The sequence below is a fragment of the Musa acuminata genome, chromosome BXJ1-8 (genome assembly GCF_036884655.1).
Source record: "Musa acuminata AAA Group cultivar baxijiao chromosome BXJ1-8, Cavendish_Baxijiao_AAA, whole genome shotgun sequence".
NCBI lineage: Eukaryota > Viridiplantae > Streptophyta > Magnoliopsida > Zingiberales > Musaceae > Musa > Musa acuminata.
The window spans coordinates 47705445-47810660 of NC_088334.1; the positions used below are offsets into that span (position 1 = coordinate 47705445).

The 105216-nt window shown below is 42.4% G+C and overlaps 12 protein-coding genes and 2 long non-coding RNA genes across 30 annotated transcripts; 9 read left to right on the forward strand and 5 right to left on the reverse strand.

The window, feature by feature from the left end:
* Positions 1-1009: 1009 nt before the first annotated feature.
* LOC135580891 (probable histone H2A variant 3) lies at positions 1010-13751 on the reverse strand. Of its 3 annotated transcripts, XM_065080438.1 has the most exons (4): positions 13603-13689; positions 13374-13515; positions 13167-13285; positions 1010-1472 (listed from the first exon to the last, which is right to left on the reverse strand). In XM_065080438.1, exons 3-4 carry the CDS (start codon positions 13272-13274, stop codon positions 1176-1178), a joined length of 405 nt encoding a protein of 134 aa, XP_064936510.1. In that variant the 5' UTR covers positions 13275-13285; positions 13374-13515; positions 13603-13689; the 3' UTR covers positions 1010-1175. The 3 variants fall into 3 exon arrangements, with proteins under 3 accessions (XP_064936510.1, XP_064936511.1, XP_064936509.1); XM_065080439.1 differs by lacking the exon at positions 13374-13515 and having other exon boundaries at positions 13603-13751; XM_065080437.1 differs by lacking the exon at positions 13603-13689 and having other exon boundaries at positions 13374-13596.
* Positions 13752-17357: 3606 nt separating this feature from the next.
* Positions 17358-19198, forward strand: LOC135588360 (uncharacterized). Its single transcript, XM_065080450.1, has 3 exons — positions 17358-18148; positions 18257-18446; positions 18542-19198. Exons 1-3 carry the CDS (start codon positions 17777-17779, stop codon positions 19039-19041), a joined length of 1062 nt encoding a protein of 353 aa, XP_064936522.1. The 5' UTR covers positions 17358-17776; the 3' UTR covers positions 19042-19198.
* Positions 19199-20292: 1094 nt separating this feature from the next.
* On the reverse strand, positions 20293-23951 carry LOC108953659 (pentatricopeptide repeat-containing protein At3g23020-like). Of its 10 annotated transcripts, none has more exons than XM_065080447.1 (3): positions 21022-23951; positions 20836-20872; positions 20293-20719 (listed from the first exon to the last, which is right to left on the reverse strand). In XM_065080447.1, exon 1 carries the CDS (start codon positions 23703-23705, stop codon positions 21228-21230), a length of 2478 nt encoding a protein of 825 aa, XP_064936519.1. In that variant the 5' UTR covers positions 23706-23951; the 3' UTR covers positions 20293-20719; positions 20836-20872; positions 21022-21227. The 10 variants fall into 10 exon arrangements, with proteins under 10 accessions (XP_064936519.1, XP_064936520.1, XP_064936518.1 ...); XM_065080448.1 differs by having other exon boundaries at positions 20792-20872; XM_065080446.1 differs by having other exon boundaries at positions 20980-23951.
* A 5808-nt stretch (positions 23952-29759) lies between these two features.
* Positions 29760-31993, forward strand: LOC103996151 (BURP domain-containing protein 12-like). Its single transcript, XM_009417001.3, has one exon. The coding sequence runs from the start codon at positions 29800-29802 to the stop codon at positions 31741-31743; it is 1944 nt and encodes a 647-aa protein (XP_009415276.2). The 5' UTR covers positions 29760-29799; the 3' UTR covers positions 31744-31993.
* An 11570-nt stretch (positions 31994-43563) lies between these two features.
* Positions 43564-57247, forward strand: LOC103996150 (protein farnesyltransferase subunit beta). 4 transcript variants are annotated; one of them, XR_672567.3, is made up of 15 exons: positions 43564-43901; positions 45112-45198; positions 45323-45428; positions 46679-46714; positions 47786-47868; positions 47964-48017; positions 50529-50580; positions 50707-50771; positions 51646-51702; positions 51807-51879; positions 54787-54873; positions 54948-55128; positions 55798-55904; positions 56518-56816; positions 56905-57247. XR_672567.3 is itself a non-coding variant. In XM_009416998.3 (14 exons), exons 1-14 carry the CDS (start codon positions 43573-43575, stop codon positions 56752-56754), a joined length of 1554 nt encoding a protein of 517 aa, XP_009415273.2. In that variant the 5' UTR covers positions 43564-43572; the 3' UTR covers positions 56755-57247. The 4 variants fall into 4 exon arrangements, 3 of the variants coding, with proteins under 3 accessions (XP_009415273.2, XP_064936524.1, XP_064936523.1); XM_009416998.3 differs by having other exon boundaries at positions 56518-57247; XM_065080452.1 differs by lacking the exon at positions 56905-57247 and having other exon boundaries at positions 56504-56746.
* A 386-nt stretch (positions 57248-57633) lies between these two features.
* Positions 57634-60150, forward strand: LOC103996149 (CASP-like protein 4A2). The gene is made up of 3 exons (XM_009416996.3): positions 57634-58095; positions 58242-58377; positions 59602-60150. The coding sequence occupies exons 1-3, from the start codon at positions 57659-57661 to the stop codon at positions 59818-59820; spliced, it is 792 nt and encodes a 263-aa protein (XP_009415271.2). The 5' UTR covers positions 57634-57658; the 3' UTR covers positions 59821-60150.
* Positions 60151-61502: 1352 nt separating this feature from the next.
* LOC135588362 (zinc-finger homeodomain protein 5-like) lies at positions 61503-63062 on the forward strand. Of its 2 annotated transcripts, XM_065080454.1 has the most exons (2): positions 61505-61904; positions 62005-63062. In XM_065080454.1, exon 2 carries the CDS (start codon positions 62066-62068, stop codon positions 62891-62893), a length of 828 nt encoding a protein of 275 aa, XP_064936526.1. In that variant the 5' UTR covers positions 61505-61904; positions 62005-62065; the 3' UTR covers positions 62894-63062. The 2 variants fall into 2 exon arrangements, with proteins under 2 accessions (XP_064936525.1, XP_064936526.1); XM_065080453.1 differs by having other exon boundaries at positions 61503-63062.
* Positions 63063-64497: 1435 nt separating this feature from the next.
* Positions 64498-68446, forward strand: LOC135588363 (uncharacterized). Its single transcript, XR_010476225.1, has 3 exons — positions 64498-65170; positions 67753-67827; positions 68058-68446. It is a non-coding gene; the product is annotated as an uncharacterized LOC135588363 (long non-coding RNA).
* An 838-nt stretch (positions 68447-69284) lies between these two features.
* Positions 69285-75645, reverse strand: LOC135588364 (aspartic proteinase oryzasin-1-like). Its single transcript, XM_065080455.1, has 14 exons — positions 75488-75645; positions 74863-75240; positions 74707-74767; positions 73505-73599; positions 73286-73398; positions 72943-73111; positions 72789-72828; positions 72628-72692; positions 71095-71208; positions 70948-71012; positions 70689-70845; positions 70493-70612; positions 69610-69698; positions 69285-69522 (listed from the first exon to the last, which is right to left on the reverse strand). Exons 2-14 carry the CDS (start codon positions 75232-75234, stop codon positions 69438-69440), a joined length of 1545 nt encoding a protein of 514 aa, XP_064936527.1. The 5' UTR covers positions 75235-75240; positions 75488-75645; the 3' UTR covers positions 69285-69437.
* A 591-nt stretch (positions 75646-76236) lies between these two features.
* On the reverse strand, positions 76237-81767 carry LOC135589197 (uncharacterized). Of its 2 annotated transcripts, none has more exons than XR_010476642.1 (5): positions 81583-81767; positions 80057-80466; positions 79761-79899; positions 77711-77837; positions 76237-76577 (listed from the first exon to the last, which is right to left on the reverse strand). It is a non-coding gene; the product is annotated as an uncharacterized LOC135589197 (long non-coding RNA). The 2 variants fall into 2 exon arrangements; XR_010476641.1 differs by having other exon boundaries at positions 79761-79952.
* Positions 81768-86521: 4754 nt separating this feature from the next.
* On the forward strand, positions 86522-89293 carry LOC135588365 (cold-regulated 413 inner membrane protein 1, chloroplastic-like). Its single transcript, XM_065080456.1, has 6 exons — positions 86522-86840; positions 86926-87063; positions 88178-88273; positions 88356-88420; positions 88610-88679; positions 88894-89293. The coding sequence occupies exons 1-6, from the start codon at positions 86692-86694 to the stop codon at positions 89057-89059; spliced, it is 684 nt and encodes a 227-aa protein (XP_064936528.1). The 5' UTR covers positions 86522-86691; the 3' UTR covers positions 89060-89293.
* A 154-nt stretch (positions 89294-89447) lies between these two features.
* Positions 89448-93668, forward strand: LOC135588366 (uncharacterized). The gene is made up of 6 exons (XM_065080457.1): positions 89448-90121; positions 90422-90492; positions 91872-91954; positions 92112-92188; positions 92381-92815; positions 93233-93668. The coding sequence occupies exons 1-4, from the start codon at positions 89996-89998 to the stop codon at positions 92141-92143; spliced, it is 312 nt and encodes a 103-aa protein (XP_064936529.1). The 5' UTR covers positions 89448-89995; the 3' UTR covers positions 92144-92188; positions 92381-92815; positions 93233-93668.
* A 519-nt stretch (positions 93669-94187) lies between these two features.
* LOC135588368 (glycerol-3-phosphate acyltransferase 1-like) lies at positions 94188-96526 on the reverse strand. The gene is made up of 2 exons (XM_065080458.1): positions 95640-96526; positions 94188-95341 (listed from the first exon to the last, which is right to left on the reverse strand). Exons 1-2 carry the CDS (start codon positions 96348-96350, stop codon positions 94400-94402), a joined length of 1653 nt encoding a protein of 550 aa, XP_064936530.1. The 5' UTR covers positions 96351-96526; the 3' UTR covers positions 94188-94399.
* Positions 96527-99787: 3261 nt separating this feature from the next.
* LOC135588369 (uncharacterized) lies at positions 99788-103000 on the forward strand. Its single transcript, XM_065080459.1, has 7 exons — positions 99788-99918; positions 101748-101825; positions 101956-102018; positions 102129-102176; positions 102269-102328; positions 102538-102595; positions 102665-103000. The coding sequence occupies exons 2-7, from the start codon at positions 101754-101756 to the stop codon at positions 102733-102735; spliced, it is 372 nt and encodes a 123-aa protein (XP_064936531.1). The 5' UTR covers positions 99788-99918; positions 101748-101753; the 3' UTR covers positions 102736-103000.
* The last annotated feature ends 2216 nt before the right edge of the window (positions 103001-105216 follow it).

The window sequence follows — 105216 nt, forward strand, 5'->3', positions numbered from 1 at the left end:
CAAATAAGAAGATTTTCATAACTATATGAGTAAATCTCTTTACTCTGATAAGATTTCCCTAACTGTATGAGGAAATCTACTCTGTTGAGGAAAATCCTCCCTCTTAATCTGTATAAATAGGGGGAGAATAACTTCAATGTAAAATAACTTCTTCAATAATTCTTCTTGTCTGCTTTGCATCGATCCAAGATTGGTATCATTGATAGGAGCATCATCTTGCGTTACTCTGATAAGATTTTTCTAACTGTACGAAAGAAATCTACTCTATTGAGGAAAATCCTCCCTCTTAATTTATATAAATAGGAGGAGAATAACTTAAACGTAAAACAACTTCTTCAATAATACTTCTTGTCTTCTATTCTTGAGTCCTCAAAATTATAGGTTAGATTCAATAAAAAAAAATATAACTCGCTTTAACAACTCATCTAAAGCAAGGCTCGTCGGAGACATAAGAAATGAAGCCATGATAAAAAATGTTGAATAAATGAACGAAGAACTTATCGCGATTATCTTTCAATTATATGTCCGATTTGAAACAAATATATTCTTTGATCTCTGCAAATACCATTAAACACTTTTTTAGATTGAAACTAAGGATTGCTTTATATATTTAAATCAATAAAAGTACAATATTATAATATTATTTAGCCAAGTCTTCTAAAGTATAACGAACAAATAAAAACTAAAAACAAAAAAAATATATTCTCCCGCTCTTTCCATACAATCCTCATTTGAGAATTTGGAATCAACTTTGAACAATAGTTTAAATCACCTGACGTACCTGAAACTAGCTAAGTAGTAAAGCAATATCAACAATCATAAAAGAGAGGCAAATATTACCGAAAAAAAAAACACACATTTCCCTCAAGAAAGAATAGGCCTACGGAAATAAAAAGCAAAAGGAACACACATGCAGAGATCCACATTTGGCATGTTTTAATTTAAGTTACTCTAAAAAATACATCATGAAAACAGAACTCATGTTAGACTACATGCTAAATGTCAAAGCTAAACAAAAGTTGCTGATATTTGCTAAATCCAAAACAAACTAGTAGAAAAACATAATTTTGTTACAAACCAACCACAGGTTCACAATCAGAACAACAAAAGTCGCAGATTTAGTAAAGCATGCATATCCGCTAACACTATGAATTCATCCAATGGAAATGGAAGGATCACTCCTTGGAGGACTTGTTAATGAGTGACTTGTGAATGTGAGGTATGACTCCACCACCAGCAATAGTGCCCTTGATGAGGGTGTCGAGCTCCTCATCCCCTCGAATGGCTAGCTGAAGATGGCGTGGAGTAATACGCTTCACCTTAAGATCCTTGCTCGCATTCCCTGCAAGCTCCAATACTTCAGCTGTCAAATACTCCAATATTGCTGCCGAGTACACAGCTGCCGTGGCACCAACACGACCATTAGCTTGAATCCTCGACTTCAGTTGCCGATGAATTCTGCCGACAGGGAACTACGGAGCACACAACAACAATTTAGGATCATGCAGATATAATATTTTAATGAATTCTAACAACAAGCCTGAACAACTAACAGATAAGTGTTTTCCCTATTTTCCTTGAGAGTATCTACTTTACAGATAAGTTTCATCAACACATATGGTGATCACACAGAAAATGTAGCAGACGGATATCTCACCATGTAAGCATTAGGTGAGTACAATCTACTTAAGTCATATAATCTAACTTCTTGACTTCAAAAGAAACAGAGATTATAACATGATTTTTTAGATCAACACTAAAGAGCTTACAAATTTGAAAGATATTAAGGTTATGTCAATAATGAAGAATGAAATTAGCAGACAGGGATATCTCACCATGTAAGGATTAGGTGAGTACATTCTACTTAAGTCATATAATCTAACTTCTTGACTTCAAAAGAAACAGAGATTATAACATGATTTTTTAGATCAACACTAAAGAGCTTACAAATTTGAAAGATATTAAGGTTACATCAATAATGAAGAATGAAATTAGCAGACAGGGATATCTCGCCATGTAAACATTATGTGAGTACAATCTACTTAAGTCATATAATCTAACTTCTTGACTCCAAAAGAAATGGAGATTATAACATGATTTTTTAGATCAACACTAAAGAGCTTACAAATTTGAAAGATATTAAGGTTACGTCAATAATGAAGAATGAAATTAGCAGACAGGGATATCTTGTCATGTAAGCATTATGTGAGTACAATCTACTTAAGTCATATAATCTAACTTCTTGACTTCAAAAGAAACAGAGATTATAACATGATTTTTTAGATCAACACTAAAGAGCTTACAGATTTGAAAGATATTAAGGTTATGTCAATAATGAAGAATGAAATTACAAAAATTACAAAACTGATGCTCGATTCTCAGGAGCAATTCTTCAGAACCCTACTGCCTAAAAGGTAAGCGAATAGGAACAAGCTAGATAACCATGCAAAATGTTAATTAACAGTACACAATCAAGTTTATTATTCCCACTTACCAAGTGTTTCCATCATTGAAATAAGACAATGCGACAATGATAACAACAAGACCAAAACAGTAAAGTCCCAACTATTTAAAGTATATGGATCACAGAAATAAGAAATTGCCAAATTATAAAACATTAAATTTTAAGTATTATTTATCAGTGTAAATCCCTAGACAATCAGAAATCACACAAGTACAAACACTCAAAGAAGCCGATATCTTACTATCAGAACAGCATCACTGCCAGGATAACATCAACTATACCCTTCGGCAAATGAACGGTTCATAAGAACCTAACAATAAATATGCGCCCCATGTAACAGAAATTTTAATACATAGAACTATCTTATTTGACCCATCTACAAGCAGGATGAGCTTTTATCAACCATTTTCTATCAAGAAAATAAGTATATGATAGCCCAAGGTCACAAAACAAGTTTACAACAAGCTTATCGTCATATTTGCCATAAGCAAACACCCAAGAGCTTCAGCCTCATAACAATTTGTTGATGCCATAATGTCCTTTATTCCAAGTATTTCAAATATCAATGTCGTAACAAGGTTCAATGAACTGTTACTTTACCAATGATATGCTGAAGCTCATACACACGCACTAGTTAACTCACAATAAAAAAAAAAGAAAATGACATATTTGAATTTGTAGCCTAGACTTAAGAAAACATTTTATCATCTAGGTTGTGTAGGCTATTTAACGTCCATCCAACCCGCGTGCCTCAGTTCCTCGGCTCCTCGGCTCCTGGCCGCGCGCGTGGGACCGAGGGGCTCGAGGCGCGTGGGTTGGCCGCGCGCGTGGGGCCGAGTGGCTGAGACGTGCGGGCTGGTCGCGCGCGTGGGGCCGAGGCGTCGAGGCGCTCGGCGCGGTCGGCCTGGCCGCGCGCGTGGGACCGAGGGGCCCGAGGCGCGCGGGTTGGCCGCGCACGTGGGGCCGAGTGGCCGAGACGCGCGGGCTGGTCGCGCGCGTGGGGCCGAGGCGTCGAGGCGCTCGGCGCGGTTGGGCTGGCCGCGCGCGTGGGACGCGGGCGGGTTGGCCGCGCGCGTGGGACCGAGGGGCCCGAGGCGCGCGGGTTGGCCGTGCGCGTGGGGCCGAGTGGCCGAGACGCGCGGGCTGGTCGCGCGCGTGGGGCCGACGCGGGCGGGTTGGCCGCGTGCCGAGCCGCGCGCGTGGCCGAGGAGCCGAGACCGGCCCCAGAAGTCGCTGCTGTTGGTGCAGGTCGGCTGCAGTGGAGCGACTAAGGAGAAAGCTAATGTACCGTCGTTTCCGGGGCCCTCCTTCTAGCGCCATTATGTTACGGTAAGTAACTTTTTTAGCCGTGGCCTCGGGGCCGTCGCGGCTTGGTTCGGGTCCGGAAGGCGGTGATCTCCGTGGGGGCGTTCCTCGAGGTCTCCCGGCGGCCGAGCTCGGTGGTTCGGGTCGGGAGGTCGGTTCGGCAGTTCGGGTCGACGGTTCGGATCAGCGGCTCGGGTCGGGAGGCAGCTCCGCCGCAGCTTCGGGAAGAGGCGACCCCGTCTCGCACCTGCACACAGGTCGGGCCGGGAGCTCGGCCCGACCCCTCCGACGATCAAGTTAGAGAAAGTTGTGGAGGGGATTGTGGATGAGGCAGAAGAAGAGCCTCTGAGTGTTTTGTGTCTGAGTGAGTTCCCCCCCTTTTTGCTTAGGACTCAGGGGTATTTATAGAGGAGGTTTGATGTTACCACTGGGGTTGCGTGGGAGGCCGAGCTGCTGCAGGGTATGGAGAGCCTCGGGCAATGTGTCGCTCAGGGGGTTGCTGCCATGGCGTGTCACATCGCCATTTTTACCCCTATCATATGCCCCCCCCGAAAGGAGCTATGCGTCGGTTCTTGCATGCAAGGGGTCCGATGCATGGCTTCTTACTTCAGGTGGGCTGGTCATGCGGACCCGAGGCGTACGACGCAGACGGGCTAACCGCGCGGGCGCGTCTCGTGCAACATGGGACCGAGGTGCGCAACTCAGTCAGGAAGCCGAGCAAGGTTGGACTCGGGGCAGATGGAGCCGATGAGGGCCGAGGAGCACAACGTAGGCGGGGTGACCGCGCGGGTGTGGTCCCGGGATGGCGTAGAGCCGAGGAGCACGACGCAGGCGGGCTGGTCGCGCATGCGTGGTCTCGAGTGGCGTAAAGCCGAAGAGCCGAGGAGCACGACGCAGGCGGGCTGGCCGCGCAGGCGTGGTCTCGGGTGGCGTAAAGCCGAAGAGCCGAGGAGCACGACGCAGGCGGGCTGGCCGTGCAGGCGTGGTCTCGGGTGGCGTAAAGCCGAAGAGCCGAGGAGCACGACGCAGGCGGGCTGGCCGCGCAGGCGTGGTCTCGGGTGGCGTAAAGCCGAAGACCGAAGAGCACAACGCAGGCGGAGTGACCGCGCAGGTGTGGTCTCGGGATGGCGTAGAGCCGAGGGCCGAGGAGCACAACGCAGGCGGGGTGACCGCGCAGGAGTGGTCTCGGGATGGCGTAGAGCCGAGGGCCGAGGAGCATGACGCAGGGGGGCTGGCCGCGCAGGCGTGGTCTCAGGTGGCGTAAAGCCGAAGAGCCGAGGAGCACGACGCAGGCGGGCTGGCCGCGCAGGCGTGGTCTCGGGTGGCGTAAAGCCGAAGAGCCGAGGAGCACGACGCAAGCGGGCTGGCCGCGCAGGCGTGGTCTCGGGTGGCGTAAAGCCGAAGAGCCGAGGAGCACGACGCAGGCGGGCTGGCCACGCAGGTGTGTCCCGGGTGGCGTAAAGCCGAAAAGCCGAGGAGCACGACGCAGTCGGGGTGACCGCGCAGGCGTGGTCTCGAGTGGCGTAAAGCCGAAGAGCCGAGGAGCACGACGCAGGCGGGCTGGCCGCGCAGGCGTGGTCTCGGGTGTCGTAAAGCCGAAGAGCCGAGGAGCACGACGCAGGCGGGCTGGCCGCGCAGGCGTGGTCTCGGGTGGCGTAAAGCCGAAGAGCCGAGGAGCACGACGCAGGCGGGCTGGCCGTGCAGGCGTGGTCTCGGGTGGCGTAAAGCCGAAGAGCCGAGGAGCACGACGCAGGCGGGCTGGCCGCGCAGGCGTGGTCTCGGGTGGCGTAAAGCCGAAGAGCCGAGGAGCACGACGCAGGCGGGCTGGCCGCGCAGGCGTAGTCTCGGGTGGCGTAAAGCCGAAGAGCCGAGGAGCACGACGCAGGCGGGCTGGCCACGCAGGCGTGTCCCGGGTGGCGTAAAGCCGAAGAGCCGAGGAGCACGACGCAGGCGGGGTGACCGCGCAGGCGTGGTCTCGAGTGGCGTAAAGCCGAAGAGCGGAGGAGCACGACGCAGGCGGGCTGGCCGCGCAGGCGTGGTCTCGGGTGGCGTAAAGCCGAAGAGCCGAGGAGCACGACGCAGGCGGGCTGGCCGCGCAGGCGTGGTCTCGGGTGGCGTAAAGCCGAAGAGCCGAGGAGCACGACGCAGGCGGGCTGGCCGTGCAGGCGTGGTCTCGGGTGGCGTAAAGCCAAAGAGCCGAGGAGCACGACGCAGGCGGGCTGGCCGCGCAGGCGTGGTCTTGGGTGGCGTAAAGCCGAAGACCGAAGAGCACAACGCAGGCGGAGTGACCGCGCAGGTGTGGTCTCGGGATGGCGTAGAGCCGAGGGCCGAGGAGCACAACGTAGGCGGGGTGACCGCGCAGGTGTGGTCTCGGGATGGCGTAGAGCCGAGGGCCGAGGAGAATGACGCAGGCGGGCTGGCCGCGCAGGCGTGGTCTCGAGTGGCGTAAAGCCGAAGAGCCGAGGAGCACGACGCAGGCGGGCTGGCCGCGCAGGCGTGGTCTCGGGTGGCGTAAAGCCGAAGAGCCGAGGAGCACGACGCAGGCGGGCTGGCCGCGCAGGCGTGGTCTCGGGTGGCGTAAAGCCGAAGAGCCGAGGAGCACGACGCAGGCGGGCTGGCCGCGCAGGCGTGGTCTCGGGTGGCGTAATGCTGAAGAGCCGAGGAGCACGACGCAGGCGGGCTGGCCACGCAGGCGTGTCCCGGGTGGCGTAAAGCCGAAGAGCCGAGGAGCACGACGCAGGCGGGGTGACCGCGCAGGCGTGGTCTCGAGTGGCGTAAAGCCGAAGAGCCGAGGAGCACGACGCAGGCGGGCTGGCCGCGCAGGCGTGGTCTCGGGTGGCGTAAAGCCGAAGAGCCGAGGAGCACGACGCAGGCGGGCTGGCCGCGCAGGCGTGGTCTCGGGTGGCGTAAAGCCGAAGAGCCGAGGAGCACGACGCAGGCTGGCTGGCCGTGTAGGCGTGGTCTCGGGTGGCGTAAAGCCAAAGAGCCGAGGAGCACGACGCAGGCGGGCTGGCCGCGCAGGCGTGGTCTCGGGTGGCGTAAAGCCGAAGACCGAAGAGCACAACGCAGGCGGAGTGACCGCGCAGGTGTGGTCTCGGGATGGCGTAGAGCCGAGGGCCGAGGAGCACAACGCAGGCGGGGTGACCGCGCAGGTGTGGTCTCGGGATGGCGTAGAGCCGAGGGCCGAGGAGCATGACGCAGGCGGGCTGGCCGCGCAGGCGTGGTCTCGAGTGGCGTAAAGCCGAAGAGCCGAGGAGCACGACGCAGGCGGGCTGGCCGCGCAGGCGTGGTCTCGGGTGGCGTAAAGCCGAAGAGCCGAGGAGCACGACGCAGGCGGGCTGGCCGCGCAGGCGTGGTCTCGGGTGGCGTAAAGCCGAAGAGCCGAGGAGCACGACGCAGGCGGGCTGGCCGCGCAGGCGTGGTCTCGGGTGGCGTAAAGCCGAAGAGCCGAGGAGCACGACGCAGGCGGGCTGGCCACGCAGGCGTGTCCCGGGTGGCGTAAAGCCGAAGAGCCGAGGAGCACGACGCAGGCGGGGTGACCGCGCAGGCGTGGTCTCGAGTGGCGTAAAGCCGAAGAGCCGAGGAGCACGACGCAGGCGGGCTGGCCGTGCAGGCGTGGTCTCGGGTGGCGTAAAGCCGAAGAGCCGAGGAGCACGACGTAGGCGGGCTGGCCGCGCAGGTGTGGTCTCGGGATGGCGTAGAGCCGAGGGCCGAGGAGCATGACGCAGGCGGGCTGGCCGCGCAGGCGTGGTCTCGGGTGGCGTAAAGCCGAAGAGCCGAGGAGCACGACGCAGGCGGGCTGGCCGCGCAGGCGTGGTCTCGGGTGGCGTAAAGCCGAAGAGCCGAGGAGCACGACGCAGGCGGGCTGGCCACGCAGGCGTGTCCCGGGTGGCGTAAAGCCGAAGAGGCGAGGAGCACGACGCAGGCGGGGTGACCGCACAGGCGTGGTCTCGGGTGGTACGGAGCCAAAGGGGGTGTTCTCGAGCATTAAGCGACCGAGGAGGCCTCGGGCATTATGCGACCGAGGTGGCGGCCTCGGGCATTACGCGACCGAGGTGGTGGCCTCGGCAATCATGGAGCCGAGGCACTCGGCGCAGGCAGGCTGCGGCCGAGGGATGTAACCCAGGTGGGCAAGGTAGTGGAAATGGCCGAGGAGTTCGGCGCGGGCAGGCTGGCCGTGCAGACGTGTCTCGGGGTTTATGGAGCCGAGGGGCACGACGCGGGCGTACTAGCGGCACTGGTCTGTCTCGGGAACATGGAACCAAGGAGCACGACGCAGGCGACTGGCGGCGCAGGTGTGGTCTCGGGCATTACGCGACCGAGGAGCACGACGCAGGCGGGCAGACCGCGCAGGCGTGGTCGCAAGGGCCATGCGACCGAGTAGCACGACGCAGGCGGGCAGGACGTGAGGACGTGGACTCGGGCACCATGCGGCCGAGGTACACGATAGAGGCGGACAGGCCGCGCCGAGGTAGATCTCGGCAGTGATTGGCCGAGGTGCTCGGTGCAGGCAGGCTGCGACCGAGGGACACCGCTCAGGCGGGCAGGCCGCGCTGAGGTGGGATTTCAGCAGAGAGTTGCCGAGGTGCTCGGTGCAGGCAAGCTGCGACCGAGGTACACCGCTTAGGGGGGCAGGCCGCGCTGAGGTGGGATTTCGGCAGAGAGTTGCCGAGGTGCTCGGTGCAGGCAGGCTGCGACCGAGGTGGTGGGCTCGACAAGCATGGAGCCGAGGCATTCGGCGCAGGCAAGCCGCGGTCGAGGGGCGTGGACCAGGTGGATAGGGCCGTGGAGTTCGGCACGGGCAGGCTGGCCGTGCAGACGTGTCTCGGGGTTTATGGAGCCGAGGGGCACGACGCGGGCGTACTGGCGGCACTGGTCTGTCTCGGGAACATGGAGCCAAGGAGCACGACGCAGGCGGGGTGACCGCGCAGGCGTGGTCGCGAGGGTCATGCGACCGAGTAGCACGATCAGGCGGGCAGGACGCGAGGACGTGGCCTCGGGCACCACGCGGCCGAGGAACACGACAGGCGGTCGGGCCGCGCCGAGGTGGGTTCGGCGCAGGCAGGCTGCGGGCGCTGCTCAGGCGGGCAGACCGCGCTGAGGTAGGCTCGGCGCAGGCAAGCTGCGACCGAGGGGCGAGACCCTGGTCGGTAAGCCGCCCTGAGACAAACTCGGTAGTGAATATGGCCGAGTAGCTCGGCGCAGGGAGGCTGGCCGCACATGGGGCCGAGGAGCCGAGGCAGCGTGCAGCGTGTTGGCTGCGCATGAGGCCGAGGGGCCGAGGCAGCGTGCTGGCTACGGCGTGTTGGCTGCGCATGGGGCCGAGGAGCCGAGGCAGCGGGCTGCTTGCTGCGCATGAGGCCGAGTGGCCGAGGCTGCTTGCTGGCTGCGCACGAGGCCGAGTGGCCGCGGCAGCGAGGCTGCTTGCTGCGCATGAGGCCGAGTGGCCGAGGCAGCGAGGCTGCTCGCTGGCTGCGCACGAGGCCGAGTGGCCGCGGCAGCGAGACTGCTTGCTGTGCATGAGGCCGAGTGGCCGAGGGCCGAGGGGCCGAGGCTGCGCATGAGGCCTAAGAGCCGAGGCAGCAAGGCAGCGTGCTATTTGCTGCGCATGAGGCCGAGTGGCCGAGGCAGCGAGGCAGCAAGGCAGTGTGCTGGCTGCGCATGAGGCCGAGTGGCCGAGGCAGCGAGGCTGCTTGCTGGATGCGCATGAGGCCGAGTGACCGAGGCAGCGAGGCAGCTTGCTGGCTGCGCACGAGGCCGAGTGGCCGCGGCAGCGAGGCTGCTTGCTGCGCATGAGGCCGAGTGGCCGAGGGCCGAGGGGCCGAGGCTGCGCATGAGGCCTAAGAGCCGAGGCAGCGAGGCAACAAGGCAGCGTGCTACTTGCTGCGCATGAGGCCGAGTGGCCGAGGCAGCGAGGCAGCGTGTTGGCTGCGCATGTGGCCGAGTGGCCGAGGCAGCGAGGCTGCTTGCTGGCTGCGCACGAGGCCGATCAATCCCAAGGTAAGTGGGGAGCATGCTTGAGGCTGTCTGATAATACCTCGACATTCGGGTGCCGCCCGTTTCGCGTTCTTGGCAACAAGAGCAGTGTATCGCGCGGTCTCAGGCATCTTCATCCGCCAATAGTAGGTTAAGGCAGCCGGGAGGGCGCCCAGCATGAGAGTTGTGCACCAGATGTAGTCGGCTTCCGGGACGGTGGAGCCGGCGCGGTTGTCCCTGTAGGCCGGATAGTCGAAGCGCTCCTTGAAGGCGGCGGAGATGATAATGGAGACGATTCCGCCTGTGAGGATGCCGAAGCCCTGCGTAGTGAAAACGACTGCGATGAAGGCGCCACGGGTCTTCTTGTTGGCGTACTCCGACATGATGGTGGCAGAGAGCAGGTAATCGCCGCCGATACCAAAGCCGAGGCAGAAGCGGAAGAGGCAGAGGGTGGCCATGACGCCCTTGGCGGTGTGACCGAAGGAGAGGCCGATCGCGATAGAGCAGATGACCATGAGCATGAGCGTAATGCCATACACCTTCTTGCGGCCGAGCTTGTCGCCGAGCCACCCCGACGAAGAGCTGGCCAGAGAGGGCACCACAGAAGGCCACGCGGGTGATGGCAGCGGACACGTTGGGCGGGAGCGTCCCGAGCGATTGGGGTCGAAGGAATAGATGCGGCCAAGGAGCTTCGTGACGAGGGAGATGCAGAAGATATCATAGGCGTCGGTGAAGAAGCCCATGCCAGCAATGACGGTGGCCGTGAAGTGATACCACCGCGTCTTGGCAAGGTCGAGTGCCCCGAGCACTTGGAGCTGACCTCCGGCCATCGTTGCAACGTACTTTCCTCTGCTTGTGCAACCGCTCTATAAGAAGAGGAGGAGAAGAGGGGGACCAGAGCTTGGTCGCAGGAAGGAGAAGCCGAGCAGGGAGGTCTAGAGGAGAAGGCGAGGTAGGCTCTGAGAACAGCGGGAGGGGCCGAGGCCGCGCAAAGATCTCGGCTGTAGCCGAGGAGCCGAAGAACTGAGGCACGCGGGTTGGCTGCGCGCGTGGGACCGAGGGGCCCACGAGGGGTCGAGGCGCGTGGGACCGAGGCGTCGAGGCGCTCGGCGCGGTCGGGCTGGCCGCGCGCGTGGGACCGAGGGGCCCGAGGCGCGCGGGTTGGCCGCGCGCGTGGGGCCGAGACGCGCGGGCTGGTCGCGCGCGTGGGGCCGAGGCGTCGAGGCGCTCGGCGCGGTCGGGCTGGCCGCGCGCGTGGGACCGAGGGGCCCGAGGCGCGCGGGTTGGCCGCGCGCGTGGGGCCGAGTGGCCGAGACGCGCGGGGCCGAGGCGTCGAGGCGCTCGGCGCGGTCGGGCTGGCCACGTGCGTGGGACCGAGGGGCCCGAGGCGCGCGGGTTGGCCGCGCGCGTGGGGCCGAGTGGCCGAGACGTGCGGGCTGGTCGCGCTTGGGGCCGAGGCGTCGAGGCGCTCGACGCGGTCGGGCTGGCCGCGCGCGTGGGACCGAGGGGCCCGAGGCGCGCGGGTTGGCCGCGCGCGTGGGGCCGAGTGGCCGAGACGTGCGGGCTGGTCGCGCGCGTGGGGCCGAGGCGTCGAGGCGCTCGACGCGGTCGGGCTGGCCGCGCGCGTGGGACCGAGGGGCCCGAGGCGCGCGGGTTGGCCGCGCACGTGGGGCCGAGTGGCCGAGACGCGCGGGCTGGTCGCGTGCGTGGGGCCGACGCGGGCGGGTTGGCCGCGTGCCGAGCCGCGCGCGTGGCCGAGGAGCCGAGACCGGCCCCAGAAGTCGCTGCTGCTGGTGCAGGTCGGCTGCAGTGGAGCGACTAAGGAGAAAGCTAATGTACCGTCGTTTCCGGGGCCCCTCCTTCTAGCGCCATTATGTTACAGTAAGTAACTTTTTTAGCCGTGGCCTCGGGGCCGTCGCGGCTTGGTTCGGGTCCGGAAGGCGGTGATCTCCGTGGGGGCGCTCCTCGAGGTCTCCCGGCGGCCGAGCTCGGTGGTTCGGGTCGGGAGGTCGGTTCGGCAGTTCGGGTCGGCGGTTCGGATCGGCGGCTCGGGTCGGGAGGCAGCTCCGCCGCAGCTTCGGGAAGAGGCGACCCCGTCTCGCACCTGCACACAGGTCGGGCCGGGAGCTCGACCCGACCCCTCCGACGATCAAGTTAGAGAAAGATGTGGAGGGGATTGTGGATGAGGCAGAAGAAGAGCCTCTGAGTGTTTTGTGTCTGAGTGAGTTCCCCCCCTTTTTGCTTAGGACTCAGGGGTATTTATAGAGGAGGTTTGATGTTACCACTGGGGTTGCGTGGGAGGCCGAGCTGCTGCAGGGTATGGAGAGCCTCGGGCAATGTGTCGCTCAGGGGGTTGCTGCCATGGCGTGTCACATCGCCATTTTTACCCCTATCAGGTGCCATCCTACCCCATGGTTGCATCCATTCTAGATTGCAAGCTAAGTTAGAAGAATTCCATTTCACCAGCCAAATGCTACACAGTAATGAATGGTCACATTAAACTCGATCAAAGGAGTTTAACGAGGATATCCCAGAATAAAACGGCCCATCTAAATAGTGGGTAATAATAACCTTCTTCCATTTACCTACTAACCCACATAATCCACCCATTAGCATCCAAAAAAAAAAAAGAGACCAGAACAGCAGAACAGGATTATCTATATAATTAGTTAATCATTTTAACCCCAAACCAAACACAGGATCGAGCAGCTCATTTCATGAAAATACTTTACCTGCCTAAGAACTTTTAACTTATTTTTGTTTGGCAGAACAACCATGATAAGTATCACCAGACAAAAGAAATAACCCCACCCAATCAAATGGGACCTAGTGTTGGAAAGCACTCCAAGCAAAAGCGAACAGATGGCAACCACCCTTTAATGCCAATAGCGAACAGTTTTACTCTCAGCAAGTAAAACTTAAGTTTACAAGAACGGCAACCACCCTTTAATGCTAACAGCGAACAGTTTTACTCTTAGCAAGTAAAACTTAAGTTTACAAGAACAGCCCTTTAATGCTCTTAGTTCTGTCTGTGTTGGGGGAAGAGAGAAAAGAACATCTCAAAGGCAAATAGCCACAAGAAATGTTCCGCATAAAAAATATGATCCTAAACGAATAATAAAACTATTTTAATTACCCAGATTGATCCAACATATCCAATATCCTATCAGAATCCACTGCATGTTAAATTGCCACCATTTTTTAGCTGTGTAAATCAACAATAATTCACCTTAATAACAGCGTAGTGCACTTGCAAGGGAGGCATAATGTGCCAAAATGACTTGACAACAGCAAGATGAATCGAACAGTCCCATGTAAACGTAATGAACCATTCACAGCCAACTTTCTCCGAGAACGAACCCTCATATACGGAAAGCAGAAGACGATGACGAAGAGTAGAAAAGAGTTGAATAGATCTTACCTGCAACCCGGCTCGGGCAGACCGGGAAATTGGCTTCTTCTTGTCTTTGTCCTTGTTCGCCGCCGTGGTCTTCGCCGCGAGGAGCCCCTTTCCTCCTTTTCCCGCCATCTCTCGACCCACTAAAGCCCAAACAAGCGAAGCAAATCCAGATCAGAACATAAAAAAGCCCAAGAATCGCATCTACAACGCTAAATCCACGAATAACACCTCCGCTAACGACAGCCGAAAACCAGAAACAGCAGTAGAGCAGAGGAATTTGCCGAACACCCCCTCGAGAACCCAAAATCGGACACCGATCACGAAGGGACAAAACTGATAGGCCCGATCAGAGCCAGGAGGTGAAGAAACCCTAACCGAATCCACAAGGAAAAAGCCCAAGATCGGAATCAAAAGGGAGGGAGGGAGGAAAGGACGGAAAGAGCGGCCGAGAAGTTACCTCTGCCTCCCTCTCGCGCTTTCTTATCTCGAAGCCGAAGCGGGCGTGAGGGAAGTCAGAAAACAGAAACCGATGAGGGGGTGTAATAGGAATAAAAATAATGGAGATCGGGGGAGAGTCTGGTCGGTGGAAGGCGGTTACTTTTACAAGGCCAATAGGAACTTTCCAGAAACGCAAAATTTCTCTTCTACCCTCATTAGTTTGTCTCTATTACGGAGAGAGCGCGTCAGGAGACTCAGAACGTCTAAATGACGAAAATAATCTCAATGCACGGTTCGGTTGACTTCATTGTTGGGCTAAACCCAGACATCCGGCCCGGATCATTTTTATCCCGATCCATTTCGAGGGTTCCGATGATGGAAACACAATCCAGTTAAACGAACATATCGGATCAGTGTCGTCGACGGAGTCCTATAACCCGATAATCCAATAATAAATTTCAAGTATGACCCTCATTCTTATGCCAAATTGTGCGAGGAAGAAGGGGTTTCGAAACATTATCCATCAGTATATAAATTGTGGAACCAAATGGACAAATTACACAACAGAAAACTGTAAATTTTGGTCATTCTTAGTGTCAGTGGAGATTGCAGGCTGTGGAAAGAAAAGGTGTGGCTTCTTGTTCTAGCAAACAGCCAGATGCTGATTCTATTATGGAGAAAAGGCTGAGACTGATGTGGTAATGAAGGATCTTGCTGTGGGATTTGTTTCTGAGAGCTCTAAATAATTTTAGTGGTCATTTTACATAACCTTTGAGGATAATTTTATTGTCCCAGCAAAGTGTTTTTTAAGCAGAATTTTTTTGGCTTAGGCTTGACCATATCAGAAGTGGCTGTACATCAACAAGGAAATGGATGAGGCCAAAATGACTTGCAGTTTGGCACGATGGGAATTGTTACTTCTCAATGCAGACATTCATGACTCTTGCCTACCTTGTGTGTTGTCAACAAGGCAGGAACTCCATCCTTAATGATATATGGGGCTATCTCTGGATAAGGCCACACTAAAGAAGTCATCAATCTTAGCACTTGAGAACATGATGTTCTACTTCTTCCTACCAACCTTATTAGCAATAGTCATAATATTGGTAGTCTGAACAATTAGTGCTGATGCAACTGACAGCCAGATAATTGAGCCATTTGTGTATCAAAAACTGGCACCAGCAAAAGTTCAGTTTAGCAGAGGAGAATAAAAGAAAGAAGAAGAAAAAAAAAGACATCTGTAGATGTTGCCAAGTTTTAGTTTGGGTTGGCTCAAACTAAAAGTCATTTGTCATCAAATCGTATGATATTTCACATTTGCCTTGGTTGATACCAGCTATCGAAAACTTAAACCACCAAAATGTTGGTGGCCAACTCCCCCCGATTTATCGATTCCGGTTTGATGAGAGTAAGCTAACCAGAACACTTCAGAAGACACTTTTAACAATAAGTAAACAGCTTGATTCTGCCTTGAACAATTTAAAGTACAGATAGAGAAAACAAGGTAATCAACTTTATTAAACTCTCTTAAGTAATTAAGCATTCTCAACTTACATATATGAACGAGTTGTTGATCAATGTTTGTCAGAGTAATTTAGTCAGATGTGGTTCTGTAGAACAATCTTCTGGCATGAGCAGATTAAAGAGCAGTCTTGAGCACAATTACCTTATGGCCAGTATGTATGAAGTATAGCAATCAAAGTGACATATGATGCTATTATTTATGTTTTGACATGAATATTTCATCAAAATAACTCATCTCTTGTTTGCATTAGTACAATCAATGTAAAATATGAGGAACGCATCCTTTGACATGGAGGTAATTGATAATGGCTATTTCAAAAGGCATTAACTTTACTTTTAGTTGACCTTTTTTTCCTTTTTTTCCTTTTGTAATTTACAATATGTTAGTTCTTAAGTAGCTTAAGCTCAGACCAGCAGACAACAATGACCAACAAACAAAACCAACATTTTAGTCTACTTTTCCCTTCTTCACTGCAGAAACTTTCTTTTTAGCTGACCATATGCTGTGGAATATTGCAAGTTGAAATGATACATCATATGCTGTCACTCTAAAGAGAGAACATGAGAGACTCATAATCATGACATTGTAGGTGAATTAGACCACCACCCCCAACTAGCCTTAGAAAGAGAACATCTGCCTTTAAAGTTACTCAAAATCATTGAATGTGGCCCACCAGTCACCTATTATTCAATTTCCCAAAACTGGATCCAAGAATTTGATTATATAGCTCTTACTGTGATCTGAGAGTTTTTTTTTTCTTTTTCTTTTCTGTGATGCAATTTCTCCTAGTTCCAACACTTGAACAACAAGCTTCCTTAATACCACTTGTTATTTCTCCCAGGACACCTTGATACAAGATTCAAGAAAGTTGCAAGAATTGATGTGTCTATAGTTTTGTGAAGGGAGGGCAAGCAAGCACATGGTTTTGGGACCATCCTTGGGTGCTCCATGACCATGACTTCCTTCTGAACCAAAGCTATGAGAGATGTTACTGAGAAGAAAGTTTGAGCAGGAAAGAACTAATGTCTATATATAAATATAGCAACAGTTGAGAGCTGAAGGGCCCTGAGGCTCCTACAAGATTAGGACATCTCATCCAACTCTGGGGTCTACAGCAGAACCTATTTATCATCTTCAACAGTAAAGCTTTTGTGTCAAGGGAACTGCACAACTCCAGCAATCATCGTGGCCATTTCCACAAGGCCGATCAAAACATAGTGTTTTATGTCTCATTCCTTCATTTTGTTGTAATATATGCACTCAAGTAAACCATAAATTTATCATCCGAATAAAATAAATAGTATATTATTTTTGTTGCAAAATATGTCAACTCTCCACTGATGCCACTATGCAAATTTACATTAATTTCACGAAACATTTTTTGCAAAGGTGCGTCCATGTTCAACACGTATTTATTGTACGGCGATGTGACGCTTCTCAAAGGGGCCCGCATCGATGCAATTATATAAGTGTATATATCCATGTCGATACGTCATAAGTTTGACAGGGACGAGTACACCAACATGGAGATGACTTGTCCCCAAGCGAGAATGACTTGATCGATGCACCTTTCTTGTGAATGTGGCTAACCGCGTCACATCTCCGGATAAGCAAGTCTAGCGGCACGCAATGCTCGAGTCCCCTCGACGCTTCCGTCCCCGATTGGACGCCAAGCGCTGTGCACGGCCCACACGCTTCGTCACCCCGACAATGTTAGTCACCTCCATCTTTTAATTATTTTTATGGATTAATTACTTGCTCGTATGCAATTCCTTCCGTCACCCTCGCATTAACTATGCCAGCAAGTTAGCATATATATCTGGACGCGTGTCGAGATCTTACGGTGCCAGGAATGGTGGTTTCCTTGATCGACTTCATTGATCCCGCGCGCAACGGTTTGAAGGACGGAATAAACGGGAAGCTATGTGACGCATTCATCGCTGAAGATGAGCATTAATTACAATGATGGCGCCTTGGGCAGCTCTCAGGCTACACTAGCGGAGTGGCAAAAGTGTGGTTATGGAGAATATGTGCGTACAAGATAGTGATTTCCTGTGGCTCGCGGACAAAGTTGGTCCCCGTTGAAACCGCTGTCTGTGAAACGGGCCACGTACGAGAAGCCGTTTTCCGTCAGGTTTCGGATCAAGATGGACACGTGGAATCACACGTGTCGTCCTACTCAACACTACCCACTCCTCTCACCCACTTCGCCCAATCCCCGACCCTTTAAAAACCCGCTCCGGCTCCGCTCCTCCGGAACTGCTCAATCCCCCACGATCGCCACCGCCGGAGGACCTGAAGGAAATGGCCGCGAGATCCGACGTTTCCGGCCGATCGCCGTTAACTAGACGCCATGGATGGAGGATGTGAGTCGCTCGCTTCCCGTGTCTCCCACGGAAACCTCGTTGCCAAGCGTCTCGTCTTTTGGAGATCAGGAGTCGTTCCTGATCTGAACTATTGGGTTCCTCGATGAGCTGTTGATTGCGATCGTGTTCTTCTTTTCCGTTTATCTGATCCTTGTTTACTCTGCGGATCGTATATTTGGAGTGCCGATGTTGTAATTGATCTCCGGTTCCGGCGTCATTACCTCGATTTGATGTGGTGAGACGGAGTGTTGCTAACTTCCAGCTTGTAACAAGGGAGTGGTCCTTCCATTTTGGTCAAAATCATGCCGTTTCCTACGAAGATACAGCCGATCGACGTAATAGCGGTGGGGCGGAGCGATCTGGCAAAGCCGGTGCAGAAATCACGGCTGAAGAGGCTGTTCGAGCGGCAATTCCCCAGCGTCCTGAGAATCTCGTCGGCTGAGCGCCTCGCTGGCGGCGCCGATCTTGAGCTGAGCTCCATCTGCCTCGACAAGATGGTCCGCAATTTCATGGAGGACAACAACGGCGAGCAGACTTCCTACCGGAGCGGCCGAAGCCGTTGTAATTGCTTCCATGGCAACTGCCGCGACAGCTCCGACGACGACCTCGACTTACTTCCCTCCTCCTTCAACTCCGGCGATCCTCCGATCGTCTCCGCGGCCGAAGTCGTTAAGGTATCGGCGGTTTCTCCCAGAATCAACTCCCCGTTGGAACTCCATATCCACTGGATTTCTTTCACCTCAAGACCCGTAATATGACCAAAGAAATATGGATTGTTACAGGGTTTGGTGGTTTCCGCAAGCCTTGTGGAGCGGAATCTCTTAGCGGATGCGTCCAGCGTTGTGGAGAAGAACAAGAACTGCAAGCGAAAAGACGAGCAGATGAAGGCCGTGGCCAACGGGCTCCGATTGCTCGGATATGATGCCTCCATTAGCAAGTCGAGATGGGAGAAGACCCCCTCCTTTCCCGCCGGTACGTTCCTCCTCCGCCTACCCCCAGTCCGCAGTGTCTCTCCTACGTTTCCGTCCAGTGATGGCACGGGGGTGTTGACTGATGACTTGACGCAGGCGAGCACGAGTACATCGACGTGATCGTCGCCGGCGACCGGCTGTTGGTGGACGTGGATTTCCGGTCGGAGTTCGAGATCGCGCGGTCGACAAAGAGTTACGCCGCGGTACTCCAGTCTCTGCCGCCCGTCTTCGTCGGGAAGGAGGATCGGGTGGACCAGATCGTCGCCGTCGTGTCGGAGGCCGCTCAGCAGAGCCTGAAGAAGAAGGGCCTCCACTTCCCGCCCTGGCGGAAGCCAGAGTACATGCGCTCCAAATGGCTCGCCCCCTACGAGCGATCGACTCCCCTGGCGGATCCTCCGCCAGCAGCCCAAGCAGAAGAGACCGGTGAATCGGATGGGAAAGCGAAGAGCGAGAAGTCGGCGGAGGGGAAGAGCTCGGCAGTACTGGTGGTATCGGCGGCGTCGGCGTGGGAACCGCCGGAGGTGAAGCCCAAAGCGGTTCACGAGGGAGCGAAGGTTGTGACCGGCCTGACTTCCGTCCTATCCGAGAAACCTTGATTTCCTTTTGTATTATTGTAATTATTTTCTTCTTTAGAGTAAATGCTTAAAAAAGGGAACCTCCGTCGTCCCCCTTCTGATCTTCTAAAAGAGAGAGGGGTTTGTAAGAAGAGACGTCTTATCACTAAATTAGTAATAATAATTTCTTGTTTTGTCATTTCAAGGGTGGTGCGGCAAATGGGTGGTAAGTATTTCTTTTGCTAACTCTTAATTATTTTCTACGATCATATCTCTTATGACTTTTTATTTTAATTATTATCAAGCTCTCAGGATTACAAGGCGCCGGCCGCGGTGGTTTCCGAAAGGGGCACACATAGCAAGATGGCGATGCATCGAGAAAAGGTCTCTTTTACTCTCCTCCAATATATATATATATATATAGTCATAATTAATATTATTTAAATATTAGTAAAATTGTGAGATGACGACATTGCTGGTCACCGTCTTCATTCTCCCATAACTTTCAATTATATTTTTTTAATTAAACTCAAATTAAAATTAGATTCTAATTTATCAAATTTTTTGCTTATTTAGATTTATTTGTTTTATTTATTAACGAAATCGTTGTGCTGAATTTTTTTTTTCGCTCTGCCCCCACCATCGACCATCGATGACGTTGCAAACAAGAAACACCATATTTCTGATTTCATTATATTTCCACGATTTTAATACTAGCTTGATTGATTGGTGATCATCCCGTCAACAACGCCAACACAGAGTAATAAATAATGGCAGGATCATAGAGAGCGATTCTATAATTCTGCGAGCTGCAGTGTTACTATCCATCTCCTGCCAACTAAACAATCTCCTTGACCTAAAGCCAAAACCATTCTGTCTCTGGACACTTCCTCGCGAGGCAAACTGCCCCACCATCCCTTCTTTTATCCCTCTCCAAAAGAAGCAGAAAGGAGGAGGGTGCATCAAAAGCAACGAGGTTCTTTACCTCTGTGTCTGCTATTTGCCACCAACAAACCGAAGAGAATACTTATATCGTCATCTACGACACCAGATTTGGTTCCGATTCTGCTTGGAAACCTGCTCGCAATAATGCTGATGATAGCGAAGTCTTACTGCCCAACTACTACATGTGTGTTAGTTATATGTTCCTAGACACTACGTATTAAATTAGGATTAGAGCCTATGGCCGCTACAGGAGATACTACCTACAACCATATTCTAGAGAAGACGAAGACCGAACACATGCATATGAAGCATGACGACGGGAAAAAAATATTATAAGGCACACCCTCATCTGGAAAAAAAATCAATATACATAGTAAATTTTTCTGTGAAACAAATCCTGATCATCATTTTATCGAAATCCATATCCAAGCTTGACTTAAACTCAACCAAGCATGAAAGCAACATGTACCTTTTTATGTGTTTTTATTTAGAACAAACAAGAAAAATGTTAGTCAAGTACTGATCTCTGTTAAGCCTTGTGATTCCATAACCGTTTCAAGTCATCATCCCAAATGAACTGTGGGAGCTTAAGGTGGTCGTCTATGCTTGGGCACCAAGGTGAACTTCTGCTGATGTTGTTCAGTGACTCCATAGAAACAGCATACACCATTTCAGCAGAAAAGGAAACACATCAAAGGTGTAGCAAGGTAGGGATTTGCACACTAAGTTTTCAGGGATGGAATTGATTCATCTTGTCTGTTCCTCAATAGAACCCCTTTGAAAGCAAAAAAAAAAAAGGGTTAGAAATCAGCAAATTGCACAATGAAATCAGAAAATAATTACCTACATCATGTGTTAAACTATATAAAAAAAAGATCATAGATGAATTACACTCAAGCTTGTCTAAAGACCATGTAGCACCAATAGTCTGTTCAAAAAAACAACAAATAGTCAGTACAAATCACATGTTCAGTCTCATACCTACAAACTGGAATCAGGTTTTATAGCATAAACATTCTAGAATTACATCTACACCTGCACTTCGTTTTCAGAATATTCAGAATGGTCACAGCTCACCTGAGTCAAATAAGACATGAAGAGGGACAAAATAAAGTTAAATCAGTAATCGAGTAGCTGAGATACCATAATCAAAGCTTTTCGATCAAGGTCTTCCTATTTACAGAGACTGCAGCCAATCGTAAATGTCAAAGACAGATTTGGCAGGCTGATATAATGGAAATTATTTCAAAGACACTGAAGATTTCTAGTAGTATGCACAGCTTTTAGCCACACAATCCTTGCTTGACATCGCCTAATTCCTTCAATGCAAATTCTTTCTCGCACAGATTTACGGTAAAAGGTTCTATGTTATAACAACTCTTTGTTTTACCCACATGCCTCAGATTAACATCAAATCTGAGGACAGAGCATATAGCCTTGATCCATTCTTCCAAACCAACTTCAGCATCTTCTCCTCTCACAGATTCTAATTGGTTTATAGCTTCCTTTGACGCTCCATGCCTAAGCAAAACAAGACCTAATGTCTTGAATGTACCATCATCGGGTGGTATACCCGAGGCCAGCATGTAACGGAAAGTTTCCACAGCTTCCTTCGTTCTCCCATTAGTTGCGTACAAAGCTATTATATTATTGCAACTCACTGAGCTGGTCAGGAGTTGTAAGGTTTGCATCTCTTTGGCAATGAAAAAAGCTTCGCCAAGTCGCCCAAGTCTTTTGTACAAACACAGCATCATTCCATATGAAAACTCATTAGACTTTCCATTGCATTTCAAGTTGTCAAAGATCTCTTCTGCCTCTCCTAGCATAGCATTTTCACTGTAAAGATCAATCATGCAATTTGATGCATATGCATCTGGACTGTCTTCCGACGATTTCAAGAATTCATAAACCTCTTGTGCTTCTCTCAAGTATCCAACCTTTGTATAGAGTTTGATCAGAGAGTTACAAATTATTGAGTTGAGAGTCAAACCAGCACTCTTCATGGAATCAACATATTTCATGGCTTCATGAACATTTCCAACTTCCGCAAATGCATTTATTAGAATGGAGTAAACAACAATATCAGGTTGAATTTTAAAGCTAATCATTTCTTTAAATAGATCTTCTGCTGTTTGTAATTCGCCGAGCTTAGCAAAGCAAGTCATTACCACTGAATATGGAATGCAGTCAGTAACCAAACCTGCCTCTTGCATTTTTCTGACATAGTATACTGCTTTATGAGGTAGTTCAGCAGCTGATAGCAACTGTATTATTGAACTATAAGTGCACTGATCTGGCACAACGCCATAGCCTATCATTCCATCAAACAACTCAGCAGCCTTATTACAGTTCTTTTGCAACCCATAAGCCTTTATCATCACATTGAACACAAGAACACTCAGCTTTTGCCTGGACAAGCAACAAGAAAAAGCTTTCTCCACAAGATGGATGTGCCCTTTCTCCCCAAAAGCATCAATATTGGCAGAAAAGCACTCCGAACTCATTTTGTCACTTAACTTCTCAAACCAAGACCATGATTTATCAATCAACCCCACATTTGTGTACATCCTCGTCAAAGCTGATTGTGTGTACTCGTCAATCTCAAGAGATAGTTCTTCCATCTCCATTATAAGAGCTTCTGCTTCTCCAACCATGTTCCTCACAGAATATGCATATAAAAGAGTGCGGTAACTGACAATATCTGGTTCTAGACCAGCTACCTTCAACTTTGAAAAGTAACTAGCTGCTGTGTCAATATCATTCATCTTTAGATAGACTGAGATAAGTATGTTATATGTTCTTGTATCAGCGACACAATGGTGTTCATCCATCATTGTCATCAAGGAAGAGATTTCTTCCAGGCACCCGTTGTTACCATAAAGATGAATCATTGTATTGAAAGTGACTGTGTCTGGAACAATACCTTCTCCCAACATTTGTGTAAAGGTCCTCGAAGCCTTCTCAAGCTGCCCTGCTTTTCCGTAAGTATCAATCAGCGTATTATACGTGTATAAGCTGTAACCCTTCTGTGTTTCACAATCATCATAAATATCTGATGACCACCTTTGAAAGAACTGCTCTGCCTTTTGGAACTTCCCAGCCTTTTTATATGTTTGGAGAATGACTCCCATTGTCACTTCATCTGGCTCCATTCCTTGCTTGTAGAGATCACTTAACCAGACGAGCGCTGCTTTATTGAGGCCTCCCTTGCAGTAAGCATTGATGAGTGTACCATAAGTTGAATTCGTCGGCATTATCCTATTGGATTGCATCTCGTTCCAGAACGACCCAACAAGATCCCATTTTTGAGCTTCCCCGAGAATCCTGAGCATGACATTGTAGTGAATCACATTGAGTTCGTAACACCCCTTTCTCTTAAACCAATTAAAGATCTCGACAGCCCTTCTCCAATCCGTTTGCTCTTTCAAAATTATAGTCCTCTCCTTGCTGCTGAGGCTGTCTTCCCATGGCTTCAGAGCCTCATCTAAATCTGGAAATGTTTCCAGTGCTCGCAAGACCGATGGAATACACCCTCCATACGAGACCGATGTTCTCTTGACTTCGGATTTGACAGGAAAATTATTTCCCCCAAGTTTTAGTCGTGCACAAATCCCACTCTTCATTGCTGATGGACGAACAAAATCTCGAAACAAAATCTGATTTTTCCCTTTCTTGTGAGACACAAACCCTAGCGATAAAAGATTCTCCGCAGGCGCGACTCCAGCGACGTCCGGCGTTGCCGGAATCCGACTACGCAACATGCCAGACTCAATAGCAAATCATATATCACGATCGAGGAACAAAAATGGAGGAAGATGCCAATAAAACCAATCAAATCTTCGACTAAGAACACCGTACAAATAGTTGAAGGAGGCTGAAGAATTTTGCAGTGTGTATACGAGACAAGAGCAGACTCACCGAGCTCTTTCTCTAGCCGGATTCCAAAACCCTTCGCTCGAAACCCTCGTCTTCGGAATCGGGAGATCGTTTTATCCGGAAGAGGGAGAAGCAGTTAAATGTCGTAAATAGCCCAAACCCAAACCCTCACGTTTGTGCCTATCGGGTCGGATCCAATTCCTACCTAGTCGGTAATGGGTCCCTAGGAGATTGGTTTTCGGATCTTTTCCGGGTTGTTACTTTCGGTTCTCACATCTGAACCGCGCCCAACCCGCTTCCGGGCCTATTTTTAAGTACACGCGGAGGGAAAGCCAAGCGTTTGGAACGCCAAGCGTCGGCGGAGAGCTGCCTTGGCCGAGTGCTGCGCGGCGGTGCCTCAGCTTGACTCCTCCAGCGTAGGGCAGGCGATTCATCTTGGCGTGGCCGTGGAGAAGGGAAGGGCGTAGCAACCCCGATGACGGAGGGAAAGACGAAGGCTTCGGCGTCGACGGTGCGTCGATCCGCCCTTCGTGGTTGGTTTTTATGGTCTTCTCCTTTCGATTCGGCAAATGAGAACCTCCTTGTCTGCCCTTTTGCTTACCACGCTTGGATCCTCGCGGCTGAGGTGGGCTTCTGTGGACATTGGATGACATTTAGGGTTTCTTTTACGACCGCGGAGAAATATCTGAGGTTTTATTAGGCTGAGAATGCAGACATGATATGATGGAAAGAAGGGTGAAATGTGACTAGGAGAATTCGATGATCGGAAATGATAAAGGGAAGTAAATTAGGAAAAGGGTGACAATGCAAAACTGGGATGGCAGAATAGACATTGTGCTGCTTTAGAAAAACATCAAAAACATAAAAATTGAGGATGAAAAGTGATAGCGATAATACTGGAATCCTCTACTATCGTGGACTAAATATGAGAACCAACGATTATTAACGATAGGAATCCACCATCCTGCTTCCTTCACTACGTAGACCAGACAATAGAGACACGGGGACCAACGATCATTAATGACAGTAAGTCTCAACTTTTTTTTGGACATATCTTGGCTAACATCTTGAGTTATGCCAGCTATGCCTCGACATTAAATGCTGGCTCACTTGCTCACTTGCTCTTATCGATAGCTTATATAGTTTGTTATGTTAAATGCTGCACCATGTCTTCATAATTTAAATGCCTTCATGAACTATTTATGATCTATATATTTCTATATCCATCATCACTCGTCTAGTTTAAGGAAATGCCTGAAAATGGATCAAGAATTTTTTAAGAATGATTTGCTGGCATAAACATCATCTCCACTGGTTTATGCAAACTACCGACAGTAGATATTTGTAATGATATTATGGATGAAATTGTGGAGACTCAAAGTCAAAGTAGTTTATGAAATATTTGTTATTCGTTCCTAGAAAAAGAATGCTGAGTAGTCTTTGCAATTTGTTTCTGACTACATCAAAAAGTTTTGAGTTTTTCTTGTAAGTGGTTTAGTCTTTTTGACTGCTTGCTTATTTTGCTTGTGTAGAGACCAGCCAAGGTTAGCTGGAACAAACTATCTTCTTCAAGTGGCTGCACAAATATGAATCTGAGCATTGCTCAAACAGTGTCCACTGGATATTCCTTTTTTCCTTTTTCAAGATGATAATATTGAGTAAAAGGAAATTGATGAACAGGTTCAGAGTTGACAACACCAGAGGAATTGCCAAAGAGATTCAATCATCATCATAGAGTAGTCCCTTTAAGAAGTATGCAACTTGATTTCTACATTCTTAAACCTTTCTTTTTGTGATCATCGAGTTTGTCGCATTCTCAAGATTAATAGATCTTCCAAATTTGTTATTTCACATAACAAATTATTTTTACCAACTTGTAATAGTATTTGCCGTCCTTTGATAGAATATGCCTTTTCTTTTCTTTTAGTACAATCTCCGGCTCAAACTGACCACCCTAATGTATTGTTGCCTCTCAGGGGAGTCCACCTCGACATCCTTGGAGTTGAGGACATCTTTTCTATAAGTAAACCAAGTCGGCTCCAGTAATCCATGGACAAAAACCATCTCAATCTGCCCTCAAAAGCTCACAAGGTGATGGACACTTCTCTCTCTCTCTCTCTCTCTCTCTCTCTCTCTCTGTGCTATGTGATCAACGCCTGTTGCTTTGTGGCACGTGAGTCAGGCATGAAGAAGCTTAAGGAAGAAGGAGACAAAGGCGTGGTTTGGCCTGATGCTCTCTCTACCTTCATCTTCCAGGCATGAAGAAGCCTAAGGAAGAAGGAGACAAAGGCGTGGTTTGGCCTGATGCTCTCTCGACCTTCATCTTCCAGTTGCTTCTTGTGATGGCAACGGAATGCAGCAAGAAAGCTGAGAATAAAGTGACGATTGCTACAGTGGTGGGTACGGATTCTATTTTCTTTGTTGTCTCTCACAATACCAACATTTCCATGGAGCCCTTTGCACTAAAAGGGCATTTTCTATGGTCTCGATTACACGTAACAGGGTAGCAATCTTCCATGTAACTAGTGGCCCATCATTCGCAACTGGCCCAAATAATAACATTAAATCAAATATAAATGATTTTGATGTTCTTAGGATTGAGGTGAGTGATTCATTACACAATATACATCTGTTGTATACGTGATGGGGTATATATATTAGTGGATCCATTTGATGAACCAATCATGAAAGTGTCATGCGTCCATATATATCTTTTTTTGCCTCATTAATTTTTCTCTCAACAATCTTGTCACGACTGACATGATGACCTAAATATTAGATGAATTATGATATCAATTATTATGACCCAACTTGATGAGATAATTAATTTATTAAGTCACCGACCCAATATACTTAAGCCCAAATAATCTTCATGCTCTTACAAATTAATTAAAATCTTTATTCATTTTTTATATGAAACTAAATCAAAATATTAAATACGGTTATGTTAGTTTAATTTGATTGAATAATTTTCAGATAAAACAAATTATCATATCAGGATTTTACATCTATCCCGAGTTGGGTTGTTGAGTTGATGAATGAAGAAGGATAAATATATGCGGCCTTGTTCCTTAGATGCGCTACCACACCACTTAAAATAACACAAACATAAAAAATAAAAAAAAGGGTGGACAAGATGATCTTTGTAGAGAAATAGAATCCAAACCACAGTCACATGCCTCAACATTTCAAAGATGGACAGCAGAGGTTGTCCTCCTCCAACATTCTCATGGCATCCATTTCACTTTCACCTTCCTTTCAGCTGTCCTCAAGCTACTCCGAACCGACACCATCCATTCCCAGTGACCACCACCTTCTCTTCTAGTCCTGCTCTTACCTCTCATCATCATCTATGTATCACTACTTACGAGCAAGTAATATATATGTTGCCCCTACCTTACTCATGAGGCCAACAAAAGCCATTCTTTTGGTCATCCCCCATCTGTTTTTCTACTTCTATACGCAGACTGGTAATTCCTACATAACATCAACTAACTATAATTTGTTTAACAGTTGCCAAGCGAGTTCGGCAATAAAATATCTTCTATTTGCTGACATTGTGCACAGTGCACAAGACAGACAAAACTAGGAACAAAGAAAATTGTGTTTTCAAGTCAAAGAAACTATTTCACAAACAATTAGAACAGAAATGAAGGTGAAGACATGCGATCTAAAGAATGCATTAGACTTGTATTCTTGGTTACAACTTTGATTTCTCTTCGAGAAAAGACAAGATTTTGTGGGCTAGAGGATAAATGAATCAATATAGTACTTGGGTGAAAATAACTAAAAAAAGAAGTGGACGTTCCCAAACATTGCTTCCTCGAGTCCAAGATTTCATGTGAAGACAGAGAGCAATCAGCTCAAGGGGAAGAAAACAATATGCATGGGGCATTGCATTTTAGTGTGCAACGTGAGTAGATTACATGCGAGGTCATGTTTGCCATCTCATCAGTATCTAGTACGGTTGTCTGATTCCCTTCATCAATGAGCAAGTTTTTGAAATGGCAAGAGTAATTGTCTAGTGCTTAACAGCAAAATATTTGTGCTGTGATCCTGAGTTATTCCAATTAATCGGGTGGTCCCTTAAATCTCTCTCTCTCTCTCTCTCTCTCTCTCTCTGCGCAGCAGTAGGTGAAGAGAGACAATGTGTCTAAGATACAGTAACTTGCTATGTCTCTTACTGTAATATCAGAATTCAGACATCCATGTGAAATCGTATTACCGGTGCAATCCATGTGGTATACGTACATCTAAGAATCCCATAAATATGTAGCTATTAAGAGAGGGCAACTACTCCGAACTTAATGGCAATAAAGGAGACATACCTTGTGGATCAGAGTGTGGTACTTCCGCATTATCTCCACCGACACAGTCCCCTCGATCATCGAGAAGACTTGACTTATGGTGACAGAACCTGAGCATGACTTTTGACAACGAATCAGATTTTACGATCGTCTCTCCTACCACGAATTTATCTGTTTAATTAAGTGATAGAATCATCACTGCCTAAACAGATTTCACATAATCCGTATTTGGATGTGTTGGAAATGTCATATGCAGTTGGAATTGTCTGAAGAGTTTAATGGATGATTTCCAAGTGTGAGGTGTGGGAAGCCGGTAGCACATCTACCGATGATGGATGGTCCATGAAGCACTTGTTTTCTGGTTGGCTTCTGATTCAAAATTTGATCTTATCTGAAACAATTTCCTCCCTAAGGACATGAACACAGGAGGAAGAGAGAGAGAGAGAGAGAGAGAGAGAGAGGGGGGAGGGGGGGTGGGGTGTGGGTTGGGCGGAGAGGGAGGAAGATGAGAAGCAGAGACATGAGCGTGATGGCGGCCCCAGTGGCCACTATTCGCCGCAAGTTGGCGGATAATTACACGCATGTGATGCGAGAAGGAGGGGTGGGTGGGAGAAAGGCAGCACCATCTCCACGCGCTTTCAACCTTTCCATTTCAATACCCCATATATATATATATATATATATATATATATATATATATACCCAAGAAGCCAAGCATTGACCAAGACCCACTTCAAATGCTTTTATCTAAAAGAGCTCCTAAGCTATGTGGTGAGACCTATGATGGTCGCCACGCCATTGGAAATTAAGCTCAAACATGCATAGAGACTCCAAAGTGTTGTGCGTCGACAACTGTACTATCGTTCACCGTGCGTAAGTCGACAGAAATCTCTTTAAAGTTCTTGCAACGAAGATGGTGCAACAGAGAGAGGAGTTTGAGTAGCCACATGCACACGCAGTTGCTGTCATTTTTATTTCTTCTCCTCCACCTCCTACCATCTTCTTCCTCGGTGTGAAACGAGTGTGGATACCCGAGTCAAGATCATTTTCAACTGCTGGTACTTGGGGGAATTGATGGACCTACGTTCGCTGTCTTTATATTATTTCCTACCGTGGGCCACTACTAAATGCAGTGGCAGTCAATAATGTCTAGTACTATAGCAAAACTACACCAAGAACCATGCGGTTATGCCTAAACATGTATCTATCTACCTACTATGTTGCAGGCTTCCGTGCTCTTTTGGATAGTATGTATTTTCTTTCTCTGATGGATTTATCTGACATAGTTTTAAATGCCTACAGCAGAAGCCTGGCAGGATCGGCATTGTTGCAGGAACCTGCTTCTACGACGTACACCTTAAACCTTTCATTTGTATCAATTAATTCCTTCTTTTAGCGTTTTTAATAAGGGCTGAGTAAAGAAATGAGACAGCAAACTAAATGTAAATGGTGTACCTGCAACGCCTGGTACACCTCATTTGGGTAGAAACTGCGACTTATCACGACGCCATTTCACTTGATCCAACTGGGAAAACCCCTGTTCAAAGTCAAAACAAAAGAGTTGTCACGCATAAGAACAAACAGTTGAAGCGCGCTTTGTTTATCCCCACGTCTACTTATACCTGCCTTGGTGGTTTTCTTTGGCACGCAGATATCCCTCCACAAGCCCGTGATGGCCGCCACTCCGCCTCTGCTCGTGTTCCTTCTCCTTGCCTTAGTAGTGCTCTCTCCCCGTCCCCACGTGGCGGCCTCTGATGTATCACCCAGCGGCGGCGCTGCAGCCAATCCCTTCACCGCCAGGGCGGCCCTGATCCGGTATTGGAAACGAATGGTGCCCACCAACCGGCCCCAGGCAGACTTCCTCCTCGCCAAGCTCTCCCCGCTCTCCGCCCTCGACTCCGCCACCTTCTCGTCGCTCGTGGCCGCCGACCCCTCCGCCCTCTCCCGCCGTCTCCCCGCCATCTGCGCCGCAGCTCGCCTCCTCTGCTCCCCCGCCACCGCCAACACCTACTCCGCCGCCGCCCGCAAGGACGACTCCTCCGCGTTCGCCTCCTACCAGAACTCCAACTTCTCCGACTACGGCACCGGCGCCGCCGGCGGGCGCAGCTCCTTCAAGAACTACTCCGACGACCTCAACGTGCCCGTCGATACCTTCCGCCGCTACAGCCGCGACTCCACCGGCCACAACGACTCCTTCGCCTCTTACTCTCCCGAAGGCAACGTTGTCACCGCCAACTTCACCAGCTACGGCTCCTCCGCCACTGGCGGTGCCGGAGACTTCGCATCCTACGACCACGAGTCCAACGTCCCCGACCTCAAGTTCACCAACTACGATGCCGATGCCACCGGCCGGCGCCGGTCCTTCTCCAGCTACTCGGATGACACCAACGCTGGAGACCAGTCCTTCGCCGGCTACGGTAAGGACGGCAACGGCGTGCCCACCTCCTTCACCAGCTACGCCGACAACTCCAACGTCATCGGCTCCTCCTTCGCCGGCTACGGCGAGGGCGCCAACGGCGCTAACGACTCCTTCGCCTCCTACGGGTTCAATGGGAACGTGCCGGAGAACAACTTCCGGTCCTACGGCGACGGCGGCAACTCCGGGTCGGAGCGGTTCACCAGCTACCGCGACCAGTCCAACGTCGGTGACGACAGATTCACCTCCTACGCAAAGGGCGGGAACGCCGCCGCCGCCGACTTCGTCAACTACGGGAACTCCTTCAACGAGGGCAGCGACTCCTTCAAGGGCTATGGCGAGGGCTCCTCCAAGCACAGTGTCACGTTCAAGAGCTACGCCGCAGATAACACCTCCTTCAAGGCGTACGCCAAATCCGGCGTCGACTTCAAGGCCTACAGAAACTCCTCCGTCATCCCCTCATCGTCCTCCTCCGACGCCGCCGCGACAGGCTCTCTCCTCTCCCTCCGGAAGGCTGGCGGAAGACCGGCGAATCGGTGGCTGGTGGAGCCGGGGAAATTCTTCCGTGAGCGCGACCTGCGTCGGGGGAGCGTGATGCCAATGCCGGACATCCGGGACAAGATGCCGCCGCGGTCCTTCCTCCCGCGCTCGATCGCGGGGCGGATCCCGTTCTCCGCCACCGAGGTCCGGCGGATCTTCGGGATCCCGGCTGATACGGCGCTGGGGAAGGCGGTGGCGGACACGGTGGCCGAGTGCGAGCGGGCGCCCAACCGCGACGAGACGAAGCGGTGCGCCACCTCGGCGGAGGACGTGATCGACTTCGCTGTCTCCGTACTTGGAAGCGACGTGGTGGTGCGGAGCACAGCGAACACGACGGGCTCCAAGGGGAACATCCTCATAGGGAAGGTGGGCGGGGTGAATGGCGGTAAGATCACCAAGTCGGTGTCATGCCACCAGAGCTTGTTCCCATACCTAGTATACTACTGCCACTCGGTGCCAAAGGTGCGGGTGTACGAGGCGGAGATCCTGGCTGTCGAATCGAAGGAGAAGATCAACCACGGCGTCGCCATCTGTCACTTGGACACGTCGGACTGGAGCGCAAGCCACGGAGCCTTCGTGGCACTGGGGTCCGCGCCAGGGAAGATCGAGGTGTGCCATTGGATCTTCGAAGGAGACATGACGTGGACGGTCGCCGATTGATCCACCCAATCAGCCAGAAGATCTGCCTTCCCACGACACCCCTAAGCGTGTGCAGCTTTTTCAGTTAACTGGTCTTTGCATCGATCATCAATCTGCTCGGGTCCGTTCGATCCCGTTGCGTGGGTAGCTGCAGTCAATAGTTAATTCTTTAGATAATTAAAATGGTGCACACGAAACTGGAGAACTGATGCAGTTTCATGCACAATGCAGCCTTTTTCACTTCCAAGAAAAATCCACATTTGATCCAAAATACCATGAGACACTAAGAGACTATCTTGTCTTAGTTCAGGGCTACCATTAGTATCGAATTCAAGAAGCCATTTACACAGAGTCATCCTCCTGCAAGTGGAAATATTATTTTCATGATTTAAATCCTGAAAAGAAAGATAATGACGGGAAGAGGGATCAGTGTTGTTACCTGGCCACACGTACACATTCTAGACTGTTCGCCCTTGGTGCAGAGCTTTCAAACCAGAAACACTTGGTAGCGGGTACTGGAGGCGGGGTGGGGGGGCCGATCGCTTCCTTTTAAAGTGCTCAATGGTGCCTACTCTGCATGAAGATTAAAAATTCTTTATGTAGGTGTAATTCATGCAATGCATCACTTGTAGGTCATCGTGTCAAATGAGGCTAAGTCTGCTTGGTAAAATGTCACTGTTCTAAAACAAGTTTCTGAGGCCCAAGCAACCCTTGCTGAAAGTGGTTCATCTGTTTCCTACAGCCAATATGATCACATATCTGTTCTATGGGTCCAGAAGATGCCTCAAGGAGATGGCCGTAGACATGTCATCGTAGGTGAGTAGGGTTCCCAAAACCAGCTTGACCATCGGTTGAGGCAATGATTCTTGGATTTTAGAGCACTTCCATCAAAAAAGCACCTTATTGATCGTGAGCCCCTTTAAAAAGAAAGGTCTCTGCTGACAACACAGTAGATTCAAGAAAAGAAGTCTACTGACAACACAGGTGATTTGGCAATCATCTTATCATATCTTTTACTCCTCTTTTAACTCAGCTTTAACAGCTCAACTTTGACCTAATCTCCTTTTTCCCTTTCTGTCCCTTTTGTTCCTTGGATTCTGACAAATAGGATCGACTCATGACATCAATTATAAAACTAAAGTAACACTCAGAACAACCTTTTGTCAACAAGGTAAGGCTTCAACAAAAAAACATAATGGCATGTGAAATCCAAACACACTAAAACAAAACTTACAACCACATACTACAGGTTGAGGCATATCATTACAAAGAACAACTTATTAGGACAAAGTTATGTAGTAGTTAAAAATACTAAAACATTCACTTTCTCCAAAGCAATATTTTATTTTGTCATCCATCAGGGTGATCAGGCCTCAAGTGGAAGACAGGGTAAGAGGCATAATTCCATCCCAAGAATCATTGAGGCCATGTGCCACTCTGTCCATGAAAATAATCAACTCTATGTAGTAAGCAGGATCATCATTATTCAACTGTACTGATTGGTATTAGTTGTAGAACATCTGAGTCAGACCAGGAAGATGACAAGGGTTCTTTTTCTTTTGAAAGGTCTCACATGCCATGGCCCACATGAAAAATGTTCTTTCAATACATTTTGAAAGGTCTCTAATTACTTGAGCAGTAATGGATGATCAAGTGAAGTGTTCAAATAACAAGAATTGTCTACAACTAAGCTTTTCCATACATAAGGAGGCTCTCCATGCTACAAGCTAGAGTCAGAACAAAAATCAAAATTTTCAATGAGTGATTTCAGTACTTACATGGGAGGGGTCTCTATGATATGGAAAGGCTAGACCTTCAATTATATTCTACTAATCTTTCAAAACACATCCAGAATAATCTGTTTTATCCGATGAAAGTCTACTGGAACTAGCACTATGTATATGGAAGACAGGAAAGAACAAATGATCAAAAGAACATTGCAAAAGAATCACTGTCAATTCCTCTCTTCGTAGCATCTCAAAGTTATGTCAGATGACAAAAGAAATCATATTTTTATTACCTGAAGAGCAAACTTGTAGTGGATGCTCATATGGCTTACAATCCTACATTTCTCAGGGGTGCTACTAGTTCAAACATGGTTCTTTTGATGCTCAGTTTCCGAAGTAAGAAAATCTTATTCTGAAGGTGGTTCAATGCACAATATGGGATTTGAGGAGGATCATTGCATGCAGCCTTACCCCTGCAAGTAGAAAGTTGTTTCAATGACTTGAACCTGATCACACAATCACTGTGAGACCATGGTAAGCTTGATCCTTCATAACCCATGTGACCGGAGGCGGAATCACACAATGTCTCTTCTCTTGCAAGGATAGACCTACGTACATTAATTCTTTGCAGATGACATATTGGCATGAGTCTTGAGCACTAGGTCATCATTCTTATCTTTTTTTACTTCTTCCTTTCCATTTCCATTATAGGGTAACCATTCCCTTATGTCACTGAACCCTGATCTCCAGCTTCTCAAAGTGGCCCATCTCTGAGAACTGCATTTAAATCCAAACCCAGATACTCCACCTTCTAAAAGGTGCAGTTCCATCTTCTAAAAGGTGGAAGTCCACCTTCTAAAAGGTGACCTCCTCCAACATGTGCATCTGATCACAGCATCCAAGGTGGGACTCATCCATTACTCCAACTTCAGTGAAGGACAAGCTGCCACAGGTCAGAGACTAAGTTGGAGATGCAAAGCTAGGAAAGTCCATAGTAGCATGAAAAAAAGAAGAAGAAAAGTTTGCTCACCACCCACCCCACTTAACACACCAACATTTTCTCCTTGTGCTCCCAACAGTATACCCTCTTCTTTCCAGTTCTTACAATGTCCTGAACTAATAATTTCTTCCTATACCATTTGCTTCTTAACCCACCAACTGACCTGGTTCGCTTCGGCTTCGGCTTCACCCTAACCCAACTGGTCCACATTCTGTGTAGCTTAAAGACTATAACAGCGAAAAGTAATCAAGGATGATCACTGTTGCTCAACAGATCTATGAGGCAGTCAAAAACTACATAACTGGTGGATTGAGATACAGCTAACAAGAATGTGACATGACAGAACCTAGATCAATCAATGAGTCATGGGATACAGCAATGTTCCACATACCACAATTTGCAACTGTAACAAGACATGTGGGACACAAAAACACTCGATGACACATTAATCAACATGTAGAAGGAACATCAAAATAAACGGAAAATAAAGAAGCCTATCTCTCAGGGAAATTCAGAAAGATTCTTATCTGGCGCAGGCTACTTAACCATGGTGAAGGGGTTGCTGTTTCTTCATGTTCTTGCTTTCTTGTTTATTTTGTGTGTTTTTATTTGCTGTTTAATGTTTCTTTTGCTCAATTCATTTATCTTGTCTGCCATGTCCATTTGTGCCTTCTATTTCTTTTATCCTGTATCTTATTTGTTCTCTTGTTTTCTCTCATTTGTTTGATTGATCAGTGGTAAATTTTGGGTTGTTTAAGTTGCACATCATTCTCCTCTTAAAGTAAAGGTGTGGCGAATGAAAAATCCTAAAGGGGACGTATTCATAAAAACCATATCCTAAATCTGTTGGATAAATATCAGTAGTTTTTTTATCAAAGTTCATCAAGTAAACAACAATCTGAGTACCACAACAATGTCATATAAAAAGCATAAGTATATATGTTGATGGTTCATGACAACAATGGGCATATCCTTATTCCATATTAATGCAACAAATGGAACATCAAGAAGACCACCATGACAGTAAACCACATATACATGTAACTAGTCACTAAATATGTAATCAAATCAAATAATTAAGTTAGGAATTATTATTTTTCCTTACTTGTCATTGTAATTTAGAAAATCATAATCTATTTTCTTGTTTGTTATTACGAATTAGGGAATAACTATTAAGCATTCCAAATAGGATGATATCATATTTGTTAGTATATTAAATAGAAATAATTTATATTAAATAAATATAAAAATAAAAATAAATTTCCTTTAATGGAGGCTCACATCCTCCTATTTAAGGAGAGGGATTTCTCTCGTTCATTCCTTACTTAGCCGAGTCTAGCAGCGGGAGGAACGAGGAGTTACACCCTATTGACGAGAGATATATTTCCCTACCTTTCTTGAAAATAAAAGTTTTAGTTTTTATTTTGATTCTTTAAATGTTAAAAGTTTTATAATTTAAAAAATATTTATCAATTCTTTAAATATCAAATTTTTTTATTATTGCATTAAAGCCAATCAGTTGAAATTTTTATAATGTTCTTTGATCCATGTTTAAGGTTTTTATTTTTAGATTTAAACATATTAAAAATTTATATGTTTTATGTATTAAATATATGATATTTCTTGACATTACAACTTATCTTTAATCTCATCTGGATTAAAATTTCTATTAGATTAAAATATGTTATCTAAAATTTTGATATTCTTTTATCTGAAATTTAAAATGTACTATTTTGAATGATTTAAAATTTTATTTGACTAGAATATGTTAAAATTATACATATGTTAGAAAGTATGATTTCTATTTGAATTTAGAATGTTATTTACTTGTATTAAAGCTTATCTCTCAATCTATCTTTTAATGTGTTATTATGCTTTTGTTTATATAATTGTTAGTGAATATATGCTATGGTATGAAATTGGATTGAAATTGCTCACAGACCATGCCCAACCCATAGGTCAGGCCACAGCCCACTAGCCAGGCCCAGTCAATAGACCAGGCCCAGCCCGTAAGCCAGTCCCAGCCCACGGATCAGGCCTTGGCCCGTAGGCTAACCCAGCCCAACCATCATGGGGGGTCACATGCGACGCACATGACCAATCCATAGGCCTGGGCTGAGCCAGTTTTATGTGATGCATGTCCAGTCATTTGTAATGCACATGACCAGTAGATGGACTGACCTAATCTAGCTCAATATTGTTGTTGGATTTGAGCACAAATATTGATTGAACTAAACTAGACTTTATTAGTCTAGATCGATTCAGGATGATTCTAAATTGATTAACTTATTCAAGTCAGTTTAATCTAAATTGAACCTAATCTAATCCAAATTATACTAGTCTAAGGTGGTTTAAAACTAGTTAAATGAGGATTAAAAATCAGTTTAGTTAGATCTAGTAAATTGAGTTCAATTGGATCAATTGAACTAGGGTTCAAGTCACTTGAGAGCTAATTTGTATTATTTGATATTAATGATATTTGAAAAAAAATGTTTTAAATGTGTTATTTCATCCCGATATAGACATGACCAGTGTGAGATTATGTTATTTCTCTGCCGAGAGTAGGTAGAGTGATTCCCTTCGAGGATTAGCGGGCCGTCAGATGTGGCATCTGACGGCTGAACGGTTCCTCCATCCGTTGTTGGGAGGAACGTGTCCCCACTTTGGCGGGTGAGAAACACTACTTCATCCGCTGTTGGGAGTGGGATATGAGTTTGCCTCCGTCCGCTGTTAGGAGTGAGATATAAGTTTGCCTTCATCCGCTGTTGGGAGAACACAAACTCATCCCGTAAGATAAAACCTCTCCATCCGTTGTTGGAGGAGTGCACTTTCGGATATTTGATATACGCCAATGAGATGATTAAATTTTGATCATATATTCATTTTGAGTTAACTTTTGAGGTTTATACTCAGTGTTACTGAATTTTCTTTGTTTTTGATTTTCAGAGCAACCTCCCTCTAGTACTAAATCGGATTCCAATGGAGAGCGGACCTTCCTCTACCGATAAGTAGAGCCACTTGGATGATTCTTGAAGTTAACATCACTATGTTTACTTTTCTACTTGTAATTTGATGAATAAATGAATTATAATAAATATTTATAAATGATGAATAAAGTGATGTTTATCTACTTGGCTCTGAATGTATGGAAAAATATGAAAAAAAAAAAAAACCAGGATGTGATAAAATATATGAGCAAATTAACTAGAAAGACAAACTACATATTTATTGGGGGAGTTAAAATTGAACCCAACAGCATAGTATATATATTAAGGGAGTTTCTATTAATATCTCAGTGACACTAAAATGACAGACTAGATCATTGAAAACCTCACCAATCTTTAAAATATAAATCTGATACCTAAGGTAGTTAATTCAAGTAAACCAAAGCAGCCACTGCAAATAATTAAGCACAGAAGAACAACTGTAAGAACAAACTCATAGAATTTAACTAAGATGCAAGAAATAGATTGATGATGTGTGAATATTAAAATTCATATATAAATGATACAAATATTCAAAAATATGGCAGTTCTAGATGATGATATTAAATAATTACCCACTTCTCACCAACTTCGCTATTGGAATGAGCTATGCCATGTCGACAAGTTTATATCATCTCCAGAAGGTAGCTTGCCCATAATCATACCAAAATTAACTTCTGCCTTAAAATGACCAACTAAGCAACTTGAGACAAAACTTCTGAAAAATAAGAGAAACCATACCAAAATCATTTCAGAAAGCCACGCCTAAGAACAGCCAGTTTCCAGACACTCTTCAACGATGGTCATCAACACATATTCGATCAAAGACATTATTGTCCTCTTTCACCATGAAATCGGCTGGATCTGTGATTATATACAGCCTCATTTGTTGATAGCAAGCCTCATTGATCCTTCAGACATGTTAATCTTTGCATTCTCAAGTATTACAGCTGTATCTGTCATCATAAATCCACTGTGTTTACAAATTTCCAAATTAAGTACTCCAATAACAGCATACATGACTCAACGAATATCAGGCAAAGGATGTCTAAGACGTAGCTAACCCAATTACAGGTCTGAAAGAAAACTGAAACAGATAAAAAAGAATTTCTACCCTGTCATCGCTTATTTCATAACAATATTATCCGTTGTCTTTATTTGATACTAGTTCACAAATATTTCAAATCCATTTTTAAAAGGCATGATCAACAATTGGAGATTTCCACCTTATAAATCAGACATCATCAATCATACATGCCTTTTAACTGCAGCATGCTTTTCTGCTTGATGGATGATCGTAGCTGGCAAAGAGAGATTAAATCTTAATCAGCAGCTTTATTGTTCGCCCATCAACTGACAGTCAGTTAAACATATTTCAATTCCTTCTTGAATCGCTATATCAGAGTAGATATTTAAATACATTTAATAGTTATCCCTTTCTATTCACCTCCCATCTTAATTCTTATTCCTAGGTTTATAGACAATTGTATTTATGAGTCCCTTCCTCAACAGTCAACTAAGGCATAGACCTTCGGCAGCCCTACTGGCATGTCTATGACCTCAAATGTTCTAAAATATTAAATGCATCATAAGAATAACATCAAATTGATCTTGTCATTTTTACATTCCCTAGACTCTCATATTTAAGATAGCATAACCATCTGCTTGTATTCCAGATGTTACATGGATTTGAAAACATAGGCCTGAGTGAAATATTCTATCAGACTAGGAATTTCACATCAATGGCAATACTAGCATAAAAAGTTCCCTAGTGAATCCCCAAAATTGAGCATTATGCTCAAAAGCAAGCTTAAAATTGCATTATGCTCAAAAGCAAGCTTAAAATTGAAAACTTCAAAACGAGAACAAGAAAATCTAAACTGTTGATATAGTAAACAAAGTTTAAGTACCGAAACTTAGAGAAAGTATTACATCCAGGCTTATATCCTTTATTATAAATGATGCATAAAAATAGACTTGCATGTTTTGTTATAAACTGTTGATATAGTAAACAAAGTAAAGTACCGAAACTTAGAGAAAGTATTACATCCAGGCTTATATCCTTTATTATAAATGATGCATAGAAATTGATTTGCATGCTTTGTTATAACTTCCACCTGATGATCCAAGACTAGTACTGCCAATATCCTAAGCTGTAAGCTACAGAATTAAACAAAAATAACACAGTTTTCAGATTTGTATATACTATTTTCCCATAATCCTTTTCTAGGAAAAGTGACCAAGTTATATAGACTCTGTGTTCCAGTTAGGATCCTATATATACCAAGAAGATGCACAAGGTCATGCCAACTAACTGAGTCATATTCTGGTTTGGCATAAAATGTCTAATCATAGGTCTCTTAGAAGCAGTTGCTGCCAATTATCAAAGTGATCAATTTTGTCTGTAGCAAAGCTATCCCATATTAGTGCCATAAAAAAGTTATCAATGCTCAAATTTAAAAATGGGAGTTGATAAAATAATCATAGGAAAATTTGATGCAAACAAAAGAAATTATAGCAGAAAAAAAGATGTTGAAATCTAAAAAACCTAAATAATCTAGGGAAAATTATTACAACAGAATGAAGCCAGAGGCAACAGAAAGCTGGGTATCATCTTCGAAAAAGTGCAGCATATAAGAACAATCTGTATGATGTCATAATGACATTCAAGACAAATTCGTATCATGAAATAGTGTTTATGTAAGATCTTTACATCATCTCATTTCTAAAGATTCTGCAAGTACCACTTCCATTATCAAGTTAAAATCCACATGTTTTCCAAATATCTCATGCTGACCTTCCATGTGATAAATCTAACTAAACTTATTAAAAACTGGTGCATGAATTAGACCCCACACTTAGCAAGCTATCAGAACTGGAGGTCCCCTCACCAATATTCCTCTTCATTTCTTGAATGATTATTAATGATACCTGCCATGAAACAGCTCCAACAAAACTTATCATTATAGTTTGGCAAAATGGAATATATAAACAAAAATTATTAAACCAAATGCATCAACAACACTATGTCAAGTGTCTCACGCTTCTTTTCTTGTTGCTTAACAGTTATTTTTTACTTTCTCAGCTTCAAAGTGAAGTATTAAGTCATCACGTTCACTGTAAATATATACACACATTGAAACTGTAAAGACCATAAGCTATGAACTAGAAACGGATGTCATCAAGATACAATGGAAGCTTATGACACATGCATTGTATGTGCAAATATCCATGTGGAGTTACTGAATCTCATCCATCAAACCATATCTTAATAAAATGCCCTTCCATATAACTACCTTGCTCATTTCTGGCTGTGAAGACAATCATGCCAGTTTCATCTCCCACCAAAATTTCTGCTAGAAGCATGCGAAGAACCTGGTGTCTAGAGGGGTGCTCCTTATGGAGTCCTATCTTTGAACTCACCGCCTTCGTTGTGAGCATATGCCGATGATACCAGACCTAAGCCGATTAACCTTAATAAATTCCATATTCTCACGGCGGGCTCTGATTCAGCCATTTCCAGCAAACGACCGAACCATTACTTGAACGGATTTGCAATTTTATGCAATGACCGGTAGGAAATCCAGTCATGCAGGGGATACATAGATCGCATGCTTATTATTATAAGAATTAGCATTATCCATCTGCGCTACCATAAACACTTCAATCATTTAATGATGGTCGATTGATACCTTAAGACGATCTAGTCTTATGCAAGCACATTCCGCAAAGATCGCCGAAAAATGAAATCAAGGAAAAAAAAAAAACAACACTGTTCTTCGCACCATTCTTCGATTATGTTCGATCTGGGATCACTGAGACCGAAATCCTGATAAAGAAATCAGATATCTCGAAGAATACAAGTCGCCATCAGTTTACCTACGGTGTACCGCACGACAAAAAGAAAAATCCGATCAAATCAAGTGCCGAAGTTGGCAATGCCAATTAAACTCGGGAAGAAAGAGCAAATTGCAGGAGATATCCATCCACGAGTTACAGATTCGCGTGAAGAACCCGAACGATTAATCAAGCCAAAGTAATGCAGAAGAAGACGATGGAACTGGGAGAAAGCACGACGCGCGAATCGTAGAATTAGGGTTTGGAGGGCATACAAGGGTTTTAGGTGGATTTTTCGCCGAGAGCAGAACAGTGGAACTGATGAAAGCTCGGGGGGGGGGGGCTGTGGGTTTAAATAGCCGTCGCGAGAAGAGCATCGGGTCGCGTGGCCGTGTGCAACACCTACGACCGTAACTCGAATTCGAATTCGAATTCGAACCTGAATCCGAATCCGATAAGCTTATAAGGTTGCAATGGCACTTGTGGCTGGGATAGTTAATCGGATCCAATAAACTAGCAGCGTCCATATAAAAATAAATAAATTAATTAATTAATTTGATATACTGTTATTAAGCTAAGAGTGTGAATGATCAACATAAAAAATGTTACTAAGCATTGATCCAATCCATCCACCGTAGGTAAATTAATGACAAATCCATTTCTGTGACCACAAAATAAGATAGAAGACATAATGAGCTATTAAAATCACCATACGAAATGTCATCATGGTCTATTTCGTTACTTTGAATCCCGCTTTGTGATATAAATAATCTGTAAGGTTCATAAGGTTGTTAATATAAATTCACTATCTTTTTATTTTCTGTAATGTTCGTCGACGATAAATCTTTGCTTTTATTTAGAATGGCATTTGATTGGTCGCAAATGTTTGTAAATAATAATTATAATTGCAGATATTGGAATGCTTACATTTGATTGAATAGACAATGATCATATATGAGACGGAATAATTGGTTGATGGTCATAACGTGTGGAGGACAAATAGGATAAATAACTTAATCCATACGTATAGTGTTTGTTTTTTATGAGGGTAATAATTGCGATAAGACTCGCGTGACATCAGTTGCCCCATATAATGCCTCACGCCTCTGTTGACCTGACAGCACCTGGTTAACGCGGATCGGAACGCCTACCAAGATACATTAACACTCTGCTCAGGCTCGATATCTCACGCCACGCCAACGGCGATGTCAGACGCTGCCAAAAGTATGATCCTGCTCCCTGCGAGCAGGCGCATCAGGCAACGGTAATCCTCACTATAAAAACCCTCGTGCTCTGAGGAAGCAGAGAGGCGGAGGAGAGGACACCAACATAGATAAAAAACCCCATGTGACTATTCACTAACTTGATCGTCGGAGGGGTTGGGTCGAGCTCTCCCGACCCGACCTTTGTGCAGGTGCAAAGGCGGAGGTCTCCCACTGAACGCCCAAACGATGAGCCCCTTCCCGAAGGAAACGACGACCTCGTCCCGATCGGACCAACGCAATCGGCCATCTCAGTAGTCTTGAAAAACATTCCAGGAAGATTCCTCATCATCCGGATCCGAACCAAACCTCGTCGGCCCCAAGACCACGGCTTATAGTTGTTTACCCTAATAGTTTTCTTGCGATATAAAGTATAGTCAATACTTTAGTGAAGTGTTTGCTGCACCTTAGTTAGAAAAAGCCTTCCTTCGCATATGATACATTTGTTCGGAAATATAATATAATGAACTTGATGAGCCATAAACAAACAAATTATCTCCTTGCACGTGATGCGTTCATCCAAACCATATGCACCAAAGGGCTTGATGCATCCGAGTCGAGCAAAACATTCCTCATGCTCAATGCATTTATTTTAAATAAAGATATCTAAAACACTCTATATCTATTATTAATATAAATTAGCAAGTTCGGAAATAAATATTACGCTCCAACATTAACAAACCCTTACCTTGAATTTCAATGGAAACAAATAGTATTATAATTATATGCAACTAATTTAGATTCATCATTCAAAGCTTAGTTCGTTTGGAAAATGATTATGGCATCGAAAGATTGACTATACAAAGTTTGATATAGTTGGATGATTTTGATAGTTAAATTTTAATTTTTATAAAGTTTTATTTTGTATATATGTATATGTATATATATATGGAGGATTTTGAATATAGTTGGAGGGATATAATATTAAAATGTACAAATATAAAATACAAAAAACTCATAAAGAAATTATGCGGTCATCTTCTTTTTATGCGAGGTATCAAACCCGGCATCAAGCAAAAGGCAAAGCAAAAGCGGGTGTGATGCCGCTCCGCATCGCCCACCGACGCAGCGCAGCACCCAAAACAAAAGATCGCCGGATTCGTACTACTACCACTAGGCGAGAAGCGAGGAGAGAAGCTGCCGCCGCCGCCGGTCGTTGTTCCTCCTCCGGTCTTCCAAGAAGCGGTAGCTCCACTCCCATGGAGTCTTCTCCCAACCGCTCCTCCTCCTCCGTCTCCCCGCCGCCGTCTCCCTCCGACCGGCAAGGGAGGCTCACCACGACGCAGCTGGAACAGCTCAGGGTCGAGCAGGAGGTCTACGGGATCTACCGCCTCTTCCATGGCGTCGCCCCCCACACCCGGTCCTTCACGTAAGCCCTCCCCCCTCGATCACTCCTGGGAAACCCTAATTTCGTTCCTGTCGATGTCGAATATTTTCTTCTCCGACGGGTCTGATTGTTCGAGAAAGTGCAGCCGCTGCTGAGTCTTTAACCCTCGCACGCTGAACAGCTACAAGAGACGATTTCGCCGTATTTCTTGCTCGGAAACTGACTAGTTAGATTATTCTCGTTGAGTTAGTTCCACTTACGCGAAATAGGAAATTGTGGTGCCTTCTGGTGTTCGAGATTTATTAACGAGAAAATGGTACGTGCATAAGAAATAGCAATCGACATAGGCAAAGGCAGTTCACATTATGCATGTTCTTAAAGTTAAATATAATTAGAGAAACTTTGCAAAATGGTAGGGTTGTCTGCGAGGGAAGAAATTTGAACTACAAGAATGGAAAGTCAAAATTTATGAGGTAAAGACCTCCTCCTTTCCTGATTCGATGAGACAAGCTCACTAGGATTGTGTTCTTGGCCAATCAAATGGTGGGTGTATATATATAATCTAGGAATCATAATAGTAATACCAACATTATTATTCGATTTAGCCTTTTATATTCCAGAATACTGACACAAATAACCAAAGGCATCTTGTTGGCAACGATTTATATCATAATGAGATGGAAATTAATCAATGTACTTGTCCTCTGTTTGTATTAAAGGTTTGAAGAAATCGTGCTAATAGACTCCATAGACATTTTTAGTAAATTTAGCTTCTCATTGCCAGTGCTTGACACGAAGCTCACCTGCAAACAAAAGAAATTCGTATCACCTGCCTGTAACATGATCTGCCTTTATTTGAAAATTTTCATGCTTCCCAAGCGAACTGCTTGTACACCTGAAATTCACTTATCTGCTGTGATTTACTTGATGGAAATGGAAGAGATGAGAATGGAATTAATTATGAGTATGTGTTGTGTGTATATGACTTACTTGTAATGTAAATATTCTAAAGAGAATTGGCACACTTTAATGTACATAATGGTTCTGCCTCCTTTTCTGCTCATTCCTTTTTTATTTAAGTAAATTGAGGATGGCCATCTTTTTTTTTTTTAAAGGAAATTGATGCTTGTTTAATGCTTATCAATCTTTTGCATTCTTCAAGGTTTGTTTCTTCTATTTGAATGTGCTTCATTGATCTTTTAGTCTAAAAAAAGTTTGGTTGAACCTTTTAACTAAATCAGTAGATGTGCAGGCTAGAACTTTGGCGTGACAAACACATTGAATTTCTAACAAGAGGGCTCAAGCAACTTGGACCAAACTATCATGTGCTAGATGCCAAGTAAGATTTTTGGTAATATATATATGAATGTGTTTTTTACATAGCCATTTTATCTTTAAGTAGAATTTATGGCTTTTATTTCTTATTATATCGATTTGGATTATTTTGTAATTGATAAGTGCAGTCGTCCTTGGCTATGCTATTGGATTATTCACTCAATCACTTTAATGGGAGAATCTGTCAACTCAGAACTTGAAGACAATGTGGTGCAATTTTTGTCCCATTGTGAGGTCTAAATTCTATTCAAAGCCTTCCTTTTTGGCACATTGCCTTCATTTCTTTAGTTTTTATGTATCAATACCATTGATTATGATCCCCAAGAATTCTTATTTGTAAAGCATGATGCAGGAGCTATTTTGTCTAACTTGTATTTAGAATATTTTTGATAATTTATGGGGTTTTTATAAATGTAACAAGTTGCAACATGGTATTATCTTATGTAAGTCTACTTCACCAACCAAGATAGTCCAAGATGAAGAAAAGGAAGAAGAAAATTGAGAAGATATATTTGATTTTGAAGATAACTTTGCAGGAAAGAAAACTAATCCCAACCGAATATCTTGCTGATGGAGGACATCCCTCAAATGAAAAATGGAAGTGCATGCTCTCCTGAACCTATGTAAGGATGATTTATTGATCTTAAATGAAGGAATATGATTTCTTAAAATATAAATTTTCCTTTTCTTTTTCTAGTGGTGGTTCTATTTAAAGAAGGAAAGAATTGGATTAGAAACATGGCTGAATGAATGAACATGTATTTCCCCACATTGTGTGATACTGTGGTTGGTGTGGCACCATATTCTTTTTCTGGTTGGTGTGATTGCACTGTCCACATGTGAGATGTACGGAGATACGACGCACTCATTTCTTGAAGTTTATCCTTGAGCCAGAGTTTGTATTTCTCCCTTGTTTTTCTCTTGTATCTCATCTAATATCTTCTTATTTCCATGCTATAATTAGCAAATCCTAAAAGAAAATTTTCTTTACCCATTCGTGCCTTCAGTATAAGTAATATTGATACCTTTTTATTTGGTACTTTAATCTCAGAAAAGGAAATATTAAATCTGCAATTGTCTTCTAGAAGTGTTCATTCTGTAGATTTTCACCAAACTACACCCTTTAGAATCTCAGTTTACACTTCCTTAGTATGGGAAATTGTATTTTATTTTTTAGGTTCTGCAGAATCTAAACCTGTTATATGCTAGTGTACTTTTCCTTTTTAGATTTTTTTTTCTTCCTATATTGGCTTTAATATTCAGTTAATGGTATTAAATTCTTTGGTAGCTATGTACAACTACAATTTAATGGTTGGTGAAATATTAATTAGCTTACTATAATCTGATTGTTATGGTGATGTTTAACTTGTCTAGTTCCATGCCTTGTTTAGTGTGATGCACAATGTCCTTGAAGAGTTGTCATTGTGGATGATTTAATTACTTTTGAAGTATGAATTGAAATTGTTTTTGTTGCAATCCCACAGGACAAAAATGGTGGATATGGTGGTGGACCAGGGCAGGTTTGTTCTTTCTTATTTTAATTGCTTCTTTTATTAAAACTTGCCTTTGGCTCTGTGACAGTTTGTCGTGTGTACAATCACTGGTAACGTCCTAAGCAATCAACGTATGCTAAGCATACGTGTGATTGGATAAACTACGTTATAAGTTGCACTGGAGAAAATAATTTGTTTATGCCTGCGAGCATATAATGTCTGGAAAGTGCTGAATATTGTGTGAATTTCTCTATTCATGAAAATATCTTAATAGCAACTTAGCATAGGAAGCTGTGACTCAAGAGAAGATAGGTGTAGAAGACTGTGGTGACATAGGGATTAAAAGTGATAGGATGTGATTCTCTTGTCAGTTTATTCTTCAGTTCAAGGATAGTTGGCCTCCCAAGGGTGAAAGAGAGAAAAGAGAGGATTTGTATAGTATTTTAGATAATGTATGGAAGAGTTTTTTGAAATTTTGGAATCCCATATAAATCTATCCGAAGAAAGGTCTAAAATTTTCTGAACATCAATTCTAATAGTTTAAGGACTCTCCCAGCTTTGTTTATGACAATAAGAGGACTTAAAAAAAGGAAAACAACTCACTGTGCTTCAAACTCACATTATCCCCAAGGGACGGGCTTGGATCCTATTGCAGGGCCACATCTTTCAGCTTTATTCCATCTTTCTTCTCGTCTTCATGCGTTGAGGTTGGGCGAGGATGTTGTCCATAATGTACCTGAAATTAAATAAAGTGTAGGGAACTTTATGGCTTCCACGTTGCTCCACAATGTATCAATTAAATCTCACAAACTCTATTAGCATAAGACTACAGGGTCAAGGAGAAAATTTTGCCCCACAACAATTTATTAGTTATTAGTGAGATTTGACTCAGTTGATTTTTGGGCAATCTTTAGCCAATTGGTCACTGTTTCTTTGTATGAGGTGAATTTGAAACAGATGACTCATTGTTACAATTTCTGAGACTCATCGTTGATCTTTTGGTTATATTTGTAATAAGTTCATGTGCAAATTTCTATTTTCAGCATCATCATATTGTTTTAGAATTTCTGACATTTACTAAATCTGTTGCTCTGTTAGATGCCTCATCTTGCAACAACTTATGCTGCTGTTAACACACTTATTACTTTGGGAAGCGAGATGTCGTTGTCATCTATACATAGGTCACTGATCTAACTCTGCATCTTTAGTCGCTTTTTTGTTTGAATTTGTCATTTGAATAGAATCTTACATGATTCAATATCTTTTGAGTGCTCAGAGAAAATATGCTCAAGTTTTTGCTGCAGATGAAAGATTCTTCAGGTGCATTCAGGTTTAATTCATTTATAATTTCTCACAATCATACTTGGATGTATGCAAGTAATATATGTGACGGATTTATGCCTAAGAAATAATTGGACTATGAATCGAGTAATCATAGTTTTTCTTATTGTTCCAATGTCTTGTCTTAAAAAGCCCCTGCTAAGTCAACATTTCACTTCTGGATGCTATTTTATGTTATGCTAGTAACACCTTTGTACGTATATTTATCTCAATCATGTACACAGAGATTCAATGATTGGATTGTATATGTTGAGACTGAAGCGTCAAAAATATGGTGCCAACAACATGGACTTTACAGGAAAGGAAGAATATGCAAAATGATATAGCATCCTCTACTGTTAATTCCGATTATATGAATTGAGATAAATCTAAAAGAATTGTCTTGTTGTTATGTGATTTACAGTGTCTGGATCAAGTAGTTTAGGCACCCAAACTCTCTCTCCGAAGTATTGTTGTAAACTATATTGCTTGTTCATTGTTGAACCTGTACATTAAAGTGTTATATATGTGTTTTTAGCATCAAAAGAGATTGTCTTTGGATTTTACATGACATGATAAATGCACAAAATGGATTGCTTAACGGCCTTTATATTCAAATTTGTTTTCTCTTTATAAGAACATCCAATTAATTTAAACTCTGATGTTATATGTTTAAGATATTTGAATTATGTGATTTACTCAATCTCTATCGCTCAAGTATTGTGGTGCACTATATCTATTGGTACCATGCAGACTGTGGGGACATAGTCTTTATAATCGTAATTATCAAAGAGCATGTATATTTTTAGAATATACTTCAATCGTGAATCATGATCTGCAGTCTACATCACAAGTTGGTTTTGTGTTGGGAGCTTGATTATTTAGTTCACCAATCTGGGTTAGTCACATAGACCTACTGATCATTAGCTATATCATGATCTGTAGTCTGCATCACAAGTTGGTTTTGCTTGGGAGCTTGATTATTTAGTTGACCAGTCTGGGTTAGTTATATGAACCTACTGATTTTTAGCTGTATTTTTAATGGGGCCAGCCTAATATCGCACTTCTTGTAGTCTTTTCAATGTGTTCAACATACTAATAGCACTTACATTAGCCTCTTGCATATTTACAAGTTCTTTCACTTAATAGAGAGCAAAAACTTATCATCTGATTGAAGTTACAGGCTATCAAAGTGATATAGCTATAAAGTGGGATCTTACATACATATGTGAAAGCAAAATGCAGTCTTAGCAATTATGAGCTTTTTCTCAGGGAGGTTACATCAACATGTGTTGCTTGACATAATTAATGTGTTGCTTGATACATCAACATGTGTTACCTTCTTCTTGGAGAGATCAAATAAAGATATTGGTACCATTAATTATAAAGTGGGACCTAGTGTTAAAGAGATATTGTATGCAAGGATCTGCATTAACATATTAGGTATAAGTATGTGTTGCTTGACATTATTTTTACATGGTTACATGATACAACAAAGGTTATTAGTATCTAAAATTTCCATGTCATTCATTTACAACATTTCTTATGGTTTATAGCACATTGATGATTAATGGTTTTCCATATCTTTTCATGATTTTATTTGTAAATTTGCTGAGATGAACTATGTTGTTAAGGACTATGGTAGTAATTAATTGGACATGTGGATATCTAGCATCTTTGTTGATTGAATTCCTGGGTTTCAGACGATATGAAAAATCAAAGGCTGCTAGCAACATTGGAAAGTGGTTGTGAGCAACACTAGAAAGTAGGGTCTTTCTTACTCAAGGAGAACTTGTTACTGATCTTCAGACATAGTGTTGCTTTACCTCTATTGGACATCAAGAAATGGCAGATGTATCCCTGTATCCATCCACTCTCATAGATTTTCCCCCATTGAATCAGGACTTTATATCCTTGTTGGTTCTACTTATATGCTTTGGGTTGCCCCTATAATGTTCTGACCTTTTCGTGTGGTGCTTCGACAATCTATTAACTACTTATTTCAAAACTTCTTTTCAAGTTGCCCTGGTTGGTGGAAATCAAATTATACGGGTAGTTGTAAATGAGTCAGATTAAAGAAATTTCTCAATATATTTTTAGATTGTTTCCATTGTATCTAGGTTCTCTTTTGAGATAGTTTTGAGATGACTTAAACCATTGTCGTCTTGTAGTTTTAGAGTCTGATATTCTGATGTTATGTTTTCCAAAGTTTTAGCGAAACAATGGACAGACATCCATGTAAGGCCTTGGCCTAAATGTATTGGAGCTTAACTGAACTGTATCTCATGCACATTCTAATAACATATTAGTCCAGGAAACATGCTGAACTTGTGGGACACATTATATATACTTTTAAGATGAACTGTCTATCCGGTCACTTTTTTTATCAGATTATCATATAAATGGATCCTCTTTTCTTATGCAATGAACAGTTTTACCTGCTGTTTGCTTCACTGGAATATATGAAGGTTTTACTGATGATTTTGGTTTTCTAGTGATACACATTTTTTAATTTTCTCAGAATGCATAATGGCGGTGAACTTGATGTTCGTGCTTGCTATACGGCAATCTCGGTTAGTTCCCCCTCTTGTTCATATTTCTGTTAATATATGCTAGAAGCTGGAAGAATGTGATGAGCGAAGCATGTTTGTCATTTTACTCCATTTTATTTAAGTTGCTTCAATTCTTTGTGAAACCAGGTTGCTAGTATTCTCAATGTTCTGGATGATGAGCTGGTAACAGATCTTGGAAATTATATTTTGAGGTTGGTCCCTATAACTGGAAATTTTGAGAATTTAAGGCCTCCTATAACTTAAATTTTCAATAATATATAGCATAAAAAAATTTTCATTGCCTTTATATGATGGTGCACACAATGGGGGTTTCTTTTAGGGTTTTACAGTATCGACTGAGCTTTCCGCATAGCTTTTGTGCCCCTTAATATTACCATAGAGGCCACAAATGATGAAAGCCTAAAGCATCCAAGAAATGAAATGTGGATGCTTCTTGGACATGGTTGTAAGCCTTCATTCTTCAATCATGTCATCAATCATGCTAGCAAACCGATACCAGATCTTAGAAAACTTTGAGATATTTAATCAAAATAGTTGATATGCTATAAGAAACTTTTAGCAGTGGTCTCTAAGCATCAATAACAGGTTACATTTAAATTCTAAATGCTTTTGATTTTACAATTTCAATGAACTTCTGTGAGACAGTGATGCTTGACCTTTTAAACAAGCAGAACTACATTATTGACTAGAGGTAGAAGTTTTAGCAGCAAAGGAAACTATGAGTTATGAGCGCTTTGGTCTCTGTTACACTGGGTAAATGAGCCATTCTGAAGAGTAGCTACTCAAGGCAATGGCCTTTTGCATTTCAGTTTTTATTTTCAGAGTGTATTATTATCTCAGGATCTAGCACATGTAGACCTCCTAAATTACAAAGGCTTTATGAAAAAGTCATTGTTTATGAATCATGAGTATTGTGATGCACAATTAATATTGTCGCATGTAAACTACAATGAAATATTTTACCAGTTTCATATTCACTACAAACCCTTTTCTTGTTTTTTTCTACTACTGTTTGCCCCCGGCATATTGAAATGTAGTTGGCGATCAAAATTTTGTTAATTTCAGCTGTCAAACATATGAAGGTGGTATTGCTGGGGAGCCTGGTTCAGAAGCTCATGGGGGGTATGCTTTCTTTAAACAATTACTATTTTTGCTTTGTCATTGTTGGGTTCAAAGTTTCTGAAAAAGAATTATTTACAAGCCCTCAATGTTCCTTTTTCTTAAAGGTACACATTCTGTGGGCTGGCCACAATGATTCTGATTAATGAGGCTGATAAGCTGGATTTGCCTAGTTTAGTTGTAAGGATATTCTCATTTGCTCTTGATGCTTTACCTTAATTTCTGCTCCTATATATTTCAATCCAGAAGCTTATGAATTGTAAATTCAGTATGGTTCCAAGTTTTTGGTTAATCAACAATTTAAATATGTCAGCCTATGAATTGTGAATTCATACTGCCAAAGGTTTTGGTAACTGGCATCTTCAATATTTCAAGTGCTCAAAGTATCTAATAAATAACTGGAACAAACATTTAAAAGATTATGATAAGAATTCATGATGAAACTGTACTTTTTGGATTTGGCATAAATGAATCTCAAGGCATAGTGTGTTTTACTGTCATTATGCTTATGTTGTATTTATACCATGGCAGATGTGTTACTCAATGGCATGAGTTTGGACACATGAAATGGAGCGAAACTAACTTCATCCAATTCTTCCTACATTTTCTGCAATTTAGCAAGTCAATAGTACCATTTCCTAGTTCAAAAGCAAAACTAACTTCATCTGTGTAAGTCTAGAATGGAGCGAAACACCTAAATTGATAAGAATGGAACTTTTCTGACATCAAATGGTGTCTTATTGGGGTGTTTAGCGGATGAAAAGTTTTAAATGTATTTAAATTTGGAATAAGATATGTATATGCGAAACTTGTGTAAATTTGTGCATGTGCAATTTTGTAGATGTTTTCACTTGCATAATCTTAAATGCATTTAATAACTTGAAGCCGATCAGATGTACTAGTGTCTAAGATTGTTTTTCACTTGCATATATGTTGCGATGCTGCTGCATATAATGACACAGCATTGTATCTATCATTTTAACATGCATGCCATGACACCTGTCCTAGATTGTTCATGCAAAGGTCTGGCTTGGTAGGCTAATTTACTGCCCATGCCACTACTAGAAGTTTGGTTAGGGATGGACTGGCATGTAGTGCACACACACCCACATTGTTATTATTGTTGTTCTGGGTCTGCATATGGATGAGCTAAGCATGCATATGTTTAGTTTCTATTTGTGAGGATATTATGTATGCCTTAAGTTCTATTAGTGAATGAAGATAGGCTTTGAATTTCAAGTTTATTGGGTCATAGCTAGGCGAGTGAGCTTGTAATAACTACAAGCTAAATACAAAGTCTGAATCTAAAACTAATTAGCGTACCAAGTTTTGAATATCATCTCATATGTAGGCTTACAAACAAGGGTGTCACGACCCAGGCCTAATGGGTTAATTGGCTTATTAGTTTCGTTTGGTCCAAACCATAAGCCAAAATGTTTAAGCTGAAGTTGATAGTAGTACACTCAACTGACCCTTATAAGCCAATCTTAATCTTACTCACTTCTGATGTGGTACTAATTGGGGTGCTACAATTTCCTCCACTCAAGAGCTTGATGTTTTCGTCAAGGCCTAGCATTGCCCAGATCAAACCACATGTGAGGTGTAGCCTAGTGGTGGCTCCACACCATGACGAGTCTTCTGACTCCATCCAGGTAGTCCTTTCTTATTCGAATCCTCTCATCGTGCCCAAATACTAGGTTGGCTCTGATACCAAATGTTATGATCCAGGCCTGATGGGTTAGTTAGCTTATAAACTTCGTTTGGCCTAAACCACTAGCCAAAATGTTTAAGTTAAGGTTGATAGTACACTCATCAGACTCTTATAAGCCAATCTTAGTCTTACTCACTTTTGATGTGGGACTAATCGGGGTGTTACAAAGGAAGCTTATATTTGCTGGCCCAAAGGCTTCTGGTTAATGAGAAGCTGCATTTTTTTATTATGCAGCAGAGGATGAGGAATCTCCCTGCAAATTATGTGGTATATCTTGTTCTAGTATATCAAGTTGTTAATCTATACACAAGTATAAAGCTTAACCAATCATCCATTCCTAAACATGCATTATCTCTTAACATATGTTTGTTTATTGGTAGTTGAACATGGTTCCTTGATAGTAAGTGCAAGCGGATGTTGATTCTGTGGTCAACTTATAATTTCCATTTAGTAACAGAAGAATTTTGGATATTTGTGCAATGACTAGCATGCTTATTTATCAAGGTTTTAAATGAATGGAATATATTTGTAGTTGATTAAGATCAAGGATTGAAATTTCGTACTGTATCAAAGTTTTGAGATTCGCTTGGTACGATACGATACTATATATTGAGCGGTATATTTCGGTGTACCATTCAGTGTAAACAGAAAAAAAAAAAATATATATATATATATATATATATATATATATATATATATATATATATATATATATATATATATATATATATATATATATAAGTAAAAAGAAGGGCGACTCCCTCGTCGCCCTTTTTGGTGCGTGGCTCGATTTCTTCTCCCCACACAGGTAGAAAAACGAGGTGACATTGCCTTTTTACTTATATATATATATATATAAGTGAAAAAAAAGGCGATGTCGCCTCTTTTCTGCCCTTGCGGAGAGAAGGTGGGAAGAAGAAACCATTTCTTTCTCCCTGCGCAAAAAAGGGCGACAAGGAGACGTCGCCGCCTCAGACAAGGAGGGAGAGCGACACCAGATCTCCAAGTTCTCCTCTTCTTCTTCCTCTTCTTTCTTCTCCCTTGGCTAATACCATCCGGTACCAGGTGGTAATGGGGCGGAAACAACCCCAATCGACAGTATTGCTCGATAGCGGGTGATCCACGTACCGGTCTACTGGTGGACCAATATGTACCTCCTAGTACGGGCAGTATTATTCGGAATTAAAAACCTTGATTAAGATGTTATCCAGTGTATTGAGCTCAGCAAGTTGAGTTGCAAGTTCTAACATCACTTGTCATTGATATTTATGAAAATTGATTTGAATTCTCTATTGCAAGATGCCTATTTGTTTGGTGTTTGTGTTGTACTTCTAGACTTGGGGTCCTAAGAGTGTCTACATGCAATGTATAATTAGGACTGGGTAGCATCTCGTCAAGGAGTGGAGTGTGGCTTTCAAGGGCGAGTAAATAAGTTGGTTGACGGTTGCTACTCCTTTTGGCAAGTAATTATCTTTCTTTTTTCTATAGTTATTTTCTTAATCATCCAAATTAGAGTTAAAATTTTAAATTTTACTAGGGAGGTGTTCTTGCTTTGGCACAAAGGCTATTGCCGATTGTTCACAAACAGCTGGAGTCCTCTTTTATCAGTGGAGTGCAGGCATCTGCTGAGTGTAAGAAATCATGTAATTTCACTGCAGAGGAAACTGGCCAAGATGAAAACTTATGCAGAGCTGGGACTTCTCATCCTGAAAATGAAGGTAGACTTATAAAGCTGTTGAAATTGCAAGCATTCTTATTTGTAACTGCTTCAATCATATGAATTGAATGCTTTAAAAGGCTATGTAAGTATATAATTCTTTTTCCTGACATGATTCAGAAATGCCTGGTTATCTAACTGCCAGCTATATAATGATGACCAAGGACAAAATCAACTTTTTTTAATTAGAGCTAACTTGAACCATTAGATTGCTAATGAGATATGGGGATCCTGTTAATATATGTTATAATGAAACAAGTTATAATATGTTTATCTTGGCATGTTTGTATTATCTACTGTTTGTAATCAACTGATAACTGGAGATATTTAGCATATGGCATATGCAGTCTGTTGCATGAGTACTAAGAATGTGAACTGTGCTAGTTCAAAATCCTTCGTAGTATTCTTTCATACAGGAGAGTTCTGAAAGAAATGAGAATTATGTTCTGCTGATCATGCCATGATTTCCCTTCCTGTTCTTTTCTTCTTTTTTTTCTCTGTTAGGGGCTGTACTTGCATTCATCAGTATGAATCATATATATTCTGTACAATTGAGTAGATACTGATACTTTATTTTTGTATTTTTTATTTGCTGTTGCATTTCATTAAACTACTTTGCTTACTTGGCATTTTGGTGTGCTGACTTGGTAGTGGAATGATCTTGAAACAGGAGAAGAACTTTCAGATTTTGGTTTTTCTTTTATAGGAAGACATACTGAATGTGGCCCTTTATTCCATAGTATCGCTTTGCAGCAATATATACTCCTATGTTCCCAGGTATGTACTGGATAATGAAGAAAACTCTGTATCCAGTTTATTCAAAAGTTTAATTCTAAAACTAATGCATAATGGGATTCAAGAGCTATTTTAAGGTTTTTTGTTATAGAACTTGGGAAGTTTTTATCAATTAGATCACACTCTTAACATGTCCTTGTTATGAAAATCATCAGCAATTAGCCTCATGTCCAACTTCATCATTAGGATTTAGCAAGTGTTCCATCTATTTTTGGTACAGAGGATTTAATTGACGGTTTTATATCTTGTGCAAAATTTGGAAATTGAAATCATCTTTTTGCATGTTATTTTTCTGATTCTTTTTCCTAACATGTTTTGGGAGATTCTGTCAAGAATAAACTAGGGTTTTGTTAGCTTTGTCAAGTTATGGAAGCATCTTGATATTTTCTTTTAAATAGAAGGGAAGTGCAGGTTGTTTAGTAGTTGTGCAGGTTCTTTTAGTTTTATGGTTGTGATGATAGTATAGACGGTCTTGTTTCATATGTTATCAGAAGCGCAAATTCTTGCTTAGTTTTGTTTACCATATGCTTGTGTTCACTGGCGTCTCTTGTTCATCTTTCCAATATTTGAAACACCTAAAGCATTGCATCTGTAGGTGCTTGAGGGAGGATTCAGGGACAAGCCTGGCAAGCAGCGGGACTTCTACCACTCATGCTACTGCCTAAGTGGTCTGTCCGTGTCTCAGTATAGCTGGTCAAAAGATGATGGTGGACCTCCATTAACGAGTGCAGTGTTGGGTCCCTACACTAACCTGTTGGAGCCAGTCCATCCTCTCTATAATGTTGTTCTCCATAAATACTACAAATCACATGAATTCTTCTCAACTCTCTGATCATCAAGGTTATCCCTTCAAACCTCTGCAGCACACAATATAATGAAGAGCCCAACTATCATGTAAGCAATCCTTCCAGAGTCGTGCTTCCTCGTCGTGCCTGGAAGAATGGTCTCTCTTTACTTATAAAGATATCGATTCTTGTACCAGGAGCAGTGGAGTTCTTTTTTTCCTAGTCAAAAGTATGAGATGGTTAATATTCTGCATGTCATGGCTTTCCACAGCAAAAGAAAGCCTCGGGCACGGAGGAAAAGTAGCTAATTGTATCTGCACCTGATTACCGGGGATTTATAGGGTGAGGAGAAAGCATAGGTTCCTAACCATTGCTTTATCATGCCCCCAACGTGCACTGCTATTTCTTGTTGATGTTGAATTACCAAACCTGAACCCTCCACATTAATATTGGCTCCAATGTCGAGCATGACAATATATTCATTCATGATGAAGTGTATGTTTTAACAAGATTTGATAGTTTGATTTTGTTTATTATCTACTTTCATGGAATCAGTCTGTGTAAAGCATTTGGTAAGCATTAGTGTTGACAATTTACAAGCAAAGTTGACATTGTTCTCCAAGATTTACAACTAGTAGGGAATTGGAGTGGAAAGAGCAAGACTCATGAGACAAATATTGTCATCTTTTCCAACAATAAAACAATAATATATATTACATCCGCAATTAATTTCTTATTGTATCTTAAAATTTCAAACTGTCGAATAGGGAATTTAGGCAATGATCAGTTAGAAAAGCTGTAACTGACTCAATAAATTGCCATCATAATTTAATCCAATTCTAAACTTTTCTTAATCCGATTTATGTCGAGTAAATTTACTTTATTCTCTTTAGTGCATTTCCTTCGTTGAGATTCGTGTTTAGGCCAGAAAAATATACTCCATTTCTCCCGATGAGTTACACCGTAGATGGTAGTCTCTCAATGCCTCTCCAATTCCCTTCTCTTCTCCTCCGGGCACGCTTTGAAGTGAGGCCGATGAGTTCCCCCGAGCGATCGCCACCGCCTCCGCCTCACAACACCCCCGAGAGGCCGGAGTCCCCGAAGCCGGCGGTCACGGCGCTGGCGGTGGCTGGCCGGCTGAGCCTGGACGAGTTAGCCGTCATGGTGAGTGTTGTCGATGGCGGGGAGGGTGGCGGCCGTGTCTCGAGGAAGGGGGAGAATGGTCTCAGGGCGGTGCCGTGGAGCCTGCGGCGACGGGCGGTGATGAGGGCGGCGCTCGGACTTAGGGTCTCCGCTGCGTTACTGTGTCTCGTGTCGTTCTCGGTCATGGTTGCAGACAACACCGAGGGGTGGGCCGGCGACTCCTTCGGCCGATACAGCGAGTACCGGTACGAACCGATGTTTTCCTCCATTCGAGAGCTTCTAGCTGATGGTCCGTCCCACCTAAAATGTGGTCTCGTCTTTTGGATCTTTGCTGAGGTTTATATGTCGCGATATCGAGCGGTGTTCGTCTCTTGTTGTTTGGTGGCTGCAGGTACTTGGTTTCTGTCACTGCGATTGCTTTCGGCTACTCAGCGTTCCACATTTACGCGAAGGTCCACCAAGTGATCCTTAAGAAATACATCATCCGCAGTCCGATCAATTACTACTTCGACCTCACAATGGATCAGGTGGGTATAAATCTCGTTCTCCTATATATATATATAATATTATATTATCTGAATTCACTGTTTAGAAGATCATATAATCTATGTGCTGTTTTAGGACTTGCGTTTATGTTGGAGAATGTGAGGCAAATGACATCAAGAAGCCTTGTTTACTTGTTGACATCACCAGTCAGGTCATGAATTCCTTGTGTTGATTTTATTTTCTTGGACTGGTGAATGTCGACCACTTATACTATACACCGAATACAGTTCTTCAGTTCAGTTCGTTTTTCTAATACAAATCTCATCTCTAATTAAAAAGAATCAAGTAGCCTTGCTTTCCTTTAGTTCGGGTAACCTCTAAGATCATTAAAGATCAAAATTTTGTGGCCATTCCATCGGTTATAACTTGTCAAAGGATAATTGTTTGGCTGTATGGCTGTGTTATCTTCGGGGGTCAGAGATTCTAAGAGACAAAAGAAAACTGAAGTTTTTCATTTCATTTGAACCAGACCAAGATAGGCCCATAATCTAATTTGATGCTTCTGTTTTGCTCATGAGAGAAAAAGAAGCATAAATGGGTTTTTAAGTAGGTAGGACATCCAAAGGGTGTATAAAGCCTCTAGTTAAACATAGTCACTGTCCATAGCGTATTTTAACAATGTCCTTTAAGCTACAATACTAGGTTTATAACTATAACATTACTAAGACTGGAAATCCATTCCCTGTCAATTAATATGACATTGACCTAATTATGATGGACAAAGTCTTCAGAGCGGTTTACACTTTGCTTATGATACTACTGATGCTGAGCAGAGTCTGGTATTGTGAACTACTTTTTCAGTCTCAACATGAGCTTTTGTATATTGTATCTTCTGGTTTATATTTTTTTGAAGTTAGAAGTAGATGAATTATAGGTTTGTTAAGTCCTTTATGCTTCATGCTCTCTTGATACAGTGTGTATACTCTCTTGATTTGTTAAGTCCTTTGTTAAGTAGATGAATTATAGGTTTGTTATATTAACCATGGGACAAGATACAGTGTGTATACTCTCTTGATTTGGTTTGGAGACAGAAGTTCAGGTACCCCGTGTTCTTTTTTATGTCATCTCAAAGGTAATATAACATGTCAAAGTGCCAAAATTGCAAAATATCTCTTTGATCGAAGCATTCCTGAATCAAAAGCTGTAACTATCTTGAGTGTTTTAAGCATCAATTGAATCTGTTCCTGAAGTTTTGCTTGTTGCAGATACTGGCTTACCTTCTGATTGCTGCATCCTCTGTGGCTGCCTCCCGTAATGATCTTTGGATGTCTAGATTCGGAAGTGATGAATTCATGGACATGGCAAATGTGTCTATTGCCATCTCATTCCTAGCTTTTGTTGCCCTCGCTTTGAGTGCACTCATCTCGGCGCACAATTTCTTTCGTCGGAGTTCTGGTGTCACATCACAGATGGAACACCTATGATGCTATGCTGCACAAAATTAATATAAATAGATCTACTTTGTCCAATTATCATGGAAGATGGACTTTTTGAATCACTTGTTCCAGTCATATGCAAAAGCTTAGGAGTGGAAGAATGTTGGATGAATTGTCTTAAAGGTTGCCATATGTTGTCTGTTGGCATCTGTTCTTGCTCAGCCCGTCACAGCTAAGCTGAAGGTTGGATGCGACGTCATATCCTAGAAATGTTCTACATGTAAAATACATAAACCAAAGTATTGTGGGATTGGATGATCTGTCGGTGTTCTTCCGACATAATGTTTGCTCGTTACCAATCCGTTTTCCTTTTGTGTAGATTTTTATTGCATTGCACATGGTTACGAGGATGTATGAACATGTGATATGAGCGCGAGGCATGACTTCTCTCACATTTTTTGGCAGTACTAGCAATTGGAGGAAGTTGGCGTCCATCTCTATCACCAAGTTAAGAGGAAGATGTTGGGGTAGTCGTTGCCATGATCTTTCTTTTATAGAACATGACCTCCTCATGGTGTATATATATATATATTCTTGTAATGAAGTTTAACCAAGTAGTGCTTTCCCTGATGCTTAACAGTACTGTTCTTGATTCTTCAGATGGATTTAGGATCCACCAGCTCCAATCTTTGGAAGCCATGACTCTGCCTCATCTTTTAAGTATTGTAGGCTCCTGAATACACTGTACTTTTTTTTTTTTCTCCCTCCTTCCAAATAATATCATATCAGATACGGATTGTATCTGTTATATGATTCATTGAACCTCCCACCTTCATTTCATGTTTATTTAATTTTTTATTTGAATTTTTGAAACTTGATTTGGGAATTTTGTAAGTCAAAGTTGATATGTTTATGGGTTGACCCTATAATGGAGTTTAACATAGGTCATTTATGAGTGTAATATCATGAAAAATTATCTAATTCACCTTAATCTCTCAACATGGTAGATAAATATTACACAAATAGTGATTTCATTATTTTTTTAATTTTAGGTGATTTTAATATTTTAAAGTCAAATTTAGGTAGATTCACATTTAAGAACAAGGATATGTCAGCTTAGGGGTGTCCACACCCAACTTCTGGTAGATGCCTATAAAGTAGGATTTTTATTTTTGGTGAATTACCCAATATTTTTTTAACCCAAATCGAATTCAATGCTATCTTAAAAGCATTTTCCATCTCAAGTAAGAACAGAAAGGCTCCGATTTTGATCTCATGTACGATGCACGGGCTTTAACGTATTAGTGTGTTGATTTGATTCCCGGACGGAGCAGCGGTGCGCTATGCTATCTCAGCCAACAAATCAGCGAGCCAATTAGTCCACCACAAAGGTAAAGTTGAAGACAGCCATGGAGGAGGAGCAATGTAGGTGAGAAGAAGAAAGCGATGTGAAAAAGATGGCGAGGTTGGCTCCGGTAAAATGAAGGAAAGAGAAAGAGTTTTAGTGCTGCAGTCTGACACACCAACAAGACTGATGTGGTTGAAGACAGTGAAGGACCCACTCCCTTTCAATTCGCCAACCCTTCCAATTCAATCAACACAGAGACAAGTGAGAGAGAGAGAGGATTCTGTGGTGCACCGTAGAGATAGTGTAGATAAGGGTTAAGGGATGGAGACATGGAGACCACACATGAATGCAAGCTACAGAGAGAGAGAGAGGGAGGGAGAGAGGTATGACATGGAGCGATACGTATAAGAAGAAGAAGAAGAAGAAGAAGAAGAAGAAGAAGAGATGGATGGTAGGAAATCCAACCCCAGTATTACTCATTGCCACTCCCTTCTCATCTTTCACACTGTTTGTTTCACCCCCACACCCAAATCACATTAGCTGCTGACCGCTTCAGTGCTGCACGTTCTCGACCTGTCCCTCTCATCTCATCTGTGCTCTTTTCAGTGTGCAATAAGAGCTTCAACAGTGTCCCTTCCCTCTGTTGGGTTCTCCTTCTCTTATGGATGCTGTGGAAGATGAAATCTAGGTAGAGGAGGAGAGCTGGGATTTATGGAATATAAGAACCAAGCTGCTGTTGTCGATGAGGAGGAGGAGATAGAGCTACCTTCTTCCACATCTCTAGGTTACAATCCTCCTCCTCCTCCTCCTCCTCCTCCTATTAGAGGATCAGCTTTCTCCAAACCCGTCCTCAATCCTTTTTCCTCTCTGATCTCCCCCAGCAGAGGAGGAGGAAGTGGAAGTGGCTCATCAGCTGCTAGGAATTCCGGTTTCTATGGAATCACCATGCCATCATCGGTTCACCCAACTACAGCTGCTGCTGTAGATCACCAAGCCTCTCTGTCTGTTGTGAGGAACTCCGATCCGGTTGCAGTCGGTGGTGCAACTACACCTGACTCCAAATCTACCGCCGCGGCTAGGAACTTGACGTCCGCTGCCACGGCCGATGTCTCCGTCAGGTACAAAGAATGTCTCCGCAATCACGCGGCCGGCATCGGCGGCCACGTCCTCGATGGCTGTGGCGAGTTCATGCCGGAGGGCGAGCCGTCCACGCCCGGGGGGCTGAAGTGCGCGGCCTGCGGCTGCCACAGGAGCTTCCACCGCAAGGAGACCGACGGTGACAACGAGGCTACTGACCCCTACTACCGAGTCGCCGCCCGTCCTGCTCTCCTCCTCCCTCCTCCTCCCCAACACCACCACCACCACAAGCAATTCCCCTTCGGTTCTCCCACCACGCCTTCCTCCGCCCTCGTGGCCTTCGGAGGCAACGCCAGCGCGAGCGGGGGGACGACAACGGAGTCATCGAGCGAGGAGAGGATCAATGCCGGGGCGCCGACGCCGGCCACCGCGCAGAGGAAGCGGTTCCGGACCAAGTTCACGGTGGAGCAGAAGGAGAAGATGCTGGCTTTCGCGGATCGGGTGGGGTGGAGGATTCAGAAGCAAGACGAGGCTCAGGTCCAGGAATTCTGCGCCAAGGCCGGGGTGAGGAGGCAGGTCTTGAAGGTCTGGATGCACAACAACAAGCACTTGTTCAAGAAGCAGCAGCAACCAGCAAGCGAGGATGAACCCTCGGCACAGCAGCACCTGCATCAACCGCACCCGCCTCAAGATTGACAGCAGCAGCAGCAGCTTGTGAGGGCCATGATCCTGTCCTCTTCTCAATTTATGTCGTTGTGTTGCTAGGGTTTACGAGGGAGTGGAGGAGGCATGGAGAAGAAGGGAAATGAAACATCTGTATTCCACTTGTTGGTTTTCTGATTCGAGCTGCGCTTTTCTTCTTCCATCCTTTTGCATCATCATCATCATCATCTTCAACTCGCATTGGTGCTATTCTTTCCTTGGTTTTTTGCTTTCTGTGAAGGAGAAGGCGATGTGGTTGATGATCTTACAGAAGATCTCTTCTTCCTCCACTAAACTCCAACATTTCCAGCTGCAAGACACAGCAAGTCGGACCTTTGCATCCGTAGAATCCTCCGGATCCAAGTCCACAGGATTTCACAGTGCATGCATGAATGATCATGTTATCTTCCTTTGCGTCAACAACATACAATAGCGGCAATGATCATGCAAAACACTGCACTCCTGTGCAGTTCTTCACTTGCAGTGTAAACCAAGATCACCAGCATCATGTTTGTCCTTGTTCCTGTTGCATTAAAGATGCATGGTTGAGGCCATATGGCAGTCTCACTTTTTCTGGACACGTTGTCTTTTCTTCATGTTTGTACTGCCCGTGGCATTGGGATGAGATTAGAAATTAAAGCAAAGCATCGTCGTCGCATCTTTTACATGACTGATGTATTATTAATTAAGCTCGTCCTCCTCCTTTACCTGTGCAGTACTCCTTCCCGAATGAGACCTTTCATTGTTGGACCATGCTAATGAGCACATTGATTGGATCAAACCCCTCCCCCCCCCCCTTTCTCTTTTGTGATTTATGGATGCGCCTCGATCAATAAGGAAGACGAAGCCGTCTCACCGGTGTCTACCATCCATGCTCACCGTGACATCAACGCCCACATGCTTCCCGAATCCAAGCATGACATTAGCATGGCCATCTCCTCCTCCTGCTTTCCACCTAAAAGCACGTGCACACGCAACAGAGGCTCGACCTGCCAACATCGATGACGACATGGACCAGCTTATCACCTGCAGGTCGCCACCGACCTCATCACGTACTCACCAAACCGTCCGAGTCCTCTTGTCGGTACGTCTGAATCGGACCCGACCGCCCGGTCCAACCAGAGATTTGGAAATCAGCCTACGCTGTCCGGCCCACTTTAAGTCCGATTAGGTTACATGTGAATCAGATTTGATTCGTATAACTACAGATAGGAGTTTTATGTCGATATAATTGATGAGCAGTAAATACACAATAAATACATTCTATTGGTTTCACATCCAAAGTGAATATGAATAATAAATATATTATTTTTTAAATTTAAATTTAAATTAATGATTTAAATGTTGATAGATTAATCATTTCATCAAAAATTATGATAATTAATATTAAAATCGATTTAATATTGAGTCATTACGAGGGACTGAGTTTATAACGCTATATTTTGCGTGTGTCGACGATGTTAATGAGTTAATTATTATTATTATTATTTTTAAATGGATCGTATTCCTGAGGGCTCAGCGAGTTCTTTGTGGGCCCCGCTGTTTTTGAAATCTGAGACCGACTCTTACCGGCTTGTCCGAAGGAGCTGCTCCCCGTTTCCTCCCTCTCTGAAAGGCATCAGAAGCGGCCGCATCGATGACGATCATATTCAAACTCGGAAGCTTTTCTTCATCCCACCCGTCGCCGTTGTTGTTCACCACCACCAGAAACGGAGGCGCCTGCTTCTGCTGGTCTCTCTTTCCTTTTTACTCTGCTTTCTCCTCTTCGTCGTCAGAATCCTCGGAGCCGAACGGGAGAGAACGATGAGATGGTCGCGATGATGCCCTAAATCCAAACCCCTTTCTCCTCCCATGGTGGGATCTGGGAGCCGCCGCGGAGGAGGCGGCAGCGGTACCGCCACGGGGCTTCCGCCTACGCCGACGTCATCGCGACACAGGTCGCTGCTCGCCTGGACGACTACGCCGAGGTCTTCGGCGACCTCGCTGGCTCGTGCTCCATTCCGCTTTTCGACCTCCCGCCGGCTGCGGACGGCTGGTCTTCGGGGGCTTGGCCTTTGGAGAGTTCGTGGCTCCTTACGAGGAGATGTTTGCGGTGTCGAAGAGAGGAGGCGTATTCTTCGAATGGAAGGAGTGGCTTTGGTGAACCCCACATTCGCCCTTTTCATTTGTTTCTATGGTAGTTTATGAGTTGATCTTTTGATGCTTACCGCTAAAAGTTCCTTTCTCTATGTGTTCTGACGATGGAGATCTGGTGAGCTTTACTGCCGGACTGTGAGTCAGCTTATTCTTCTTAGTTCGATTACTAGAGATGTCTCCTTAGAGCAAAAATTCTTCTATGTCTGTGCTTCTTGCTTAATTTATGCTTTAATTGCATACGTAGCTTTAGCCCCTAGAAGAATTCTTATCAAATTCTCTGGGTAAAATAAGCTGTCAGAGAGGAAAAAAAAAGTTTCTTATTTGAATGAAATTGTTCTTCTATTGTTTAGGGCAAGCAAAGAATTCATTCGGAGATAGGCATTCTTTTGGTACGAAAGTCCTCAAAGAACACTGTTCCTTTTATTGTTGGTTTCATGTTGAATGTGTTACCTAGGTTTCCTGGTAAACCTCGAAATTAGGTAACATATGCATGCTCCAGTTGATAAGTTTGTTTGCAGGAATTTATTTTGGCGAAAGTATGTTCAAGTTTGCTGAAGAGTCATGTAGTAAATTAGAAAAGATTTATGGGATTTGGATGCCATTACTGTTTTTTAAAGCAAGGACAAATAGCCACCATAATCCTACATCCCAAAAATCAATCGCTTTATGATTAAGGACAACCTTGAATAATTTTGTTTTCTAGTGGAACCCTTTAAGTACATTGAAAGTTTGGAGCCAGACAACATCGGAGTGTCTCCAACTTTTGTCTTACCTGAGGGTTTTTCTATGTTTTTGCAATTACTGGACAATAAATACTGGTAGAAATATAATTTGTAACTAATCTCAAGGTAGGCTAAGATTGCACAGTAAGCAGCATCGTGATTTGATGTCCATGAGGAATGTGATCTAGGAGAAGAATACTTTTGAAAATATTGGATGATGAAAGTTAATCAATTGCTAGTATGAATTCGGTGTCTTCTCTCTTTGATTTCGTATCTACTGAGTTAGATATAAAAGAAAATGTGGTGTTTCATGACACTCTCATTTATCTGCTGAATCTTTCAGCAGAAGTTTGCAGCATGTGATTGACAATGTCCATTGCTTGTGGAGCAAACACTTGCGCAATATGTGGACATGATTCCATCTATCAGGATTAGAAATTATCCTCCATTGAAGTAGGTGACATGTCCACCCTTTTCACTTTTGATTTCTTTTTCATTATCAGTTGCTGTCAGTTACTTGCTGCTTTTCTTTGTAGCTGTTATATAATCTTTCCGCGTTCCAGTCATCCTTGGTACATTCTTAGTTTCATTGTTCACATGCTGCTCTTGTGAGGGCTTTGGAACACTCTTGCATCTGCAGTTGATGTTTTCTAACTGGTGATAAATTGGCAATTCCAAGATTTGTGTTGCGTGCTAACCCAACGGAACTGATCATAATAAACTATGCTAATAGGCCGAGCTGCTATGAAAATCTAGTTTTCTAGATATTTCATATCAATTTACATTTTACTTTCTTGTTGAAGCAATCTCAGCTTGATATTCAAAGCAGACACATTCATCAAGTATCATTCATGACTATCTTCTTTCTTGACTAAGTTGCTTATGTTGGTTTAAGTTTGGTGGATAAGCTTGATATTGTGATGACAATTGATGTCTTATGTTTCCCTACAAGTTCCAAACTTTGGAAAGCTGATACGAAGTTCTAGTTATCAGCAAGTTCATGTTTAGGAAATTACTTTTTGAGAGATCCCCTCCAAATCACTGGTATCACTAACAAAATATTGATCTTGTATATGGAGGAGCTTGTGTGGGTGCCTGCTTTGCACTAGTTTTGTTCCTTTGTTCTTTCAATAAATAGAGAAGACATTCTTATCCATTACCTGCATCTGACCTGGATCCTACTTAGAATCGACCTGACCTTGACTTGGGGACTCCTGGCCGTATTAAAAGGGTATATTTCTCAGAGAAGACCCATTGAAACAAGTAATTTTATTTCTAATAGGATGTATTGCTATCATAGTCTTTACATTCATAATGAGTAACTTGATTGTGTAGTTATTTTATTCACATAACTTGTCAACATTCTAGTAGTTATTATTTCAAAGCATATTTTCCTTTCGATGTTGGGGTGTTTGAGACTATCTACTTGAGCATTCTTTCATTATGACTAATTAGTTAATTTTAACATGAAATAGATTTATGTTTGGATTTTTAGTATTTTCAGTTCACAAAACATATTTTATATAGATTCATTGTTGTTAAGCCTACATTGTATCCAAACTTGACTTGGACCTTAACTTTTTATTTGACCTACACCCATAGCAGAGCTGAAAGTTAAACTGTTAGAATCTGGATCTCATTTCTCTGACCAAAGCCCCTATTTTTAGGTATCCCCCTTGTAAGTGATACTCGGAACAATACCTTCCGTACATGAATTTGAGTCATGTTTTCACTTGTGTTTATGATCAAAAAAATTCAGTGGATATCGTCTCCTACTGGTCGAATGTGTTACAGTCAACCAGGATTAAGTTTTATTTCTCTTACCAACAGAATTATAGGTTCTGGAAGCCCAGCTCATGGGTAATTATTGATTGGCATACTTGAGATATCATATTTGCCTATTTAATTCGAACCCTATTTATTGTAGTTTTGTATATCTTAGCATTAAGAATAAAATTTCCTGGTGGCTGAAGAATTATTTACTTGGATCTGCAGATATTAGCGTTGGTTGCTGGCATCATGCTTGGGTTCCAAGAATTTTGCTGCCAGAAGAGAAGCGTCACCACTAAGGTATTCCATTCGATGTAGAACTGTGTTGTCTACCAACATTGTTGCAACAGGTTCAGCCGAGAAAAATCTTTGCAATCAGAGAACTGATTACCGACAATAACCTGTACAAAATAGTTGATCTCTGGTGTTTTCTTGGAGAACAGCTTCTCATGGAACTCACCATTGTGGATTGCATTATCACGAGTTGTCAAGACTTGATTGGCTCACAATGTTCTGTTTCTACCCTGCAGTTAATGACTGAACAACAAGGTTTAGGGATAGTAGAGAGAGAGAAGCATACGGCTGTGTACGTGTGATAAGAAGGAAGGCTACGTCAGCATTCCTTCGTGCTGTGAGATGTGGAACGTACCTGAAGATTAAACAGCTATTCCAGCAAGAGGTGTCTTTGTCTCTTCCACGCATGATTGCAGAATAGATGTCTTTGATCTTCTCCGAGTGGGAAGCTGCGATTAGCCGATCATCTCTCCATCGGAACATGGCCAGCCAGCCAGATCTACCTGCAGCCTAAGGAATTCGCTGATTTGGCATGCATCCATGTTTACGATGGCATAACATCTACATACATCAGTTTACATTCTCTTCTTTAGAGCAAATTTGATCGGTTGGAGTTCTTGATCAACCACTGAAGCTTAATATCGAGCCATCATGTTTGCCACGCATTAGCTCTCCTTATTGAGCGTGCTCGCATCGTGTTGGAGGAAGATGATTATGGCGGCATGAGGGCTGAAACGGATAGAACACTCTCACCCTATATCCATACCTAGCTCATTAACACATGGGCTGAGATGCTCGGCCCAAATACTATACATGTTGAACTTTCGTTATTCAAATTAGATTTGATGAATCTTAATTAAATTAATTATGATTTAATTAAAAATTATTTTATTCAATTGAATCAAATAAAATATCTTCTCATTTAACAATAACAACTTCTTCCTATGGCTCAATAGGTTATGCGCATTTAATCCCTAATCACAGGTGGTGTTTTAATCCCTAATCACAGGTGGTGCTGTTATTGCTATTTGACTTTGTGTTCATCGATCCTCCTCTCTCTCCATCAACAAACAATAATTTCTTCAGGTATCGACAATTGTCCACCCCATTGACATCCCTATATCCAATGGATAGCGCTTGCACTACTCCACAAGTGGTAGTTGATTGGGTCCTTCCGTGAATTGGCAACAATGTCATAATAATCTGTCAACATTTTCCTACTTGAAGTAGATATCCTCCATCACCAAAACTCACATGTTCAAATACCACAGGCTCCAAAATCCCCATGCATTGCACAACCAAAATATGTCGTAATAGAAAAAGTAAGTTCCTCGACAGGATATGGTAATCCATCGCGAGTACTTGATCCATCAAATTGAATCAATTTCCGCCATGACACATCTAGCTATTCCCAATTTCAGGCAAGCAGCAGGAGTTTTAGATGATATACTACATCTACAAAGTGAGAAGCAACAAATGTTTCCTTGGAAGGATCATTAGCAACAGTAGTTTCACAGAAGCAGAACAACATAGCCCACAGTTTTATGTACATGCATCACCTGCCGTCCTTTTTATTTGGTTATTCTATATGAAGACGTCTGCTAAGCATTTCTGTTCTAAGCTGCTTCTGCAAACCCAATTCTCAAATTGCCATAATCAAACACTGTATGATAGGCTCCCATGAAGACGTCACCCAGTATCCTGCAGCAGTTTCAGAGAAGTATCACGAACAACAGTTAATACAGAACAAGCATGCACATGAATGCAGGCAGAAATGGAGATACACACCAAAGAGGGCCCCGAGGTGGTGGAATGTCAAAAGCGGTGAACCCACTGATGCACTGTGCCACTGATCCCTCACCAACCTTGAGAATGTACTGCAGAGCAGGCAAGAACATGGATGGGTAAGTCGGCAGATCAGGCTTTCTCGCCAATAAATACAATCATTTTACAACCTTGACTACTTCTAAACATTCTAAAACAGAAAAAAGTCTGCCCATAGGCACCATTTGCAATATGCCATCCACAGCATATGGAGTACACTGTTTTCACCCATCTGTATACTACACAGTATATACTTTCCCTAGAACGTTGATTCACCTGATAGATTTGAACTGGACCCACTAATAAGTGGGTCAGGCCCGGGTTCAGGGGCTGAACACAATATCATCCGTGTGGCACACGGAAATTTCTACTCGATGCACCTAATATTTGTACTGAGAGAAGTGCCAAGTTTATTTTTTCAATTATACACGAACGCTGTATCCACTTAACCTGACATGCCAAGCAAGGTTCAGAGAGTACAATCATTGCTCCTATTTACTTGCAGACATATGAGTAACCAAGGAAAATAATGTCAAAGCCATGACAATCTATTTAAGAAAAGCAACTTAAAGGTTTTGAAACACAAAGTTAAGAATTCTTTCACATCTTGAGTATGACAGATAGATAAATAATGTCAAATGGAAAACCTATAAAAAATATCAAATTAAACTTAGCAGCTATTAATGAATATATAATGTAAGCCAAGTCATGCAACTTGCAAAATCATAAGCAAGTGCATATATCTATATAAAATTGTATCTAACAGCTGAAATAGCCAGCAAGTAACATTTTTGCAGAAAGAAATTGTCATAAATAATATATTTATCACCCAAGCACTCAATATTACCTGCTCCGGTTTGAGCTCAAATACTTTACCACCAATAGTGAAGGAGACACCAGGCATTGATGCAAGGGCACCACAATCTACAGCTGATTCTCCCATGGGGCTAGGTAGCCGATCACATAGCTGAGAAGCAACTCAAGCTATGACTCAACATATACAAATAAATCCTCCCAAAATATATAGTTTAGAGAAAACCCACCTCATTGATGTAATTCAATATGTGTTCTTTTGTCTGGTTCTGTCTCAACTGATTTTGCATCCAAACAACTGCCATCTCACAAGCACTGCACATAGCATCACTCTGGAGACCAGCTGATATATCACCATTATCATTCACCACGCTCTCAAGGCCAATACTGCACAGTAAAATGGCCCATCATTAAGTAAATTGCATAATCACATATAGGGCTATTAGACAATAAGATCATAATTGAACTTTCCAGCAATCTACTACTGACCTAATACCACGGGTTCCATCAAAGGTACACAGACCAATCTGAGCACAAATCTTGGCAGGTTGTGTCTGTAAAATAAACCAGATATGTTTCCATTTGCAAAAAATTATGAAAAATAATTTTTAACATGCTTATGAAACTGCTGCAAACCTCTGCCAACAACAAATCCAGAATTTGTTGCCCATATTCAGCTACTACTGCTTTGCACTCTTGACTAACAACACCAGAAGCTCCAATTTTGTGGTTGATCTCTGCAATGATGGTCTGCAAGAGGATACAGGGATATAGGAGGCTAATCCGTTACCCGGAAAAAAAAAAGATTGAAAACTAATAGTTTCTTCAAAATTAATCCAGTGGTCTTCATCAAGTGAAAGGAAACTTGATCAGGTATAATTAGAGGACAAGAATTTTACAAAAGGGACAAAGATTACGCAAGCGTGATAGCAGTAGCTAGTAGACATCAGAGCATATACATCACAAAATCTAGCCATGGACCATCAAATATAACTAACTGAGAGAGATCTAGGTGCCAATTAATCATCTGCCAGATTTGAGAAAACTTATCTTGAATCCAATTGAATGCAACAAAATTATCCAACTTACCATGTTCTGTCTGTTGAATAACCCAAAAAAGTTAGGATTGTCTTGTCTTGGCATGATTCACATTTATCATGGCAAAAACCTGCATCACACTACTTTGTGTCTTGACAGAGAAAATACGCTTTGTTGACCATGAAAGATCTTGAGAAACTCTTTTATTCAGGGTGAAAAAGAGCTACACCTTAGAAGCTGGAATTTAGTGCATTAATTGATTAAGAAGACTGTTTTCTAGGTTTTTTTCTTGCTAATGATGATTAATTATCCTATAGTACAGCAGCAGACTATCAACCTTACAATATCTCATGCCTTCAAAGCATGAATAACATGAAGTAATGCTACCCGGTCAACAGTGTACACACTTCCAACAAATAGTCAAAGACATAAAGTCTCAAGATGTTGTGGATCACATGCTCTTCGTTATCATTTTCCTCAATAGTAACCCATGCTTTTTACATTTGACACAGAACGGATGGCACAAATAATTTGTGTATTCTTAAAGTCATTATTTCTCATGTAATAATTATTATCATAGATGAAATAAATATATTTTTTAATTCTTCAGAAAACAATTCAAAAAAACAGAAGAAACCTCTTCCTGCCCACAGCTGTAACAACACGAACACTCAGAAAGTTTTTCCTCCATCAATTACTTGGAAAAGAGATAAATCCCAGACAAAAAACATAGAAGTTATAACATACAAATCAAAAAATTATCCCATTGTATATACTCAAGTTACAAAATCGATAACAGTAAAATTCTATTGTGAAAAACACTAGCGAAGAAGAGATACCATGTCTATGTTCGATTAGGAAAAATGAAAGATGAGCACAACACTAATGAGGTCAAGTTTCGTCTTTCCAAATAACAGAAGAACTATGTTTGGGCAATCAAAACATTTAGAAAAGAGAAAAACTGCAACATGTAAAGAATCAAAGTGTGTTGTGTATTTATATCTACCACAAGCAGATTCAATAGATTTAAGACTGCTTTCTAAAGCAAACAGAGGGGGGGGGGGGGGGGGGGGGGGGGGGGGAGAGGATGGGGCTCAGTTATTAAAAAGGGCCACCAGAAGATTAACATACTGTTGGACCAGCAAGCAAAGAAGTTCCAGAATCTGCAATTGCTGCACAACCACCAGCACAATACCCTGACAGACAGCACAATGTACAAATTACATCTTAAAAGCTGGTAAAAGGAAAAATATCAAATGATAATGGGTGATATAAAAATCCATATGCATTACCAGTAGATTGGCCACCAATCATGACATCGCCCATCTTAAACTGTCATCCAGCATGAACCAGTAACAACAGCTAATATATTAGTAAACATAGAAGGACATGGCATTTGTCAGCATCCAACTGAATGATCAGACAAAAAAAGGGTTCAGATATTACCTGCCAGTATCCCTTCTGAGTCACAGGAACATAAGTGTGTTCACCCTTGTAATGACTTGGATCAACACCTCCAAATACAATTTCACCTCCCTCCCCGTCCTCGGAATTTCGATTAAACCAGAAAGAGAAAATAGGTTCTTTTACAAGGCCTTGCTCAACAATATTGTACCTGTCAATAGAAATATAATTGATCAATCATTCAGTCAATAAAGCCTTTCTTTCAACATAGTGAAAACTTCATAAGACATGATGTGGAGAAGCCTAATAAGGCATATGATTATTGGAAGTAATAACAGAAGCATATCTTAAGAAGAGAAGTTCTGAAGAGTAATGGTCACAATACCACACAGGTGTAACATTGCCAACTGATATTTCCTTAAATCCAAGTCCAAGTATGCCATCAAATTTTGCAACCAAAAACGTGACACTAGGCTCTCTGGTGGCCTCAATAAAAACCTAAATAACATCAGTTTATGAGTTCAAAACTTGAGCAGAGACTTGAATGACTAGAATGAATGAACTATATATGGAGGAATTCAGTGAAGCTATTGCTATTGCTAACCTGATCTTTGACAACTAGATCACCAACCGTAACATGATCTTGACTAAAAAAACCAGAAATTGACCCAGATCCATAGCGAATGGCTGCTGGCTTCCCTGCTTACAAGAAAATAATTTTCAAATGAAAACATGAAGGTGCTTTGTAAAGACATAACATTAAACAATACAGGACAAGAAAACAAACAATAATGCAGATATTGTTCACTAAAAACTTCAGGGGAAATGAAAATAAGATTGTGATACTGCAACTAAAGGAACCTACCCCAGCTTGAAGAATCTGTAGGCTAGTCTGGAAATAAGTCAATAATGGATGCAATATAACCTTGTTCATGTCCTAATCGCAATGGGACAACAGGTTTTTCAATTTACAACCAGAAATCACAAATAGAATGTAGAAGTGGTTGCCATTCTGCTGTTTCCTTGGCCCATGAATATACTAAAGATCTCTTGAAAAGAGTTGTTTATCATATTTCAGTGATATCCAACCACTAACACGATAATTTGCTAATATGTCACTTTACTGGACAAGTTATCGGCCATTTTTCTGATATGTCATCACTTTTCGCTACATCATTGTTTACAGGTCAGTTATGCAGATAAATATACTCTTACGCTGAAGACCTGTATAATGATTTATTTTCCAGATAAAAAAAAAAGCAATTTGATGAACTCAGGAACCATAAATATCTGCACAAATGGAATTTCGCATGGATAAATGGAGCTTTCCTTTTTTCTGCCTATCACTTGGTTTTGAATGATTCATCTACATACCCATCTACATGTGTTTGTGTGTGCATACACCCTGGGAGTCCACAAATGCACCCCACAGAAAGTACCAAAGTGCATCTTTAGTTGTCCCGGTGAACAAGAGAAAGTGATACGCTAACCTCAATTACATGTTCATCTTTGCTGAAGTATCTCTACAAGGGACGTTAATTATTACATCAAACAAATGGGATGAAACAGGTGGTCACAAGAGACGTTAAAAGTTAGGGATCCCCCTCTCACCCCCTACAATTTTAACAAAATATGTAGACATTCTATCATTAGAATCATATTAAATTAATACTTCATCATGAAACTTGCAAACCATTAAATATTCTTGTTTTTAAAAAAAATATCATAAACACATTAATGAAAGTGTAGCTCATAAAAGAGAAATTGAAAGTATTGAGATCAGAAAAAAGAATTGAAACTACAAACCGTTCTTTTTGTAGGTGCTTGACTTGCTTGACTTATACTTCGAATGGAAATAACAAGCCAACTGCAGAACATAAATTAGATAAACATATGAAGTTACAAACTGATACTGCACCAAATAAACGTTCAGAGAATTATAAGAGGGAACAAAAATCTAACCGAGAAGTAACACTTGGCAGATGGAACCCACAAATTTGAGCTGCCAGTGTCAAATATCACGGTGAACTTCTGCGCAGGTGTTCCAACGCCGATCTCCCCGAAGTACTGCGCGTTCATGTAGTTCTTCAGGGAAATATAATCAGCATCTCCTTCGTCCTCGAGACCATCTCCAAGTCCATACTTCCGGCCCATCAAGCTCTTCCTTTCCTTGTCCATTATCCGAGACGCAAGCCTGCTGCTTTCATCTAAGGGTTTCTTCTTCAGGCCAATCCTGATAAATCCATCTTCCTCGGCCGATGCCGGAACAGCAGAAACAAGCAACAAGATCGAGAGAAGAAGAGGAATCACAACCACCCCGCATCTTGTTCCCATGATTACCTATCAAACAACAAAATCATCTAAATATAGCGGACTCTAGTAAAGAAACCCTAAAATTTCTCATACTACAGCACGATCGGATCACAGGTACCAAAAGATCACTCGGAATTGATTTCGTCGACGGTAAAATAGACCGAAAGGAAAAAAGAAAAGATTTCAAATTAAAAGAACCAAAGAAACTGTACAAAGAACCCTTAACAGCAAGAAAGGTGTACGAAATCAAACAAGAGATTAGGTGATCACTCACCGCGAGAGGATCTGAGACCGAAACGAGGAGGAGGAGGAGGAGGAAGAGGGGAGTGACGATCGGCGAAATCGAGAGTCAAAGAGATGAACTCGAAGTCCCACTCGACGTCTATTTAAAAGGGCGATATTCGTAGGGTACCGTCCGTCTGATCTTTTCGTTAAAACGACATCATCCGTTGGAATAGATATATATTTGCCGCTTTATATGGTGGTGGGGTGCCGCTTTATGGCAGTGAAGTCTTTTAGCACGCCCGATGCGACCCCGCTCGTCACCCATTTGTTGATTCTTCGGGTCCTACTAAACGGACGGATAACTAACAGGGTAAATGTTGGGGACGGTCGGATGAGACTTTGGTTGCTCCGCATCGCGTTAAAATCTGATACGTGGGGACCACCGGAAAACACGAGAAGGGGTAGTGGCGAGGAAGAGCAGTACTTAATCCACTCGGGTACGGCGTCCAGATTGGATACCTGCATATGGATTGAATGAAGTGATGTGGTCCCCGCTCTGCTTCGAGTCAAACGATCAACGGGTGAAATGGAACAATCGAGTTTATTACAGATGAAGACCCGTTCGGGAGACCTGTATGAAACACGTTGTCCTTAACATTGCACATGACTGCTAAATAAAAATGCTTGCACTCTGTAACAGCAACTATCACTTAAGCCACGAGAGGTATCAGGCAGATTGGCTTCATAAGTTCATAGAACAGCATGACATTAGTTGGTAGGACAAAGAACTGCCGGAAATAAGTGTGGAACTGAGAATTTTAGCATAAAGCTTCCAGGTACAGGCAACATAAGACAGTTTGAATAACAAAACTTCAACGCTGTGATATCAAGAGAATGCACAGTAATCAAATCTAGGGTTGGTTAAGCACTACTACCAATCACCAACATCTTTTGTACTAGGTGCTCTGTATCTGAAACTCTCCGCCTTTCCTTCTCACACTCCCTCTCCTTTTCTCTGCTTCGGCTGCAGCGCCTTTCCCTCTCAGGACCATCTATTTCTCTGTTCTTGCTGCTTTCTCGCTTGTTGCTATCTCTGCAGCGGTCTCTGCTTTTATCCATACCATGTCTCCCAGTCATAACTAGTAAATGCCATGAAAAAAGAGGAAAACAATTATGCAGAACAGCACATATGTCGATAAAGATATCTAAGTAAAACATCGAAGCAAAAGTTCAAATCCTCGTAACTAAGTAAAACATGTTGAGAATAGGATGTATTAGACTATTAGTTTTATATTTTAAGCACGTGGTCATAGGATAATTGTGGGATCATACACCTGATATTTCAATTCACAGGCAAATTGTTGAAGCATATAGGAATATTACCAGTTATAACCTAGAAGATATAACAACAAAGATATGATAAGAAATAGAAAACCAATTAAGTCATGAAGAATGCAGAACGTAGAAATACATCTTTCTACCAAAGGTTGCAGACACAAGAAAGGGTAAAAAGAACTAGGAAGCATGTTATGGATAAACGATACAGATCAACTGATATGTAAAATCGTCCAAAAATAGGATAGAATGAAGTATGGATATGATAGTTAAGGAATCCTTCTAACAATGTATTATAGTGTATAACAAGAATTAAAATTAATTTATAGAATAAAAATTAATTAGCACAAATAATAATTAATTGCAAGAGGATAAACGATACAGATAAATCGATATGTCAAATCTTCCAAAAATAGGATAGAATGAAGTATGGATATGATAGTTAAGGAATCCTTCTAACAATGTAATATAGCGTATAACAAGAATTAAAATTAATTTATAGAATAAAAATTAATCAGCGCAAATAATAATTAATAGTTAAGGAATCCTTCTAACAATGTAATATAGTGTATAACAAGAATTAAAATTAATTTATAGAATAAAAAATTAACCAGCGCAAATAATAATTAATAGCAAACAGTTAATAGGCAGAGTATCCCCTTCTTTCTTGTCATCAATGCTTTGCAGCAAATGCTGATGGTTTGGCAGAGTATCCCCTTCTTTCTCACCATAGCAATGGAGACAATAGGATCTAAGAGTATATGCATATTAGAACTTTCATAAATTAACTGCAAACTACAAAAACAGCAGTGGATTACAAAGTAGCTATTTCTTTTTTCATAAAAGCATCTACAAAAGTGAAACAGAAAAGGATAATAAATTCTTCGACAGAATGTAGTTAGGTCTCTGAACTCTTGAGAAATGGTTAAAAAAATACCTGTCTCATCAACCTCCCATTCAGCACGTCCAGAACCAGGAACCATCTGTCCAGATTCAGCCCGTTGTGTTTTTGCACGGAATTTCTTCTTAAGGTTGCCAAATTCATCATATATTTCCCCATCATCCTGGAAGCCAAGAATGCAATATTAGAATCCAAAGATTAAAGAAAAAAAACAACATAACCAAGAATATGACAAAAAAAATAACATAAGATGGCTCAATTAAGCAATAAAAACATACACAAACATGTTCAATTAAGAAAAAATAAGTCCATATGCTCAGGCGCCGGAAGCAAAGTGTGTGTCCATGTATCACCGATGACCAACAGTCTTATATGACTAAAGCCAAATGAACATACATGCTTGTTTGCTTGCTTGATAATCATTAGCAATTGCATTTCTAGCATGCTTATCAAGCATAAGCATAAATATAGACAAATAGAACACACATAGAATAATCAACAAGTTGAAACAAGAGAATATACAAAAAAACAAAAATTTGGGATTTTTGTTTTATGTTCTTCCGTTGTGCATGTGATGTCGCTCCTAGATTTCCCTATAATTATTTCACAACAATAAACTAAACACTCAAGACAATTGCTTCTGCAAAGCATGTGCAATTACATGCTAGGATATAGACAACACTCCACAAGAGCACACAAAAGATCCAAAATAAAACTATGATAAAAATCATCCACAAGAAAGGAATAAGACAAGCAGGGAAGTATCACTAAGTTCATATCTTCGCATGCTCCTTTCCTGTTTGCCTAAATTTGTCCAGACAAAAAAAGACAATTTCAAATCAGAGGACTTAATTCGCCAACATCAAAGAGTACAATAAAGAACATCTAATCCATGCTTGAAATGGAGCTATAGTTGTGCATAAGCTTTCACTAGTTGGCAAAGACCAAAACAGTGAAACCTGAAGTGGCATGAAAAAGAAAGCGGTTCGCATCTCTGCACTCTGATCTGTATAATGGTGAGTGCTATTGATGACATGAAGAAGACGGCTTTTTCAAAAGCTCCCCCCGGGGCATCATATTCTCTGCCTCAATGACACTAATTGACTTACCGGTGAAGAAGAGAGTCGATTCTCTGCCTCAATGACACTGAACAAGCTTAGTTGAGTATAATGTTGCGCGTTAGAGCGCTGAACGGAATAAGATAATAGATAGGAGAGCTTGTCGAAGAGAAATCAGAAATAACACTAAATAGATTGCTGGTGTATAGAGTCAAAAATCAAAGAGAATAATAATTAAAGCAAACTAATGAAGTGTCTTACGCTGAAAGAAAGGGTAAATTACAAAACTAGTCCTTAATCTTACTAGGAAATTTTCAATTGCAAATCTGGTTTTCAGCTTCTGTCAATTCACACTATAATTAATGTTTTGGGCGAGTCAGCAGTCAATTTACATCCATAAGCTAATAGTTATGATAACTACACAATATGAGTTGGCTTGTCAATCCAGTATAGATGCCGGCAAGAAAGTTGTCTAATGGACAATTCTTAAACCCTAACAATTGCACTTGATGACAAGCTAATGTCCAAGTTGTAGGCATTGAACCATGTGACATGTCAAACAAATTTTCTTGGTGAGATTTAGGCCAAGTTTGAAAGTCAATTCTTACAGTGCAACGAGGTCAACTTTGGCCAAAACTTTTGGATGGAATTGACAACAGGATTTCATTGGAACATTAGATAAAATTTAGAAAGTCGATTGGCAAAATTAAGGTTAAAGAACTCACTTGAAATCTTCCAAAAAAGTCATGCAATGACCAAAAGAGATTAGATGTTTGGATTCCTTAGGCATTTTTCGGAATAAAAAACATAATGCTAGCCATCTAACTTACAGAGCAGCATGCTTCACTGAAGCAAACAGTGATTGAGCCAAACGACATATATGTAATATAAACTTTTTGGCTCTATAATACCCCATGATTCATATAGTTGGATTTCATCTTGCAAAAAACTAGATACTATCCACGTAAGTAACAATAAGGATTTCAAACAGGATACAGCTACCCTTATAAACAAGGAGTGTTACTTACATTGGACAGGGCCAGTCATTTGAACCAAAGAGCCCCATAGAACCACCAACATGACGGGCACGTTCCCCAGTATCACCACCACCACGGCCCCTCCCTCTACCACCAACAGCACCTGTTCCACCAGCACCAGCAGGTCAAGCTGTCCCACACCAATTACAAACACCTCAGAATGCAAAGTTCACATTCGAACATCTGCTAAAAAAATGTATAAGAAAACATATTGCATTGCCTTGTAACTATTCATGATAGATTCAAGACAAAATAAGGATCTCATGGTGCAAGAACAAGTGGCTCACCATTGTCATACCAAAGACCTTGTATTTGGACACATCCAGTCTCCATCTTTCTGCCATGACTGTCCTGAAGCATCACCACGACTTATACCTCTACCTCCACCACGATCCACATCATCATACACCCCAGGTACCGTGCTTGAATTTGCTTCAAAGCCATTCTGTTGAGCATATGAATGATCATTCAAATCTTTGGTTTTTGACTCTGCTATATGTACTTCAATGGGGGCTCCATGAAAATCCTTGTTGTGGAACCATTCAACAACAGCATGAGGATCCTTGTATGTAATTGTTGCATCACCCATTGGGTCATTGGTAACTTTGTCTCTGTACAACCAAATTTTGCTCGACCATACCTTTGGCAACCCTATGGTGCCATTCCCTGAGTAACTTGCCGTAGCAACAGATGAAACCTATTGAGAGAAAATAGATCTAGTAAGGTCTTACTTATTTGAACCCAAAAACCCATTTTAACAACATGGGGTAGAATTGAAGAATTGTCCTTGCACAATCATGGTGAAACCAACTGAGCTAATGTGGATAGTAATACATACTCATTAATTTGTAATTATATTTAGATCTCCCAAATTATAAGAACATGAAAGCTTTTAGTCCTCAACTGTGCACAAATCAAAAGAATTATTTAATATAGTGTGCTTAGTAATAAAATAAATCTCAAACTGTGATGCACATTCATTGGTGTCATCAAATTCAAACATCAATAATCGTTTGAAAAAATATATATATAGGGCACAGAGAATAAAACTTCCTTTAATTCAATAGTTAAAAAGCAATATTCAAAACCTCAGTGCAAGCAAAATTTCCCATTCCAGAAAAATCTGTGTGGCCTAAGAAGATCTAATACCTGATTTCTCAAGATCAATCAGTGTCAATTCATGTAACCACAGAAGATAATAACAATTCTTTTTCCCCTTAAAAATCATCCTTAGATCAATCATTATGCACACCATCTACCAGAAGATCCTGAATGCCAAACCTACTTCAGGAATGTATATAGACTCCTATATAAGCACAAAACATTCCTTTTTCAGAATATATTCAGTGAGCTTGGCTATGCCATGGACAAAAATGCTATAGGTACAATTCAGATTTTCTTAACTTATGAAATAACAAATGTAATCCACTAACTTATAAAACACCGATCGTGAACCCTAACTGAAAGTTGTCGTAAATCTTATCCTCGCTCTAATGTGAGCTAAGCAATGTCGAGTCCATAGAGATAATCTGGATCCTTCTAGATGTAGAAATGTCATTTTTAATCTTAGAAGTTCGTTATTTGTATCGATTTAACATCAAAACCATTTACCAAAGAAACAAAACTTTTAAGAGACTACATAAGGCGAAATCTTGACCAACATTACCGGGTACGTAGCCAACAACGACAAAGCTTCAAAGACCATCAATGACAGAGAAATTAATGGATCATTGAATCAAAAAGTGGTGGGCGAGGCACCGATAAGAGTAGATTAGGGCAAAACGAAAAGGAACTGAGTAGTAAGAAAACGAACCACGAGCTAGTAGCTTAAAAGAGAGGGAGAGAGATTCCTTCGGAATCGGCGGCGGTGGCGGGACCTCGGCGTGACAGGGATCGTGAGCAGGCGTCGTCGACGAGATTAGAGCACTGAAACGTGGCAGGCGACGGGTGACGTCGAGAGAAAAAGGAACCGGGAGTAGTGGACCGGTCCCTGGCCGGGGCGGGGCGCGCACCTACAGAGATAAGATTACATCGATGTATTTGACCCGAAGCCGGCCATAATATCGTCATGAACCGGTTCGTCCGTTGCGTCCTCAAGAGGTGTTGACTGGTCATGAACCGGTTATTCGGTCCTCACGAGGTGTCGACTCGTCATGAACCGGTTATTCGGTCCGCAAGAGGTGTTGACTCGTCATGAACCGGTAATTTCAGCTGCCGCACCTGCTCTGAGGCAGGTCCGTTGCGGGGCCACCGCAGCCTCCGGTAACACAGCGCAGGTACGTTATAAGCGTCGCTTTTCATAGAAACTACTTGATCGACTCTCTTGGGATTACGTAGTGACGCGTCTCCTGGGTTTACAGATCATAATGCAACCAAGTCAATTATCATGTCTTTATGAAATCAAAACTAAAATATTTTTTTTATAATATCATATATTTAATTTCACGTTGTTTGAAGGATTAGAAAATCAAAATCTAATAATCATATTTTCAGATAAATAATATCTCTATAAAATGATCATCTTCTCGTATCATATTGACGGATTGGATTGTCAATATGATAGAAAATACTCCTCAAGGCCTTAAAAGTCTCTTGGCTTCAATTGGAATGAATGAACTTAGTTAGATCACAACTTAGTTATTAAGTACTAATAATCAATTACATTTTTAGTCCATAGGTATTACTGGTCCAAACTATAGTGAAAGTCCTCAATCTGCTCGTGACACTCCTCTGTGTCGTGATCATAATATCAATGAAAATGATAATACTTTGATTTATCCCTCTTTTCTCAGAGAATCATCATCCACGGTAAGTTTTTAAGAATCTCTTTTCTTTTATTTCTAAGAAGATCTCAATCCTCACCATGTTGAGAGGAGTTGATTCGTACCTCAAGTGAGGTTTTTTGGGTTAACCATGCTTTCTTCATTGCGGCAAGCCCAAGATTGATTTTCTATGTGGTTCTTGGTGCGACCTTTTATGGGCTTCTTCGCACTTACTCAAGATCATTACTACTGTGGTAATATACTGATTGACCCTTTGGAGTATCTTGAGGATTGTCATCGGTGGTCTCTCCACCAACGACCAGAAGAAGCAACTGGGCCTTAGCCCTATCATAAAAGCCTATATCATAAGAGAAGAGTGGACATCCTGCACGTCTCGAATTTCACTAGTGAACTATATGACGAAGTCAAAGAGGGTTTCATCCTCCCTCTATCTCAGCTCGAGTAGCATAACCGCAGATAGCCTCAAACATATGTTTTCGAGGAAATGGACCATGAATTCCTTCGTAAGCTAAGTGAAGGCAAAGACCGAGAAAGGATTCCGATGATTGTACCACTCTTGCATTGAGCCCCTCAATGTCGTTGAGAATGCTCGGCACATTAAAGCGTCCTAGTTACCATACAAAGATATATGAGCTCGGAAAGCAACAATGTGCTTCATTAGGTCAGAGTTGCCATCGAAAGCATCCAATGATAGGAGATAAATGTTTATTGTGATTGTCTCCTCCTAGATGCTCTAGACTGTTGGGAAATCATAGGGGGGGTGGGCGACATCATATGCGCAGCGGAAGAACAAGAAAACAAAAATCCCCGATTCCCAAAAGGATGTTCATCGTCGTGCGAAGATTGGTGCGCAAAATCCGCAAAAACACAAAACTGCGTATAGAGATTGTGTTACCTAGGGAGATCGTATATCCCTGTTTCCTTGCAGATCCTTAGGAGAGGGTGAAGGAGGTCAAGCGTCCTCCTCTCTAGCGGTGATCCACACAGCAGGGTTGCGACGACGCTCCTCAAAACTCCAGGCCTACTCTGAGGTGGAGAGGGAGAGGAGAATAGGAAGGGCAAGCAAAGACTCTAGCCTATGAGGCTGTGAATCCCTCCTATTTATAGAGATCCCGTGTCAAAACCCTAATGGGTCCTTTCCCTAGTGGGTATTGGATCTGCATCCAATAAGACAAGGGCTCCGTCGGATATCTCATATCCGAACCTCTACTCATCGCAATGCCTACCATATGTGTGTGACCCTCTAGGCCCAATATCGAGCTGGCCGTGAGTCATACCTGTCAGAACTCCTTCTAACTAAGTGAATTATTATCTCTGTAATAATTCACTCGACTCATCGACTACGGAAGTACTAGGCCACTACGCCGTAGTCCCCAGACGATACAGGGGAATCCAATCCATTGGACCTGTCTGTCCTCAGTTACCATGTACCTATAGTCCCTCATCCATCTAATATCCCAGAGACCGTATATCGAGCATGGTGCTGTCAGACCCATACGGTTTCTACTCGAGTCTCGCTCTAATCGGATTCTCCCGGAGAACTCTTTCTCTCTCAACCCGAATGACCCTGGCCAGGGATTTGTCTGAGCAAGAACACATGGGATATTCCTCTCATGATACCGAGAGTGGATGATCCTCTATCGACACTCAATAGCCCTCGTAAGGTCGACTACCACTCCCAATGACCAACTGTACTAGATCTGGAAACAGCCAAACCTATAAGTCTGGTATCAAAGAGTGGAGCACTCATACAGGACATCCTTGGTGTCTCAAGTCTAAGAACCAGATACACCACTAGGACTACGGAATCGTTGTCTGACAATAAGGCATCATCAACCATCCAGCATTCCGTAAGCGGATCAATTAGTGAACTCATTCTCCAATGAGCACCTGTACTGTATCCCTAGTGTCCCTACACGAGCAGCTATGAGACCAGCTGCATCCATCATATGGACGGGTATACAGCACACCAGTCTATCCGGTTATCACGATGTCCCTCTCGAGTAACCTATGACCGGGATTATTTAGGATATGTGTTTAAAGGTGAATCGATCTCATTATCGTGATCTCATCACGATCCGATTCCCATTGCACAAATCCAAGGACATCACAATATATATGCATTTATGCAATAGTTATAAAGTGATATACGCCAAAATATAATAAGCAAAAAGATTCTGTATCAAGTCACACGTGCCATCACTCACGTGATTGGCTTGCTGGGCACTTATGACTAGCATAGACAAATGGGAAGCAGCCTGAGGTGGGGTCATCTGCATCTCTCCTTCTGAACTATTGGAACTCTTGATGCATCTCGTCTAGGTGCTGGCCCATCTATCGTAGTTGAGCCCTTAAGGAATCGTCTATTGAATCTATTGATTAGGTCTCTGATTCAAGTAAGGCCGGGCCCTAGTGTGATAGTGTACTGAACTTCATTGTCGGAAAGCATGGCGCTCCTTCTGTCGGAAGTTCAGCTAGTCAGGGGAGGTTCTAGGCTGCTAATACTATGTTAGTCGGGAGTGTTGGTGGTGGTTAAGACATTAATTATGGTTATGATGATGACATAGTCTGTTGAGCCAAGTAAGGCATAAGTGGGGCAATGGCCTCCATCATCCCCATGAATGCTTGCACTTGGTGTGTGAGGTTCAAGAATGCTTTGGTGAGGACAACCAGGTGCCCCGTGTTTGTCCCTAAAGGTGAGAGCCCTCGATCATTAAACAGGCAATAGTAACACCCCGATATTTTAGTGGAGGTGGACACGTCCACATGGGAAAAGGAAGACAGTTGTTCGTCTTGTGTGAAGGTACTATGAATTGCAGGTAGAGCTTTCTCACTAGAGCCTCGATGAGAGGGTTTTGTAGGAGGATATTCATATAATATTCAGGGCCCTCCTTCTAGTACTAAAATATTGAGTGGATTTATCATTGATAGTTGAGTCAGCCTAGCTCGATCTGGACCTGAAAGTGTGGAGTTGTCCGAGGAACCCTCGTGGCAGCCTTGATGTGGGTAAGGTGGCTTCGAGATGGTCTTTATGTAATCCTGACCTACCCGAAATGGCTTTGAGGTCCGACCGAGGTGGAGTCTAGTCTCTTTAGTGAGTTCCTACACAAAAATCAATGTTAGAGAGAGTTTCTCGACCCAACCCCTCTAATGCTCAAGTTATTTTTAAAATATTATTTAGAGTATGAGACATTTTAGGAAAGAAGTTAGACTCTTGGCCAACACCAGGGTCAAATTTTATACATGATCAGTTAAGAGAATCATTTGTAATACTCTCAATGCCCTCCCCTTTAACGTTTTGTCGACGAGGGCGACATGCCCAAACAACCTGTCGTGAACTATTGTCTATGGAGGCCGCTAAGGGGAGGTGGGGTGGTGGGGGTGCAGGTCCAAACGACCTCTAGTAGATAGTAGTCCAAATGTCTCTAAGACGATTAGTTGACCGATGAGGATCGATTATCAAAACACTCCTTATAAAAAAAAAATATATATATATATATATCATGTAGTAATTCTGAAATTATTATTAATTTTATACTAATTCTTTTAAGAGATTGTGAATAGGAATACGAATTGCAGATATTAATTTAGGAACTCGCACGGGAATGAATTTGCGAAAAAGAAAAAAGAAACAAAAAATGGGTTCCGATCGTCAATAGTGAATCAGGGACACGGACCGGGCCGAGGCCCCCTGGTTGGTCCACCACTCTGCTGTCCACGTGGAGCGATATCTTCCCTCCCTCTCTTTCTCTCTCATATTTGTTACCGTCACATGTGTCTCGTGCCAAGAACGCGTCTTATGGACGAGTGATCGGAGTGACTTGTGCTACAATGGGTGTGGGTACCCGCGTGGTGATTGGCGATTGAGTTATGGGACCCGACCTGGCTCGGCGCGTGAAGGATGAAGTCGGTCGATCTAGAAGTTTCTGCTTCTTGAACGGCCAGGTGGAGTTCCGTCTCGGAGAAATCCCCGACTTTTCCCTACCCTATACACGAACAGATTAACAAACATGGAGAGAGGATCGCGTGCTATGCGTCCGGACTCGACCTGCTCTCTCTTCTTATTCGCCTCTCCTCTCGTCGCTCTACCCGTATCGCGTCGTGCGTCTTCTTCCTTCTTGATCTGTTAGCCGCAGAAGATGACGTCCGCCGGCTTCCGGTTCACCCTCCCTTCCCCATCTCTAACCTCTTCGATCCCCCACGCAAAGCTCAAATGCCGCACTCCCGCTATTGCGCTTCTCAACGGCGGGATCAGCGGAAGAACCACCGGCGGATTCGATCCACTCAGGTTAATTTCCATTGTCCCACCATTGCCATGTGAGTTGGGAACTCTTTACCTTCTTCTGAATCCCTGTTGCTTCTTGATCCTTCAGGCTTCTGGGTCCACCTCCTCCCGCTGTCGCCATACCGCCGATGAGGAGACAACAGACGGAACGCCGTGGCGGCGTCGTCTGCTATTGTGCGCCGCTCAACCCCCAAACCCTTCAATGGGTTTCTGCTGTCTCGGTCGCGTTAGTACGCTGACTCGCATCATTGATGTCTTTTCTGTTTTCTCTCATGATTTTTCCTTGTGCATTGTTATTAATTCATCTAAGGAGTGACATTTAAAGTATCTGTTCTTTTTGTCGATGTTATGCAACTCTGAAGTTGCTACTAAATGTCTGTTTAGTGTAGTGCAGAAGACATTGTTATAATAGTCTTGTGTGAATTAGCTGCATCTGGCAGGATCTCAGTTAATAACCTATCTTGAATCTGAAGCCACAATCAAAAGTTAGTTTGGTTGAATTGGATTCTTGTTCAACTAGAGCAAGTAGTTCTACTGTCACCAACTACGATTATCTCAGCCGATTGGTATCCTTGCTTTAAATTAATGGTTGAGTGCTTGAGTCCCCATAATTGCAATATTTTCTCAAATACATATGTATGTGTAGAGAGAGAGAGAGAGAGAGAGAGAGCCTTATGCAGTAGTCAACATGATCCGCTAACTTGAAATTCAAATCTAAAATTTCAGATATTGATCCTCATTCTTGATCTGTTAATTTACTGGATCACGAATGGATTTTGTATCTTTACTTAATCAAATCCTTGGTGGCTTTGATCCAGTGGCTATTCCTAGCTTAATCCACGCTATGTGCTTGCTTTGCGTCTTGTGGAATTGTGATCATCTTTTCTAAACTTCATTGATTTTACATGGAACTCAATGGACTTATATCTTGGCTGTGGTCTATACTCTATAGGATCGTGTTCTATGCCTGTTATAAGAAAAAAAAACTTGATCTGTAAAAATGCAGGGCTACTGAGAAAGTAAAATCAAAAGGGAATTTGGCATGTCTTCCTTTGCTAAGGGAACAATTGTGGACTCTAGAATAGAATTAAATTTTTATCTCCAGCTTAGCAACTACCAAAAAATTTCAACTTCTCCCTGTCAGAATGTACTTTGTTGATCATTCCAGTATTCTAAATCTCCAATCTCTCTTCTCTCTCACTATAGACATCCTTATCTCTAAGGTACCAGACTTTGCTTGTTAAGTGGCATGGTTTATGTACCTTTTCTCTCTTTATATACTTGACGTTCTCTAATATTTTTTTTGTGAACATTCTCTAATCGTTGCTGCATATTCTCAGGGTATTAATGTTTGCCAAAGGCACAGCTATCCAGAAATCATTTCTTGTCCCTCTTTTTGCTCTGCAAGCACCAACGTCCGTCATTTCATGGATCAAGTGAGCTTATGGAAGAAGTTGTCATATATATAATTAAACTATTTCAGTAGTATAATGACTAGATCTTGCTTTTCTTATACAGGGGTGACTATGGTACTTGGACTGCATTTCTGGCGCTTCTGGTTCGTCTGTTCTATTTTGTTCCAGGTAAGTGTTCCTTTTGTTGTGTAATATTTATACTTTCGTGCATCAGAGGACCAAATTCTAATTTCATAGAGTTCAAGAAGAAGTTTGCATTACCTTGCTAAGATTAGACTGCTTTTCTGCAATATCTAAGACATCATATATATTTTCCAGAGAAAATTTGAATTTATTAATTTTTTTCTTGCTATATAGGTGGACTTGAGCTACCATTCCTAGCAATGTTACTTGTCATTGTGGCTCCGTACCAAACAATGAATTTAAGGCAAGTTTGTGATAGACATTTACACTCAAAAAGAGAAATATAAGTATGGTGTTTTCTTTTTGGTGGATCTCTAAGATCTTGCTTTGAATTATAGTCACATGAGTTGATCATGTCGGGAGGCAATCAAGAAGTTTATAATGGAATTTTAGTCATTAGAGAACAAATTGTACACATGTTCCACCATTCTTATCAATGTCTTCTATATTTCTTACAGAGGAACCCAAGCTGGTGCAATTGTTTCATTGGCAATAGCTGGGTACTTGGCATTTCAACATTTTTCAAGGGTGGGAGGGTTGCGAAAAGCATGCGACCAAGGATCCATAGTCGCAACTTCAGCTGTCATATGTAGCCTCATCATTCCTTGGTTCTTCTTGTTCTGATCTTATTTGTACAAGAAGTTGTCAAGGAATCTAGAACTATAAGAGGCGTCAAAAGGAGCGTCACTCTCGTCACCCTCTGGTACATCTGAAACTTTGGAGAGGTTCGTGACTTTATGTAGTAAATAACACCATCGCATGCATGGAAGTTTTAGATAAGTTATGTGTCTATATTCTGGAGAACGTTAAGAATGTATGTCATGCTTAATATCAATCAGCAAAGCGTCTATTGCATTACCATGCAGTCAATGTCGACAATTCCCCCAAAATATTCTTGTTGACTGTTGACCACACATCTCAGGCATTTAACATTATCTCCAACATTAATGTGAATGCACAAATGAATAGATTCCTCTTTGCTCTGACACCCAAGAGATTGCTCCCTACTCTTTGTGATGGCAGTTCAAGGTTTATGGATTCTTTTCTGGCTTATCTGTGATGTTTGACAAAGCATTTGCCATTTCTTTTTAAGATGAGGTGTGTCTTGAGTGTAACAACCATGAACAACAGTTGATTTGTATGAAAAGTTTGAATACTTCCAATGAAGAAGCTTGTTGCCTTTTGTAAATATTTCTCGTCGCTGACCACATCAAATGCCATATTATTCCGACATTTGCGGGCGCCAACTCTCTCTCTCTCTCTCTCTCTCTCTCTCTCAAGTTGAACTTGCCTAATCTTCCTTGATCGCATCGATTCGTGTCTTTCTTATGCACTATATGGCCATTAGTGGGTCAAATATGCTCATCTGGGACCAGTGAACCCCGAGAAAGCAGCGGCGACGGACGGCCATTCCCGGGGGAGCCCTTTGTCGCCCTTGGCGCGACCGCCTCTGCCTCTCCTCCGGAACTCCTGACCTCGATGGTACCTTTTGGGTCATCGGGGCGTTGGTAATAAAGAACGCCGACGCGCCCGACCATCGGCTTCCCCTTCCGCAACTTGATGTCTCAGAGCGTCGCCCACCGAAAGCCCGTCCTCTTCGCAATTCCATTGAGGGGGCCGAGGGCGTTTCTTGGTACCCTTCGCTCTCCCGGCTCCTCGTCCAATGAAGACCGGCCACCAGACCAGGTGTTTGTCCCTCTCGTTCTCAATCATTTTTTGTGCACTGGCTGGTCGAGTACAGTAGAAGGATTGCGCGATGTTTGACGCTAATGGGGTTGTAATTGTGTTTCTTGTCCTATAAATATTCTGTTAGTGTTGGCAGCGAGAACTGGCCCCTGAATCCCATCCACCATATGTATTACGGAATTATCTTTTTCATTCTTGTTTGACCATGTTCTTACTAATGTCAGATTTGGAACGGTAGAGTACATTGAAACAATTATTCTAAATATTCTACTTAGCTTACTCATTTGCTGTTTGAAATAGCAAAGCAGCCCGTTCAACAAGCAACCAACTAGCAAAAGGATGATCATGGAAAGGAATTTGACACTTCTCAGGTAAATTTTAATATGTGTTATTTTCTTTTTATGTTTTGATGAATGGCCATACGTCCTTGTATCAGAGCTTGTCCTTGAAAGAAATTTTGCTTATTTACCGTGAGCCAGCTTAATTGTAATGCAAATATAATACTGCAATCAAGTAGTGTAACTTTGCCGCTCCTAGATTTTCCGAATGTAATGGCCATAAGTGCTGAATTTTACAAGATCGTGTCGTGGTTGTATGAAAGTAAACTGCAGCCGTTATGGTAGGTCTTTATACCCACTTATTAGTTATTAGTCATGGAGATCTGTGAACAAATATTTTTTTGCCTATGTTTGGCTTAGAAGTTGCCATCAGCTTTTGAAGATTGGTGTGTTGATGGGAGTGCCATCTACACTGAAGCTTTTCATTTTGAGTTTCTGTTATATAGCTGACCTGTTTTGTTGGGAAATCTCCTTGGATTTTTGTACCTGATACATTTGCCTCTTGAGAGTAGGTAGGTGCAGAAAACAGTTTTTGTACTGCTATAAGATAGTAATTATAAATTTATAATATAATGATGCATATGAAGGTTTAGAAGTCACCAGTGCATGTGCTTCACAAATCAACATGGCTGGGACAAGGACCACCAAATCTGAAGGTTTGGTCATACAGGTATATTCATAAATCATAGTGATAACCTACAGAAACTTTATTTTTGTTAATGTTCTTTGTAATAAGATGGATTGCTTTTGTCCTGCCCATGAAATGGCATTTTCTCTCTATTCCCACATGTTCATGTTTCAATTGATTTTCTTGAAGGCTGGCGATGGTACTATAATTATGCTTCTTCCGCAAGTTGTTAAGATTCAATGCATTTAATGTAGGTCATAAGTGAAAGATAGATATCAATAGGAGTTGCTTGTGGGTTTATCACTACTACAACGTTTTGTCTGCTAAATCTGTAGACAGCAACTAATTTTGACAAGAAAATCACATTTCAACAACAAATTTCACAAACTCTCAGGTTCTCATCCTTGTAATGAATGTATCAATTGCTATGGCCCTTCTATTTATGTGTAATATGAATTTCTAAGCTCCATATTTATCTTAAATAGTTGAGAAGTTTGGCTTCTTCACCATTAGAGTCAATATATGAAGAGGGTTTTTCTTTTATGTTCGTGTGAAGCATGACATCCAGAGCTTGTCAATGTCTCAGCTTGCAAGAGGATGACAAATGGCCTGCATATTTAAGAGATACCTTGAGTACCTTGGTCATCTTATATATATGAGCAACATATTTCAGGCGCATGAGTGACAACATCACCATGGCATTTTACAGGTCTCATGCATGCTGCAAATCTTTCTTTTACTGTTTCTAGTGTTTTCATTGTCTCTTCGCCAAAATTAACTGCAGGCTGGGAGCTTCTACCATCTTTATTTCAAGGATGAACAACCTTCCTGCTATACATGAACCCACTCCTGCAGACTTCTCTGGAAGTAAGTTTGCAACGGTGCATGTATGAAATATTAGGCCATTTCAGCTGTGCCATTCATGTACGAAAAATTTGCAACAGTGCATGCTTAACCCTACTCATGCAATTAAATTGTGTAGATTTCTGTGGGTTTTGTTGTTTGATACATCCTTATCTTTCAGATTCAATGCCACTGTGCTTGATGCCATCTTAAACTGCACTCCTTTTGTTGACAGTTCTAACACGGTATGATTATCAGGTATGACTGGTGTTGCCCATCTTAAATGGAAATACCTTAATACCATATCCATGTCATACGTATGAGAGCCACATATATCAGGTTTATGAGAGACGACATCACCATGAAAAATTTCAGGTCTCATGCATGAAGCAAAGCTTTCTTTAATGATCTCTAATGTTTTGTTATCTTTTTACCAAAAATTGACTGCAGACTGGGAGCTTCCACCAACTTCATCTCAAGGATGAACAACTTCTCTGCTGTAGGTGAACTCACTGTTGCTGATTAGTTCTTTATAAGCTGGTCTTGGTCTTCAGAACAGCACGGAGCAGTGAAGCCAGATCCAGAGGTCATCAAATGGGCCATCCCAGGGAGGATTCAGTGAACCCATCTACTACAGTGCATTTTGCACAGGATTATGGAGACTCTCCTTTGGAAAGAGCAAGATCAAACAAAAATTACACCATTATTGACCAACAGACTGCAGCAATGCATGTTTTGCCTACATGAAATTGAATTATGTAGACTTATGTGAGTTCTGTTATTGAGTACATCCTTGTCCTTTTCAGGATCAAAGTTTCGGGTGCCTTGCCACTGTGACTGACACCATCAGGAGCTTACGGACTCGCGTCTTTGTCTCCCACCGAGGTATGTTCTTAAACTCTACTGACTCATGATGATCAATAGAGCTATATAACCTGGAAGTTGTGTATGAAAATATTTAGAACCTCAATACGTTGCACTTTACAGAGAAACCACTTTACAGACTCGAGTATGATACATTAATAGATGATTCCGCTTTTTTTCTTCTAAAGAAACATCAATTAGAAGGGTCAAATGTGACATAGTTGCTAGTATAAATCTATTGGGCCAGACAATAATTTGAGATGGATGAAAAATATATCCTGGTGAAGGGAATGGGGAGGAATAAACATCATGTTACTTCACTACCTCCTTTTCTTTGTTTTTAGTAGAATTAATGAATACCAAATTAAAATCAAGTATAACAAGTACCTCATCTGAATTTAATTGCTTCCTGACAAGTTCGAGCAAATCAATTGACAGATTTGAGTGAGAGATTGGTATCTCAAAATTAACATGGATCATAGTCATGCCATCTACTAATGGAGGTACATTTACGATCCATGAGCCAGCCAACTCCATTGAACGGTTCCTTGTCGCTTGTGTAGGACAAGCTTCACTCATAACCTCTATGATTTAGTGATGCAAAGATGACAAATGCTACTAGAGAAGAAGCTGCATGTCCTCTTGAGCAAGACAGCCACCCACCAACCCAAGTGTTTTTATGGTGGGATAATTCAGTGCATCATCTAATGATGTCACATTTAGTCCCATGTAAGTAATAGCCAAAAATCATTCATCTTGTTGAGATAATTAGAAGATCTTGTTGAGATAATTAGAAGATCTATGGTTGTAAGGACGATTTTTTCATGGATCATATGTTCCTCTTTAATTTGAAATGATTGCATCCTTGAATTGACTGTAGGCAGGTAAGCATTGGACAAGTATATGGTTGGCATCGATTGTGAATAGTTGCGTGACTTAGATGTTCCATCAAGAAATAAATAAAGCATAACTAAAAATCTATACATGATTTGACAGGAAACTTCAGGGCATATGGAAAGAACATAAAGAATTGGAAGAAAAATTAAATATAACACTAATGCAAGAACTGACTTAAATATATATATATATATATATATATATATATATATATATATATATATATATATATATAATTGTTTCATCCAAAATTCTTGATATTGATAACGTTCCTTAATATAGCTGCAATCGAAAAAACCTAAACTATCCTTAATATCTTCAGTATCATAATTTAAATTTGAAGGTTATTAATGTAAACTAAAATTTCAACTAATGGGTAACTAAAAAATACTAACATATTATATATATATATATATATATATATATATATATATATATATATATATAATTGTGCTACATAATCAGTTGTAATAAATATGGTTAAAAAGAAAAAGACTGAGTGAAGCATGCAGCACTTCTTTACGCTTCTTCTTCCTTTACTGGCCCATCATTGAATGGAAACCGTACTTACAGTAGCAGCAGAACAGTTCTATACGAAAGGGACTTATGTGATATGAGTCACATGATCCTGTTGACATGGTGAAATTTATGCCATGTAGAAAGTAGTCGCAGTACTACACCAGTACCGGTCACGGTCAGCAACTAACTTTACTTGGGCGGCTTCTTCTCTTGCCCTTCGCATTGATTACTCACCACACGCCCTTCGCACTGGTTGCTCACCACACCTTCGTTGCCGGCCAAAATCATGTACTTGTCTCGCCGGGTGAAGGCAGTGCACTCGAAGCCGAGCGCGTCGGCCAGCTGCTTCTGGATCCTGTTGGCCACCTCCGTAGCCGTCAACCCGCCGGCGCAGGTCATCTCTGGCGGCACTCGCTCCAGGATGTCCACCGTGTACACCGGCAGCGGGTTTAGCATGAACACGACCGGGTCGAGCCACTTCCGCCCGCTCGCTGTCGTGCCGTAGAACATCCCCACCCGGGCGTCCATCGCCACCGGGACGATGTTCTCCGCCAGCTCCGCGAACAGCGAGCTGAACCGCAGCAGGTACGGCTCCCGGCACGTCGTCCCCTCGGGGCACACCGCGAGGTCGCCGTCGCACAGAAGGCGCCGGATGGTGGCCGCGTCACGCTTGCGATCCCTCGTCAAACGTACCGTCTTCATGGGCGCCAGGATCTCGGACATCCGGCTTAGGCTGTACGTCACCGCCGGCACCGGCCGCTGCAGCGCTATGCAAAGAATGACGGGGTCCAACAGCGTCCTGTGCGTGCACACGTACAACTCTCCCTTCCTGCAAGAGCCTGTGCTGGCGTCGGAAGTGGACGTGTGCGGTCTCCCAACGGCGAACCGTATGCCGATGAGTGCTCCGATGAAGACGGTAACCCTGTAGGGGAAGATGATCCCCATGGCGATTCTGAAGATGGCCAGAGGTATGGCAATCGGTAGCCACATGAAAACAGCAAGGGTGGCCGAGGGGGTGGGAAGCAAAGCTAGCCTTCCATCGTGGAAGACGAGAGGCTTTGGGTACTTGGTTCTCGGCATCTCTGTGCTGATGCCGCTGGTATCCTCTTCCTTGTTCACAACAAACGTTTCCTGGCCAAGTAACAAGTTCAGCATGCTATAGAAAGAGAAGCATAAGGATCCACTGTTTGGACTATCTACCTCATTAAGAATGAACGCATATATATATAGGTCTTCATGCTTTCTTATGTTCATGCATGTTCTAATCTTTGTGGAATGTGTTGTACTGAAAGGAAAATAGAGATGTATAGTATATGCCAGAGATGGGATATTTCTCACATCCATCTTGTTATGGTGGTTGTTGTTGCTGTTGTATCATGCAAGAAAGCTAGTTGGATGCTTGGAGAGTTTGAAATGTACAGTGGCAGACCTTGCAGTAGGTGATGAACAGATGATCATGCAGGTTGGAGGAGCTCACGAGGGCTACATCAGCCTTGGCCTCCCCAAAGATATATTTGAGAGCTTTCTGCTTTGCGGCCAGGGTTGATCCAGAGATGAGCCCAGTGAAGTAGCAGCCTCTGACCACCTGCAATTCAGCTCCCACCACCTCACTCACACCGAGGTACTCCTTCAGGAAGCCTTCTACCATCACCCTTGGCATGCTGGTGAGGACCACCCTCATCCCGGTGGCGGCCAGCAGCTCACAGGCTTGGAGATGAAGGTTCTCCAGATAGAACTTTGGGAGCACTGCCCTACTCACAAGCTCCAAGTGTTTGGTCCTGAGCCCACAGAAGGTGACGAAGACTAGGATCCTCATGGTGATCTCCCTATGGTTACCCAGAACCCAGAGCAAGGGCGAGAGGAGAAGCAAAAGGAAAGCTCTCAAGAGGCTGCCACCTTCAAAGGCCACCAGCATGAAGTAAGGAAACAAAGATGGTGTCCCAAGGAGGGTGTCATGGAAGTCACACACCAGGGTTTGGCCCTCTCTTCCCTCTAAGGAGCACTTGGTCACACTAGAGTGCAAGGAATGGACCTGGTGCAATCTGGCTGAGTTCCTAAGGAGAAAGCCATGGCTCCTGAGCTTCTTAGCGACCTTGCAGCAGGCGAACTCCCAGTGTGCAGCTATCTTTAACAGCACCATGGGGACACCTACAGTCTTCTCCTCCCTCTTCTCTAATCTCTCTATGACTCTTTTTCCCTCGGCTTCCTCGATCTCCCACTGGCTGCCACTAATGGCTCCTGAAACTACTGGCCATGGCCGAAGCTGTCGCTAGCTACGTGCCAAAAGTGAGGAATGTTGATGCAGGGCAATGGGTGGAGGAGCAGATCATGAGTATATATAACACTAAATGCAACGGGAGGGTGGCGGTGGTGGATAGCACTTATCAGAGAGAGAGAGACGTGACGATGTGGGTTGGGTTGACCAAGGGGAAAGCATCTGGTTTTGCTCACCGGTAGCATTAATGGCACAACCAAACCTCATAGTCTTCTGCTGCAGAAATTAACGTTAGGTGTGAGCTCCAGTGACCCAAAACAACTGCCGGTTCCATGGCCATGGGGAAGACGAAGGTACCGAGTCATCTCCGGGTTCCTCCAGGCCTAGGGAAGAGATCCTCTGTCGTGTCACCTACATTCAATTATAGCTACGGTAACTTTTACCCACCGTATCTTGATATTGGCATGTCGGAAGACAGCCATTCTCAGCCACTGACGTTCTACATTCCTTGTAATCTGCTCGTTGAGGTGATTACTATCGTTCTATACTCCAAACTAGTCATCGTAATACTTCTCCACCCTAAATATTCTACATGGAGTTGAGGCTTATAATTCGCGTAACGTTGCATGGGGTGAATATTCTTGTTCTTCGCCAATATCAAGATCTTCTATGTCCACCAACTCTCATTCAGTCGCTTGCATGCTTCCTAATTTGTTTAGCCGTAGAAGATGCCACATGTGTAAGATAATATATTCTACATCAAAGTTATCGAGGTTCATTGCGCATCTGATAGCCCATGAAGCTGATGGTAATTCCTCTCTTTCAATCCAAAAGCATTAAGTATAAATAAATTTGGGTCAGTTCATGTGGCGAGAACAAAAGAAAAATGACATGAGCTAGTGATGGAGCCACTGTGAAAGAATAGACATTTCATGTGGTTGTTGGATGAAGAATTTAATGGACCAAGTAAATACATTGAGCAGTCTTCTTCTTCTCGGTTGATATCGAAGTATCATTTCTGTGTTTAGGTTAGTCAAACCATGATAAGAACCGAGTGCTCGAACTCATGTAATCTTGCTTAGAGTATGTAGTTAATGAACAGAAGAGCGAAAAGGATATAAACTCGAAACATCACTTTTTTTTACCTTGAAGTATCTGAAACATTGTTGTCCTTCGTTCATCATGTATAGATAATATATGATATCAGTATTCGAGTAACTATAGACTAACATTCTCATCGTATCCGTGCATAGATTCACTCAATAAGTAAACAGTCTTATCATAGCTGTCGTATACATTTAATCAGTAGGTAGGACTAATGTCGAGTGTGCTTTCCAATCTAACAATTCTATATGCTCGGAGACGCCACCTAATCTCTTTTCGATGGAAGCCTGATTTGATCTGCATTAAAGCATGCGGTTGAGAGAATAGTGGGAAGATATATGTCTGATCATGAAACGTGGGGGTTGAGAAATCCTACCATTAATGCATGGCTCCTTAGGGAGCAAAAGAGTAGTAGGTTTCTAGTCCCATGACACAAACCCTAGGAACGGAAGCATAAGCTCCGGTAGGAAGTCTTTGTCAGATCGTATGAGGACATATGATCCATTTAATTTAATCCATGTAAACCACATGAAATTTATAGAGAGGAGGATAGTGTGTGTTTGCGTATGGTTATGATAGCTTCAAAAACTTGCATCACAAATATAGATTGATAGATGAAGTTTAGCTCACATAAACCATGCATTTCGTAATGTATAAATATAGCATCATCATCCAATATAATTCTCACATTTGCCTCCATACATATGTTACAGGTATTCATAACACACGTGGAGCAATTAAAGGCACAAAAAAGGAGCATCATAACTCGCATTCATGAAAGCGAAATTTGAGTATCCAAATTGATCCCACATTAATATTGGGTGTTAAATGACAAAGAATCTTACGTGGATTTGTGGTGGTATCACCCATCACCTCGTGTTAATGCACTTCCTACCATACAATCGAGTCACGATGCTTCCTTCTTTTTCTTCTTCGATTGCGTGCGTATATGTGTGTTAGAATCTGACGATTCAAGAACAAATTTGAATCGTTTGGTTGGGAGATGAGTGAGAAGCTATGCCAATCACGATGATAAATGTGAGAGTTGAGTGATACTGCGGTGGCATTTATTTATGCATAGGTCCAGCCAAGTATGGTTTTCCATCATTATTTTTGTAGATAAATGTTGTTTTTATGACAGCTATACCTTAAGAAAATCCTACCATATATATATATATATATATATATATATATATATATATATATATATATATATATATATATATATATATATATATATATATATATATAGAGAGAGAGAGAGAGAGAGAGAGAGAGAGAGAGATATATATATATATATATATCATGTGATAGAGGAATATTGAATCGATTGGACGTGCAAATGGAAGTGTTATTATTGAATATTGATATTATTTTATTTGATTCAATCAAACTAAAAGTTTATAATAGACTTGTAATCGATTCAATCAAGACTCAACCTAATCAGATTTATATCAAGTGAACTAAGTAGTTGGAGTCGACCTCTAGGCTCATATATTAATAAGGGATGGATACAAAGAGAGGTTGGGGAGTATTCTATCTATCCTCGCTTGATATCCATGTGAATAATATAAAATATCTTTATTTTTACCCTATCAGAGGTAAATCCTTGTGAATACTTGCACCCATGAGTATAATTAACACCTCTAGCTATATATGATTGATCTAACTAATTAGAGCAAGTCGAGTCAAAAGAAAAAGAAAAAAAAAATCTAAAAGCCCAACAACAACCCCAAATCTATTTGAGTCCAACTCTCCTCACCACATTCTCCTTCCCATTATAAACTCTGGGCAACCAATTTGGTATCCATCGGTTCTTCAAATCAGGGGCCAATTTGTAAGCTGAATGCTTAATTAAATTCACATTTGGGTCCTATTTAGCTCCTCGAATTGCTTTTCTTTAGGTCCCAACACATTTGGGTCCTATTTAGAACTCAATCTAATCCGACTCGGATGAAACCAATCGAGTCGAGATTGACGCGTAAAAACTGCACCGATGAAGACACGCTTGCCAATTCTGGACGGAGATAAATGAGGGCGGTCACTGTGGTGCATCGAACAGGGACCGGGAACTTGGAGCCCTCACAACGCCACACGGAGAAGCTCACGTCATATGTTCCGTGAACGACGGTGTTACCGCGTGGGTCCCACGGTCCCAAGATCGACCAATCGCTGTTCCCTCATCTGGGCGAGATAGGCGATGTCGGCCCGCTTCGACCACCCGTCCGCGAACGCGGACACGCGTCGTCCGTAGTTGATTCATCTCCTGCTACTTCTTCCACCCCCCCTCCTCTCCTTCTCATCCGATCTTGATTATACGGTGGAATTGGGGGGAGCGAGAAGACGAACGCAGGGGTTCTCGGTCGCGATCCTCATATCGCTCAAGAAGGTACGAAGACCATGTTATTTCACCCATTTCTCGTTTCTTCTTTTTGTGATCCGGCCATCAGAATACGTAGGAACTCGCTTTCGCCTTTTTTTGTCGCGCGAAGATAGAGGAATCGCGAATCCCTCTTCCTATGGTCATGCGAATCCGGGATCCTTGTTCGCCTCATTCGATCACAACCCGTTATTGGATGGTTTATTTGTCCAAGACCAAGCAAAAAGGCTTCTTTAGATCGATTTGGATTTACATTAGCATGATCCACGCAAAGGTGTTTCTTTTAGATACGGACTGAAAGAACTTAAAATGGATTTGGATTTGGGGATTGGGTCATCAAATGCATGTTACGGTTTTTTAGATGGATTACGAGAATAGAGCCATTTGACTTCTCGATGGTGTATATTGTCTTGGAACTTGGCCGTATAAGTTGGGTTTGTCAGTATTCTTTGTATGGTCATGATGATGATTAATCGGAATATGGATGGACTTTTTCTCCTGAACCAATTTACACATGATCCTTATAAATCCGATTTATTATGGTGATATTTTCTTCGTATCCACAAATTTAGTGAACATCCTTGTTATCTAGACATGTCTTGGAGATGGATCTATGTGCATTATTCATAGGGATACCTTTAAGCCAATTTATACTGTATGTGACCTTGTGAGGTGCATTAATTTAATAATGAAACACTCATAGTGCTATGTGGAAGGGGAATTAAGGAAAATGTAGGTTGCCTCTTTTTCATTTTCCTTTTTCATCTGACCCGGAACCCATAATGTTTTGGTAAATGTGTTCTGTGAATTATAAACCTATTGTTTCATTGTACAAATGATGATCCATTATTGTGACATTCATCATCATTTCTCAGCCTGTCATTCCATTTTTGTTTCTCTAAAATTTTTGTTCCTAGATCACGTTGACTTTTCATGAATGTCTAAAAATGAGTCTCAGCATTTTGATTGCCCATGTGTGTCTTCTTGGTGAAGGAATCTATTCATCTTTAAGATTCTTAAGACATATGGTTATCCATTAATGATTCAGATAGATGAGTTCCTCAAGTGGGCTGCCAAAATTGAAGGATGAAAGATTATGCTGAATCAGATCCATACACCATTCTAATGTAATCAAAATCTATCCTAAATTCTCTTAATTTGTTATCAGGGATTTTCACATTTTCTTGGTTCTGCCTATGCCCTTCGGCTTCTAGATACCTCTATCTGCATAGGAGCTGATTAAGCTTTAGACTGTACTAGGATCAATGCTTGATGTCAGAAAGTTTTAATATCATGTTGCAGACTAGAAACATTTTTCTGCTGCCTATCATAGTCAAATAAGTGATTATATGTAAAAAGCTTTTTGTTTGCTGCTCTTTCACCAAATGGGTGTTGGAGCAAAAGTTTTGATATACCATTTGTTAGATGAAAATTTAGAGAAGTTGCCAACGATTCTAGAAAATATTCTAGCCTAATTAGTACTGCTTTTTTTGTGTGTTTACGTTTTTTGCAAGTTGTTTTGATCAATCTATGTAAATTATACCATGCATCTGCTTGTCATTAGTTTGTCAACAGATTATTTCTTGTTTCAGTTTTTTTTGCCTTTGGTGTATGGTTTGTAATTGTCTGAGCTCATCTTGTTGTCGTCTTCCTATTTTGTTTTCATTCTACAGATCAACCGCAGTTATTCGAGCCTTTGTTTCGGGCTAGTCTCACCAAAGATTCTTTTTTTTCATGTTTTTAGTTATTTTATAATAACTTGCAAGATCCTTTTTTATGCTTTTAGTTAATTTATTATAACTATCATTTCAACTGCAGTTTCTTAAGCTTCATTACAGCTCATCATGTCAGAAATGGATGCCAAAGAACATTTGAACCAAAGTGAGGAGACTGCCATGCCGTCTTCTCAACAAGAGGTGATACTATAACCTCCTTTCTGTTGATCTGCAGATGATTGCAATTGGTATTTGAGACGTGCATGCATGAATTTCTGAGAATATATCAATGAGGATGTATCAATTTATGTTGTTATGATAACTTTTGCAGGAGGAAGCAATCAAGAAAAAGTACGGAGGAATTGTACCCAAAAAGCCACCCCTCATATCCAAGGCAAGTGCTCCGGTGTCTGTAATGGGTACCATTTATGCTGCAGTTGCATATCCCATATGAATAGTTATAGCATTCTTGGACAACTAACGTTTAGAGAAATTCTTATGCAGGATCATGAACGTGCTTACTTTGATTCAGCCGATTGGGCTTTAGGAAAGGTATTTTGATCGGCTCTTATATGCATCGTTATTACAAGTTTAAGACTTGACACAACCTTTTTCTCTGATTGGATTTGGTTCTATAATTACAGCAGGGAGGACATGCTCACAAGCCCAAAGGTCCCCTTGAGGCACTCCGTCCAAAGTTGCAGGTATCCATCGATGTTGCAGAGTATCTACCATGCTATGATACAGTTCACTGTTCTGTCAGCAGTCATCTGCTCATCAAAGTCCAATCCGATATCTGCAACATATTTTTAAGTCAACTTTTTGATGCATTTACATCAAACATGTGTGTCGAAACAAAAAATGATCATATTACAGAGGTTTTTAATTGACTGCACATTCCCATTTTTGTCAGCCCACACAGCAGCAAGCACGTTCTCGCCGCTCAGTGTATGCATCTACTGAAAATGAAGGTATTACCTGATTGTTTGCATTTGTTGTAGCGTCTTCCTTCTTCTCATGTAACCTCATCTCCTTTGAAGCTGTAGATGGGGGCAACGCTGCTTCTGAGGATATGAGTGATGATAACAGCAACAACGATCAGTGCATTTGATGGTGCTTGCTAAAGATATCCTGGCTTAGTAGTTTATGTTCTCGTCTATGAGGGATGTCTAGTTTTCACGGTTTAGTACTGAGGGAGCTTTCCTATTTGATATGTGAGAGGTTCTGCGACGTTAGTTGCAGCCTGCACTCATCCAACTGGAGTTTGTAGTAGTTTGTGAATTAGATACAAATGTAGCCTACAATGCTTTGTAATTTCACAGAACATGCGCTGTTTTCAATATTATTATAAGTGAAAATTTGCTGTTTATGGTAAACTACATCTCCATCTCACCTAATTTTTGTATAAATTTACCAACTCTCGCTTGTTTTTTATTTATTTATTCCGTACTGGTGAAATCATTTGACATCTATACTTCTATCTATACTAACGATAGGGGCTGGATAGTACTAAATTGACATATGAATAATGTATGTTTTCTCTTACCTTTTTTTCCTTTAATATATATATATATATATATATATATATATATATATATATATATATATATATATTGAAAGGAAAGGTTTTCGTTTTTCTGATAGTGTCCTTAACCCCTGGTTGCTTATGTTTTACAAACAAAACTGCAAATAAGATATTGGATGTAATATTTGTAAATATTCATATCTTTTTTATTTTACATAACATATAGAGAGCTTACAATATGTTTACGTATAGGTAAAATTATTTCGAAACATATCATGCAAGTAATCATTTTAGTGGTTCTTTAGCTCTACGTGCAAAGTGTCAGCCAACACATCACCCAAGAATTACTCGGAGGACTTTTTACTGTGACAGATCACCTTAAACCATTTTTTATCGTGACAGATCACCTTAAACCCTTTGTTATGTGATTTTTTAGAGCTTGCAAAGTCTACATTTATAATTTATATTATCTATTAAGTGTTTGTTGAAATGACTGCTATGAGATCTCTAAGTTAAACATTTCTTCTAGCTTGTCTTATTTTTTACAGGCTCTTAAGGGACCATAAGAGGTTTCGGGGAGGTTGACCTTTCATGGACGAAACGCAAGGGTATCACATGACTTAAGTAAAACTAGCTAAGTCCGTGATAGATGGTATAAGAGCGGGACAAGCATACTTAGAAACACTTGGCATACAAATGTGAGAGATTTAGCAGGACTGCATTGAAGGCAGCCAGTATGCGTGACCATTTAAGGAAAATAAGTGTTGAAATATAGGGAAAGGAGTCGCTTAGTAGAGTGGGTATCCGAAATTAATATTCAAACAAATGATCAACCCTTAGCACGAGAGGCACCATAAGAGAAAGCAAGGTATTTGAAAAAGGATGAGACCATGTAAGGAGGGATGGATTGATTGGCGACCAAAATAGTTGTGCAAATCTCATAGAAGTGAGGGAAATTGCTAACTTGAAGAATTTGGTATTCATGCAAGGGCTTGTATATGAATAATAAACTATCCATGGTCATCTTAAGGTGATCGAAACTCAGAGCCTTAAAACATTAAAACTTTCTCTTTGGTATGAGAAAGATATGAAGTGTGTAGCAAGTTCAGCATGTTGCGAAGCTTTGAGGGGCATAACAAGGGTTATATTGGTTAAGAGTTGCAATATAGTAAGTGTGTTCAAAGGGGTAGAACAGTGTATAGTTTATTCAGTAAGGTGGAGTAGTCCAAGGGGATGGTGATCTCTAAAACTTCTAAAATGAATGACGTGAAGAAAAAAAAAATCCTTGATTCACAACATGCTGAATTGAGTGAGTGATGAGAACTCGTCACATAATCTCGTACGAGATAATACATTGATGGACGCATTACGAGATCAAATAGGGGAATGACCCAAGGCAACACTAAATAAAGACACACTTAGAGTTAATATAGATACTAGACTTAATGCAGGTTTGACCTATGGAATGATGAGCGCGAGAGCCATCATCAATTTAATACAAACCGAGGAGTAAAGCACCTTAGGTGAAACTTAGTGAGGTGCCCAAGTCGTATGAAAGGAGTCGACATAGAAGATGAAACTTAGAGTGGAAGCATAAAACTTTCCTTAAAAAAGGTCAAGAATATGAACTCTTGCAAAGGCAAAAGCGAGATCATATTATTTCATGGGTCTCTCATTCTGATGGAGCGGACTCATCTTACATGGTGTTAAGGTCAAAGGGAGCTTCGAGGCACCTGCATCTTATCTCGATAAAGCAGATAAAGCACTAAACAGAGGAACTAAGATGACTTAACTTGCAGTGACGAAGTTGTGATCCAAAGGCCTTGGTACGAGGCAAGAGAACATGGATGTGGGTACTCTTGAAAAATATATTACAGTGCTACTATTCGAGTTGCCATAAAAGAAGTGATGTGTAGTAAAGATTGTGTTGGAGGCAAGGGCCTATGATCCAAATAATGATATATCAATTTTAACAAAGTTAATGAACTTTGAGAGTTGCTAGGCAATAAACTATCCTAGAGATGCATTTCGTTTAGTTGTGACCTGAGAATGATTGGACGAATGTTG

What these genes read in the sequence shown, in the direction of transcription:
- LOC135588362 (XM_065080453.1), top strand. Translation starts at nt 61,832, where the DNA reads ATGGAATATAAGAACCAAGCTGCTGTTGTCGATGAGGAGGAGGAGATA.
- LOC135588364 (XM_065080455.1), bottom strand. Translation starts at nt 75,234, where the DNA reads ATGGGAACAAGATGCGGGGTGGTTGTGATTCCTCTTCTTCTCTCGATC. An exon ending in GATGGAACCCGTGGTATTAG is followed by an intron (nt 70,846 to 70,947) that starts GTCAGTAGTAGA and finishes TTTACTGTGCAG; the next exon opens with TATTGGCCTTGAGAGCGTGG. An exon ending in TTGAGCTCAAACCGGAGCAG is followed by an intron (nt 69,699 to 70,492) that starts GTAATATTGAGT and finishes CCTGCTCTGCAG; the next exon opens with TACATTCTCAAGGTTGGTGA.
- LOC135588366 (XM_065080457.1), top strand. Translation starts at nt 89,996, where the DNA reads ATGTCTCAGAGCGTCGCCCACCGAAAGCCCGTCCTCTTCGCAATTCCA. An exon ending in AAGACCGGCCACCAGACCAG is followed by an intron (nt 90,122 to 90,421) that starts GTGTTTGTCCCT and finishes TGTTTGAAATAG; the next exon opens with CAAAGCAGCCCGTTCAACAA. An exon ending in TCCTGCAGACTTCTCTGGAA is followed by an intron (nt 91,955 to 92,111) that starts GTAAGTTTGCAA and finishes CTTATCTTTCAG; the next exon opens with ATTCAATGCCACTGTGCTTG.
- LOC108953659 (XM_065080447.1), bottom strand. Translation starts at nt 23,705, where the DNA reads ATGTTGCGTAGTCGGATTCCGGCAACGCCGGACGTCGCTGGAGTCGCG.
- LOC103996149 (XM_009416996.3), top strand. Translation starts at nt 57,659, where the DNA reads ATGAGTTACACCGTAGATGGTAGTCTCTCAATGCCTCTCCAATTCCCT. An exon ending in GGCCGATACAGCGAGTACCG is followed by an intron (nt 58,096 to 58,241) that starts GTACGAACCGAT and finishes TGGTGGCTGCAG; the next exon opens with GTACTTGGTTTCTGTCACTG. An exon ending in TCGACCTCACAATGGATCAG is followed by an intron (nt 58,378 to 59,601) that starts GTGGGTATAAAT and finishes TGCTTGTTGCAG; the next exon opens with ATACTGGCTTACCTTCTGAT.
- LOC135588365 (XM_065080456.1), top strand. Translation starts at nt 86,692, where the DNA reads ATGACGTCCGCCGGCTTCCGGTTCACCCTCCCTTCCCCATCTCTAACC. An exon ending in GGCGGATTCGATCCACTCAG is followed by an intron (nt 86,841 to 86,925) that starts GTTAATTTCCAT and finishes TTGATCCTTCAG; the next exon opens with GCTTCTGGGTCCACCTCCTC. An exon ending in TACCAAACAATGAATTTAAG is followed by an intron (nt 88,680 to 88,893) that starts GCAAGTTTGTGA and finishes TATTTCTTACAG; the next exon opens with AGGAACCCAAGCTGGTGCAA.
- LOC135588368 (XM_065080458.1), bottom strand. Translation starts at nt 96,350, where the DNA reads ATGGTGCTGTTAAAGATAGCTGCACACTGGGAGTTCGCCTGCTGCAAG. An exon ending in TGTTCATCACCTACTGCAAG is followed by an intron (nt 95,342 to 95,639) that starts GTCTGCCACTGT and finishes TTACTTGGCCAG; the next exon opens with GAAACGTTTGTTGTGAACAA.
- LOC135588360 (XM_065080450.1), top strand. Translation starts at nt 17,777, where the DNA reads ATGCCGTTTCCTACGAAGATACAGCCGATCGACGTAATAGCGGTGGGG. An exon ending in CCGCGGCCGAAGTCGTTAAG is followed by an intron (nt 18,149 to 18,256) that starts GTATCGGCGGTT and finishes GGATTGTTACAG; the next exon opens with GGTTTGGTGGTTTCCGCAAG. An exon ending in GACCCCCTCCTTTCCCGCCG is followed by an intron (nt 18,447 to 18,541) that starts GTACGTTCCTCC and finishes GACTTGACGCAG; the next exon opens with GCGAGCACGAGTACATCGAC.
- LOC103996150 (XM_009416998.3), top strand. Translation starts at nt 43,573, where the DNA reads ATGCCGCTCCGCATCGCCCACCGACGCAGCGCAGCACCCAAAACAAAA. An exon ending in AATTTTTGTCCCATTGTGAG is followed by an intron (nt 45,429 to 46,678) that starts GTCTAAATTCTA and finishes GCAATCCCACAG; the next exon opens with GACAAAAATGGTGGATATGG. An exon ending in GATTCTTCAGGTGCATTCAG is followed by an intron (nt 48,018 to 50,528) that starts GTTTAATTCATT and finishes TAATTTTCTCAG; the next exon opens with AATGCATAATGGCGGTGAAC.
- LOC135588369 (XM_065080459.1), top strand. Translation starts at nt 101,754, where the DNA reads ATGTCAGAAATGGATGCCAAAGAACATTTGAACCAAAGTGAGGAGACT. An exon ending in TGCCGTCTTCTCAACAAGAG is followed by an intron (nt 101,826 to 101,955) that starts GTGATACTATAA and finishes TAACTTTTGCAG; the next exon opens with GAGGAAGCAATCAAGAAAAA. An exon ending in CACTCCGTCCAAAGTTGCAG is followed by an intron (nt 102,329 to 102,537) that starts GTATCCATCGAT and finishes CATTTTTGTCAG; the next exon opens with CCCACACAGCAGCAAGCACG.
- LOC103996151 (XM_009417001.3), top strand. Translation starts at nt 29,800, where the DNA reads ATGGCCGCCACTCCGCCTCTGCTCGTGTTCCTTCTCCTTGCCTTAGTA.
- LOC135580891 (XM_065080439.1), bottom strand. Translation starts at nt 13,274, where the DNA reads ATGGCGGGAAAAGGAGGAAAGGGGCTCCTCGCGGCGAAGACCACGGCG. An exon ending in CTGCCCGAGCCGGGTTGCAG is followed by an intron (nt 1,473 to 13,166) that starts GTAAGATCTATT and finishes TGTGCTCCGTAG; the next exon opens with TTCCCTGTCGGCAGAATTCA.